General features: G+C 40.0%; 5 protein-coding genes, 2 long non-coding RNA genes and 3 pseudogenes across 19 annotated transcripts; 6 read left to right on the top strand and 4 right to left on the bottom strand.

Annotated features, from left to right (window-relative positions):
* Positions 15,190-16,146, bottom strand: LOC110259760 (annotated as a pseudogene).
* On the bottom strand, positions 28,749-29,702 carry LOC110259761 (olfactory receptor 18-like). The gene has a single exon (XM_021085508.1). The coding sequence runs from the start codon at positions 29,577-29,579 to the stop codon at positions 28,749-28,751; it is 831 nt and encodes a 276-aa protein (XP_020941167.1). The 5' UTR covers positions 29,580-29,702.
* Positions 46,386-47,324, top strand: LOC110259644 (olfactory receptor 7C1-like). The gene has a single exon (XM_021085129.1). The coding sequence runs from the start codon at positions 46,386-46,388 to the stop codon at positions 47,322-47,324; it is 939 nt and encodes a 312-aa protein (XP_020940788.1).
* LOC110259645 lies at positions 52,671-53,158 on the top strand (annotated as a pseudogene).
* LOC110259762 (olfactory receptor 7D4-like) lies at positions 57,620-58,540 on the top strand. The gene has a single exon (XM_021085509.1). It carries the CDS (start codon positions 57,620-57,622, stop codon positions 58,538-58,540), a length of 921 nt encoding a protein of 306 aa, XP_020941168.1.
* On the bottom strand, positions 63,684-92,587 carry LOC110259338 (zinc finger protein 177-like). 12 transcript variants are annotated; one of them, XM_021083759.1, is made up of 9 exons: positions 92,138-92,531; positions 89,031-89,148; positions 85,708-85,840; positions 79,599-79,817; positions 70,807-70,892; positions 69,798-69,924; positions 69,268-69,360; positions 68,674-68,756; positions 63,684-68,157 (listed from the first exon to the last, which is right to left on the bottom strand). In XM_021083759.1, exons 3-9 carry the CDS (start codon positions 85,721-85,723, stop codon positions 67,063-67,065), a joined length of 1,719 nt encoding a protein of 572 aa, XP_020939418.1. In that variant the 5' UTR covers positions 85,724-85,840; positions 89,031-89,148; positions 92,138-92,531; the 3' UTR covers positions 63,684-67,062. The 12 variants fall into 12 exon arrangements, with proteins under 12 accessions (XP_020939418.1, XP_020939416.1, XP_020939420.1 ...); XM_021083757.1 differs by having other exon boundaries at positions 69,268-69,363; XM_021083763.1 differs by having other exon boundaries at positions 66,671-68,157; positions 69,280-69,360; positions 92,138-92,533.
* Positions 97,046-97,850, bottom strand: LOC110259340. Of its 2 annotated transcripts, none has more exons than XR_002341633.1 (2): positions 97,729-97,850; positions 97,046-97,190 (listed from the first exon to the last, which is right to left on the bottom strand). It is a non-coding gene; the product is annotated as an uncharacterized LOC110259340 (long non-coding RNA). The 2 variants fall into 2 exon arrangements; XR_002341632.1 differs by having other exon boundaries at positions 97,046-97,222; positions 97,729-97,817.
* LOC110259339 lies at positions 97,878-107,629 on the top strand. The gene is made up of 4 exons (XR_002341631.1): positions 97,878-97,982; positions 98,308-98,395; positions 101,198-101,283; positions 107,530-107,629. It is a non-coding gene; the product is annotated as an uncharacterized LOC110259339 (long non-coding RNA).
* On the top strand, positions 130,060-130,974 carry LOC110259646 (olfactory receptor 18-like). The gene has a single exon (XM_021085131.1). It carries the CDS (start codon positions 130,144-130,146, stop codon positions 130,972-130,974), a length of 831 nt encoding a protein of 276 aa, XP_020940790.1. The 5' UTR covers positions 130,060-130,143.
* On the top strand, positions 142,984-144,114 carry LOC110259763 (annotated as a pseudogene).

Consider the following 144,179-nt stretch of genomic DNA (forward strand, 5'->3'; position numbering starts at 1 on the left):
AGTAGACGATGTTATTATAGTTAACATCACCCTCATCATTGCTTTCATGATCCCTTGTAATGCTTAGGGAGAAGTTTAGGGAGACCCCTTTGCTGCTATGTTTGGGGAAATACTAGCCAGAGCCAGTGGGATGGAAGCAGACCTCAGAATGGGAGCACTCACACCTGCCAGAAATAATAATATAATTGTCCTAGGTCTTGGAACTGAAATTTTGTATATCGCTGTCCTGGTTTCTGTCTATCTCAGCTTGCTGAGGAGGACATCATGCTCCTAACCATCCCTCCATCAATCACTCTCTCCCCTCAGCACTTACTGGGCTGGGCTGCATCTCAGCTGGACCATGACCAAGGAGTACAGATTCACTGCCCTCTCCTGTGTGGTGTGGGCTGAAGTCTCACGGTCCCTCCTCAGGACTGGCAGGAAGACAGACTCTGGCTGGGACCTTCTGGTGCAGGTGCCCATGAAGGGAGGAGACAACAGGTGTGGAGCCACACTGTTAAAACTGGGAAACTAATGGGTGTGAAGATCTGGCCAGATATTTACAATGGTGTGACCTTAAGGCTTAAGGCACGAAGCTCATAATTAGCCAATTGGTCCATGTTGCATCATTCTCTGGACTTTCTAATATTAATGGAAGAGAAAAAAGAAAAAAAGTGAATGTCCTTGGGAGGTTCGGAGTCCTTCCTCTCCTCAGGAGGAAATTCAACTGTATGCCTTAGCTTTTACTTCCAAGTTATGATCTTAACATAAAATTCAAATCTTTTTTGCCAGTGTAACCCCTCAGTGGTGATTTGATAACTGTAACTCTATTGTGTCAAGCTTGAGATCTATGCAGCTTTAGGTTTTCTATACCAGAATGTGATACTATTTTTATTGTCTCAGTTAATTATGTGTCTCTAAAGATAACTTCTTTTCTTTTTTTGGCCATGCCCACAGCGTGAAGAAGTTCCAGGGCCAGGGATTGAACGCATGCTGCAGTTGCAACCTGAGCCACAACAGTGGCAACACAGACTCCTTAACCAAGTATACCACCAGGGAACTAAGGGTGACTTCTTATTTTCATTTCCTTAGCCCTTACTTGAGTTGGCATTTGATATGATGGAGATTTACAGGGATTTTGCTGTTTTGAATGCATCTTCAGTTCTAACGGTTTTCCGTAATTGAATTATGCTGGCATATGAGAAAATGATTGACTTTTACATATTCATTTGGTAAATGACATTTTATTTCACTATCTCAGAGGGCCTTCCAGAAAGTTGTGATCAAGGTGTCTGCTCAAGCCTTGACTGGTAGGGACCCACTTCTGAAACTGTCTCCGTGCCCCTAGTCCTTCTGCTTTCAAATAAAAGCCTTTTCCCTTTAGCTTCCCAGGCATCCCCTCAGTCTCAAAAGGCTGACTCAAGAGTTACTGTTTAGGACTTAATGTAATGGCTAAAAACTAGATAAAACAGTCTCTTTGATGTTATGTCCTGCCTTCAGCCATGAACTTACTCCAAGTGGGTTTTCACAAATGATTTCTCCCTTGCTTAATGCTTTCTTTTACTAAGGGTTACTTTATAGTGAGGATTATGTTGGAAGGCAGCTATGCTCACCACTATACCACCAACATTACTTAGTGAGAGTTATATTGAACCTGGTGTTTTCCTTACCTTTGAAACACTCCCTGTAACACCCCCTTCCTTTGGGAACAATCTTCACTGAAGAGAGAAGGTCGGGGTACAATAATCCCAAAGACCATCAGAAATTGTCACCAGACCACCTGACTCTGGCCTTGATGACTTTGAAATGATCTCTGAGATGAGAAGAATGCAGGCATCCCAATCCTTATCAACAGCCCTGTTTTTTTTTTTTTTTTTTTTTTTTTTTTTGAGCTACACCATAAAATCGCTTTCTCTCTCCTCTCAAGGGAGGACACAGTTTTGAGGGCCTTAGCCTTCTGTGGCCTCCATTGCCTGGAAAAGCAATAAAGCTTTTCACCCAAAACTCTATCTCTGAGACTTAACTGGTGACCATGTACAAAAACTGGTTGCTACTCCACTTCCAAGGTCTCTCACAAGGCTGCTAGGAGGATTCACATGTTCACAGGCTATTGTCCAGAGAATTCGCACATCTCATTGACACAAGAGCCTCCTGGTAAGGCAGTTGGGGGTCCATGATGGTGAGCAACTGAGAGAGTGAGAGAGAGGCAGCAAGAATAAAGCCAGATTTCTTTTCACTCTGTTCCCTGAAGTGACTTCCCAATATTTCTTCCAGATCCTCATTGTTGGAAGGGAGTCACTATATCCAGCTCACACTTAATGACAGGAAAATATACAAGGCATGAAAACCAGGAGTTGGGATCTGAAAGAGCATCTCACATACTGCCCACCACACAGGTCACATCTGCTATAAGAACTTTGTGCTCCAAGCACTTGGAGTCTCAAGTCAAGTGCATCTGCTTTTCAGCATAGGCACAAATTCACCTAACCACTATCCATGTTCTCCACACAAATTCCCTGGAGACACAACAGCAAATAGGCAGACCTTCCTCTCCATTTGAAACTGACAACACATATGACTTTAACACAGCCATTGCACAGGGTGGGACTTGAACGCATGTGCCAGGATTTGAACCCATCCTAAACCCAGATAGGGGCATGATCTCAAGGGTTTTAAATGAGATTTACTTACCTGGTATCTGGACTTACTGAGGTTCAAGTTCTTTGTGCCCCAGCCCAGAAGGAATTCAGTGAGAGACAAAGTGACAGGCAAGAAATAGATTTATTAAGATAAGATGCTTGTGAGAGATGCAAGCAGGTAGGCAAGAAAGCTCTGCCCCAAGGATTAGGTGGGCTGCATTTTTATAATTCAAGGGGAGTGGGGAGTGGGAAAAGACCACCTCTTCCTCTTTCTTCAAGTACTAGCTTCTCCTTCATAGCCAGTAAGAGAATATTTGATCATATAAGGTCAAACTAGTACTGTCAAGGTGCTTATTCAAATCAGCAGAAGGGTGGTCCTTCAACTCCTGACCTTGGTCCTAAGGGTAATGACCTGAGCATATCTCCTGCTTTTACTTGTGGTAAGCATGCTTCATTCTGCTGACTTTCTTGAGTGATTAGTAATTTACAGTGATCTCTCAAAGTTCCCTAGTTTTCCCTCTCCATCAGTCGTCCCCTTTTGGGACATCTGCAACTACTGTGTAATTAACCTACACAGTCATTTCACTAGTTCCTAGTGAATAAATTATCCCTATCACAATGAGTACTTCTTCAGACTTCACTCTACTGCTCTGGTTATACACTGTCAAGTAGACCCCTGGTTTCTGATGAACTTGAGAGCCCCATCCATCAACATCAGGCCAATCTGCAGCCATTCCATGGACAAATTGAACAAATATCCCCAGTGTTTCTGATTTTTGCTAACTAGAGAAGAATCAACTCACTTCATAGTAGATTTCCTTTAGATGTCTCTGTATCCTCAGCTCCCGAAGACTTTTTTATTTTGTCTTTTTAGGGCCACATCCATGGCATATGGAAGTTCCCAGGCTACAGTTCCAATCAGAGATGTAGCTTCCAGCCTAGGCCACAGCCACAGCAGTGCTGGATCTGAGCTGCATCTGAGACCTACACCACAGCACATGGCAATGCCAGATCCTTAACCCACTGAGTGAGGCCAGGGATCAAACCCGCATCCTTTTTTGTTAACCACTGAGCCACAATGGGAACTCTAGCTCTTCAAGACTTTTAAATGTGGTTTTGGCTTATTTGTTTCTTTCTAGTGAATAAAGTGAGATATATTTAGATAGGGTGTGGTGTAACCATCCTAATTTTAACTACACAGCCTTTGACTTGGAGGTCTCTGTGCTGACAAACCCAGCTTTTGATTTGTCATTCAATGATATGAAGAAAACTTGAGCATAAACCAAATCAAATTGGTTATGTAGGAAAAGATGTTATTTACCCGTATGTGGAAAAGTGGCAGAGGATGTTTTTAGGGGAGAGAACATGGCAGTTACAGATAGGAGAGGGAGAGACTGGGTGTTGAGGCATTTAAAGTAATTAGCCTGGAGCAAAATATATTATGAAACTGATGTTATCGAAGCGAATAGAAGGAGGAGAAGCTCTGGTAAATTATAAAAATGAATTTAGGATGTTCGCATTGTGTGTCATGGGTAATGAATCCAACTAGTTTTGTAACAAGCAGGACTCTGTGAGGACTTTCCAGAGTGGACACCCCCACCCATGTCCTCCACAAGCCTTTTTATCTATAGAAAAACTTTAGTCAAAGAAACAATTTAATCAGAAAGTGAAAAGAAATAAAGAGAAGAAAGAAAACCAGGATATTAATTCAGGCATTCACAAAATCAAAGACCTTCAGTTCTCAAAGACTATAAATAATAGTCTAAGCCATGTCCTTGCCACTGTTTCACAGGTGCTAAAGCCCTCACCAGGTAGAAGAAGTCACCTGTATGCTGCCCACAAGCATGTAGTCCCCAGACTAGCTGGAACCAGAAGGTTGATGACACTGACTCTCAGTTACCTCAACACCCGCCAATCAGGAAACTGACCTTAGGCTGACCATGCCCTGCTCCTCAAACAGTATCAGACTCCTCACTACCCCCTCCAAAGGGGGGTGTGGGTACAGTCTTTGAGGCACTAGCCTTCTGTGTTTTCCTCTTTGCCTGGCAATTAAAGCTATTTTTTCTGTTTCTTCCAACTCTGTCTCTGCATTTCTATTTGGCATCACTGTACAGAGGCAGCCAATATTTCAGCAACAGAATCCATGAACCTGTGGGTTCAATCCCAGGCCATGCTCAGTGGCTTAAGGATCTGGCATTGCTGTGAGCTGTTGTGTAGGCCAAAAGCTGCAGCTTGGATTCGACCCCTAGCCTGAGAACTTCCATGGGCCATGGCTGTGACCCCAAAAAGGAAAAAAAGAAAAAGAAGATGAATTTATATGATATGATATATGAAAACCAAAGATATGTCTGTGCCATGAATTGTAACATATGCTGCTTTTTTTCCCCCCAATTCCCCCTCCCATGGTGAATATCCTTGTCTTAATGGTTTAGAGATAATGGAAGTAGGTATTGGGATGGTTTAAGGTATTTGAAGAGTAGCAAATTTATATTAAACTGAAGTCATAGTGAAACCAAACTCCTCCTCTGGTGGGACGCAAATCTAGGAAAGATCAGTTGGGGACTCAAACCCACAGGCTGTGACTTGAACACAATGGCTTGTTTGTTAGTTTGTTTGTTTGTTTTTTTGCTTTTTTATGGCTGCCCCAGTAGCAAATGGAAGTTTCCAGGCAATTGTTGCCAAAATATCAGCTGTCTCTGTACACCAATGCTAAATAGAAATGCAGAGACAGAGTTGGAAGAAACAGAAAAAGTAGCTTTAATTGCCAGGCAAAGAGGAAAACACAGAAGGCTAGTGCCTCAAAGACTGTACCCACACCCCCCTTTGGAGGGGGTAGTGAGGAGTCTGATACTGTTTGAGGAGCAGGGCATGGTCAGCCTAAGGTCAGTTTCCTGATTGGCGGGTGTTGAGGTAACTGAGAGTCAGTGTCATCAACCTTCTGGTTCCAGCTAGTCTGGGGACTACATGCTTGTGGGCAGCATACAGGTGACTTCTTCTACTTGGTGGGGGCTTTAGCACCTGTGAAAGAGTGGCAAGGACGTGGCTTAGACTATTATTTATAGTCTTTGAGAACTGAAGGTCTTTGATTTTGTGAATGCCTGAATTAATATCCTGGTTTTCTTTCTTCTCTTTATTTCTTTTCACTTTCTGATTAAATTGTTTCTTTGACTAAAGTTTTTCTATAGATAAAAAGGCCAAGTGGGGGGCATGAGTGGGGGTCTACTTTGGAAAGTTCTCACGGATCCTGTTTTGTTACACTAGGTGTTGAATCAGAACTGCAGCCCCAGGCCTTACCGCAGTAACAGCAACACAAGATCCAAGCACCATCTGCCACCTTCACTACAGCTCATGGCACTCCTGGCTTCTTAACACACAGAGTGAAGCCAGGGAACCCAGATTGTCATGGATACTAGTCAGGTTCATATCACTGAGCCACAACAGGAAATCCCACACTACCTTATTATTTTCATGTTTTATTTTATTTTATTTTTGCCTTTACAAGGCTGCATCCATGGAATACGGAAGTTCCCTGGTTAGGAGTAAAATCGGAGCTGCAGCTGCCGGCCTATGCCACAGCCACAGTAACTGCCAGATCCAAGCTGCATCTGTGACCTACACTGCAGCTTGCAGCAAACCCAGATCCCTAACCCACTGAGCAGGGCCAGAAATCAAACCAGCATCCTCACGGATATTAGTTGGGTTTGTTATCAACTACCCTGAAGGGCATTCCCTGTCTTTAATTGAAACCACTCACCTCATGTCAGGCCTTAGTGAAGCCAAGTCCTTCTGTCTTGGCACAGAAAGGATCCAGCCAGAGGCAAAGTGGCAGGCAAAGAATGCGTTCATCAGCACAGAATGCTTGTGAAAGAGGCAAACAGGGCAGGTGAGAAGGTTCTGCCCCAGGATCCATAGGACTTTATTTTTAGATACAAAAGAAAAGTGGGGAGGGGAGAAGACCACCTCTTCTTCTTTCTTGTGCAGATGTCAAGGCTTACATCATTGGTTCCCTTTTGACCCTATGTGATTAACTAGGATTGTCATGGCTCTGTGGATATAAGTAATAGGGTGTGTTACATACTAAAATATGGTAATTCATCTCAGGTTTCATTCTAACACCCCCCTTTCCCTAGCTTTTCCCCTTCACCTATATTTCTGTCTTGCTACATGCAAAAATATTACTCTTGGAGGACAATTAACTCCTTGACTTCATATAGAAGAATGAGACCCTGTTTCTAGTGTCTTGTGTTTTAACTGTCAGTCTTTGTGGCTTGAGTGTGCCTGGTGCTTAGACACACCAGGTATTCCATCAGTATAGAGTAGATTGTTGCTAGGTTATTGGATTCTTTTCTTGGATGGCCACTTGATTATAGCAGTTTCCCAAACTCCCTTAAAATTCCCTTCCTGTCTTTAAAGCCCTAGTGGGAATTTTAAACTGATTATTGAATAATCCTCCTCTATCCCTATCAATAGCATAGTGCATAGAGGGGATCAGATATTAGGGCCACCACCAAAAAGTAGTGTAGGAGACATGGAGTATCTGAAATATAGATGTTGGTGTTTATGTAGTAATTTAGTGATTTGCTTTATGCTTTTCTCAATTCTCCTCATATGTGAGTATTCTTGAAAGAACTAGGAATCTTTTCACGCTCAGGGTTTGATGTGCGATTGAGAAATTTCTATCCTCATTTTTTTAATCCCTTTATTATTTATAGAAATTTTCAAACTTCAGATTTTATTATATGAGTCTTAACCCTGTCATGACTGTTAGAGAAAGATCCCCCATAGGGGTTCTGAGGATAAACAAAAAGAAACCATACACTTTTTTCTCTCTCTAGGAATTCATAGAGATGACTAGAGAAGCAAGAGTTCCTGGGGAAAATAAAAATATTGAATGTATAAATGTTAAATTGCAAAACCAGACAAAGATACCACCAAAAAAAGAAAACTATTGGCCAATATCTTTGATGAATATGGTTGCAAAAATTCTCAGCAAAATTTTAGCCGTCCAAATCCAACAACATATCAAAAAGATCCTACATCCCAGATTCACAAGGATGGTTCAATAAATGCAAATCAATCAAATGCCATACACCACATTAACAAAAGAAAAGTCAAAAACCATATGATCATTTCAATAGATGCAGAAAAAGCATTTGACAAAGTCCAACATCCATTTGTGATAAAAACTCTCACCAAAGTGGGTATAGAGGGAACAAACCTTAACATAATCAAAGCCATTATGAAAAACCCACAGTAACTGTAATACTCAGTGGAGAAAAGCTGAAAGCCTTCTCACTAAAATCTGGAGCAAGACAGGGATGCCCACTCTCACCACTGTTATTCAACATAGTATTGGAAGTCCTAGCCACAGAAATTGCACAAACAAAAGAAATAAAGGGAATACAAATAGGAGGAGAAGAGATAAAACTGTCACTGTATGCAGATGACATGATACTTTACATAGAAAACCATAAGGACTCAACCCAAAAACTACTTGAACTGATCAACAAATTCAGCAAGTAGCAGGATACAAGATTAATTTTCAGAAATCAGTCATGTTTCTGTATACTAACAATGAAATATTAGAAAAGGAATACAGAAATAAAGTACCCTTTAAAATTGCACCCCAAAAAATCAAATACCTGGGAATATACCTGACCAAGGAGGTAAAAGACTGATATGCCAAGAAATAGAAAACATTAATCCAGGAAATTAAAGAAGATGTAAAGAGATGGACAGATATCCCATGCTCCTGGGTTGGAAAAATTAATATTGTAAAAATGGCCATACTACCCAAAGCAATCTACAGATTCAATGCAATCCCTATCAAATGACCCATGACATTTTTCACAGAACTGGAACAAACAATCCAAAACTTTTTATGGAACCACAAAAAAAAAAAGAATCACCAAAGCAATCCTGAGGAACAAAAACAAAGCAGGACATATAACTCTCCCAGACTTCAGGCAACATTACAAAGCCACAGTCATCAAGACAGTGTGGTACTGGTATCAAAACAGATATACAGACCAATGGAACAGAACCCAGAAATAAACACAGACAACAATGGTCAATCTTTGACAAAGGAGACAAGAACATAAAATGGGAAAAATACTGTCTATTCAGCAAGCATTGCTGGGAAACCTGGACAGCTGCATGCAAATCGATGAAACTTGAATGCACCCTCACACTATGCATGAAAATAAACTCAAAATGGCTGAAAGACCTAAATATAAGACAAGACACCATCAAACTCCTGGAGGAAAACATAGGCAAAACATTCTCTGACATCAACATCATGAATGTTTTCTCAGGTCAGTCTCCCAAAGCAAAATAAAATAAGAGCAAAAACAAACCAATGGGACCTCATCAAACTGAAAAGCTTTTGCATGGCAAAGGAAACCAAAAAGAAAACAAAAAGACAACTTACAGAATGGGAGAAAATAGTTTCAAATGATGCAACTGACAAGGGCTTAACCTCTAGAAAATACGAACAAGTTATACAACTCAAGAGCAAAAAAGCCAACAACCCAATGGAAAAATGGGCAAAAGACCCGAACAGACATTTCTCCAAGGAAGATGTACAGATGGCCAACAAGCACATGAAAAAATGCTCCACATCCCTGATTATTAGAGAAATGCAAATCAAAACTACCGTGAGATACCACCTCACACCAGTCAGAATGGCCTATCATTAATAAGTCCACAAATAACAAATGCTGGAGGGGCTGTGGAGAAAAGGGAACCCTCATGCACTCTTGGTGGGAATGTAAGCTGGTACAGCCACTATGGAGAACTGTATGGAGGTACCTTAGAAATCTATACATAGGAGTTCCCTTTGTGGCGCAGTGGTTAACGAATCCGACTAGGAGCCATGAGGTTGTGGGTTCAATCCCTGCCCTTGCTCAGTGGGTTAACGATCCTGTGTTGCCGTGAGCTGTGGTGTAGGTCGCAGTCGCCGCTCGGATCTGGCATTGCTGTGGCTCTGGTATAGGCTGGCGACTAGAGCTCTGATTGGACCTCTAGCCTGGGAACCTCCATATGCCTCGGGAGCAGCCCAAGAAAAGGCAAAAAAAAAAAAAAAAAAAAAAAAAAAAAATCTATACATAGAACTACCATATGACCCAGAAATCCCACTCTTGGGTATATATCTGGACAAAAGTTTCCTTAAAAAGCAACATGTACCTGCATGTTGATTGCAGCACTATTCACAATAGCCAAGAGCTGGAAACAACCCAAATGTCCATCAACAGAAGACTGGATTAGGAAGGTGTGGTATATGTACACAATGGAATACTACTCAGCCATAAAAAAGAACAAAATAATACCCCTTTTTATTTTTTAGACACTTCTTATTTATTATACTTAGGTACATAATTTAATGTTAAAAAGCAGAGATGCACCTAATATCTGCCTTCACTGTGTTACATTTGACTCTGCAGATAATTGTGTTCAGTCCTTGCCATCAATCTGGTCAAGGTCACACTGTATAAACATAAAAAAGTGTAGTCAGGAGAGTTCACATTGTGGCTCTGTGGTAATGAACCCGACTAGTAACTATGAGGATGCAGGCTCGATCCTTGCCCTTGCTCAGTGGGTGAAGGATCCAGCATTGTGGTGAGTTGCAGTGTAGGTAGCAGAAGATGGCTTGGTTCTGGCATTGCTATGGCTGTGGCATAGCTGGCAGATGCAGCTCTGAATCAACCCCTAGCCTGAGAATTTCTATATGCTGTTGGTGTAGTCCTAAAAAAAAAAAAGACAAAAAAAGGAGTAGTGTCAGGACCTTCCACAAAATGGCAAAGAGAAGGACATAGACCTCACTTCCCCCACTCCCCACAACCAAGCACATCCAAAATATATCTCCATGTGGAACAGTTCTAACAGAAACCCAAATGAAAACTGGTAGATCTATTATACCAGCAGAGCTACAAGAAAGATCCACATGACTGGGTCGGAGGAAGAAAACAGAGGTGTCTGGATGGGACCAGCATCTCTGGGAGGGTGCTGTGAAAAAGAAAATGTTCCCTCACCTTAAGAAACCCCTAAGAACCCCCTCTGCTGCCTGGGACCATCTGCAAGGACAGATAGTAGAGTAGGAAGGACTTGGACTCTGCTCTTGAGGAGTGTGTGAGTGTTGGATTGCCAGCAATCAGGGCAGAGATAGACAAACATTGACAGCTGCCATATTACAGCAGTTCCCAATCCAAAATCCTAGCCAGCTGGTGTACCCTAGCAGGGCCCTGTGGGGGTCCTGGGCACACAAGCCTTTCTGTGTCCTCCATTTCTTCTTTTTAGGGAATAATCTTCAGCCTCCATAATCTTCCTTGAGTTCCAAAGGGCAGTTGCCAATCAGCTCTGATCCCACATTGCTGTGGCTGTGGCATACTCCAGCAGGTACAGTTCTGATTTAACCTTTAGGCTGGGATCTACAATAAACCATGGGTGTGGCCCTAAAAAGCCAACAAAAGAGAGAAGGTAACAAAGATGTTAAAGTAATTAAGAAAGATTCACTAGAGATGTAGGTCACTGTAACAAGGAACTAGAAACAAAAAAGGAACCAATAAAAATTAGACAGTTCAAGGGCTGTGACAAAACAAGGCTAAAAGCAATGAATACCATATTAAATAATGCAGAAGAATGGATAAGTTATCTAGAAGATATAATAATGGAAATAACCCAATCAGAATAGCAGGCAGAAAGATAAATTAAAAAAAAAAGAAAGAAAGCAATATAAGAGATCTATGGGATAATATAAAGCATGCCAACCTATGCATAACAGGAGTTCCAGAAAGGGAACAGAGAGAAAAGAGGCTCAAAAATGCATTTGACAAATCTACAAATAACAAGTGCTGATGAGGATGCGGAGAAAAAGAACACTCCTACACACTTGGTGGTCATGTAAATTGGTACAACCCCTATGGAAAACAGGTATAGAGGTTCCTCAGGAAGCTAAAGAGAGAACTACCATATGATCCAACAATCCAACTCCTGGGCATATATCCAGACAAAACTAAAACTCAAAAAGATATATGTACCCCTATATTCATAGAATCATTTTTCGTAATAGCCAAGACATGGAAGCAACCTAAATGTCATCACTGACAGACAAATAGATTAAGAAGTTGTCAGACTTCCTATCGTGGCTCAGTGGAAAGAAATCTGACTAGGAACCATGAGGTGGCAGGTTCGACCCCTAGCCTTGCTCAGTGGGTTAAGGATCCAACATTTCCTTGAGCTAAGTTGGAGATGTATTCGGATATGGCATTGCTGTGACTCTGGCATAGGTTGGCGGCTACAGCTAAAATTGGACCCCTAGCTTGGGAATCTCCATATGCCACAGGTGCAGTCTTTAAGAAGAAAAAAAAAAAAAGAGATGTGGTATATATATATACAAGGGAATACTACTCAGCCATGAAAAAGAACAAATTAATGCCATTTGCAGCAACATGTTTGCAACTAGAGATTCTCAGTAAAGTAAGTCTGGAAAAGAAAGACAAAGACAACATGATACTACTTATATGTGGAATCTAGAATATGACACAAATGAACCTATCTACAAAACAGAATGAGACTCACAGGTATAGAGAACAGACTTGTGGTTGCTAAGGTGGGGTGGAGTGGGATGCACTGGCTGTTTTGGGTTAGTAGATGCCAACTATTATATTTAGAATATAAAATGAGGCCCTATTGTATAGTACAGAGAACTACATTCAGTCACTTGGGATAGCCCATGATGGAGGATAATATAAGAAAGAGAATGTATATATATAGGTATGACTGGTAACTTTGCTGTACAACAGAAATTGGCACATTGTAAATCAATTATACTTTAATAATTATACTTTAATAATTTAATACTTCAATACTTTAATACTTTAATAATTATACTTTAGTAATTTAATAAACATACTTAATGTATTTGAAGAAATTATAGCTGAAAACTCCCAAAACTAAAGAAAGAAACAGATATCCAGGTATAGGAAGCATAGAGCATCCTAAACAAAATGAACCTAAAGACACCCACAGTAAGACACATCATGATAAAAATGGCAAAAGTTAAAGGTAAAAAGATGAATCTAAAGGCAGAAAGAGAAAAACAAAGTTACAAGGAACTTCTATAAGGCTATCAGCTGATTTCTCTACGGAAACATCACAGACCAGAACAGAGAGGAATGATGTATTCAAAGACCTGAAAGGAAATTACCTGAAACCTAGGATACTCTACCTAACAAGATTATCAATTCAAATATAAGGAAAGAAAGAATTTCTCAGAAAGAGAAAACTGAAAGAATACAGCAAAACTAAACATCACCTATGAGAAATATTGAAAATTCTTCTCTAAATAGAAAAGAAGCAAGAATTATAGAAAATGGAAAAACATTAGGAAAGGCAAATATATAAAAACATTGAGGGAGTTCCCGTCGTGGCGCAGTGGTTAACGAATCCGACTAGGAACTATGAGGTTGCGTGTTTGGTCCCTGCCCTTGCTCAGTGGGTTAACCATCCGGCATTGCCGTGAGCTGTGGTGTAGGTTTCAGACACGGCTCGGATCCTGCGTTACTGTGGCTCTGGCGTAGGCCGGTGGCTACAGCTCCGATTCAGCCCTAGCCTGGGAACCTCCATATGCCGTGGGGAGCGGCCCAAGAAATAGCAACAACAACAACAACGACAATAACAACAACAACAAAAAAAAAAAAAAAAAAAAAAAAAACATTGAGGATCACTTTAAAAATCAATACATAGATTAAGAACAATCAAAAACTTTTGTAAACATGATTATAACTGCAAAAAGATAAACATGAAAATGTAAAATAGACATCAAAATCACAAAATGTTGGGGAGGGGTATAAAAAATGTAGATCATTTAGAATATGTTTAAACTTATATGACTATCAGTCTAAAGCAATTACATAAAGTTATGGGTTAACATACTGGAAAATCAGGATAACCACAAATCAAAAACCTACAATAGAGTCTCAAAAAGCCAAAAAGAAAGGGAAAATCATGAAACCACAAAAGGAAATACAAAAAGAAGAAAGAAATAAAGAATAATTACCAAATCAACTTGAAAACAAGGTTTAGAATGGTAATAAACCCTTATTTATCAATGATTACTTTAAATGTCAACAGACAAATTGCTCATATCCAAAGACAGAGAGTGGAAGATTGGATTAAAGAACAAGAACCTTTGGTGTTCCCATTGTGGCTCAGCAGAAATGAATCTGTCTTGTATCCATGAGGACACAGGTTCAATCTCAAGCCTTATTCAGAGGGTTAAGATTCTGGCATTGCTGTGAGCTGCAGTGTAGGTTGCAGAGGCAGCTCAGATGCCAAGTTGCTATGACTGTGGTATAGGCAGGTGGCTACAGCTCTGATTTGACCACTACCCTGGGAAACTCCATATGCCACAGACCACAGGTGCAGCTATTAAAAAGAAAAAAAAAAAGAACCAAGAACCTACAAAGAACCCACAATATGCTGCCTCAGAGACTCACTTTAGAGTGAAAGACACACATGGATTTGAACATGAGGGGATGGAAAAATATATTTCACGCCAACGGAAAAGACATGAAAGCATGGGTAGCAATACTCATATCAGACAAAATAGACTTGAAAACAACATCTGTAAAGAAAAAAAGAAAGTCTTTATATAACGATAAGGGAATCAGTTCAAAAAGACTATATTACACTTGTTAATATGTATGCAAACAAAAAGGAAATAACTAAATATATAAAACAAATACTAGAAAATATAAAGGGAGAAATTGACAGGTTTACAATAACAATAGAAGACTTTAATACCACAATGACATCAATGGACAGGTCATCCAGAAAGAAAATTGATAAGGCAGCAGAGATTTTAGATGACACAATAGAACAGTTGGATTTAATTGATATCTGCAACACATTACATTTGGAAAAACAGAAGAAACATTCTTTTGAAGCATACATGGAACATTCTCTACAATAGATCACATACTAGGACACAAAGAAGTAATGTCAGGCATCCAGGATGAAGCACACTTAATGTTCAATTCAATTATTGGAAATATATCAACCTCAGAGTAAGTGAAAAGAAGGATATCTACATTTACTGCTTTCTTATTATGTACAAACATTACCTGTTTATTCCTAGGATGTTTAGGTCCTATATCATTAAAAATAAAGAATTGGAATGAGTGAGAGTTAAAAGAAAATACTAAACTTGTCCACAAAACTAAAAACACAAAATATCTGCCAAAAAAAAAAGATGTCAATTTTAAGTATATGAAAAGAGAGTTGTTCCTCTTTCCAGGATCTTTTGCCCATCAATGATAAACTACAATATAACCATAGATATAGTAGGAGTAAGTCACACAGTAATGAAGATATACAAATGATCCCAGTTCTCCCCAAGTTTCATTAAGAAGTACAAAAAGAAGCAATACTCATGTGCAAAGCAAGAAGAGGTGTGAAGGCCATAGGAGCTACAAAGATGATGTGATAAAAGAGGAAAGGTTTGCAGGTCTACATGTTTAGTTTTTCTGCATTTTCCAACATACACTCCAAATGGGTGGCACAGGTACTGAGATTAGATTGCTTGGCTGAGCAACCTCCTCATGGCCCTTTTGATGTCTCTGTTCTTCAGACTGTAGATAAAGGGGTTCAGCATGGGGGTGACCACAGTGTACATCACCGAGGCCACTGCATCCTTCCTGAGAGAATGTGAGATGGTTGAGCTGAGATACACCCCAAAACCTGTTCCATAAAATAAGCAAACAACTGCCAGGTGAGAGCCACAGGTGGAGAAGGCCTTCTACTTCTGACCTAATGAAGGCACTCTCAGAATGGAGGAAAGAATTTTACAGTAAGAGAAAAAGATTCCTGATATAGGGAGAAAACCAAAAATGGCACCAACAAAATACACAATAATGTTATTGGTGAAGATATCAGAACAGGCAAGGTTGAGGAGTTGAGAAGGGTCACAGAAGAAATTAGGAATTTTCACATCCTTGAAGCAGGTAAGTCGTAACACAATCCAACTGTGCACCTGGGAGTCCAAAAGGCTGACCAAAAAAGACATCAAAACTAAGAAGCAGCAGAGGCGTGGATGCATGATGACCAGGTAGTGCAGTGGATGACAGATGGCCACAAACCTGTCATAGGCCATCAGAGACAGAAGCATATCATCCATACTTCCGAAAAGGACGAAAGTAGACATCTGTGTCAGGCAGCCAGCAAAAGAGATGACTCTGCTGTGAGTTTGGATGTTCCCAATCATCTTGGGGATGGTGGCAGAGACAAAACCCATGTCAGCCAAGGACAAGCTGGAGAGGAAGAAGTACATGGGGGTGTGAAGGTGGGAGTCAGAGGCGACAGTCAGGATGATGAGTAGGTTCCCCAACATGGTGACCAGGTACATGGACAGAAATAGCCCAAGGAAGAAGGGCTGCAGTTCTGGATCATCTGAGAGTCCCAGGAGGAAGAATTCCGAGACACTTGTTAGATTTTGCTGTTCCATGAGGCTTGGATGCTGTGGGGAAAAGAAGATTGGAAAAAATAAGATAAGTAAATGTCATCAAGTACTGTGTATGTTTTGGGGATATAAGCAATTCTTTTGTATTGTCACTTTACAATACACTTTAGTACCTTCAATAATATTTTCTCAGTGTGACAAATTCTATCTGCTTGAACTGTTCCCTCATTGGTTTCTGTTTAGTCACCTCATTCTATATACACTTATCTTATAGAAACTGGAATGAAGGGTAATGAGAAGCAAGACTGTTGGAGATAACAGAGTCAAGATCAGAGTTTTCCTATGGTGCAGCATGTTAGGGATCCAGGGTTTTACTGTAGTGGATTGGGTTGCTGCTATGGTGTGGGTTCAATCCCTGGCCCAGGAACTTCCACATGCCATGGGTGCAGCTAGAGAGAGAGAGAGAGAGAGAGAGAGAGAGAGAGAGAGAGAGAGAGAGAGAGAAATAGAGCCATGATCTCAGTAAAATATAGCCTACTCTTTAGTAAAAATATAGAATGAGGTGTTCTCGTTGTGGCTCAGTGGTAACAAATCTGACTAGTACCCATGAGGACATGGGCTCTATTCCTGGCCTAGGTCAGTGGGTTAAGGATCTGGCATTGTGGTGAGCTCTGGTATACGTCACAGACACAGCTCAGATCTTGTGTTGCTGTGGCTGTGGTCTAGTATGGCAGCTGCAGCTCCAATTAAACCTCTAGCCTGGGACCTTCCATATGCTACTAGTGTGGCCCTAAGAAGTCAAAAATAGAGAAAAAATATATAGAATGATAAATTCCCTTCCTTCTTTAATAAAAATATATAATTCAAAATTAATGATATTAGGACATGGTTATATATAAACCTCATATTATTCTAATACAATTCCATATATGTCCTTTAGCTAGAATATTTATAAATACTCTATAAAGCACAATACTGTGGAGCTCCCTTGTGGCACAAACAGATTAAAGGTCAGGCTTTGTCACTGTTGCGGCTTGGGTTGCTTTTGTGATGTGGGTTCAGTCCCTGACCCAGGAGTTTCCACATACTGCAGGTGCAGCCAATTAAAAAAAAAAAACACAACACTGTGTAAACTGTAATCTAAGTTAAAGTTGAATGTTAAGAATCAGAAAATATTTTTGGCCAGGCCCACAGCACATGAAAATTCTCAGGTCAGGGACTGAACCTGTGCCACCGCAGTGACAACACTAGATCCTTAATTCACTGAGCCATCAGGGAACTCTAGAAAACAAATTTTATGTGCTAATTATCTTCACGAGTTTTATCATTCTTGAGTTTTCTTTATTCCCTCCATAAAAATAAGTTTCTCAAATATGAGGGGTGTCTTTTATGAGACTGAGGCTCTACCTACTGAAAGGGCTTTTAAAAGTCATTTGGTATATACTTCATATCTTTGGCTTTTCTGGACTTCAAATTTTGATAAGTAATCACCTAATCATAAAGCATTGATGACTACCAAAATTGTGTTAATATACAGAATTTTGTTTTCTTTTTAGAGCCATAACTGCAGAATATGGAATTTCCCAGGCTAGGGGTCAAATCAGAGCCACAGCTGCCACAGCAGGACTGGATCCAAGCTGCATCTGTGACCTATGCCTCAGCCTTCAGCAACACTGGACCCTTAACCCACTGAGCGAGGCTGGGGTCGAACCTGCATCCTCATGGCTGCTAGTTGTGTTCTTAACCCATTGAGCTACAATGGGAACTACAGAATTTCTGTCAATAATTAAACAATAATAAATTTTAAGTAATACCCTTGAAACATTTTGTTTTATATGAGTTTTTTCAACCAAGTAAAATCTCAGTAAAACATCCAGTGTGTGAGACCACTTCTCATTTTTTAGACTCTATTCTGTAGTGGCAAAATAAGAAGTGATCTCACACATTAGATGTAATTCTTCTTCATTATTTTGGGTTAAATTCCAGTTTATTGAAATATAATTGAGAAAATTACATATTTGTGTTGTAAAACATGTAGGTTTTTTGTTTTGTTTTGTTTTTGTCTTTTGTCTTTCTAGGGCTGCACCTGCAGCATATAGAGCCTCCCAGGCTAGGGATCCAATCAGAGCTATAGCCACCAGCCTACACCACAGCCACAGCAACGTAGGATGCAAGCTGTCTCTGCAAACTACACCACAGCTCACGGCAACCCCAGATCTCTAATCCACTGAGTGAGGCCAGGGATCGAACCTGAGACCTCATGGTTCCTAGCTGGATTCTTTTCCGCTGTGCCACAATGGGAACTCCCATGTAGATTTTTTAAGATGTACAAAATGATGATTTACTGCACATAGACATTGTGAAAGGTTATTATAATCAAGTTAATTAACATATCCATCAGATCACATTGTTATTATTTGTATTTCTATGTTGGGAGGAAATTCTTAACCAGATCTCTCTCAGCAGATTTCAAGAATACAATACAGAATCATTAACTATTGCCACTATGCTTTCTATTAGATCATCAGAACTTATTCATCTTATACCTGAAAGTTTGTATCCGTTGAACAACAACAACTCCCCTCTACCTCTACCCCTTTCCCTTTATAACTACAGTTTTAATCTGTGATTCTCTGATTTCGATTTACTTAGATTCCATGCATAAGTGAGATCATATGTTATTTCCATGTCTGGTCTATTTCAATAAGCATGACATCCTCCAGTTCCATCTATGTTGTCACAAATGGAAGGATCTCTTTCTTTTATGACTGAATAATAATACATTGAATATTTTATGTACACACACACACACACACACAGCACATCTTTTTTATGCACTCATCTGCCACCAGACACTTGGGATATTTCATGTTGTCACTATTATGAATAATATTGCAGTGAACATGGGAGTGCAGTGATCTCTGAGGTACTGTTTTTTTTTTCCCTCTGGACATGCAATCTGAGGTGGGGTCGTTTGAAGATACAGGAGATCTATTTTAATTAGTAGCCATTTCTAATTTTTTAGGAAACTCCATCTGTTTTTGGTAAAGGATGTGCCAATAATCGTTCCCATCAACCAAGTGCAAGGGTTTCCTTTCCTCCACATCCTCCAGAACACGTATTGTCATTGGTTTTCTTGACAGTAACCATCCTAACAGATGAGAGGTGGTATTTGACTGGAGTTTTGACTTCCATTTCCTAAGATTAGTGATGGTGAGTGCTGTTTCATATACCTGGTGGTCTTGTTTTCATGGTCATAAACCCTTTATTTACAGTTGGGAAGCTCAGCATGAGGGATGGTCCCAGAGCCAGGTCAGGACCCATCCACTTGCATCTAGCTAACAGATTTTCATGTCCAACCTTCCTGATAGAGATGGCAATTCCTTTGCTTCTACTACCTGAAGGCAATTCTGGATCATTATTTTGGCATGTCACACTAGGATTTAATTGGGAAAACTTCAAAGTAGAGGAATGTAAACACACCTGGACAGTTCCATTATCTGTTTGATTGTGATAATAACAGAACTACCTAGAACAACCATTGTAGAAAGTTTTAAAAAAATCATTTTTATTGCTCAGACTAGTGATTTTCAGTTCCAGTTGGTCAATATATTTTCGAGAGGTTGTTTTAAAATACACAGCTACCCCAGCCTCAGCCTAGAAACAATTTTAGGAAATCTACATTTGAGATTCTTGGCCATCCTAATGTGCAGCTGGGGTTGAGACACGCTGCTTTGAATATTGACTAACACTTGAAAAATGTTCCAATAATATTACTTATTATTACTATCATCAGTACCCACTACCTATTCAACTTTTTTTGGTATCTCAGCTCCATCCCATTCCTCTGCACACCTGTACCCCAAAGGCAACCAATGTCATAATGTGGATGGGTATATTGTCTTGTCAATGATGCCATGATATCATTAATGATTTATGAATCCATAAATAGCTTTCTTAGGGTTTAAGGACCTGATATCTTTGTGAGGATGCAGTTTCCATCCTGGGCCTCGCTCAGTGGGTTAAGGATACACCCCACCTGCAGTTCTGATTGGACCCCTGGTCCAGGAACTTCAATATGCCACAGGTGCAGCCATAAAAAGAAAAAATTTACCTTAACAATATACTATACATGGTGCCTCTAGAAATGTGTTCAGTTACCACAACCTGGTGGTGAAGTCTTTTTGTAACGTACATAAAACTACTAAATCTTGTTGCTGATGCACATTATTATATAAATGAAGTCATTATTTTATTAGTATATAACCTATTTATATATTTTAATATAAATTTAACAAATATAAACATATATTTCACGTATGTTCTAAATGTAATAATATATAATTTAATGTATTTTATTTATGTATTAAGTAAATACTTATTTTAAATGACATTTTATATGTTATAGTATTATTTACAATAGTTTCTTCTTACAACATTCCTATGAAAATTCTTTCACCTCTCTCCATACCATACATACGAGAATTTGTATATAATATGTGAGTGGAGATTATTCATTAAAATTTCTAACAATTGGTGCATGTTCAATTTTACTTATATTAATTGCCTATATTTGTTTCAATACAAAAATCACTTGATAGAAACTGCATCCTCTTTTATTAAGGTATCATTCGAAAACATCCATGAAGTCTGTCTTGTGATATTTTCATGATAGTTGCACATGACATCTTCATTTTGTATAGGAACTCTTTTCAACTGCAGATTCCAAAGCTGGACAGAAAAACATGAGTGTTCGTAGAAAACCCCGCAATCCACAATGTAGTCCCATCATGGACCCTGTAAAATATTGCTGCATTCTTAGAATTCACAGTTGCCCTCACTGAACCAAAAGATGATGAATCAACTCTTCTACCTTTATTTCACATCTGGGACCAAAGTTGGTTTGAAAAGAAACACTTTTGGAAGTTTCCTTGTGGCACAGCAGGTTAAGGTGTTGTTACTGAAGCAGCTCAGGTCACTGCTGGGGCCCAGGTTCAATCCCTAGCCCAGGAATTTCTGCACGCTGCAGGTGCAACCAAAAGAAAGAAAGCAAGGAAGAAAGGAAGAAAGAAAGAAAGGGAAGGAAGGAGGAAAAAGAAAAAGAAAGTGAAATGCATTTTATCTGCAGTGGAAGTGACAGAGAACTGTACAGGAAAAAGCACTTCAACTTTAGAGTCCTGGGTCTTTCACCCCCAATCCAAAAAAAAGGTGGAAATGTGGAAGACTTTCCTGTCTTGGAGCACTGGAGCATGGACTGACATGAAACACTAAAATGTGTCTCAGCCCATACAGCAAGAGGTACGGTCCCCTTCTTTTCTGACTCTTTCCCCCCATTTTATGATAATCTCTTGAGAGGTTTCTCAATCACTTAATGCTGCAGATTCTATTACATGGAAAATAATAGGTACCATAGAAAGTCCATGCTGTAGTTACAAATAAGCACTATTTTATCTTGTCCCTAGTCCTATGGGACATTCCTGAAAAGGATGAAAACACTGACATGCATGATCCAGTGGATGGAAGGAAGCCCTATTGCCCACACTTTGTTTCTATGAAAATGGAAGGGTCTATTCAACACTATAACTAGGTTTTTAAAATTCTTGGTGCCTCCTCTCTGCCAACAAGGTGTAAGCTCTGGGGAATCAGAAATAGGTGAGCCCTGAGTTTGGAAGATAATATGAGAAAAATTATATATTATAATTTACATATTTATATATTAATGTATTCATATAAAACATAAATTAAACAGAAAGAAAGAAAGAGGGAGTGTTAGGACGATTACTCCCTCCTCAAGAGAATAAACATAATTGTGGCAGAAAGTCGAGAGGGTACCAATATACAACATTTCATAATAAATCCCTATGAAATTTATATTCTTGGTTCTGGTTGGGGTGTGAGAAATATATATATATATGTATATATATGTACACGCACACACACACACACACACACACACCCCTGGGTCACTTTGCTGTACAGCAGAAATTGGAAGAACATTGTAAATCAACTATACTAATTTTTAAAAATTAATAATAAAAAAGAATCTTTTAAAACTTTCAATTTATAAAAAAAGAGAAAGAAATAGGTGACCCTTGGTCATTTCTCTTCAATATGAAGATGTACTTATGTAAATAAATTAAAAAAAGTCCTCTCATGGATGTAGGAAAGCCATAATACCAGATCACCAGACATTCAAATCTAATAATATAAGAATTAGCCTTGTCATTGTTACCAACAAAATATATGAAATTTATTTTGCACTTACTTTATGCATCCATCACATAGTTATTGCATAGAGGACAAACATTATTTGCTTAGTCCTAATTAAGGGGAGTTTTATCAATGAGGCATCAACTTAGTTGACAATCCTAACTCCCAGAGAGACCAAGAAATTGCCCAAAGAATAAGGAAAGCACACAGGATTCAAAATGAAGTTGTCAGTCTCTGAGTCTCACACATTAAATTTCACTATTTCCAGGTTTTCCGAATGTTTTAGGCAGAGGTACAGAGGGCTAATCACAAATACATTTGAGATATATTGTTTTCAATGTTTTCATTTTCTTGAGCAGGAGTGAACACAATGATTCTGACTTATGTCTTCTTTTTGATTGAGTGGGCTGATTATGAGTATGGACGAGGAAGTGAACACTCAAAGTAAAATCCAGGAGCAAGATCAGCAGAGAGATCTACCCTTAAATTTCCAGTGCCAATTCTTTCTGTGACTTTGCCTGTATCTCATGCAACTTTCCTGTAGCTGATGCGGAAAATGTTCCCTATTGCCCTCCACTATATGCTCCAGAAAACTCCAAAGGGAAGGGCATCCTGAGCAATGAGTCTCTTCCAGGACTGACCTGGGGGTGACATGACTCTGGGTGGGCAGGGGGAAGTCTGCCCAGATACCCTGTGTCTGCAGTTAGTCTGCCCAGAAAGACTGGCTTCAAACATGGATTCAACCTTTTCTAACTCATGACCTGGCACAAGTTACATCAAATGCTGAGCTCCTTTCCTCTTATTAAAAAGAATAACAATGATGTGTGCCCTTGTAGTTTGGGAGAGGTTATACACATGAAATGAAACAAGTTACATAAAACACATATTCTAGAGCATAACATTTAGGAATCACTCAGAAACAGAATATGATGCTATAGTTGATGCCATCTTCCCCATTTTCATCATTCCTTCATGATCACTTGACATTCTCAGGGGGAGTTTTAGAAAGACCCAGGGGCTGCTCTGGTGGGAGATGCCAGCCAGAGGCAGAGCCAGTGAGGGTGCATGCCAAACTCAGAATGAGATTTCTCACACCCCAACCAGAACGAAGAACATAAATTTCATAGGGATTTATTATGAAATGTTGTAATATTGGTACCCTCTCGGCTTTCTGCCACAATTATCATGTTTATTCTCTTGAGGAGGGAGTAATCATCCTAACGCTCCCTCTTTTTTTCTTTCTTTCTTATTTATCTTTTCTTTTTAAAAATCTTATTATAGTTGATTTACAATGTTCTGTCAATTCTGCTGTACAGCAAAGTGACCCATTTATACATATTTATACATGCCTTTTCCTCATATTATCCTCCATCATGTTCCATCACAAGCTGTTGGATATAGTTCCCTGTGCTATACACCAGGATCTCATTGCTTGTCCATTCCAAATGCAATAATGTGCATCTACTAGCCACAAACTCCCAGTCCATTCCACTCCCCCAACCTTGGCAGCCACCTAACAGTCCCTCTTTCAATCACGGGCTTACTCAGTACTTACTGGGCTGGACTGATTCTATGCTGGACCATGAACAAGGAGTATGCCTGGTATGTGATGAAGTCTCAGGATTTGCAGGAAGACATCAGGCTGGGAACTTCAAATGCAGGTGCCCACAAATGGAAGAGACACAGATAAAGAACCACACTATTAGAACTGGCAAACTAATGGGCAGGCAGCAGCAATTATGCACAGTGGTGTGACCTGAGGGCTCAGTGCACAAAACTCAGAATTAGCCAATGAGCCCATGTGGTCCCAGTCTCTGGAGACTTGCTAATATTAATGGGTGTGGAAAAATATAAGAAAGGTGAAGGTCCTTGGAAGGGTCTCTGTTCTTCCTCTTTTCAGGAGGCAATTCCACTGTATTCCTTAGTTCTTACTTCCAATTTGCAGGATCTTAATATAAAATTATGATGTGTATACCCGACTCACTTTACTGTACACCTGAAACTAACACAACATTGTAAATCAAGTATACTCCAATGTAAAATTGATATTAAATTAAACTGAAAAAACTTCATGCTTTAAAAAATCAAAGCACTCAGGGTGTGAGTTTGATATCTATAAATCTATTGTATTAAGCATGAAATCTTTACAGCTTTAGGTCTTCTATATGAAGGATATGATACTCTTTCCATTTTCTCATTTGACTCTAAGGATAACTTCTTATTTTCATTTCCTTAGCCCTTGCTCAGTTTGGCCTTTTATATGGTGGATATTTTCAAGGTTTTTGTTTGTTTGTTTACATATTTGAAAGACTTCTCTAAGTTTTTGCTCTAAACGAATTATAGTGGTGCACTAGAATACTATTGAATTTTACATATTAACTTTCTAACAGATACTTCACTAAATATTTCAGAGAACACCTCAGAAGGTTGCAATCGAGGTGTCAGCCAGTGCTGTAGGAATCGAAATTCCAATTAGGACCACGTCCGAGATGACTCTTGGTAGGATTCACATGTAAACAGGCTATTGTCCAGAATTACCATGGTTCATTGACACATGGGCCTCTTGATGGTCACAACATGGCAGTTGGGTTTTATCAACCTAAGCAACGCAAGAGCAAGAGAGAGGCAAGATGAAGAAAGCCAGCTTTATTGTCTGCTCAATTCTAATTCCCAGAAATGACACCCCAATATTTCTTCCACATTCTTATTGTTGGAAACAAGTCGCTATGTCCATCTCACACTCAGTGAGAGGGAATACACAAGAGCATGAAAACCAGGAGTTGGAATTATTGAGAGCATCTCAGATGCTGTCACTCACACAGGCATCATCATTTATCAGAACTTTGACTCCCAGCACTTTGAGACTCAGGTCCTGTTCATTTGCTAATTCATAATCTCAAATTCATTGCACCACCTGATCTCAATAAAAATTCCCTGGTGACAATCTAGAAATGTATGGAACAGTATCTCCATTTGATGAAGACCGCAGTCCATTGCTCCTTTTCACCCAGTCCTAAAAAAAAACCCTGGTTTCTGAAACAGTAGGAGAGTGCCTCCTCCCACCTCAGGCCACATGACACAGCAATTCCACTTCTGGGTATTTGTCCAAAGGAGATAGATGTCATAACTATCAGGAAAAGATAGCTCAATTGGCATATTCATTACAGCAACTTTCACAATAGCCAAGAAAAAAGAAGAAGAAGGAAACAACCTAGTGTCCATTGATGATGAATGATGATGATGAAAGACAAAGAAATGTGATATACTTAAAATTAAAAAATATAGCAGAAATTAGCATAACACTGTAAATCTACTATACTCTAATAAAAATAAAATTTTAAAGATCAACTTAAAAATTAAAAAAAGAAATTAAGAGCAAAATCAGTAAGATAAAAAGCAATCAATGCAAGAATTAAAAAAATAACGCAACTTTGTAAGTCAACTATATATTCAAATAAAATTTTTTGAAAAAAGAAATGTGACATACTAGTAGTACACAAAATGGAATATTATACAGCAATAGGAAAGAAGGAATTCCTGCACTTGGTAGAATGTGGATGAAATTGAGAACATTACGTTAAGTGAAATTAAGTCAGACAGAGAAAGACAACAAATGTAGGACCTGGTTTATGCAGATTCTGAGAATACTGAACTCATAGAAACAGAGTAGAATGGTGGTTGCCTGGGGCTGAGAGGTGGTAAGAATGAGAATAGAGGTTTGAGTGACAGATGAGGAAATTGCAGGGATTTAATGTACATCATGGTGACAATGGCTAACACTACAGTGTTGCATACTTGAAACTGCTGTGAGAGTAGTTATTTTTCTTACCCTAACAAAAACACACAAAAAATATGGTAATTAGCTGAGGTAAAGGAGGTGTTAATTAATCCTGAGGTAAAGGATGTGTTAATTAACTTTGGTAAACATTTCGCAAAACATGATAGTGTACACATTAAAGTTATGTAGAAAGTTATGATGTCAATTATGTCTCAATAATGCCAGAATAAAAAACCAACAAAAAACAAAAAACAATGTATATATTTTTGCTTACAAACAATGTGCATCTACCTCGAGAATAATGTCTGCTGTTCTGTTCATCACAGTTCCAGAACTGGTAATAGAATGGGGTACTATCCAGAAGAGGGGACTTTAAATGATTTGGTCAGAAAAAGCTGCCCTGTATAACAAGTTGAAGTGTAGGTGAAAGTTACCCCATTTGCTAGTCATCTGGGAAAAATTTTTTTTTATTTTAACATTATTGAGATATTCACACTCCATAAAATTCACCCATCTAATGTATACAATTCAATAGTTTTTAGTATATTCACAGAGTTGTACAAGTATCACCATGATCCAATTCTAGAACATTTTCATCACTCCAAAAAGAATCCATGAAATTTTTAGAATTACACTAGCATCTAAAAGAGAACAGCTTGAAGGTCCCACTGTGGTGCAGTGAGTTAAGGACCTGGCACTGCCACCATGGTGGTGTAGGTGCCAGCTGTGGCTCACATTCCATCCCTGGCCTGCGAACTTCCATATGCTACAGGTGTGGCCAAAGAGAGAAAGAGAAAGAAAGAAAAGTTCTTCCCACAAAACATTCATATAATTATAATTATCAAACCCAAAATTAACCCTGCAAGAAATTGAGAAGATGTATTGAAATTCTCTGTGAAAATTTAAGCTGAGATCAAGAGCTGTCAAGAATGCACAGAGTGAATTATTTTTTACACTGTTCTAGCACAGAATGAAAATCCACCAGTTTAGTTGAATAAATTAGAAGGGCATACGGAACATGCTTTAGGTGGGTGTGATGACCATGGTTAAAAAGTAATTCAAAATAAGCATAATCATGCAAAAACCAAAGGCAATTTCAGTTTATTAAGAATCTTAGGAACACTATCCTTACTATCTATTTATTTATTTATTATTTATTTATTTTGCTTTTTAGGGCCACACCCCCAACATGTGGAAGTTCCCAGGCTAGGGTTTGAATCAGAGTTACATCTGCTGGCCTAAGCCACAGCCACAGCAATGCTGGATCTGATGTGCATCTGCAACCTATACTATAGCTCACAGCAATGCCAGATGCCCAACCCACTGAGCAAGTCCAGGGATCAAACTCACGAGCTCAGATTCATTTCTGCTACACCACAACAGGAACTCCTCTTTAATTATTATATATTTTGTTGCCTTTTTTTTCTTTTCTATGGCTGCACCCACAGTATTTGGAGGTTCCTAGGCTGGGGTTCCAATCAGAGCTGCAGCTGCCAGCCTAAGCCACAGCCACAGCAATGCATATCTGAGCTGTGTCTGCAACCTACACCACAGCTCATGGCTGTTGGAGGCATGAATATGTGACGTAACGAAGAATGGAAAGAAAAGACTGGTGCCATAGAGTGGCTGTAGAATGTCAGTCTATACAAAGTCTTGTGACTCTCTCATGACTCTTGAGGCAAAACGAATGAGAACAACATCAAAGAATGGTATCTCGAAAACAAGATTGCTGAAGCATTAATGTCGCTGATGGAAAACCATCAGCTCTGACATTCTCAGGACTGGAGCCTTGGGGGATTTGTGGGAGAGGCCATAGATGGCTTGAAGCAAACAACAAATTATGGCCTGGGAGGGCTAAAACATTTATGATTAGTTTATTTATGTGCTTAGGAATAACTATGCTAGCATATCTTGCTATCTTCTATTTGAAGTAAAATACTGATGTATCCCCTGCACGTACAAGGAAGTAGAACATAGAAATAAAAACCATGAGTTGGGTCAGAGGGTTGCTATTGCCTCTTGAAGGCTGTAGCCCCCTGATCCCCTCTCTATTGCTGTGTCTCTTTCTTCTTATTTCTGTGGCATCACTGACTTCAGGACCTGGGTAGACAAGCAGACCTCGTCACATGGCAACACTGGATCCTTAACCCAATGAGCAAGGCCAGGGATCGAACCCACAACCTCATGGTTCCTAGTTGGGTTTGTTAACCACTGAGCCATGACAGGAACTCTTCCTTTCATTTTATTATTTTACTTTGTGTGTATGCTTTTATTTTATTTGCCACACCTGCAGCATGAATAAATTCCTGGGCCAGCAATCAAGCCACACCACAGCAGTGACAATGCCAGATCCTTAACCCACTGAGCCACCAGGGAACTCAGGAGCTCCTTAATTTTTATTTTATATTGGAGTATAGTTGATTTATAATGTTGTCTTACCTTCAGGTGTGCAGCAAGTATTCTGTCATGTGATGGTTATGATCTGCAAAGATCCTAGAACTCTTTCTCAGACCCATTAAAGAAAGGACAGAAGAAGCAAGAGTCAGGTGCTAAGCAAGGAGAACAGCAAAGGCCATAGGAGCTACAAAAAGGATGACATAAGAGAGGGAGAATTTCAAGTCTACATGTTTAATGTTTCTACATTTCCCAAAGTACACTCCAAATGGGTGACACCCACATACTGAAATTAGATCATTTGGCCAAAGAACCTCCTCATGGCCCTTTTGATGTCCCTGTTCCTCAGACTGTAGATGAAGGGGTTCAGCATGGGGGTGACCACAGTGTATACCACTGAGGCCACTGCATTCTTCCTGGGGGAAAGTGAGAGAGCTGAACTGAGGTACACCCCAAGGCCTGTTCCATAAAATAAACAAACAACTGCCAGGTGAGAGCCACAGGTGGAGAAGGCTTTGTACCTCCCACCTGATGAGGAGACTCTCAGAATGGAGGAAACAATTTTAGAGTAAGAGAAAAGGATCCCTGAGATAGGGAGAAAACCAGAGATGCCACCCACACAATACATGACTATGGTATTGGTGGAAGGGTCAGAACAGGATAGGTTGAGGAGTTGAGAAGGATCACAGAAGAAATGAGAAATTTCCACATCTCTGAAGTAGGCAACATTTACCACCACCGAACCGTGCATCTGAGAGACCAAAAGGCTGGTGAGGAGTGATACCAACACTAACAAGCTGCAGACACGTGGGTTCATGATGACCAAGTAATGCAGGGGGTGACAGATGGCCACAAACCTGTCATAGGCCATCACAGTCAGGAGGAGACTATCCAAACATCCAAAAAGCATAAAAAATGACATCTGTGTCAGGCAGCCAGCATAGGAGATGACTCTGCTGTGAGTCTGGATGTTCACAATCATCCTGGGGACAGTGGTGGAGGTGAAGCCCATGTCAGCCAAGGACAGGTTGGAGAGGAAGAAGTACATGGGGGTGTGGAGGTGGGAGTCAGAGGTAACAGCCAGGACGATGAGCAGGTTCCCCAACATGGTGACCAGGTACATGGACAGGAACAGCCCAAGAAGGAAGGGCTGCAGTTCTGGATCCTCTGAGAGTCCCAGGAGCAAGAATTCTGAGACACTTGTTAGATTTTGTGGTCCCGTGTATCTCTGACACCTTTTGAAAAAGAAGAGAGAGAGGTTTGAAAGAAAGGAAACAGGTAAGTGAGCATGCGGTCCTACTATGTGCATATTTTGGATTTAGGATATTTACAAGCCAATATTCACACTTGGGGTCATACACCCTGGTACCTTCAGCACTATTTCACAAAGTTCCAAATCCAGTTTTCGTACAGCTCCTTTCTCACTGGATTCTACGTTATTCACCTCTTTCTATACATTGGCTTAAAGAATGTTAGAGGAGCAAGGAAATGGAGAGATAACAAATCCCTGATCATGGCAAAGGACAGTCTATTCTTTTAATGAAATATATTGAGTAAGAAAAAGCACAACATTGTAAATCAACTAAAGTTTAATAAAAACATAAAAGTTATATAAAAAAGAAATATCCCTCTCCCTTTTTGAAGAAAACCATTCTAATTAATACAGTTAGAATCAGCCTTAATTTATTCAGATATAACACAAGAATTTCTCTTGACTCAGAATGTTGATAATCTAGATATTCCTCGAACTATGTTATCTGGACTCTAAATAAAAGTCAAATGTTCATAATTAGAAAGGGGTTTTGGGGGGTTTTGTTGGGGAGGTCTTTGTTGCTTTTTTAGGGCCACACCCTTGGCATATGGAGGTTCCCCAGCTAGGGGTCTAATGGGAGCTGTAGCCGCAGGCCTATGGCACAGCCACAGCTATGCAAGATCTGAAACACATCTGCAACCTACACCATAGCTCATAGAAGTGCAGGATCCTCCACCCACTGAGTGAGGCCAGGGATCGAACCCACAACCTCATGGTTCCTAGTTGGATTTGTTTCTGCTGTGCCACAATGGGAACTCCTAGAAAGGTTTTTTTATGTGTCTTTTATCTTCATGGGTTTTTATTATTCTTTGACTTTCTGATTTCCCCTATTTCTAGAAATGTATGCTCAATATGTGGGTTGTCTTTTAAAAGTCTTTTCAAGGGAAACCTGTGCACCACTGGTGGGAATTAACTTTGTTTGGCCACTGTGGAAATTCCTCACCTTTATGGTTAAAGGGGAAACATGCTTTTGGGACAAATAGGGTATTGGGGCTGACATATAGACACCACTCTATATAAAATAGACAGGTAACGTGTATAGCACAAGAAAGTCTACTCAATATTAGAATAGGGGAAAAGAATCTGAAAAGGAATGGATATATATATGATGGGTTTATTTTGCTGAACACCTGAACTAACACAACTTTGTAAGTCCACTATACACCAATAAAATTAAAAAAATAAATAAAACTGCCCTGTGATTCGCTTTTCCATTTTTGGGTATTCATCTTAAGGAAATGAAAACACTAATAGGAAAAGTTACATGCACCGCTCTGTTCATTGTAGCATTATTTACAATAGCCAAGATATGGAAACAACCTAAGTGTCCATCAGTGGGTGAGTAGAGGAAGAAAACATGATATATACACACAATGGCACACGATTCAGCCATAAGAAGGAAGGAAATCCTGCCATTTCTGACATGTATGGACCTTGAAGGCATTAGGCTAAGCAAAATAAGTCAGATAAAGACAAGTCATGTAATTCACTTATATGTGGAATCTAAAATCAAACAAACAAACCCTAAACTCAGAGAAAAAGAGGTAAGATGTGTAGTTTCCAAAAGCTGGGGGTGGGGTGGGGAGTGGGAATTGGATGAAACGAGTCAAAATGTACACCCTTCCATTTATAAGATAAGAAGTACTAGGGGTGTATGATACAACACAATGACTATAGTTGACACTGTTCTGTGGTATATTTGAAAGGTAGGAGAGCAAATCCTAAGAAATATCGAGAAAAAAATGCTTTTTACTTTTTCTCTCTATATACAATGATGGATATTAATTTATTGTGGTAATCATTTCATAAAATGTTTGTCAGGTCATTATACAGAACACCTTAAATTTATACGGTGCTATATATCAATTGCATGTCAAAAAACCTAGAAAAATAACTTTTCGACTGTAACATCTAAACTCGGTCTAGCTGGGAGTTCCCTGATGGTGCAGTGGGTTAAGAATACAGCATTGCCATGGTTGGAGCTCAGGACTCTGCGGTGGCATGGGTTCAGTCCCTGGCCTGGGATCTTCATGCAGCAGGTCCTGCCAAAAAGAGAAAAAAAATCCTTACTCTTGTAGACTTCACATTTTGGTAACTATAGGTTAGCAAATGCAAAGTCACAACCTCATTACCCCATAGATGGCATTAGTATACAGTGCACTTCTCAATCATTGAACAGGAGTCCCCGTTGTGACCAGTAGGTTAAGAACCTGACTAGTATCCATAACGATGCAGGTTCGATCCCTGGCCTTAACAAGGACATGATATTTCCATATCTCAGGTTTTCAAACCGGACTCTAAAGTGCATTGTTATCATAGGAAATCTATAATCCATCATATTAGTGCCACCAGTGCCCCTAAAACCACTGGTTCAGTATCCTAAGTCACAGATGTGTGTATAAATGCCTCAGCCTCTACGTGCTGGTGTTCTTTATCTGGAAATTGAGATGATAACAGCCAGCTCCACAGATGTGGGGCATCTTAGAGTGGTGGAACTTAAACATTTGGTCCTTGCTTTGTACCAGAATTATAATTATTTTTGGAATAGTGGGTTTATGGACAAAATGCAACCCTAAGAGAGTTTCAATAATCTTTTATTTGATTATAGTTTTACTTAAAGGATAGTTGATTTACAGCATTGTGCCAATTTCTGCTGTACAGTATAGTGATCCAGTCATACATATGTATACATTCTTTTTCTCATGCTATCTTTTGTCATGTTCTATCCCAAGAGATGGGATATAGTTCCCTGTGCCGAACAGTAAGACCTCGTTGATTATCCATTCTGAATATAATAGTTTGCATCTACCAACCCCAAACTTGGTGTCCTTCTCACTCCTTCCCTGCTCCCCCTTGGCGACCCCAAGTCTGTTCTCCATGTCTGTGAGTCTGTTTCTGTTTTGTAGATAGGTTCATTTGTGCCATATTTTAGATCCACATATAAGTGATATCATATGGTGTTTGTCTTTCTTTTTCTGACTTACTTCTCTTAGTATGAGAATTCCTAGTTGCATACATGTTGCTGCAAATGCCATTCTTTTGTTCTTTTTAGGGCTGAGGAGCATTCCATTGTGTATATGTAATTGGTTATATGGCAGAAAATCTGAAGGGTCTCTTTTCCCAGGGCATGCACATAGAATGACTTGGAATCCTTTTTCTTTTTCTTTTTTGGTCTTTTTGTCTCTTTTTAGGGCCACACCCACAGCATTTGGAGGGTCTCAGGCTAGGGGTCTAATCGGAACTGTAGCAGCTGACCTACCCCAGAGCCATAGCAATGCGGGATCTGAGGCGCACCTGCAACCTACACCACAGCTCACATCAATGCCAGATCCGTAACCCACTGAGCGAGGCTAGGGATCAAACCTGCAACCTCATGGTTCCTACTCAGATTTGATTCCACTACACCATTATGGGAACTCTGACTTAGAATCCTAAAATGTGTCTGAGCCCACATGATAAAACGTACCTTCCCCTGCTCCTTCTGCCGTTTCTTTTTAATATTTATGAAAATCACTGTGTTGTTCTTTGAGTAATTCAATGTCATGGAGCTATTAAGTGGAAAATAATAGATCCCATTGAGAGTCCATGACATACACACAGGCAAGTACCATTTTATCTTGTCTCTTGTCCTATGGGGCATCCCATAAGCACAGGCAAGAAAGCATCAGTGTGTGCAAGCCATATTGATTATTCTGTGTTTATGCGACCCAAAGAAGGGTCTACTCAATAGTTATCATACCTGGGGAGTTAAGGATCAAGCATTGCTGCAAGCTGGGCATGGGTCGCAGACTCAGCTCAGATTGATGTTGCTGTGGCTGTGGTATAGGCCCAGCTGCAGCTCCAATTCGACCCCCAGCCTGGGAACGTTCATATGCCATAGGTGTGGCCATTCAGAAAGAAAGAAAGAGAAAGAAAGAGAGAGAGAAATCAGTGTGACTCAGCCATTTCCATCTAAGTGCTCAGTATCTACTTGTGTAGGGACAAAAATAAAATGTTTTGTCAGGTATTCATTCGAAATTACATGTCAGATCACAAGATACTTTGGCCAAATGATATGAACCTTAGGGTTATCAAAATTAATAATATTTTTATCAAAAAGTTTGCCCTTAGTTTATGCATCCATCCCATATTTACCCACATAGACAGTATCCATTCCCTGTTTCTTACTCAGTGAGGTGGTATCAAACCGAAATCAACTCAGATGACAATGTCGATGCTCTGAGATACTAAGAACTTGCTCCAGCTCGCTAGATAATAAATGCAGCAGATAGGATTTAAAATTATACGGTGGATCTCTGAGTCACAGGTAGTTAACTTCTTCACACTAATACAACTCAGGAAGTTTAAACCAGAGATCCACAGGTCTTAGCCAATGACACATCTTCTGTACATCCTCTCTGTTTCTGGTCTCCTGAGTATGGATGATGTTATGTCTCCAATTTAAATGGAGAAGGCTGAATTACAGGAATGGAGGAGGAAGTGGACAGGTGAGGCAATATCCAGGAGCAGAGATCTGCCCTCAGCTGTTATGAGCCAATGATTTCTGTGATCCTGCCTATGATCTCAGCCATCCTTTCTACGGTTGGTGCCACCCACAGCTCCCCACTGCGGTTTACCGGTAACCTCCAAAGTGAAGATCACAGTAACCGGAGATGCTTGATGGAATGGCCAGAGAAGTGAAATGACTGGGTTGGCAAAGGGACAATGCTGGCCAGGTGTCTGTGTCTGCAGTCAGGCTGTTTGATTCAAAGCTGACTTCATCCTATTCTATCCCATGATCTTGTGCAATTTACAATAAATAAAAAACCTATCATCCTTCTCTCAGCTGTAAAAGAACAATAACCTGTACACATATATCTGAGGGGTGACTATGCAGATGAAAAAAATAAGCTACGTGGAGCACTTAATTCAGAGCCTGGCCCTTGGGAATCTTTAATGAATATTCATGATACCACATAAATAATCATCTGGCATCATCCTCATAAACACCTTCATGATCATCTTGGAATGTTTAGGGGACAGTTTAGAGGGACTCATTTCCTGCTCTGGTGAGAGAGATGCCAACAGAACTAGAGCCAGTATGGGAGGAAAGCAGAAATAAGACTTCTCACTGAGACCAACAGCATCAACTTCATATGCCTCTGAGCTGACTGCGTATTGGTGCCCTACTCGCTCATCCTCCAACTGTCCTGCTTATCCTGATGATGAAGAAACCATCCTGCCCCAGTCCCTCCTGTACTCAGTATCTCCAGTGGTACTCACTGCAGGGCACGCTGGGGCATGACAAAGGAATAATGATCAATTGCCCTTCCCAGGCTGGGTGAGTGATGAAGGTTCAGTTTCTGTTCACAGGACAGACAGGAAGACAGAGTCAGATGGACCCCTTGATGAAGACAATGACTATGACAGAAGAAGACACACGTACTGATCCAGCTGGACTGGGACCAACAAACTGAAATGTTGCAGGGCACAGGCTGCTTATTTACAGGAGTCTGGGCTTGAGAGCTCAATGCCCAGAGCTCATAATTAGCCAAATTGGCCCATATTATCTCAGTCTCTGAGGGTTTGTTAATATTAATGGTACAGGACTACAAGAGATCTCCTTCATAGGATTTGGGTCCTGCCCCTTCTCAGGAAGAATCTCACCCTTACTCCTCCTCCCGAGTTGACAGTTTCATACATCTTAATAAGAAAATTCAGACTTACTCTGTGTGCATGTATTAGTTTCATGTGTACAGCAAAGTGATTAAGTTATGCATGTATGCATATATGCATATATATATTCTTTTCATATCCCTTTGCATTATAGTTTATTATAAAACACTGAAGATAGTTCCCTGTGCTATAGAGCAGATCCTTGTTGGTTATCTATTATATATAGTGTGTATATGTTAATCTCAAACTCCTAATTTATCTCTCCCACATCCCTTTGGTAACTATGTTTTCTATGTCTTTGCATCTGTTTTGTAAACACAGTTCATTTGTATCACATTTGTCTATGTGGCATCATTTTTTAGATTCTACATATAAGCGACATCATATGATATTTGTCTTTATGTGACTTCCTTCACTTAATATGATAATTTCTAGGTCCATCCATGTTGCTGCAAATGGCATTATCATTCTTTTTATGGCCCAGTCATATTCTACTGTATATATGTACCACTTTTTCCTTGTCCATTCATCTGTTGATGGACATTTAGTTTGCTTCCATGTCTTGGCACGGTGCTGCAGTGAACATGGGGGTGCATGCATCATTTCAAATGATAGTTTTCTCCAGATATATGCCCAGGAGTGGGACTACAGGATCATACAGTAACTCTATGTTAGTTTTTTTTTTAGAGAACCTCCATACTGCTCTCCACAGTGGCTGCACAATTTACATTCCCACAGACTTGTTAAATTAACCTCTATTGACATGTGAGTTTATAATCATCAAATGCATTCAAATGACCGAGTGATTTTAGGGAGAATTGGGTCTCTATAGCAAGAATCTGATGGTATTCTTATTTTCTCAGTTAATTTTTTTGATTGTGGAAGCAACACTTAACATGAGATCTACCTTTTTAACAGATTTTGAAATATTCATATATTATAATTGACTGTAGGTACACTGTTGTACAGCACATCTGTAGGGCTTGTTCATCTTCATTCACTGAAATTTTACGCCGTTTTATGAGTAATTCTCATATTATTTCCCTCTCCTGCCAGCCCCTGGCAACCACTTTTCCACTACATGATTTTATGAATTTGACTATTTTAGATGAATCATATAAGTAGAATCATGCAGAATTTGTCTTTCTGTGATTGTCTACTTCACTTAGCATAAGGTCTGCCCATGTTGTTGCAAATGGCAGCACTTTTTTCTTTTTTTTTTTTGCTTTTATGGCCGCACCCAGGGCATACAGAAGTTCCCAGGCTAGGGGTCCAATCGGAGCTACAGCTGCCAGCCTATGCCACAGCAGCACATCATCACAGAAGCACCAGATCCTTAACCCACTGAGCAAACCTGCAACCTCATGGTTCCTAGTCAGATTTGTTTCCACTGCGCCATGACAGGAACTCTGTAAATGCTTTCTTGAATGTGGTTTGTAGAAACTAAGAGAAAGCAGTTTCCATAGAAAAGGGAACGCTAACAGAAAACACAAGCATACATAACAGAATGAGAGTTAGAAGGCAAGAAGAAATCTTAAAGGGCTGCTCCCCAACCTGGAAGCCTCACAACCAAGGTCATTAATTCCATGTGTTTCCATTTCTCTCTCCTTCCCATATTATTTTATGCCAAGTACTCTATGATATCCCATTCCTCTAAGGACTTACCTCACTGCCTTCAGATCTTCAGATGCCATTTCCCAACTTCTAAAATATATTCAGCCATGATTTCTCTAGGTTTCCATAGTGTTCCAGGCACTGTTCTTTAAAACATAAACTCAGAGTTGCTGTTGCGGTGTAGTGGGAAAGAATCTGACTGGTAACCATGAAGTCGTGGGTTCAATCCCAGGATTTGCTCAGTGGGTCAAGGATCCTGCATGGCTGTGGATGTGGCTGTGGCTGTGGCTGTGGCTGGCAGCTATAGCTCCGATTAGACCCCTAGCTTGGGGACCTCCATATGCCATGGGTGCATCACTAAAAAGCAAAAAATAAAATTAAGTAAATAAACTCATTTATCACTCTCAACCATTCTGTGCAGTAAGTACCATTAATAATCCCATTTCATCAAGTAGGAAACTGAGGTACTGAGAAATCAGAGAGCTTGGCAGTGGTTAGCAAAGAGTAGAACCAGGATTTGTGGCAGAGGAGTCAGGCTCTAGGATTTATAATTTGACATGATCCTTACTACCACACATAGCTTAGCAGTTCAGTACACTGGTTCTGAAGCATAGGCTACCTTCTGTGCAAGCATAGTGATGGCTAGCCTCAACCCCGGAAGCTTAGTTGATTTGTCCCATCAAGTCCACCCCCTCAGATTATTAATTAAAATATGAGATTTATATGAGTGTTTCTCCAGTGAAGCTCATTGTCCAGATTGAGCCAGACACCACAATCTTACCAAATTAGTTCTTGTCAGGGGGCAATGAGGCCAAGGCACCACCAACACACATGGCTGTGCTAGAATACTAAGTGAAAGTGGGAAAAGGCAGAATCCTCCAAGAGGCAAATTTTGGCACCTCCAAAGGATGAATGGTCAAATCATCTGAAAGGGGCTGATGCTGAGCTAGACACCACAGAGGCTGATGGACTCTTTTTTGAAGTGATAGATTTTGAAGGCAAAGATTAAATTGTGCTAACAATTAGAAGGAAGGAAGAGATTATCCATGAAAATGTTACTTGTATAAAATAACGACATTTGTAATTGCTTCTACTGAATGAAAACTAAATTGTTAGCCAAAGTTTACATTTTTTCTGTTTTTTGAGGGGGAGGGGTGTCACTAATATGATAAAAATATTTTTCATTTGTGGACTCCATTCCATTCATTGCTTTGTCAGTTACACGGCAGAATTATCAGCTCCATGGATGTAAGAAACTAAACAGGTGTCTTGGAATTCTTCCTCTGGGCCTCTCAGAGGACCCAGAACTCCAGCCACTCCTCTTTGGGCTGTTTTTCTCCTTGTACCTGGTCTTGGTGTGCGTGAACCTACTCATCATTCTGGCTGTTAGCTTCAACTTCCACCTCCACACCCCATAGGCTTCTTCCTCTCACACCTGTCTTTTTCTGATATTTGTCTTGACACCACCATGGTTTCCAAGTGATGATGAACATCCAGACAGTAAGCAAAGCCATAACCTAACCTATGCTGACTGCATTACCCAGATCTATTTTTTCTCAGTTTTTGTGTGTTTGGACAACCTCCTCCTGGTCATGATGGCCTATGACAAATTTATGGCTATCTGTCACCCCTGCACTAAACAATCATGATGAACCCAACACTTCTGTAACATGCTGGCTCTAGTCTCTTGGATTGCCAGTGTCATTGTTCCCCTCCTCCAGAGTCTGATGGTGCTGCATCTCTCATTCTACACACACACGGAAAGACCCCACTTCTTGGTGAACTGGCTGAGGTGCCTGAGTCCACCTGTTCTGATGCTCTCAGCAATTACATTGTGCTGTATTCTGTGATGGGCCTGATGGTTATTATTCCAGTAACTGGGATTCTTTACTCTTACTAAGATTATTTCCTCCGTATTGAAAATGTCCTCAGTGGAGGGGAGGTACAAAGCATTTTCCATCTGTGGGTCTCACCTAGCAGTCATTTCCTTATTCTACGGGACAGGGTTAGGCATGTACCTCAGTTCTGCCTTCTCCTCCTCCTCTACCTCAAAGGGGGCAGTGACCTCAGTGATGTACACCGCAGTCATCCCCATACTGAACCCCTTCATCTACAGCCTGAGGAACAAGGACATGAAGGGGGCTCTGAGGAAATGTGTCAGCAGGTCTTTCTTCCCCCTGTGAAGAACCATGGATGCTGAGACTGGGATGTTTTTATGATAACCAAGGGTTAATACCCTGGTAGACAGAAATACCAAATATTTGACTCCTTTGAGCATGTGACTTGTCCCTTTTGTTCTAAAAGACCACCACTTGGGTTTCTTTTGAGTTTACATGCCCACAAGAAACCACTTCCCATGAAATACCTTTAGTGACATTTATGCCCTCTTGCCTCTGCAGATGGGTTTATACTTGGTCTCTGAGAATTGTCATTAGCTATATCAAGATAATCATCAATTCATCCACCATAATGGCAAACACTCAAATGTTTGAAAATACCAAGAACTAGCAGGGACTTGGAGCAATGGGAACTTTCAGAAACTATTAGTATACTAGTATAGTTATACAAGAAGTATAACTCCATGCAATTACTTTGGCACTTCTACTAAGTGCAAATATACTCCTACGGCAGAGGTCTCCAACTCTCAGGTATATACCTAGCAGAAATGGGTGCTTATGTGCACAAAGCAGATCTAAAAATGTTGATAGCAGTGATTTTCATGATAGCACCAAACTAGAAATAATTCAAATGCCCTTAGTGGCTGAATGGATAAATAAATTATGGCATATGGCATAAATTACACAGAATGCAGAAAATGCAGAGAACTCCACACCAATACAAAAAGATGAAATTAGAGCTATGTACAACAATATGGACAAGCTTCAAAGACATAATTTTGAATGGCATGAAAGTGTGTTTGTTTTATGATCTCACCTTTATGAAATCTAGTAGCAGGCAAAGCCACCCAATGGAGAATGGAGTCAGGATAGTGGGCCCCTTGGGGTGGGGAGGTATTGACTGGATCAGGGCACAAAGACACATTTGGGGTGATGAAAGTGCTTTATATCTCAATCTAGGTAAGTAGCTACATGAGTATATGCATCATTAAAGTTCTTGCATTGAAGATTTATGTATGTTATTTTTTTATACAAAAAAATTAAAAAATTAATATATGTCTTCAAAAATTAATATATGTCATTCAACCTGTAGGTTTTCTTTCCTAGATGAAGTCTTGACTTAAATAAAGCCAAAGTGGGGTTACCACTGTGGCACAGTGGTTTAAAAATCTGACAGCAGAGGCTAGTATTGGTGTGGAAGTGTCGACTGAATCCCAGTCTGGGCATAGTGGGTTAAAGTATCTGGCATTGCAGCAGCTGTGGTGTAGGTCACAACTGTGGCTTGAATTCAGTCCTTCACCCAGGAATTTCCATAGGTCACAGGTATAGTCATAAATTTCTCTCTCTCTCTCTCTCTCTCTCTCTATATATATATATATATATATATATATATATATATATGTATATATATATAGTGTACAGAGATCTCAGGGAGGAAAACATGTTAACTCATTTGTGCAAATACCTTTGATTATATTAATAAGAAACTATCAGAAACTCCCTGTTTAGATTTCTTGTAGTCCTGTTCCTCACTGACTCACTCTCTTCCCTTCTCTTTGCTAAATTCTTGATTGTTTGCTCCCTAGGAGCCAAGACCTGTATTTGCCAACTTTGGGTTGACTGTGTATAGTAAATGTATACCACAGCGTGCCCTCTTGAGGTTTTGTTAAATAACAAAACCAAATATATGCTATCTTTGTTGTAATATGGCTTCATCCTAGTACAATAGAGTGTATGTACATTATCTATCTATCTATCTATCTATCTATCTATCTATCATCTATCTATCTATCTATTTATCTATATATCTACTAGATTTCAGCCTGAGGCACAAGCAAGCCTGTGAGCACTTTTTCCTTCATGATTTAGGAAGATTTAAGTTGATGAAGATAAAGGAGAGTGTTCTTAGGGTGTGGGCAAGCCAGTGGGCAGAGTGGAACATTTTCAGGGACCAAAGATGGTTTGGTGCAGGATACATGTGGGTGAGAGGTATGGAAACAATAAAAGAGTAGCAAGTCTTATGTGGGCATGTACGTTTAATTCACTGAATGGTTTCCAGAGAATTATTCCCCTAAGTCTTCCAGAAAAAAAGAGAAAAGGAGGTTCATGTGATGGTGGGCTGCTTGTCTCCCTAATCCTGTGCTCATGTCAAGGCCCTGATTTATCTGTTTTAATTTTTATTAAAATATAGTTGATTTACAAAGTCCCTTCAATTTTTGCTGTATGGCAAATTGACCTAGTCATATATCTATAAACATTCTTTTTTTCATACTATCTTCATCCATCTTCTAGCCCAAGAGATTGGACAGAGTTCCTTGTGTTGTACCGTAGGACCTCATTACTTATCCATTCTAAATGTAAAATTTTGCATCTACCAACCACAAACTCCCAGTCCATCCCAATCCCTTCCCCCTCCTCCAGCAAACACAAGTCTGCTCTCCGTGTCCCTAATCTGTTTCTTCCATAGGTAAGTTCATTTGTGCCATATTTAGAATACACATATAAGTGACATCATATGGTGTTTGTCTTTCTCTTTCAGACTTGCTTTACTTACTATAAGAATCGATAGCTAGGAGTTCCCGTCGTGGCGCAGTGGTTAACGAATCCGACTAGGAACCATGAGGTTGTGGGTTTGGTCCTTGCCCTTGCTCAGTGGGTTAGGGATCTGGTGTTGCCGTGAGCTGTGGTGTAGGTTGCAGACATGGCTCTGACCCATGTTGCTGTGGCTCTGGTGTAGGCCGGTGGCTACAGCTCTGATTCAACGCCTAGCCTGGGAACCTCCATATGCCACAGGAGCGGCCCAAGAAATAGCAAAAAGACAAAAAAAAAAAAAAGAAAAAAAAAGAATCTATAGCTATATCCATGTTGCTGTAAATGGTGTTATTTTGTCCTTTTATAGCTGAATAATATTCCATTGCATATATGCACCACATCTTCATAATCCATCTGTCGGTGGACATATAGGTTGTTTCTATGCCTTGGCTATTGTGAACAGTGCTGCAAGGAACATAGGGGTGCAAGTATCTTTTTGAATTAAAGTTTTGTCTGGATATATGTCCAGAACAAATATCCTCATCTTATTCAGCTGCCCGTCATCTCTGGAGCTGTCTCATAGTCTATCACTGTGCAGTCCAAGATGGTAACCATCAGCTACCCATGACTATTCACCACATTTCAAGTACTCACTAACCCATGTGCCTAGGACCATATTTGGGCAGTGAAGATATAATACATTTTCATTATCAAAAAACAAAAGTTCAATGGGACAGCTTTCTCCTACTCCTTTCTGGGAAAATGAAATTTTCCTGGATTTCTCACTACTCTTGCATTGAGAGCCCTAGCCTCCCAAGACACCACAAAGTATATGAAGTAAAGACAGAGAATGTTAGATTTCACTTCCCTTGGAAATGTTTTGCTCTTGTTACATGAATGAGCCCATGATGGCCTCTGTCTATTGGCCCAAAGGATGTTTATAGCTTCCTTGTGGGTTATCACTCTTCAGTGCAAAAGCCTGTCAGCACCAAACTCAACTTTTCAGGCATCCAGTTTTTAAAAATAGCTCAAACAATCACATTTGAAGTCATTTAGAGCTGTCTGCTTTGCACACCCTGAAAAACTCACTGGAGAGCTGTTACCAATGGATGATAGAAGGACCTCATAGATTTAAGACCCCAAGCAGCTCTAGCCCTTCCCTTCCATGGCTCTCTGACCCAGGGATACAGTGTTCCTGTGCGTGAAAGTGAGCTCAGGGTTTCCCACTTTGCCGTCTTGGACACTTTTCAACTATGTTTTATTTTGTTCAGTGAGATGTAGAGATCTCCTTTTACCATGTGAAAACCAACTTGTTCTAATTCTATGCTTGTGTTCCTCCCCGCATTGTCTTATAGATGCATTATTTTATTTTATTTATTTTATTATTTTATTTCAGTGGCTAGACCTGTGGCATTGGAAGTTCCCATGCTAGAGGTTGAATCCAAGCCTCAGCTGCGACCTATACCAGGGCTGTGGTATTGCCAGAGACTTTAACCCGCTGCACCCAGCCAGGGATTGAACCAGGGATCAAGCCAAAGTCACTGCAGTGACCCAAACCTCTACAGTCAGTTCCTGAACCTACTGCACCACAACAGCAACTCCTGAAAGCCTGATTTTATTTCCAATATGCATATCACAGTTTTCCATCTATTCTAAAGTCAGGCATCTGATCCAATCCCAACTCTGCCATTTACAGCATATGACTGAAGCAAATTGATCATCTTCTCTACTGTGTTATTCACCCTAAAATAGAGGTAATAACCCTCAGGTAAGGTTATTATTAAATAAATGAATATTAATAAAGAGTGTGGTCTTCATTGCTGGTACTTCCGTTAATAAGTTTTCTTAACAGTGAATACCACACTCTTTATTACTATTCATTCATTTAATAATAATCCTGACCTAAGAGTTATTGTCTCTATTTTAGGGATGAGTAACACATAGAGGAGCAATGGAGTTGTGTATTATTTATACAACTTCATATATATTCATATGACTGTGAAGAATATATTCATAAACTCTAATATTTTCATATATTCTGAAAAATATATTCAGATATTCAGGTCTGAAAGAGCAAGTCTTTGATTTAGGGTGCTGACAGGTACTTAGATGGCCCTATGGAATTGCTCTTTAAGGATGTTGATTGGCAAAGAATGAGTAGTTTAGATTCTAATGGGATATTTTTCAGAGAGACTCCTGAGCCCTGCATGACATCATGCCTAAGGAGAGGGGATCTCGTAATGTGAAAAAAATGTAACTGTCCACAAATATCCCATGTGGAAATAGAATTGTCAGGCACAGTTTCCAATTTTATCATGGTTCCTTCTTTCTTTCCCAAGGGCAAAGCTGTTTAGAAGGAGTCACACTAGGAACATTTATTTAATTAGGTGCTTTGGGAATTCAACCTCGGATGCCCTGAAAGGATAAATGTTCCTTGTGTGTCCCTGTGCTCCCAGCTCACTTACCCCAGACCAGGAAGAATATTATCACCTTGCCTATTCCAGGTGGTATCTGGACTTCATACCAACTTTCTTTCTGGGGATCTCTCACCATCCATCTTTCCATCCATCAGTGCAACCAGATTTTCTTCCCTGCTATCACCTGGATGATCAATGTGGGCTTAGTAAGTGCTTTCAGAAAGAGAACCGTGTATATGTGCATGTGGAGAAGGCTTTTGTGAGCAGTTAAGTGATTCTAGGGACAGGGACATGAGTAGTGGCTGTGAGCTTCTACTAAAAATTTCTGAAAAAATGTAGGCATGTGGCTTCTAAGTGGACCAGACTCTAGTTGAATTAAATGATAGTGATTTATCTTCTACTGATAACTTCAATGGTAATGGGACTAGTAAACTGATAAATTTACTGATAACTTCCCTGTAATCTGACTGCCCTTTCAGGGCTTGGTATGATACTGCCTGAGCATTTGAGCTAGATTTTCCCTATCATTTGGAGAAATAGCATCTCTTTCTTTGTGTGCTATAAGTGACCCTCCAACAACACAGCTTGTGTTATAATCCCCCTGACCGCTGGAAGCACTTTTATTTTATTTACTAAATTATTTTTGGCACTTTAAAAATTACGAATGACTTTAAATTTTGGTAAGGGTAATTTTGTGCAATATCTTTCTTAATATATATTTCTTAAGGGTAATTTTGGTACAATATATTTCTTAATTTTTTAGCAGACTTCAATTGTGAGGATAAATGCTTCATGGTCACACTGAATTCATTTTAATATTTTTGTACTATTTTTGGCAGCTGTTTGTATTCTGCCATATAACATCATAAAAGGAATGCTTAGAAAAGTTTTAATATGGCTGGAGGAATTTTTGAAGCTCATAGCAACACAAATCATTTTGTCACTCCACAAATTTTTCCTCTTCATTGGTATATTTTATTCCTATCAGAATGAATTTTGATTCTTCCCTATTGTTTAGGATTTAATCTAGTGAATGCGCTCCTGATTGAAATTATAGAAACCCCGTGAAACCAGCTTCCACAGAAAAGGGAAGATTCACAGAAAACACGTATATGTATTTAAAAAGAATGAAGAAGGTGACCAGAAGTCTTGAAGGTGCTGCTCCCCAAACTGGAAAGCCTCACAGCCAAGGTCATCATTTCTGTTGATTTCCATTTCTCTCTCCTTCCCATATTCTTTTAAGCCAATGATCTACGATATCCCATTCTCTCTAAGTATTTGACTCACTGCCTTCAGCTCCACAGACTATATTTCCCAAATTCTAAAATGTGTTGAGCCATGATTTCCGATGTTTCCATCATGTTCTAGGCACTGTTGTTTAAAACATCAACCCATTTATTCCTCTCGACAATCCTACAGAGTAGGTATCATTAAAATCCCATGAGCATCATTAAAATCCCATGTCCCAAGTAGGAAACTGAGGTACTGAGAAATCCAAGAACTTGGCCAAGAGCAATGAAGAGTAGAGCCAGGATTCATGGCATAGCAGTCTGACTCTAGGATTCCTAATTTAACATGATCCTGACCACCACACCTAGCTTCACAGTTCAGTACACTGGTTCTGACTCATAGGCTGCCTTATTTTCAAGCATAACTATGGTCACCCCTAACCCCAGACCTTCAGGTGATGTGTCCCATCAGGTCTACCCCCTCTGGTTATTAACTAAAATATGAGTTTTATTTCTAAATATCTTCATGGAAGCTGATGGCCAGATTCGGCCACATGCCACTCTCTCATCAAATTAGTTCTTGTCAGGGGGCAGTGGGCCCAGAGCACCACCAACACACATAGTTTGGCTAGAGGACTAAAGAAATGTGGGACAAGGCAGAATCCTCCAAGAGGCAAATTTCAGCACCTCCAAAGGAAGAATGTTCAAACCATTGATGTGCTCCATTGGAAAGGGGCTGATGCCAAGCTGGGCACCACAGAGGTTGATGCTTTCTTGAGACAGATTTTGTATGCAAAGTCTAATTTGTGATAAATCTCAGAAGAGGGAATAGATTATCCCTGAAAATGATACCTGTAAAAGATAATGACATTTGTAATCACTCCCAGGGAATGAAAACTAAATTGTTAGCCAAAGTACATATTTTTCCTGTTTGTTTTTTTTTCTTTTGAGGGGGGTTACCAGTAGGATAAAAGTATTTTTATATGGGGGACTCATGTTTGTTTGTTTTAATTAGCATAGGTTTGTCAGTTACCTGGCAGAATTAACAGATACATGGATACAGAAAACCAAACAGGTGTCTCAGAATTCCTCCTCTCGGGCTTCTCAGAGGATCCAGAACTTCAGCCCCTACTGTTTGTGCTATTCTTATCCATGTACCTGGTCTCTGTGCTTGGGAACCTGCTTATCATCCTCACTATCACCTCTGATTCCCACCTCCACACCCCCATGTACTATTTCCTCTCCCACCTGTCTTTTTCCGATATTTGTGTCAACTCCTCCGTAGTTCCCAAAGTGCTGGTGAACATCCAGACAGAGAGCAAAGCCATCACTTATGCAGGCTGCATCACCCAGATGTTTTTTTCCTCAGCATTTGTGTGTTTGGACAACCTCCTCCTGAGTGTGATGGCTTATGACCGCTTTGTGGCCATCTGTCACCCCCTGCACTACACAATTATGATGAACAAACACCTCTGTGGACTGCTGGCTCTAGTCTCTTGGCTTGCCAGTGTCCTGGTCTGCCTCCTCCACAGTCTGATGGTGCTGCGTCTCTCGTTCTGCGCACACACAGAAATTGCCCACTTCTTCTGTGAAATGACAGAGGTGCTCAAGTCTGCCTGCTCTGATGCTCTCACTAATTATGTTACACTGTATTCTACAGTTGGTCTTCTGGCTGTTGTTCCACTGTTTGGGATCATTTTCTCTTACTCTAAGATTATTTCCTCCATATTGAAAATGTCTTCAGTGGAGGGGAGGTACAAAGCATTTTCCACCTGTGGGTCTCACCTAACAGTCATTTGCTTATTCTACGGGACAGGGTTAGGCGTGTACCTCAGTTCTGCCTTCCCCTCCTCCTCCTCAATGGGAACAGTAGCCTCAGTGATATACTCCATGGTCATCCCCATGCTGAACCCCTTCATCTACAGCCTGAGGAACAGGGACATGAAGAGGGCCCTGAGGAAGCTTTTCAGCAGGTCTTTCTTCTCCATGTGAAGAGCCATGGATGTTGTGACTGGGGAGTTATGATAACCAAGGGTCAATACCCTGGTAGACAGAAATACAGAATCTTCAAATCCTTTAAGTGCGTGCCTGTCCCTCTTTTTCTGAAATACCATCACTTGAGTTTCTTCTGAATTCACACACCCATGAGCAACTGCTACCCATGAACTTCCTTTAGTGACATTTATGCCCTCTTTCTTGCGCAGACATATTTATCCAAGTCTCTGCTGCATCATCAATAGACATACCAAGATAGCAAATAATTCATCCCCCAGAGGAGCTAAAATCCAAAAGATTGACAATACCAAGAGCTAGCAAGGACTTGGAGCAATGGGAACTTTCACACACTACTAGTTGGCTAGTATCCTTATACTAGAGTATAAATCGATGTAAGTCTCTGGCACCTCTACCAAGTTTAAACATACTCCTACTCTACAGCATAGCTCCCCCATTCAGGTATATACCTGACAGAAATTGGTGCTTATGTCTACAAAGCATGTTTAAAAATGTTTGTGGCAGTGGAATTTTGGATAGCACCAAACTGAGAATAATTCAAATACCCATCAGTGGAAGAATGAATAAAGAAGCTATAGCATACGTAAATGCAGAAAACTCCACACCAATATGAAATTGGAGGAGACAAGATGGTGGAAGGGTAGGGGGACACGCTCGCCCTATCCCACAATCACAAAAAAAAAAAAAAAAATCTACAGGATAAATGACTCGCACAGAACAGCAACCAATCGTTGGCAGAAGAACCTAAACTCCAATAATGGCAAGAAGTTCGTGACATTACTAGGTAAAATAAGAGAAAAGAGGAGTGAGAGAAGGTGAATCCCAGCTGGACAGGCACTACCAAAAGGGAACTGCAGAGGAGAAAGGGATCCTGAACCCTGGAAATTCACCTACTAGGGGTAAAGATCAAATGAACCGGAGGAATCTCCAGATGCAGAGAAGAGTGTAGCAGTAAGTTGGAGTACTGAAATGCCGATCAAGAACTGAACAGACCATCTGAACTACGGGCACAGTCACCAAAAATTAAGACGCCTCGGTGGGGGCTGGGCACCGAGTCCTTGGTTCCGGAGGTTAGTTGTCTTTTTGTTTTCTTTTGGGTTTCCTTTGCTGTGCAAAAGCTTTTCAGTTTGATAAGGTCCCATGGGTTTATTTTTGCTCTAATTTCTATCGCTTTGGGAGACTGACCTGAGAAAACATTCATGATGTTGATGTCAGAGAGTGTTTTGCCTATGTTCTCTTCTAGGAGTTTGATGGTGTCCTGTCGTATGTTTAAGTCTTTCAGCCATTTGGAATTTATTTTTGTGCATGGTGTGAGGGTGTGTTCTAGTTTCTTTGCTTTGCACGCAGCTGTCCAGGTTTCCCAGCAATTCTTGCTGAATAGACTTTCTTTTTCCCATTTTATGTTCTTGCCTCCCTTGTCAAAGATTAACTGACCATAGGTGTCAGGGAAGACACTCTTTTCTTACTGATAACTTCCATGGTAATCTGACTGTCCTTTTAGGGCTCGGTATGATACTGCATGTTCATTTGAGCTAGATTTTCTTTATCATTTGGGGAAATAGTTTCTCGTTCTTTATGTGCTATAAGTGATGCTTCAATGACACATATTGTATTATCACACCCTGGCCATTAGAAGCACTTTTATTTCATTTACTGATTTATTTTTGGCCCTTAAAAATTTGCAAATGTCTTTAAATTTTTGAAAATTATGTGTCATCATTTTCAGAATATATCTATTTGTGTGAGGTATCAGTATACGAATCTACAATATATTTCTTAATTTTAAGCAGTCTTAACCTGAGAGGACATATACTTCCTGGTCACACTGAATTCATTTTAATATTTTCATATTACTTTGCAGCTGTTTTTATTACTGTCATATAACACCATAATAGGAACACCTAGAAAATTTTACTATGCTTGGAAGCATTTTTGAAGGGCATAGCAACCCAAATAAATAATTTTATTACTCTGGTCATTTTCCCTCCTCACTGGTATATTTTATTTATATGAGAAAGTATTTTTAAGGTTTCCTATTTTTCAATTATTTAATCTAGTTCATGCTCTCTTCAATTGAAGTTATTTAAACCAGATTCCATAGAAAAAGGAATATTAACAGAAAACACAAACATATTTATACAGAATGCAGGGTTAGAAGATGATCAGAGTCTTGAAGGGCTTCTCCCCAACCTGGAAAGCATCAGAACCAAGGTCCACCTCTTTCCATTTCTCTCTCCATTTCATATTCTTTTATGCCAAATTATCTACAATATCCCATTTTAAGTACTTGCCTCACTGCCTTCAGCCCCGCAGACTGTATTTCCCAACTTCTAAAATGTATTGGGCCAGGATTTCTCTAGGTTTCCATAGTGTTCCAGGCCTTGTTCTTTCAAACATCAATGTATTTATCCCTCCCAACCATCCTGTTGAGTACTTACCAGTACTAATCCCATTTCACCAAGTAGCTAACCAAGATACTGAGAGATCAGAGAACTTGGCCAAGATCAGTGAGATGTAGAGCCAGGATTCATAATGGAGCAGTCAGATTCTAGGATCCTCATTTGACTTGATACTTACTGCCACACTAGCTTAGTGCTTCACTACATTGGTTCTGGAATATATGCTGCCTTTTTGCAAACCTAGTGAGAGCCAACTGGAAATCCCAGACCCTTGGAGATGTGTGCCATCAGGTCCACCCTTTCCAATTATTAACTAAAATATGAGTTTCATTTGTAAGTTACCCTAGGGAAACTTTTCTCAGATTGGCTAGACACCACTCTCTTATCAAATTAGTTGTTTTGCGGGGGAGCAATGGGGCTAGGGCATCACCAACACACGTAGCTCTGCTGGAGTATTAAAGAAACATGGAAAAAGACAGAATCATCCAAGAGGCAAATTCTGTGACCTTAAAAGAAAAATGTTCAACCATTGATGTGGTACATCTGAAAGGGGCTGGTGCTGTGCTGCAAACTACAGATGTTGATGTTTTCTTGAGACAGATTTTGAAGGCAATTTTGACTGATTTGTGATAAAGACCAGAAGGAGGGAAGAGATTATCCTTGAAAATGTTACCTGTATAAGATAGTGACATTCATAATTGCTCCCAGTGAATGAAAACTAAATTATTAGCCAAAGTATATGTTTATTTCTTGGGGGAGGGGAGTTTGTGTGGTCAATAATATGATAAAAATATTTTTTATATTGGGGGCTCTTATTAGTCTGTTTTAATTAGCATTGCTTTGTCACTTGTCTGGCAGAATCATCAGCTCCATGGATGCAGAAAACCAAACAGGTGTCTCATAATTCCTCCTCTTGGGCCTCTCAGAGGATACAGAACTGTAGCCCCTCCTCTTTGAGCTGTTATTGTCCAGGTACCTGGTATCCGTGTTCAGTAATCTACTCTTCATCCTTCTGTGAGCTCTCACTCCCACCTCCACACCCCCATGTACTTCTTCCTCTCACATCTGTCTTTTTCTGATATTTGTTTCAACTCCACCATAGTTCCCAAAACTCTGGTGGACATCTGGACAGTGAGGAAAGCCATCACCTATGCAGGCTGCATTACCCAGATGTTTTTTTCCTCAGTATTAGTGTGTTTGGACAATCTCCTCCTGACTGTGATGGCTTATGACCACGTTATAGTCATATGTCACTGCCTCTACTATACTCTCATGAAGAACCCACACCTCTGTTACCTGCTGGCTCTAGTCTCTTGGTTTGTCAGTGTCCTAGTCACCCTCCTCCTGCAGTCTGATTGTGCTGCATCTCTTGTTGTACACATGCACGTAAATTACCCATTTCTTTTGTGAATTGCCTGAGGTGCATGTGACCACCTGTTCTGATGCTCTCAGCAATTACATTGTGCTGTATTCAGTGACTGGCCTGCTGTGTGCTCCTCTGCTGACTGGGGTCCTTTCTCTTTCTCTAACATTATTTCCTCCATGTTGAAAATATCCTCAGTGGAGAAGTACAAAGCTTTTTACACCTGTGGGTCTCACCTAACAGTCATTTCCTTACTCTATGGGCCAGGGTAAGGAATGTACCTCGGTTCTGCCTTCTCCCCCTCCTCCTCAAAGGGGGAAGTGGCCTCAGAATGTACACCATGGTCACCCCCATGCTGAACCCCTTCATCTACAGCCTAAGGAACAGGGACATGAAGGGGGCTCTGAGGAAATTCATTAGCAGGTCTTTCTTCCCCCTCTGAAGAGCCATGGATGCTTCAACAGGGAAGTTACTATGATAACCAAGGGTCAACACCCTGGTAGACAGAAATAGGAAATCTTTTACTTAATTGTGGGTATGCATTGTCATTTCTTTTCTGAAATACCATCGCTTGAGTTTCTTGTGACTTTACACACCCATGAGCAACCTCTTTCACAAACATCCTTTAGTAACATTTATACCCTCTTTCTTATGCAGGAATGTTTATCCTTGGTCTCCTCTGCAGTATCATTAGACATATCACTATAGTCAACAATTCATGCCGAGAGTGGCTAAAACAAAAGACTGAAAATCCCAAGAGCTAGCAAGGACTTGGAGCAGTGGAAACTTTCACACACTACTAGTTGACTAGTTTATTTATACTAGAGTATCAATCAATGCAATCACATTGACACTTTTACTAAGTCCAAACATATTCTACTCTAAAATAATTTAAAAAAATAGAATCCAACTGCAACAGCTCAGGTTGCTATGGAGGTTTGGGTCCCATCCCAGCCTGGTGCACATGGTTGAATGATCTGGTGTTGTTGCAGCTGAGGCATAGGCCATAGTTGTAGCTTAGATACAGTTCTAGGCCCAGGAATGTCCATGTGCCACAGATAAGGCCATAAAAAAGTTGTCTTATGAATATGTTCATGGTTCATATTCAAAAGTTTTGAAAGAATAGAACATTTAAAATATTTATCTTATCCCTCTGAAGGAAGGAAGGAATAAAAAAGGAAGAAAGGTAAAAACATTGAATTTGTTCTTGAAAATTTCATTTGAAGTGCCTGTGAATCACCTCATTATTAATTTACACTTGCTGAAGTTCCCAGGTGGTGCAGCGGATTAAGGATCCAGTGTTGTCACTGATATTGCTTGCTGCTGCATTGCAGGTTCAAAACCTGTGCCAAGAACTTCCACATGCCCTGGGTGTGGCCAATAATAATTACTACTACTAATAATATCCATTTGGCAATGTAATATGTTGGTCAGACGTTATGTGTGAGCAATAGTTGTGGGAAATAAATTAACCTCCTCCACTGCTGCTTGCAGAGATTATAAAAGTGGTTGAAAATTTTCCATTCTCACCTTTCAGAGAACACCACCATCTTCCAGTAATTCATTGAAATAACCAACACAAAGGGAAAGAGGAGGGGCACCAGCTACATGTTCTCTAGGCCTTTTAGAAAATATAGAGTTGTTCCTTTGTACCCATACATGAGGATCTACAAGCAAGGTGATAATGTAGACATCAAGGGAATGGGAAGTATCCATAAAGGAATGCCCCATAAATGTTACCATAGCCATCTTGGAAGAGTCTTACAATGTAACCCAGCATGCTGTTGGCATTGCTGTAAACAAATAACTTAAAGACAAGATTCTTGCCAAGAGAATGAATGAGTGAATGAAGCATAAGTGCTCTAATAGCCCAGATATCTTCCTGAAATATGTAAAGGTAAACAACAAGAAAAATAAGGAAGTCAAAGAGAAAGGTCCTCTGGTTCAGCTGAAGCTTCAGTCAGACTCCACCTAGAGAAGCATACTTCATGAGAATCAATGGAAAGGAGGCTGAACTATTGGAACCCATTCCCTATGAAGTCATGGCATGATAAGTGTAAAGAAAATAAAAGACCTGGTTTGGTTTAAAAAAAAAGGAAAAGAAAGAAAAGAAAGACAGAAAAGAAAATATACCATTCTCTTATCTCTGTGCTCCAAAAGAGCATCACAGAAAGTTAGTTCTTGGGTCTGGTTCTTAAAGAATTAAACTTTCTCTGGGGGACACCATGTCATTTAAGAGCCAAAACAAAGAAAGAGGAATTTCTCCTGGAAGGAGTAAACTCATCTCCCTCCAAGGCTGCATGCATAGATGACATCTTGGCTGAAAATTTTCCATACTCTTATCTCTATGCCTCAAGAGAGTGGAATTGTTTGGAGAGTGGAAAGACAATGGAACAGTTTATTTAATGAGCACCTCTGGGAATCCAAATCAAGAGATGCTGGAAACTTGAAATATGTCCCTGATGCCCCTTTCCTATAATTCTCTGAGCCCAGCCAAGTGCAAACAGAACTGGGCTTCTCAAGGACAGACCCTGGAGAACAGAGGGCTGCAGTGATAACCTTTAGAGAGAAAGTACCAGGAAAGGCTTGGGGAGTGAGACAGAAAAGAGGGGAGAGAGTGGGAACTGGGCTTTTCCTCTAGAACAATGATATGTAACAGTCCCATATTTATTTATCCTGTGACTGTGAAGTCCCGGTACTTTTAAAGTTCTTTAGTTTCTATGGAAACAAGTCTTTTCCAGCTCTTGCTGTTTCCTTCTCTTTCTTTGTGGAATTTGGAGCATCTCTCAAATAATTTTTCTAGTGTGTCTCCACTTCAGCCCTACTATTCCACAATTGCAGGCTTCTGTTGGATTTCTTGTGTCCAATCATTTATTCATCAAGTATTCAATGGAGATTGAATATGCACAAGGTATGGTAGAATTTATTACTAATGTGATTGGATTTTTCTATTATTTCAGTGTTTATTTGTTTAGAATAGGTGTTACTTGTTCATGATATATATTTTCTTAAAATAGATATGAATGCATTTTATCTAATATAAATACTGAATCTGGTTACTATATTCAAGCATATGATGAATTGGAAGTTTTCTTTTTTGTGTTATAACTTATTCCTTTAGTTCCATTTTTTTTTTCTGCACATGCAGCATGTGGGCCAGAGATAAAACGCACACCACAGTTGCAACCCAAGCCACTGTAATAACAATGCTGGATCTTTAACCCACTGAGCCACATGGGAACTCCTGGTCTCAAACTTTATTACATGCCTATCATTTGCATGAGTCGAGCACTTACTATATGCCAGGCAGCATATAAGTCACTGGAAAGATGATAATGAGCAAAAACTGTCATGACTTCTGACCCACAAATAAACACAGAATTACCAACATCAGAGTCACATCAAGAATAGTAGAAAATTAGAGAAAAAATAAACCCAAGGGACCTAATCAAACTGACGAGCTTTTGCACAGCAAAGGAAACCCAAAAGACAACTTACAGAATGGGAGAAAATAGTTTCAAATGATGCAACTGACAAGGGCTTAATCTCTAGAATACATAAACAACTTATACAACCCAACAGCAAAAAAGCCAACAATGCAATGGAAAAATGGGCAAAAGACCTGAATAGACATTTCTCCAAGGAAGAGATACAGATGGCCAGCAAACACATGAAAAAATGCTCAACATCGCTGATTATAAGAGAAATGCAAATCAAAACCACCATGAGATACCACCTCACACCAGTCAGAATGGCCATCATTCATAAATCCACAAATAGCAAGTGCTGGAGGGGCTGTGGAGAAAAGGGAACCCTCCTGCACTGTTGGTGGGAATGTAAACTGGTACAGCCACTATGGAGAACAGTTTGGAGATACCTTAGAAATCTATGCATAGAACTTCCATATGACCCCACAATCCCACTCTTGGGCATCTAGCCGGACAAAACTCTACTTAAAAGAGACACATGCACCCGCATGTTCATTGCAGCACTATTCACAATAGCCAGGACATGGAAACAACCCAAATGTCCATCGACAGAGGATTGGATTCGGAAGAAGTGGTATATATACACAATGAAATACTACTCAGCCATAGAAAAGAATGACATAATGCCATTTGCAGCAACATGGATGGAACTCGAGAATCTCATACTGAGTGAAATGAGCCAGAAAGACAAAGACAAATACCATATGATATGACTTATAACTGGAGTCTAATATCCAGCAGAAATGAACATCTCCTCAGAAAAGAAAATCATGGACTTGGAGAAAAGACTTGTGGCTGCCTGATGGGAGAGGGAGAGAGTGGGAGGGATTGGGAGCTTGGGCTTACCAGACACAACTTAGAATAGATTTACAAGGAGATCCTGCTGAGTAGCATTGAGATCTTTGTCTAGATACTCATGTTGCAACAGAACAAAGGGTGGGGGAAAAATGTAATTGTAATGTATACATGTAAGGATAACCTGACCCCCTTGCTGTACAGTGGGAAAATAAAAAAATTTAAAAAAAAATATAGTACAGAAAGGAGTTCCCTTGTGGCATATCAGGTTCAGGATCTGGCATTGTCAGTGCAGTGGCTTGCTGTGGCATGGGATCAGTCCCTGGGCCTGGAAATTCCACATGCTGTGAGTGCAGCCAGAAAGAGAGAGAGTTTTTTAAAAAATACATTCCACCGACACCACACCCAGATTCCAAGAATAAGAATAAAATGTTAAAAAAACAATAGTCTAGGAACATCCACTTGTGGACCTCACACCCTGTCCTTTCAACCTTCACTCTCTGTTCTCCATCTCTCTGGCCTCTCAACTACCTTCATCTATCTTTCTTTAACAAGCTGACCAACCCACTGGGCAAATATCAATTCTGTTCTCTCTCAGCCCAAAATGATTGTCCTTTCCCAATCTCCTCTGTCAAATTCAACAATCCTTCCTCTCACAGCTCACTATTCATATTTGAGAGGTTTCTTCTACCCACCTCCCCAGAGCAAGTTACTCCTCAATGATTTTTCTCTCTTTAATGAATTGCATTCTCTAGGCATTACTAATGCCAAACTTTTTATCTATTATGGAGAATGTAAACATTTATTTTCATCTTAAATTTTCCTTTCAATTTTTAGAGTGGTCTGATACATAGGACTTTTGAATATTTTTTATCAAATCTTCTATTTTTTGTAATTAATGCCACTGATTATACTACTACACATTTCCACTTTTGAGCATGAACAAATGAGCTCCCATTCTCATAAACTTTGTATTTTATTTTAATAGTTTTGGGATTTGTTTCCTCTTCTTACCTATGAGTTCATATGATTTTCCCTCCTCTTGGAAGAATCCACCTGGCAGGAAGTATCTGAAAGCGGAAGCCATAAGGATCATTACTAACTACAAGAGCTACACAGCAGTCAAAAGAGGTAACAGGCCTGTTGTGTTTATAATTGGAACTCCTTCTTTGATGGCTGTCTTGTTTAAAGGGAAAGATGATCACTGATAGACAATTTGTAAGAAAAAAATTATTTATTTGAACAAGCTCACATTGATGAAGTGTCTGCTGTATATGTCAAAAGAACCACACTAGAAAAATATCATCTCGTTTAACTCATTCACTAGTCTTATGATCTATGGAATATTACCCCCATTGTAGAGGTGAAGCATCTGCACCTGAGAAAGATTGAACACCTTTGCTTTGAAGTCACACAGATGTAAGTTGGTGGACCAAAATTCTATTCAAGGAAGCCTGACATGAGATCCCATTTTCCTTGTTTTTGTTTTTCTGAACTCAAGCCACAGCAGTGACAATGAGAAATCCTTAACTGCTAGGCTACCAGGCTACTATCCCATTTTCTAGATCACAAATCCATACTATATGGTGGGAGATTTATGTACCAAAAATAAATATCATAAAAACATATTAATACTGATAATAATAGTAGCTATCAATTATTGAGATCTCACTGTGTACAAAGAAAGGCATTTTCAGACCTCACAAAGAATGTAACAAGAGTACCTGCAATTTTCGAATTAAAAAAAATAAAAAGGTATGGGAGAGTTAGCTGTGACATCAATTCAGGTCATAAAATTAAGGATCTAAAACTGTTGGAATTGAAAATCCATGATTTAGTCTCCACTAAATGAGTTATTACAACAAGTGAAGTTTGGAAATTATTGAAGAAAAGGACTTAAATGTCTTCAATTATTTTGGAAGGATGCTATCAAAGAAGAAATAGGTTTATGTTCATCAATTTGTAGAACAGAATTGGAACCAGTGAGGAGGAGATAAAAGGAAAGAGAGAGAGCAATTTCTGCTTACTTAATGTCTGAATAACTATGCACATTTAAAATGGAAATGGGCTACCACCTGAATGAGAGAATCACTGGCAATAAAATGATTAATAGCAGGTGCAGGATGTCCATGAAAATGTGGAATAAAAAGGTGGTGACTAGCTCAGGTGCCAGTTGGCTGTTCACTGAAATTTGCTTTTGCCTCCTTCCCCAGCAGACACGCCAGCTACATGGAAGCAGGAAACCACACAGGAGTATCACTGTTTCTCCTCCTGGGCCTCTCAGAAGATCCAGAACTGCAGCCACTCCTTTTTGGGCTGTTCCTGTCCATGTACCTGGTCACCGTGCTTGGGAACCTGCTCATCATCATGGCTGTCAGCTCTGACTCCCACCTCCACACCCCCATGTACTTCTTCATAGCCAACCTGTCTTTTGTTGACATCTGTTTTGTCTCTACCACTGTCCTGAAGATGCTAGTGAACATCCGGGCTCAGAGCAAAGACATCTCCTACATAGGATGCCTCACTCAGGTGTATTTTTTTGTGGTCTTTTCTGGAATGGATGATTTCCTCCTGACTGTGATGGCCTATGACCGGTTTGTGGCCATCTGCAACCCCCTGCACTATGTGGTCATCATGAACGCCCGCTTCTGTGCCCTCCTGGTTCTGATGTGTTGGTTCGTCATTTTACCCATATCTCTGTTTCATATTCTACTGTTGACGCAGCTGACATTCTGTGTAGGCACTGAAATACCACATTTCTTCTGTGAACTGGATCAGATTCTCAAGGCTGCCTGCTCAGATACCCTCATAAATGACATCTGTTTGTATGTGATCACTGCCCTGCTGGGTGTGTTTCCTCTCACTGGGATCCTCTTTTCTTACTCTCAGATTGTCTCCTCCTTAATGAAAATGGTGTCCACTGAGGGCAAGTACAAAGCCTTTTCCACCTGTGGGTCTCACCTCTCTGTGGTCTCCTTGTTCTATGGGACAAGTCTAGGGGTCTACCTCACTTCTGCTGTGATCCATTCTCCCCGTAGAAGCTCCATTGCCTCAGTGATGTACACTGTGGTCACCCCCATGCTGAACCCCTTCATCTACAGCCTGAGGAACAAGGATGTGAAGGGGGCCTTGGGAAGGCTCCTCAGCTGAGTCCGTTGTTAGTGATGGGCCACTGGCCTCAGAACTAAGTGAACATGGTGGACCCCAAAGACAACTGTTGGCAATTTAAATGTCTTTGTTCTTTTTCTCCCCTCAAAGCATGCTTGATTTTTTTCTTTTCCCTAAGCATATGTGACTTGACATGTATTTTTTTGTATTGGTGTTTCAACAGCCTCCTCAGCAATTCACTTTTGACATTTCTCCCTTATATGTTGTCCATAAAATTCCATGTTTAGTCAGCATTTGCAGTTATTTATTTATTTACTGATTTATTTAGTCTTTTTAGGTCTGCACCCATGACATACAGAAGTTTCCAGGCTAGGGGTTGAATCAGAGCTGCAGCTGCAGGTCTACACCACAGCCACAGCAAAGTGGGATATAAGCTGTGTCTGTGACTAATACCACAGCTCATGGCAACACCAGATCTTTAATCCACTGAGCGAGGCCAGGGAATGAGTCCACATCCCCATGGATATCAGTCGGGTTCATAACTGAGCCATGATGGGAACTCCTGCAATCTCTCTTAAGATTTACAGTTGTAAATTTAAAGCAGTAATTATATCAAGCATTGATGTGGTCACCCCCAAGTTTTTCCTCTCAAACATTGGTGGTCTTCATCTTCATTTGGTTTTGTGCTTGTTGCCACCAGAATACATAGGATAAAAATCGTATAACAGCCATAACCAAGTACTTCTCATATCAGTACTGTGCTTGTTTCTTCACATGTATGACTTTATGTCATCTTGAAAATATCACTTTTAGATATTTTCTGTCATTCACCCCACTTTTCAAAACAAGAGACTGAGGTTGATTTGAACTATAATCTGGCTGGTTGACAATGACCCTGCCATCCCACTTTTCATAAGAACAGAGATGTGATGATTCAACTTCAAAGTAGGAATCTATATTTCCAAGCTAGTTTGTTCAGATGATTCATAGTAATATACTGCCTAGAAAAACTCTGAGCTGTTGCTTCATTCTTTGTGATCCTCCTTCCTTCTTTCCTTCCCTTCTTTTATTTGACATTTATTTCCCATCAAGGTATTTTTAATATATACCTTCTAAGATCCTAAAAAATGTGACAATGAATACCTTTAAGAGTTTTTTTGTAAATGTCCATCAACAGAGGAAAGGAGAATGTACAAGTGGTACATATATACAATGGAATATTACTCAGCCATAAAAATAATGAAATTATACCATTTTCAGCACCATGGATGGACCTAGAAATTATCATACTAAGGGAAGTCAGACAGAGAAAGACAAATACCATACAATATCACTTATATGTGGAATCTACAATGTGACTCAAATTGCAGAAAAGAAACACAGACTTAGAAAACAAACTTATGGTTGCCAAAGGGGACAGGTTAAGGGGAGGGATGGATTGCAGTTTGGGATTGGCATATACACACTCTGGTAAATGGAATGACTGGCCAACAGAGATCTGCTGTATAGCTCAGGGAACTCTATCCAATATTCTGTGATAATCTTTATGGGAAAAGAATCTGAGAAGAACGGATGTATGTACATGTATAACTGAATCACTTGATAGTACAGAAGAAATTATCACAACATTGTTAATCAACTATACTTCAATAAAACTTTTTTTTTTAAGTGTTGTTTTCTCACATTGTTTAACTTACTTCCTGGTACTCCAGAAATGCCATCAGGAAGAGTAGTTACGCATAGATGGAACATGTTCAGAACTTAGCTGGCTTTTTGAGAAAGTTGGTTGAGTTGACTCTGCAGTGAAGGATGGAGCAGTAGCTGTCATCTATCAACATTCCTCCCTAGATCCTCTCAGCTTCTCCATGGCATGACGGCCAATGGCCAGCACTACCTGATACTTACTTTGCCTAAATGTGGTGGCAGAGGTGAAAGGGAGTTATGCCCCATCAGAGACAGTCCTTGATGGACAGGTGTGAGCTACACCCTGTGTTTCACCTTTTAGCTATAGAGGGATCCTGAGGCTTGGATTTTGTACCATTTCCCAGAATTTCCCCCATAAGAGGAAAACTCTGCTTATTCACAGTGGTAGCTGGCTTAATGCAAGTTTTTTGGTGTGTGTTTTCTTCTCTGTATTCACTTCTCCTCTAAACCACCCATGTTCCTTGCACCTTCCAATAAAATGCTTGCATATGTATCCTTGGTTCAGCATCAGCTTTTGAGGAAACAAAAACTAAAACTAAAACAGGTGAGGAGTTCCCATCCTGGCTCAGTAAGTTAAGAACCTGAATAGTATCCTTGAGGATGCAGATTTCATCCCTGGTCTCACTTAGTGGGTTAAGGATCCTGCATTGCTGTGGCTGTAGTGTAGGCTGGCAGCTGCAGCTCTGATTCAACCCTTATCCCGAGAATTACCGTATGCTGTAGTGTGGCACAAAAAAAAAAAAAAAAAAAAAAGACTGGGAATCTAGTTTTGGGAGCCAGTTTGTTCAGGTGATTCATAGAAATTTATTGTGTCAGATAATTCTGAGACACTGCTTCATACTTTTTTTTAATTTTTTTTTTTTTGTCTTTTTAGTGCTGCATTCTCAGCAAATGGAAGTTCCCAGGCTAGGGGTCGAATTGGAGTGGCAGCTGCCAGGCTGTGCCACAGCCACAGCAACACAGGGATCCCATTCATGTCTACAACTTATACCTCACCTCACCACAACACCAGATCCTTAACCCACTGAGTGAGGCTAGGGATCAAACCCACATCCACATGAATACTAGTTACTGCTGAGCCATGACGGGAACTTCGCACTGCTTCATTCTTATCCTTCCTTTTTCCCTTCCTTTTTCCTTTTCTTGTTTCATTGGACATTTATTTCCCATCCAATACAGTTTTAAGATGCACTCCAAGATCCTAAATCATCTAATAATTAAAACAATAGAACAAGCATTTCATCACATTGTTTATTTGGGGGGAGGTGAATTTTTGAAGGTGCCATCAGGAGCGGTAGTTACACACTTGTAGAATGTACTTAGAACTTAGTTCACTTTATGAGAAGAATATTGATAATTGATTCTGCGGTGAAGGATAGAGTGGCAGAATCTGTCAGCATTTCTCCCACATTCTCTGGAATCCCTTCCCCATGTCCATTGCATTCCAGTCTGACTGCCCCTGTCAGCACCAGGTGGAACCTACCTTCTGCAGTGCTTGATGGCAGACCTGATTGCAAATTATGCCCCACCAGGGACAGACCTTGATGGAGAGTCATGGAGTATACCATCTTTTTCACCCTTTCGTCGTGTGTTAATTCTGAAGTTTGGATGTTGTGTCATTTCCCAGAATTTCCCTACAGGATGAAAACTCTGCTCACTCGTGTCAGGGGATGACTTAAGGTAAGCTTGTTTGGATGTACTCTCTTCCCTGTATCACTTCTCCTCACTCTAACCCATGTTCCATGGTCCTTATTCCTTCCAATAAAGTGCTTGCACATGAATACTTGGCTGGGCATCTGCTTCTGGTGAACCAAAGCTAAGACAGGTGATAAAGACAGTGAAGGGAAAACAATACCATAAACAGTACCAAGGACTTCGGGGCAAAAACTAAAAAGTAAAGAAATAAACAAGTATTAGATATATACAAAGATCTCCAAATTCCTGCCATATCAAAGCTTGTTAGTTTAGGAAAAACATATTCAGTGTGGCTTTAACTCAATTTGATTCCACTAAGTTTAATCCATAATGTATTTATCATCTCCTTTATAAAACACAACTGAGGACCAAAGAGATAAATGTAATTGCTATAAAGAGTGGCAACCATAAAAACAATGGTGTGTAATAAAGCATGTTGATAACAAAGATACAAACTTTCAACACACCTTGAGTAATTAAAAAAAAAACTTTTTAAAATTTGTTAATAGATTTCTTGAGGGATAATTTATATACCATGAAATTCAGTCATTGAGATTATAAGTTTAAATTCAACAGTTTTGGTAAGTCTAAAGTTATTCAATGATCATTATGATCCAGTTTTAGAACATTTCTATTACCCTAGAGAGTTCCACTGTGCCAATTTGCAGTTAACATTCATATCATATCATATGATATCACTTATTGTGGAATCTAAAAAAAATGATAGAGGTGTTTTCTTGTGGTTCAACAGATTAAGGATCTCACATTGTCACTGCAACAGCTTAGGTCACTCCTGTGGTACTGGTTTGTTTCCTGGCCCAGGAACTTCCACATGCCATGGGTGCAGCCTCTTACCTGCTCCAAAATAAAGTTACATGTGAACATATTTACAAAACAGATTCAAACTCATAGGCTTTGAAAACAAACTTACGGTTACCAAAGGGGAAAGGTGGAGGGGGGGGAACCGGGAATTTGGGATTGGCATATGCACGCTATTGTACATGGAATGGAAAGTCAATGGGGACCTGCTGTACAGCACTGGGAATGCTACTCAGTATTCTGTCATAACCTATAGGGGAAAAGAATCTATAAAATAACCTATAGGGGAAAAGAATCTATAAAATAATGCACATGTATGCACATATAACTGAATCACACTACTATATCACAGAAATTTATACAACATTGTAAATCAACTTCAATAAAAATGTAAAAGTCTCCATCACTGATTACATGTTGAAATGTTATGGGATATGTTGGATTAAATAAAATTTATTACAATTGATCTCATTTAAGAGCTCCCACTGTAGCACTGTGGGTTAATGATCCAGCTTGTCTCTGGCATTGCTGGTTCAATTCTGGCATGGCACAGTGGTTGTTCAAGCACCCATCGTTGCCACAGTTGTGGTGTAGGTCACAGATGAGGCTTGGATTTGATCCCTGGCCCAGGATCTCTAGATGTAGCAAACAAAACAAAACAAAACAAACAAAGCAGGAGTTCCCCATTGAGGCGCAGGAAGCAAATCCACTAGGAACCATGAGGTTGCATTTTGGATCCCTGGCCTCACTCAGTGGGTTAAAGATCTGGCATTGCTGTGGCTGTGGTGTAGGCTGGTGAATACAGCTCTGATTAGACCCCTAGCCTGGGAAGTTTCATATGCCACAGGTGCAGCCCTCAAAAAAGAAAAAAAGGCAAAAAAAAAAAAAAAAAAAAAAAAAAAGGAAAAGTGGCAAAAAAACAAACAAAACAAACCAAAAAAAACAAAACAAGGAAAGAGAAAAATCCAGACTTTCAGTGCTCCAAAGTTCATTTTTTTGTTTCCTTTTTATTTTTTCCCCATAAGTTGGAACAGATTTATTCCAATAAAAGAAATGGTGTGATTTCTATTTATTTATTCTAATAATAGAAATGGTGTGTTGAACTGACTCCTGCCCTTAAATACTTATTAACTGTTATCTTCTAGGCACTGGTATAAAGGTTAGAATGAAATAAAGGCCCAAATCTCATAGAGGGTACATTCTGTGGGAGAAAGAAATGAGAATAATATATAAATACATGGTAAAAATAGACTTCATGGTAAGTACCGTAAAAATGGTAAACATTAATTAGGAAAAAATTTTAATATAGTGTTATAATTACTTAACCATTCAGGACAGTTCCACATGTGGATCTCTTCATGTTCTCTATGGTGTTATCCTCTCTGATATAACATGTTTGGAGAAGAAGGAAGGAAAGAAGAAAAAATATTAGCTTGACTTTGAAAGGTTCAGTCTGAGGTGCCTGTGAAACATTCCAATAATAATTTCCACCTGACAGTGTTATGTATTGGTCAAGTGTCCCATCTTTTGTTTTGTTTAGTTTTCTTTCTTTTTTTCTTTTCTTTTTTTTTTTTTAGGGGCACACCTATGTATATAGAAGTTACCAGGCTTGAATCAGAGCTGCAGCTGCCAGCCTATGCCACAGCCACAGCAATGCAGGATCTGAGCCCCATCTCTGATCTATGATGCAGCTTGTGGCAATACTAGATCCTTAACTCACCGAGAGAAGCCACAGATCGAACCCACATCTTCATGTATACTAGTTGGGTTCTTAACCTGCTGAGCCTTAATGGAAACTCCCAGTGTTCCCTTTTAATACCAGTGGTAGTAGAGAGAGTTGAGTCTTTATAGAGAAGCAGGTCAGAAAAACAAGATTATGCTTGGCTGAGACTTACTTACGATGCTTCAGTTCTTGGTTTGGCCCTCACTTCCTAAGGAAAGCTTTTCCCAACTTGTGACCCCCATACATCCCAAATAAGTTCTCTCGGGACACACTCCATGTTGTTGCAGATCACAATCCAAACAGCCTTTGGAGTGGATTGTATTGAATACTGTGCTGTGTTGCCCCCTTCTCCTTTCAGAATTAAAGTCTTGTTTTTCCAGGTTTATAGAGTTCATCCATCTAACAGCACTAAGCCTTCACTTTGAAAATTGCCCTCAGGTAAAGGAAGCTGCTTTAACCAAGGTCACAGCTCTCAGATCTCTAGCTGTGGGAGCATAGCTGACCCAGAGCCATCTGGTTCCACCACTGTGTTTGCCCTGACGTTACTCCTGCGCCCAGCCACAGACTGAGCACAGCAGGTACCAGTGCCTGCCCACTGCCATGGTCACACAGTGACAGTGATCACCAGGGTCAAATTACCCTGCCTGGAGGGTGACTCCTGTTCTTGACATGAAGAAGTTGAAATGTCAGGCAGTAGCATAGGCTGAAGTCCAATGGGACTATGTCTCTGGAAGTGCTCTCTTTTTAGGTGTCAAGACCTTCCAACCTGCAGTGGCCAGAAGTTTGGAGACCTGGACCACAAACTCCCCACATGGCTTATTGGGAGTGACAGCTATTGGGATCCTCCTGATCTCTGTATCCCATGAGGGGTATGGTGGAGGAGGAGATCTCTCTTGGTTGCTGCAGGGAACATAATAACATGGTACTGACAAGAAGTAAATTGTTTCTGCTTGTCCTGAAAAATCAGGACAAAAAAAAATCACATTTATATCAAGTGAATTAATGAACATTCATTATTAAGGGACAAGGATGGATGCTATTTAAGACTGAAAGGACAATTTACCAGAAAATTTTAAAAAAATGACATTTATATGCATCCAGTTATATTGCCTCAGAACAAAAGAGAATTTAAAAGCCAATCAGACCACCCACAGTCATACTGGAGCATTTTAACATACTCTCTCAATAAAGGGCAGACCAGGAGATAAGGTTTATAATGACACAGATTTTAAAAACACAGGAAGATTTATACATCAGATATAGGGAAAATCTATTATACCCATCAATTATAAAATATACATTCTTTTCAGCTATATTTGAAGGATTTTTAAACATTTGACCATATATGAGATGTATCAGTCGAGATTGAAATCCACTGTAACAGACTCTTCTTACAAGAGTTGTTTAAACCAGTTGGGAATTTATTTTTCATGTTACATGAAGTCCAGGAGTAAGCAACCCATAGTTGCTTGTATATAGCCAAGTAATAGCATATGTCCCTATTATATGATCAGTAGTCTACGACTGTCATCTTACTGGTCTATTCTTTAGAAAAAAAAGAAGAGATAAAGGGCAAGTGGTAAAGAGAAAATGCCAGATGTGATGTTTCCATTTCCATGGAATTCTTTAGAGTGTATAAGCAGTGACCTCTGCCTCTTTCTCATTGGCTGGGACTGTGGGCTCATGGGCACTCACAGCTTCAAGGAAAGCTAGGAGGTGAGTTCTTAAAAACTGTTCCCACTGCCAACTTGAACACAATTTCGGTTTTGTTATTTGAAGGAAGGAAGGGAGGAATGGATACGGGGATAGCAACTTCCTGTATCTCACGTATTAGGCCACATAGCAAGTCTCTGTTTGACTGTATATCATATAGAATCTGTATCATGAAGATCATGCATTCTGTGCATAAGGCAATTAAATTAGAAATCTATAAAAGATAGCTAAAATATGCAGAGTCTGCACATTAAAAAATATATTTCTAAATCGCCTGTAGTTCAGTCCAAGACATCTCGATAAGAAATGGACGGATTTAGTACTTACATACAATACAAATATTATATATCAAAACTTTTTTTTTTGTCTTTTTGCCATTTCTTGGGCCGCTCCCACAGCACATGGAGGTTCCCAGGCTAGGGGTCGAATCAGAGCTATAGCCACCGGCCTACACCAGAGCCAAAGCAACACAGGATCTGAGCCACATCTGTAACCTACACCACAGCTCACGGCAATGCCAGATCCTTAACCCACTGAGCAAGGCCAGGGATCAAACCTGCAACCTCATGGTTCCTAGTCGGATTCGTTAACCACTGAGCCATGACGGGAACTCTGATATCAAAACTTTTGTGATGTAAATCAAGGGGAATTTGGAGTGCTAGATAACCTTTAATACTCATCAGTTAACAAGTTGTCACACTTTAAAAATTAAACACTCACTGATAAATACAGTCACAGAACCATAACATTTTTAAGGTTGGTCCCAGTATAACATAGCTCAAGATTTGTACCTGAAGGTTTTCTACATTGGTCACAATAGGGTTTCTCTCCAGAGCGAGCTCTAAAAGGAGGAGTGAGGTATGAAGCACCCCTTAAAGCTATCTTATAGTCATTTCATTCATAAGAGTTTCTACCCAGTATGTATTCGTTTGTGCATTATAAGGTTAGTGCTGGTGCTGAAAGCTTTTCCACATTGAATACATTTATAGGGCTTCTCTCCTGTGTGAGTTCTTATGTGTACCCTTAGGCAAGAGGAATTCCTAAAGGCCTTCCCACATTCTTTACACTCATAGGTTTTCTCTCCAGTGTGAGTTCTCTTGTGTACAATAAGATAAGAGCCTGTGCTGAAGGACTTTCCACATTGATTACACTCATAAGGTTTCTCTCCAGTGTGAGATCGTCTGTGTTTCTTAAGGGATGACTGGTCAATAAAGGCTTTCCCACAGTCACTGCATTCATAGGGTTTCTCTCCAGTGTGGGTTCTCATATGTTTCTGAAGGGATGAAGGAACAGTGAAAGCCTTGCCACACTCCTTACAATCATAGGGTTTCTCTCCAGTATGAGTTCTTTTGTGAACATTGAGATGAGAGCTCTGGCTGAAGGATTTTCCGCAATGATTACACTTGTAAGGTTTCTCTCCAGTGTGTGATCTCACATGTTTCTTAAGGGAAGACTGAAAAACAAAAGCTTTCCCACAATCACCACATTCATAAGGTTTCTCTCCAGTGTGAGGTCTCACACATATCTGAAGGGACAAAGGGCCAGTGAAAACTTCCCCATGTTCATTACATTTTGAGCATTCCTCCACAGCATACATTTTTTTTTGGACACCAAGGGAAGATCTTTTTCCATAGTCACTGTATTCACAGAGTTTCTCTCCAGTAGGTATTTGTCCGTGTGCTAAAAAGGAAGAGTGTAAGCTGAAGGACATAAGGTGTTGATTATACTCAGAAGATTTCTCTCCTGTGAGAGTTAAGTGTTTCCTGAAGGACGACTCTTGATTGAAAGTAATTCCACAGTCACTAAATTCAAGATTGTTTTCTCCAGTGTGAGTGCTCACATGACTCCTAAGAGTTGAGAAATGGCCAAAGTCTTGCCCATATTCCTTATATTTGTAGCATTTCTCTCCCTTGCAAAATCTTGTACAAATAAGGTGACAGTTCTTTCTGAAGAATTTTCCACAGTGATTAAATCCCAAGGGTTTCTCATGAGGTTGAGCTGGTACCTACAGAATAAACAGTAAGTGCTGACTAAAGGCTTTCTTACTTTTATTACAGTTATGAGAATTCAATCCCATGTGTAGTCTGCCACATATAAGAAGGACACTATCACGACTAACATTTTTACCATTTCAGGGTGTCTATATTTTTTGCCCTCTTCTTTCAAGTAGAAATAGCTGAACACTCTTCCCAAGGCCCCATGGTATTCATCTAAAGTATAGTTTTTCTAATGATGAGTGAATCATGAGTGAATTATAGTAAATACTTAATAGTAGAATCATATTTAAGTGAATTTTTACTTTTTGGTATTCTCTGCCAGGCAGCAAGTGTTGAGGTAGGTTTGGAGATTTCTGCAATTTTATGAGATTCATAAAGGCTTTCCTGAGGCATCTTTCTGGTGAGTGAATTTCACTTGCCTCAAGTATCTCCCCTTGTTTGGGAGCTGTTGCTATTTTAATTCATTGAAATTCACAGAGTTATCCCTCTCTAAAAATCCACAAATCCTATCCAGTGACTCTTACCATTTTCATGCTCTTGGAAGTTTTTTCCCCAGGAACACTCTGCATAAGAATTGCATCTTTTGATTTAAGTTGAGTTTCCCAGTCTGAAAGTGAATAGGGGAAATTTTTATAATTACTGGGAGAAAAATAGAGTTGAAAGAAAAAAAATGAGGCAGGCACCCTTTGGATCTGTTTTCAAATAATACTAAATATAGAAGGAAAATGTGAAAAAGAAGATGCAACCAGTGATCACAGAAATTAATTTTCAAACTTGGCTCTGGGAGATGTCAGTGATAGAAACAAACAGTGGAAATGTATGGTATTTTACTTAGGATTCAGAGGCTTGAGACAGTAAGAGAAGATATTATCTGGAAAGCAAGTAGAGAGAACTGAACAAAAAGTGTTCAAGGACATGTGAAATTGAAAGAGGAATTTAAATAGTTCTTTCTCTGAGACCAGATGCAAGTATGAAATGAATGGAGAAAGGGCAAAAGAAGGAAAGCTCATGTAATGGCCTCAGTCTTCTTTTCCCACCCTGACTGATATCCCCAGTGGTACCACCCTTTGCAGGCTAGGGCTATTCCACACAGTGACCCCTTTCTGCCTGGGGCTAACCTGTGCCAGCACCTTGGAGAATTCCTCTCCCCTCTGGCTTCTGCTCTTCCTGCTCCATCTCAGTGATCAGGCTGTGCTTGCAGAGTTGATACCCTGCTTGTGGGGAAAGACACATGATGTGGGGAGACTGTTAAGAAGACAAGAACTCTCCAGGAAACTGATCCTAGTACTTTGGTCTTCAAGGATTCTGAAGATAGGCAAGTGCAACTTTAGGAGCAGCAAAACAATCAGATTAATATAGCTCTTTTGCAGGACTCCAAAAAAAAACACCCAGACTCCTTGTCCCACATGATTGGACCCTTGAATTCCAAGCCCAAGATCTGCAAATTACCTACATTTTTTAAGGAAAGAGAAAAATACAATCCATGTATTTTCATGGGAATCCTCAAGATTGCCTCACAAGAGCAGGTACCATCCATTCTGTGTTTACCATGTATTGCCATTCTTTTCATGGTTCCTAGAAAAGATATGTGATGAAGAACCATTTTGTGCATGAACAAATGGATAAGAAGGAATGAGGCCAAACTTACCCAGAGAGGCCAGGTTCCTAAAGTTCTCCAGCATCACATCTCTGTACAGGATTTTCTGAGCAGGGTCCAGCAAGGCCCACTCCTCCTGGGAGAAGTCTACTGTCACTTCCTCGAAGGTCACTGAATCCTAAAACACCACATATACATTCTGGTTCAAACAAGAACCATCTTTAACTGAATCAGAAAGAAGGTGGGCGAGGCTGATAGAACTTGGGAAGGAGACCCAATGTGTAAGAAGCTCAGACATGCTTCAAGAGGCCTCTCATTATCTAACCAAAGCTCAGTTCTTGTAACTTTTCACTTTTGTTCCCACTCCCTGAACCATCTCATTCATGTTCATGGTTTTAGCAGCTTTTCTAACACAGCTAAACTATTATTTCCACAACTAGGTTGCAAGACCTCCAGTCTTATTCAAGATCCAGTACAGACTGAGCATACTGCAGAATGAGAAGAATACTTGGAAAAATGAATGAATGATTTTCCTAGTGAAAAATCTTTATTTTCCCTCATGGTACTCAGCAGAATATGGAACTAATATTCACCCTGGTAAATTATCTGAAAAGGAAATTAACAAATGTTAAAGCCTTGCCTAAGGCATTCTCTCTCTTCCATTCAAAGAAGCCTAGAGAGGGGAGTTCCTGTCATGGCTCAGTGGTTAACAAATCCAACTAGGAACCATGGGTTCGATCCCTGGTCTCGCTCAGTGGGTTACGGATCCGGCATTGCAGCAGGCTGTGGTGTAGGTTGCAAATGTGGCTCAGATCCCAAGTTGCTGTGGCGGTGGCGTAGGCCAGCTGCTGCAGCTATAGCTCCAGTTAGGCCCCTAGCCTGGAAACCTCCATATGCCATGAGTGCAGCCCTAAAAAGACAGAAAAAAAAAAAAAAAAGAAGCCCAGAGAATGGTGAAGCCTGAGGCTAGCCTGATTAGCCTGTGAAGCTGTGGGTCATGGGCAAGAAACGAATACTTTAGGAACAATGGTTTTTTTGAAAACAGTAATTTCCCACATACCTGTGACCAGGTTGTCAGCAATCCTGCAGCCATTCTTCTGATGTGTCTCCTTCCTGGCCAGGCAGGGTTCTGAGCAAACAGACCTACTGAAAAAGGAAGAAGCTGTGAGGGTCTAGAACTGACAGATATTTAACACTTAACAGGCCTGGAAGCTTCCTCATAGTAGCTTTAGATTAATCACACAGACACACACAAATGTACACATACATACATGCAATACAGTACAGATTTTATCTCCCTAAGAACAATTAGGAATTGAGAATATGGTATGTACTTACTTTGCTGTTTTTGTTTTGTTTTGGTTTGGTTTTTTGTTTGTTTTTTGTCTTTGCTAGGGCTGCTCCTGCGGCATATGGAAGTTCCCAGGCTTGGGGTCTAATCAGAGCTATAGCCGTCGGCCTACACCACAGCCACAGCAATGCAGGATCCGAGCCTCGTCTGCAACCTGGCAGACAACTCACAGCTCACGGCAACACCGAATCCTTAACCCACTGAGCAAGGCCAGGGATTGAACCCACAACCTCATGGTTCCTAGTCGGATTCGTTAACCACTGAGCCATGACAAGAACTCCCTTACTTTGTTTTTTTAAACTTTTTCCTAGACTGACACCACCAACAATGCCTAGATTCATTAACAACTCAGGAGCAATGAGCCCTCTAGGGTTAAAACTCCTCTAAATGCCATTTGTATAAGAAACCAAGATTCATTTGGGAAATAGCTATAGTCCAGCATAGAAAAAGAAATGTTTCAAGATGAATCAGGAACAGCTTATATCAGAAAGTAAAGAACCTACCAAAGACTAATGGAGTTGTGTTGAGAAGACACAGGAGACAACTTAAAAATGCTCCCACTGGCTTAAGATGGAACAATAAAGAATAATGACTGCAGTCAACTGAAACATATCAAATGTAAAACAAAACCATGAGTCCATAATGTTCCCCTCCAAAAAAAAAAACCCTTCAATAGTCACTATCAGAAGTAGCCAGGATATCATTTTGTTATTCTGATGATTCATAAGAAGAATAAAACACTATCACCCCCCCTTTATGGATAATATTTTATGATTACCAAATACTTGTGATAAGGGAAAGTTCTTTATAGGAGAGTTACAGAAATTTTTTAGAGGCTTCATTTATTTATTTATTTTTTCCCATTGTACAGCATGGGGATCAAGTTACCCTTACATGTATATATTTCTCCCCACCCTTTGTTCTGTTGCAACATGAGTATCTAGACAAAGTTCTCAATGCTACTCAGCAGGATCTCCTTGTAAATCTATTCGAAGTTGTGTCTGATAAGCCCAAGCTCCCGATCCCTCCCACTCCCTCCCTCTCCCATCAGGCAGCCACAAGTCTTTTCTCCAAGTCCATGATTTTCTTTTCTGAGGAGATGTTCATTTCTGCTGGATATTAGACTCCAGTTATAAGTCATATCATATGGTATTTGTCTTTGTCTTTCTGGCTCATTTCACTCAGGATGAGATTCTCCTAGTTCCATCCATGTTGCTGCAAATGGCATTATGTCATTCTTTTCTATGGCTGAGTAGTATTGCATTGTGTATATATACCACTTCTTCCGAATCCAATCCTCTGTCGATGGATATTTGGGTTGTTTCCGTGTCCTGGCTATTGTGAATAGTGCTGCAATGAACATGCGGGTGCATGTGTCTCTTTTAAGTAGAGTTTTGTCCAGCTAGATGCCCAAGAGTGGGATTGTGGGGTCATATGGAAGTTCTATGCATAGATTTCTAAGGTATCTCCAAACTGTTCTCCATAGTGGCTGTACCAGTTTACATTCTCACCAGCAGTGCAGGAGGGTTCCCTTTTCTCCACAGCCCCTCCAGCACTTGTTATTTGTGGATTTATGAATGATGGCCATTCTGACTGGTGTGAAATGGTATCTCGTGGTGGTTTTGATTTGCATTTCTCTTATAATCAGCGATGTTGAACATTTTTTCATGTGTTTGCTGGCCATCTGTATCTCTTCCTTGGAGAAATGTCTATTCAGGTCTTTTGCCCATTTTTCCATTGATTGATTGGCTTTTTTGCTGTTGCTTATGTATTCTGGAGATTATGCCCTTGTTGGTTGCATCATTTGAAACAATTTTCTCCCATTCTGTAAGTTGTCTTTTTGTTTTCTTTTGGGTTTCCTTTGCTGTGCAAAACCTTGTCAGTTTGATTAGGTCCCATGGGTTTATGTTTGCTCTAATTTCTATTGCTTTGGGAGACTGACCTGAGAAAACATTCATGATGTTGATGTCAGAGAGTGTTTTGCCTATGTTCTCTTCTAGGAGTTTGATGGTGTCTTGTCGTATGTTTAAGTCTTTCAGCCATTTTGAGTTGATTTTTGTGCATGGTGTGAGGGTGTGTTCTAGTTTCTTTGCTTTGCATGCAGCTGTCCAGGTTTCCCAGCAATGCTTGCTGAATAGACTTTCTTTTTCCCATTTTCTGTTCTTGCCTCCCTTGTCAAAGATTAATTGACCATAGGTGTCAGAGATTATTTCCGGGTTCTCTATTCTGTTCCATTGTTCTGTCTGTCTGTTTTGATCCCAGTACCACACTGTTTTGATGACTGTGGCTTTGTAATATTTCTTGAAGTCTGGGAAAGTTATGCCCCCTGCTTGGTTTTTGTTTCTCAGGATTGCTTTGGCAATTCTGGGTCTTTTGTTGTTCAGAAGCTTCATTTATTACAAAGAAAATGCTAAAATCAAAAAGTCACCATTCTGCAACCACTAGTGAATTAATGGATTTAGTCAGTGACAATCAATGGCTCCAAAAATAATAGGTGAAAAGTTAATTGGGATGTTTATTTTCAACTTTTAATTTTGAAAACACTTCAAACTCAAAAGTTGTAAAAATAGTATAAATGAAATGAACTTCCTTACACTCTTACCAATTGTTAAAGTTCTGTCACATTTGCTTTCTCTCTTCTCTGTCTGTAGGGGTGGGTGTGTGTTTCATCAAAAATAATACTGAGAGGAATCCACTTGAAACTGCAGACATCATTACCCTTTTCTCCTACACACGTCGGTGTCATAGGAACATGGGACATTTTTTAACACAAACAAAATGATCAAAACTAAAATTTAATCAAAACCAGATTTAATCTTCTTTAATCTGGACAACTCCCTCAGCTTTTCTTCATTTTCCCAGGTTTGGAGATTCCAGGCCAAAAGTTTTGGTTCATTCATTGTTTTCTTATGATTAGATTCACAAAGTTCATTTTTGGATAAAATATTACATAACTGATGCTTGTCCTCCGTGCATCACTTTAGGAGGCATAGAATGCCAGTGTGTCTCATTATTATTATTACTATAGTTGATATATAATGTTGTGCCAATTTCTGCTGTACAGCAAAGTGATCCAGAATATATACACACATTCTTTTTTTTTTTAATAGTGTCTTCCATCATGATCTACCCCTATCCCAGGAGATTGGATATAGCTCTGATTCGACCCCTAGCCTTGGAACCTCCATATGCTGTGGGAGCGGCCCCAGAAATGGCAAAAAAAGACAAAAAAAAAAAAAAAAGACACCTGAGGTAAACTGAAAATAGACAGGGTATAAGGTTATCGTGGAAAAGAGAAAAGCATTCCTGGTTTCAATATTAAAAAAGAGAGAGAAAGACAAGCAACCCCTGACAGGAGCTGGCGTGGTACTTTCAGCTAGGCCTGGATATTGTGAGGAGCTGGCCTGGAACTCACAGGTATGTTTGGGTTTTTTCCCACCAAACACCCAAAATATCAACAGTACACAAGGTCACTCTGTGACCGTGATATATTAAGACAAAAGCAAGGCTGCTCTGTGATTACCTGAACATGGACAAAATATTAAATCTAGGCTTCAAAAATGACCAAACGTCCCCCTTTTCTGGCTAATATGAGTAACTGCTGCTTGTTTATCAATTATAACTTTAGCCTTGGTCTAGCTTTCCTCCTTTGTCGCTAAGATTTACTATGATAACCAACACAGAACTGCCTAACAACATCTAAGCCAGGATTCACTCCCCAAATCATCTAATACATGCCCCAGTTCTTTCCTTATTTTTTTAAAATATAAGACATCGTAGTTAAATTTACAAAGATCTGTCATCTTAAAATATATTCCTTTAAGTTACACAGTTTTAGGTTCTCAAGTGACAGAGGTCAACTAGACATCAATAAAGTTTAAAAAATGCCCAACGATGACAAAGAAATTATTTAGAAAACTAGAGAATTTGCCTTCAAAAGTAGCTCTTTCTACCAAAGTGGAAAAAAAGATGCTGTTGGATTAAACTACAATTTTATTTTAAATATCACTGCCCCTCAGAATAGCAGTATGGTTTGAAAAATCACATTCATTTATAAGCAATTCTTGATCCTTGAAATGACATAATTCCAAAATGCATTGTGCTTCTGAGTCAGTAGTTTTCATCCTGGATGCCCTTTAAAACAACTTTCCTGAATGTTAAAATGATATGTGACTTTTTGTTAGACACATCATCCAATTTGCTAATATGTCTATTAAGAACAATGTTCCCCTTTTTTAAAAAATAATTTTAAAATTTATTTTTATTGAAGTAGCAGTGATTTATAAAATTATATGTTTAATGTATACAAAATAAAATTATTTCATAAGTCTTTCCTAACACCCTCTCACTGCACACCCTCACCATAGCGTGCATTCTGCCTTTTTGCAATGAGTAAGAAACTCAACTTGATTAATGTGTATCCCTGGTGTTCTCTGGCTAAAGACCACTGACTTGATTTTGAGAAATATTAATTTGGGGGTATGTGATAATGCTAAAAATTTCTGTTAGAAGTTGGAGGAAGTCACAGTTAATAAAAAATGTAAGTCACAGATATACAGTGTACCATGAGTGAAAGCAGCCGAAACACAAACAGCCAGGGGGGCGGGGGGAAGCACCAATACTTTAGATATTAAACTTTTTGGATATGGAATATAAAAGACTATATTTAATATAGGCTTAAAGAATTTAAGAGAAACTTGGATGAATATGGAATAAGACATGTTAGACATATTAGAAATGGTCAGTTTTAAGAAACAAAATTTATGGAAATGAAAAATGGACTCACTGAAATTAGAAATTCAATGCAAGGATTAACTACCAGACTAGAAATTTGTCATACCATTTAATGAGAAACTAGCTATGGATTTCCTAGAATTAGTAAAAGACACCAACCTTTGGGTCCAGGAAGCATAATACATCTCAGGCTGAATGAATAAAATGAAATCCACACCTAGATTTATTTTCTTCTTTGGTGTTTAGTTTTTTTTCCCCCACAATCTTAAAAGTAAACAGGAGAAAAGAAAAAAAAAAAAAAAAAAAGCAGGTCACCTTAAAAGGAAAGACAAATTGATATCTCAGCTCTCAAGAGCAAAAGTAGATGCCAGAAGAAACTAGGATGACACCCTCAGTGTGCTGAAAAAAAAAGCAACTTATCAACCCCAAATTCTAAATGTAGTTAAAATATCTTCTTTAGGTTCAAGGGTGAATTTACGAAATCAAACCCTGAATAGAATCAAGCTTCTAGACTTTTAATAGGAAATACAGAGACAAACGAGTTGAATAACATAAAGCAGCAGCAATCACCTAAATCGATAATGTAGGACAAATGCCTTGACATCTCCAATAAGTCAATGGAGATATAATAAAATACAGTAAGCCGAAAAACAACAACAACAACAACAACAAAAAAAAAAACAACAGAAAAAGGAGGAGGAGGGGATAAAACAGAAACTTAAGAGGTATATATTCAAAAAAAAACAATGTGAGGACCCTATTACAAACAAACTTCAAAACCACATCCTGGAGACAGCTAGGGAACTTTGGAGTTTGCCAGGTACAAAAATGCTGTGAAGGTTATGTACCAGCCAGAGAGGCATAATTAAGTACCAATGAAAGGGCATGATATTTGAAGTTTGCTGTAAAAACAAACAAACAAACAAACAAAAAAACACTGCAGAAAAAAAGAAAAAGCAGGTGACTAGGCTACTAGCACTGTTCAACACTATTACTACACTAATTCAGTAGCCACCAGTTACATATGGCTATTGAGCACATGAAATAGGCTAGTGTTATTTAATTTAAATTTTAACTTATAAATAGCCACATGCAGCTAATGTTAAGACAGCTCAGGCCTATGTGATCCAAGATTGGTTTACCAATCTTTGATAGCTGTCAAAGCTAAGTGTTGAAGAAATGAGAATTCACTACAATTATGTTCACTACTTTTGCGTGTGCTTGAAAATCTCCATATGAAAAGCTTAAATTTTTAAAAGAAGGGGAGTAAGATAAAGACTTTTTAAAGGAAAGACCCCAGAGAGTCTGCCCATCTAGACATCATCACTAAAGTAAATTCTCAGTATTCCAAGAAATAGACATTTGCATGACTGAAAAGTTAGGGAAAATGAACAAAAATAAAATGGGTAAAGCTAAGTAAACTATGATGATATAAAATGATAATAGCAATGTATGATTTGTGAGGTGGAAAAGCAAGCTAGAATGCTAATACTGAATAACAAAAATATATAAATTGGGAGTGATGTGATTGAAGTCTTATGCTCCTGGTATTCTTCTATTAGAGAATAAAGATACCGATTAGCTTTAGACTTTAAGTATGCATGATAAAATAGCTGGGGCAACTACTCAAGGACACAGAGGGTTTAACACACAGGTTAGAAGAAAAAAAAAATGTAATGAGTAAAAACCTTATTACCAAGGTAAGAAAATTAAGTAGGGAAAAGAGACAATAAAAGCAGGTAAAATAGGAGTTCCTGTTGTGGCTCAGGGGAAACAAATCTGACTAGTATCCGTGAGGACACAGGTTCAATCCCTGGCCTCATTCAGTGGGTTAATGATCTGGCGGTGCCATGAGCTGTGGTGTAGGTCACAGATGAGGCTCAGATCCAGCATTGCTGTTGCTGTGGCATAGGCCAGCGGCGATCCAACCCCTAGCCTGGGAACCTCTATATGCTGAGGGTTCAGCCCTAAAAAGGCCAAAAAAAAAAAAAAAAAAAAAAAAGGCAGGTAAAAGAAAAGGCACAATGTAAGAAGGTGAAACTATCTCTATCAATAACCACAATAAATGTACAAATAAATGGACTGAACTCTATAGTTTAAAAACAATGACTGCCATGTTAGATTAAGATAAATTCTAGCTCCATGCTGCTTCATAAAATGCATTAAAAAACAAAATACAGAAAGACCGCATCTCAAAAATGGAAACAATGTACCAGGCAAATATTAACCAAAATAGTTTGTTGGCTAACTTAATTTCACACATTTTAAGACAAGGCACTATAACAGGTGACTACATTAAGATACATAAGTTTCAATTAACAAGGAAGATATAGATTCTTAAGTTGTGTACTCTAGTAACCTAGTCTCATACAAAAAGCTAACAGAATTAAAGAAGAAACAGGCAAATTGCCAATAGTGTAAGAGACTTTAACATACTACTCTGAGTAATGGATAGATCAGAGGAAAAAGAACAGCATTTAAATACTAAATGAACGATTTTCAACTAAAACACTTAAAGATGCTACACTCAATAAACAGAGAATACATTTTTTTTTTCAAGCATAAATGGACTGTTTACAAAAACTGGTCCACTGCTATACTATAAAGCTAGTCTTAAATCTTTCAAAGAATTTCTATAAAGATATGTTCTCTGACCAAAATGAAATTAAGGTTACAAATTTGAAGGCTGGATCTGGCATTGCTGTGCCTGTGGTGTAGGCCAGCAGCTGCACCTTGGATTCAACCCCTAGCCTGGGAAATTCCACCTGCTATGGGTGTGGCCCTAAAATCATCATCATCATCATCATCATCATCATCATCATCATCATCTTAGTAAACAAGGAAAAGAAATAGAAGGAAATGTCTTTAAACCTAAAAATGCATCAAAAACATAGAGCAAATATTTTACTATTAGAGACAAGCTGAAGGCCTTTGAGACACAGGAAAAAGACAAAAAGTCTCCTAGAAATCATGTGACAGACAGTACAGTATAGTGAGGAGACAGACAGTATATTGACAGACAAGGATGTGGAGACATAATAGATTGGAAGACTGTAAAGGAAGAATAAACAAATCCATATTCACGGATATGGCCATATTTAAAAATGTAAAAATGCAAAAGCATCTACAAGTAGATTATTTGAAAACTAAGAGAAGTGTGCAGCTTGCTGGGTACAAAATATACGCTCCGAAGGCTCAAAATAGAACCGGGGGCAGTTAGAAATATCTAGGTGTATTACATGTGACCCGACAGCTTAAGGGGTAAAAATCGACTTTAAAATCCCAAGTCCAGAAATATGAAGAAACATGCAGAAGCCTGTTCAGATGGAAAAGATTCAATCATTCATCAACAGGGGGATAGGGAGCATTCACACATCATGAACTGTAAGCCAGGTTTAAGGGGAAAATAAAAAAGGGGGGGAGTGGGGAGATCTCCGTCAACCTATGAGTACAAGAAATGTCATTAACGAAAGAAAATGAGGGACAAGAAAGAGCATTTTTTATGGAAAATTAAAGTCTGACTTGAGGAAGGGCAAGTGATGGAGAAAAGAGCCTGCGGATGCATCCTCCCCGTACCCGTCTCTTTCCGGGACAGACCTGAGCACAAGCAGTCTCTCGGTAGACAGTAGACGGGAGAAGCCGCGGCCCCAGTAGCGGCGGATGGAACATGTCTGGGCTTGTAGTTAAAAACGATGACATCCAGAGGCCCAGGGCAACAGAGCTCTGGCAGTAGTCGCGGTCCTAGAGCAGCCGAGCGGAAACCTTACCCTTGACCTTCCTCATTCTGGAACGGTGCTCCCAGACCCACGGTCGCAACCTGGGCTTGAGCCTGGCTGGACTGGACACCAAAGGATAAGCTGCAGCTCCAGAAGAGATCACACAACCCGCGGATGAGAGCCTCTGCTTCCGGTCTAGAGCCTTGGGGGACGGGTTCTGAGGCTCCAGCTTCTGGATCATTCGAGGAGAACTCTCACGCCAGGGTAAGGCTGGAAGGCGGGCCAAGAGAGAGTGGCTGAGGATTGCCCAGGCAGCTCGGGCACCGAGTTGAGCGAAGCACAGGCAAGTTTATTTATTTTAAGCAAAAGAGGCTTGCCATGTAAAGTAATTTACTTTTGATCACACATTTAAGTAAAATGGTCCGCTGGTACTTGAGCCTAGGTCTTTGACTCCATATGGTCTTCCCAGAGGAAAAAGTAGAGGTACCCAAACTTTGGAAAGGGAACGAGCAGTCAAAAGGGAAAAGGAGGGGAGTCCCTGTCATGGCTCAGTAGTAACTAACCAGACTAGTAGCCATGAGGATGCCAGTTGGATCCCTGGCCCCGCTCAGTGGCTTAAGGATCTGGCTTTGCTGTGGCTGTGGCACAGGCCCGCTCTGATTACACTTCTTATTTGTGAACTTCCATGTGCCCGTAAATGTGGTCCTAAAAAGCAACAACAACAAAAAGGGAAAAGGAGCACAAACATCACTTCTCACCCATTATGGATTCTTTTGTGGGGTCACTGTCCCTCCCTTCTTCTTAACCAGAATAAGCTCCCCATAAGTCAGTCTTTTTTTTTTTTTTTTTTTTTGGTTCAGATTCTATTTAAACAAGGACATCCTGCTATCAGAAACAAACAAGCAAACAAAGAGGGCATTCCCACTGTGGCACAATGGGTTAATGATCTGGTTTAACCCGCTGAGCCACAATGGGAACTACACATAGGTCTATTTACTTTTTCTTTTTTAGGGTCTCATCCACAGTATATGGAAGTTCCCAGGCTAGGGATGGAATCAGAGCTACAGCCATAGGCACAGCAATAAAGGATCCCAGCCAAGTCTGTGACCTATACTACAGCTCTGGCAACGTGGGATCCTTACCTCATTGAGCAGGCCAGGGACTGAACCGGTGTCCCCATGGATACTAGTTGGGTTCATTACCATTAGGCCATAAGGGGAACTCCAGTAGCTGGGATTTTGATTGGGTTGAATCTATTAGCCAAGTTGAAGAACTGACATCTTGACCATACTGATATTTCGTCTACCTGTGAATGTGAAGTATCTATTATTTAGTTCTTTGATCTTGCTCTTGTAGTTTTCCTCATACAGAACTCGTACATATTTTGTTGTGCTAATGCACATGGCATGTTTTTAATTTCAAATTCTATTTTTCCATTGCTGGTATATAGGAAAACAATTGATTATTGATTCATAGATGTGTGTGTTATCAAAACTTAAATTGTAAGCTTAGAGAGCATTTTTGCTGCCCCCACCACAGCTGAGCTTAAGCCTGGTGATGAGAAAGAGGAGGAAGAGGAGATAGTGGCTGGGAGCCAGTGGTGGAAAACTGTGGACATGCAGCCAGTCTAGAATACTGATGGTGAAGAGGATGTGTTTGGTGATTACAATAGATAGCTTTGTTGAAAACTCTTTTTTAAGCTCAAGTTGATGACCTGGAACAAAAGTATATGCAACTTGGAGTTTCTGCAGTGGCACTGTAGGTTAAGAATCCAACTGCAGCAGCTCCAGTGGCTTCATAGGTGGGTGCAGGTTCAGTCCCTGGCCAGGTACAGTGGGTTAAGGGACCTGGTGTTGCTACAGCTGAGGGGTAGGTAGGTTGCAGCTGTAGCTGAGATTCAGTCCTTGGCCCAGGAAATTCCATAGGCCATGGGTGCAGCCACTATATATATATTTCCTGAACATAGAAACATGCTACAGACCATGCCACTGATGATCTACGTTCAGAAAGCATTAAACACAACACACTCAATAGTACTACTAGAGGTGACTTTACTGAATTAAAAACAGATGAGCCTCATAAGGAATGATAGATGGAAATCAATATAATTGTTTTTACCAATTTAAAATGAATATTTCATTGATAATATTTGTTTCTATTTTACCTTAACAAATGCAAAAAAAAAAAAATAACAAAAGCTTCATTAGAAGTTCTTTTGTGGTGCAGTGATTTAAGGACCCAGTATTGTCACTGCAGTGGCTTGGGTCACTGCTGTGGCATGGGTTCAGTCCTGGGCCTGGGAGCTTCCACATGCCATGGGTGTGGCAAAAAAAAAAGAAGAAAAGAAAAGCTTTCTTAAAAGAGAATTAAAAATACCCCAAAAAAATGGATGAACAGGAAAAGAACCTGAATGGGCATGAAGATGTCTCTGCTGAACCTGAAGCTGATCTTTATATGATGTACCTTCTTGACAAGTTTTATTCTTTGAAAATTTGCACAACTCTTCAGATGATTTGGGTGATGCATCCACTGAGAGGGACTGGAACTCATCCCCTCATGAGACTGTGAATGAGGAACTGCCCATTAACTGCATAGAGCAACCCCAGCAAATTGACAAATCCTCTTCTAAAAGTAGCACCAGTTCAGATGTGAATAAGAGAAAAAAAATCTTAAAGATCATCTAAAAAGGGCCATGACTGGAAATGCCAAGGCCCAAACACCAATACTTTCTAGGACTAAACAGCTTAAAAAGACTCTCCTATTTGAAGAAATTAATGTTGCTAAGAAAACAACTAAGTCATCATCAGATGACGTGGTCCTTTTTTGGCTGCCCCCATGGCATGTGAAATTTCCTGGGCCAGGGATCAAACCCACACCATAGCAGCAACCCAAGCCACAGCAGTGGCAATGCTGGAGCTACCAGGGAACTCCAACCAAATCCTTCTTGAAATATCTGTTTCTTGACTTTTTATTTCTGTTTTGTTTTGTTCTTTGTTTTTTGTTTTTTCCCCCTCTGATTGTCTGGTTGCTCCTCAGTTTTCTTAGCTAATACTTCCTTGGCTGTATTACTTTTACTTTGCTACCAAAACTTAGTTGTTGAAATTCCTTTGACTACTCATGTCTTGAGGGAAAGAAGTCAGTATTACTTCTGAAACTCCCAAGTTAGTATCTTATGGACCACATGAAAACATGGGTTTTCATCTCAGAGAGGAGACAGGTTGGAAAAGTAGAAGTCTAACAAATTCTGAATTGTGAGCTTTGCAGTTTAAGAGCTAAAGGTGTGTATTACCCCTCAAGTGGATGTTAATTTTCTTCCCTCTGCTTTTCTTCAAGCACCTTATTGTTTGTTTAATCTGCATCTTCTGCCAGAATGAGTACGCTGAGGAGAGGGCTCTATCTCATTCATCTTTTTCTTGTGTAACTAGCACTGTGCCTTGTATGCTGGTAGGTTCTCAACTGCTGGGGTTTTGTCAGTTTAGGTAGAAATTCTGGCTGGGTCACTTAAACACAAGATTTGCACTCTGAGCCCAAGTTCCTGATCTGTTTAAAAGGGATAATAATAACATTTGTTTTACCAGTTATGTTCTGTGTCAAGGACATGCCAAATTAGACTTTAATAATAGCTGTCAGCAATTATGTAGATTGCTTCTAAGCACTTCAGTAAATAACAACTTTTAAAATCTGTTTTTATTTGTAAATCTGGCTTAATGACAAATTTAAAGCATAAATATGTGTGGTACTTTTCACTGAGCTAAGTAGTGTTTCTCAAAGTGCACTTCCTATACTGCAGCATTAGCATCACCTGGAAATCTATTGAAATGCACATTCTCAGGCTGCAACCCTAGACCTAGTATGAATCAAAACCTCTCAGGATGGGACCTGGCAATGTGCTTTAATAAGCCCTCCAAGTGATGCTGATGTGTGGAAAATTGTAGAGCCACTGGGCTAGAGAACTTCAACTTTATACTGTTGGTTTTGCCTTTTAATTATACAATTACATGCTTAACATGTTTATAGAAAGTTGGAGGCTAAGTTAATGTAATTTTTCAAGTGCATGAAGATAAAAGTTATTCTTAAATATTCATTATTTTTGTCATTTTATATTAAAACTCTGAGTTGGATAAAATGTGGCTATGGTCAAGTTGCATTTTCAAATAAATACCTATAGTCTGTCTGATAACTAATGAGTGATACTAATTTGAACTTTTGGTGGGGTTTTGTTTTGTTTTGTTGTCACAAAACAGCATGTGGAAGTCCCCAGGCAGGGATCAAACCTGTGATGCACTTGCAGCATGTGCCGTAGCTTTGGCAATGTGGGATACTTAGCCTGCTGCACCACAAGGGAACTTCCTAAAGTTTTTTTTTAATATTTAAATATTTAATTTATTTAAATATTTAAAAAAATTTTTGTTGAAGCATAGTCAATTTACAATATTATATTAGTTTTGGCTGTAGAGCACAGTGATTGAGGATTTTATTTTTTTGGCCGCCCCTTTAGCATGTGGAAGTTCCTGGGCTAGGGATCAAACCTGAGCCACAGCAGTGACCTGAGCCACTGCAGTGACAACACCAGATCTTTAACCCCCTGCACCAGAAGGAAATTCTGTGACTTGCTATTTTTATAGATTATACTCCATTTAAGTTATTACAAAATAATGGCTATGTTTCCCTGTCCTGTAAAATACTGAAATACTTTTAAAGTAAAAAATAAATAGTCATTTGCAAGTATTTCAGGCTACAAAGAATTACATCATTTTAAAAAAAAAAAAAAAAAAAAAAAAAAACACTTAGGAGTTCCCACTATGGTGCAGCAAGTTAAGGATCTGGCATTGTCTCTGCAGCAGCTAGGGTCACTGCTGAGTCGTGGATTTTGATCCCAACTGGGGAACTTCCATATTCTGCCAGAGCAGCCAAAACCAAACCAAAACAAAAAAAAAAAAAAAATGAAAAACCCCTTAAATTGTACACTTAAAATATCTGCAGTTGATTGTATGGCAATTATACCTCAATAGACCCATTCATTAAAAGAAAAAAAAAAAAAAGCCCAAAACCTCAACAATACTCAATAATAACTCAAACAAAAGATTCTAACAAGAAAAAAGACATTTGAACATACTATCATCAAAGATAAATAGATGACAAGCCTATGAAAAGATGGTCAACATTATTAGTCTTTAAAAAAAGTATGAATCCACCTTGGAAAAAACACACACACACACATAGAAAGGCAACTCATTTAAATAAAAATCCACTTGGTTTTCTTTGCCAGATTCAGTTTTCTTGTAGGCAGTTAAGTGAAAACTTGTATTCCAAAACTTTCCCAAATTCTTTACACTTTAGGTTTTATCTAAAAATCTTTTGTGATGTTTCCTGGTGGCACAGCAGGTTAAGGATCCAGTGTTGTCACTGCAGTGGCTCAAGTCACAGCTATGGCACAGGTTCAGCCCTTGGCTTGGGTGCTTCCACATGCCTTGGGCATGGCTCAAACAAAACAAAACAAAACAAACTTTTTGTAACATAGGTTTTTCATTTTAGGATTTTTATTTATTTATAAAAATATATAAAAGATATTTATTGAAGGCATTCTACTTGTTTTTGTTCTAATTGTTTATGTTCAAATAGAATCTCTCCAGTGTGACTTTCTACATGTACAATAATTTAACATAGCTTTTAACACATTCCGTACATTTATAATTTATAGCTCTTCTCCAATGTGAATCATATTTCCTAATGTCAAAGAACAGTTAAAGGCTTTCTTATATCCCTCACTGGTGGGATTTCTCATTATGTGTGCTTTCATACTTTCTCAGAGAATAAAAACAAAACAGAAAAATCCTACATTTTTATATTTCTAAGATTTTCACACCTGTAAAATCACAGCTGAATATTAAGGTCTAAGGCAAAGCAAAAGTCTTCCACATCCCCTACAATAAGCTTACTTCCACTACTTTGTACAAGTTTAGTAAGTGTGAGAAATTTATTGCCTTTCCCACCTTCATTATAAGCATAAGCTTCTCTCAAATGTGAATTCATACACATTCAGAAAGGCATGAAGTATTATTAAAGGTTTTCCCATCTTCCTCATTGTGAGTTCTTAAATGTTGAATAAGATATTCAGGTAAAGATTTCCCACATTCCTTACATTTAGAAGGCTGCTTACCAGTGTGAGTTCTCATGTTTGCTGCAAGGTCTGATGAAATAGGGAAGGCTCTCCCATATTTTCTATATTAATATGGCTTCTCTCCAGTATGTGTTTCATTCTTTTTTCTTTTTCCTTCCTTTTAGGACTGCACCTGTGGCATATGGAAGTTTCTGAAGCTGAAGTAAGCCAGCCCACAGCCGCACCAATGCCAAATCCCACCCGCATCTTCAACCTATGCCACAGCTTACAGCAATGCTGGATCCTTAACCCAGTGAGCAAGGCCAGGGATCAAACCGCATCCTATGGATACCAGTCAGGTTCTTAACACACTGAGCCACAACAGGAACTCCAGTATGTTTCTTTTAAGTTGACAAAAGTATAAGGATTATCTAAAGGCTTTCCCACATTACACTCAAAATGTCTTTCTACACTATGAACTCTTAAATGTTGAGAAAGAAATGAGGGCCAAATAAAAGCTTCCCCCTTGCTTACAAAGTTTTACTCCAGGATGAGTTTGCATATGACTTTTAAAGCAAGATGAACTACTAATGCTTTCCACACTCCTTATAATAAGGCTTTTCAACAGTGTGGTAATTAGCAAAGGCTTTTCCACATTACTTACATTCATAAGGATTTTCTCCAGTGTGAGTTCTATGTTTTATAAGACCTGAACAATCAGTGAAGGCTTCGTCACACTCATTACTCATATGGTTTTTCTGCACTCATATTACTCCTATGGTGAATTTGCATGTGAATATTTATAAGTTTTGAGAAACTCTTTGTTACACTCCTTACAAACAAACCGTGTTTCTCTCTATAATAAAATCTTCTATGTTTATCAAGGCCTGGGGAATAAGAAAAGGTTTTCTTCAAATTTCTTACATTACACAGGCATAAACCCACTGTGAGTTCTTAAATGTTGAATAACATGTGAAGACTGAGTGAAAAATCTTCCCATATCCTTTACATTCATAGGGTATTTCTCTCATGAGTTCACATAATACATAAGGCTTCTAGAATGAGAAAAAGTTTTTCCATGTTCTTTAAAAGTATATGTCTACTCTCCACCATGAATTCTTATACATCCCCTAAGGAGCAAGGATGAAGGTTAAGCTTTTCCCACAGAGCATTTATAAGGTTTTTCTTGGGTGTTAAGTTTTTTTTTGTGAACCAGATGTAAATTTTTGCTGAAGGCTTTTTCACACTGATTACACTCAGGTTTCTCTCAAGTATGGGTTTTCTTGTGCAGATTAAGAGTAGAGTTCTGGAGTTCCCGTCGTGGCGCAGTGGTTAACGAATCCGACTAGGAACCATGAGGTTGCGGGTTCGGTCCCTGCCCTTGCTCAGTGGGTTAACGATATGGCGTTGCCGTGCTGTGGCTCTGGCATAGGCCGGTGGCTGGTGGCTACAGCTCCGATTCGACCCCTAGCCTGGGAACCTCCATATGCCGCAGGAGCGGCCCAAGAAATAACAACAAAAAAAAAGACAAAAGACAAAAAAAAAAAAAAAAAAAGAGTAGAGTTCTTTGTGAAGGCTTTTTCACACGGTTTACACTCACCATCTTTCTATCTAATGTAAGTTTTCTTATGAGTGTTAAGACAGGAATGTTCACTCAAGACTTCTTCACGGTGATTAAAATTGAACAATTTTTCTCTAACATAGTTTCTCATCTGTTGATGAAGAGATTAACGATAACTTGTCAAAGTTTTCAGCTTTCTTACTACATTCATAGATTTCCCCCTCTGTCTTAAATTGTTTTTCTCTATGAGAAACAAATCAATATGATTGAAGTTTTTCATTTTTTTCTCTTCTATTTTCATTGCAATGCATGGACTCCAGACCTGAGTGGTTTCAGGACTAATGAAGTTATCATTCTGGTAGAAAGTTTGTTGTTTTCTTTACTTTCACAGAGATTCTTATATAGAGTTCAGCTGATAATTCATCAAGATGAAATTATTTATTAAAAACTTCACTTGGGGAGTTCCCGTCGTGGCGCAGTGGTTAACGAATCCGACTAGGAACCATGAGGTTGCGGGTTCGGTCCCTGCCCTTGCTCAGTGGGTTAACGATCCGGCGTTGCCGTGAGCTGTGGTGTAGGTTGCAGACGCGGCTCGGATCCTGCGTTGCTGTGGCTCTGGCATAGGCCGGTGGCTACAGCTCCGATTCAACCCCTAGCCTGGGAACCTCCATATGCCGCAGGAGCGGCCCAAGAAATAGTAACAACAACAACAAAAAGACCAAAAGACAAAAAAAAAAAAAAACTTCACTTGGGAGTTCCTGTCATGGTTCAGTGGAAACAAATCTGACTAGCATCCATGAGGACTCAGGTTCAATCCCTGGCCTTGCTCAGTGGGTTAAGGATCAGGCATTGCCGTGAGCTGTGGGGTAGGCCACAGACATGGCTTGCATCCCACGTTGCCATGGCTGTGGTATAGGTTGGCAGCTACAGCTCCAATTCGACCCCTAGCCTGGGAACCTCCATATGCCGCTGAGGCAACCCTAAAAAGAAAAAAAGAAAAAAAAAAAAAAAAACTTCATCTGAATTACATATATAGGAATACTAGCTGAGTGAACTCTGTGTGAAAAAATACATTGTGAGGAGTGTTTAAAGTGATTGCCAAATTCATGATGTTCAGAGACTATGAAAAACAGGTGAGTGACACTTGCCTCAAATTCTGTCAAGGTCATTGTGCTGCTTTTCTATTTTATGGAATTGCTAATCTTCCACTAGTGTGGAAGGCAAGGAATTATAAATTGTGAATCTTTCCATTTCCACCACATTGGGTTTTTTCCCATCTAAAATATTCTGTTCAGGTGCTAACATTTTGGTATTAAGATAAATCTCCCGATCTGAAATAAGATTTTTAAAAAATTATTTTCTTAGAGAAATAAATGATGAAAAGTTGTTAAGAATGAAGGCCAATGTGTATTTACATTCAAATGTTGACTTAAAATATATTTTAAAACAAAAAGGAAATGAAAATATAGGTATTAGGGAGTTTGGCTGGACTAAGAAAGTTAGGTGTGATAAAGTGCTGTGGTGAAATTGGTAGGTGATTTACCAAGATAAGAGTGTATTAAATGTTGAGACTGACAGTGAACAGAAAGCAGCTAACCAGGAACTCAATGTTGAAAGGAAACGGATAAATAGCTTAATGCAAATGCAAAATTTAAAGAAAAAGTGGGACAGATCTTACTGCCATGCCTCCGAAGGGAAGTTTCAGAAGGTGAATGAAAAGTTAAAGAGAAAGGGAGGTTTGAAGTACCCAAGGAACCTCAGAAACTAAGTGGCTTTGGCATTTTGAGGGGGAAAAAAAAATCTTCAAAAGTTTCTTATTTACCATTTCCAAATGGACTATAGCTCTCATGGACTACCGATATTTCTCATAAAGAACCACATCTGTCTTTTTCCTCACTTGGAAAACTCTTCACTTTCTTCATGTATCCTCTCTGTTCCACCTGCAAGAACAGACCAGATCTGTAGAGCTGATGGCCTGCTATCAGAAAAAGCTGCCCGATGTAAAAAGAACATGCAAGGGATGATAAATACCCCTAAGTAAGGGTCAAGACTGACTTCAGGGATACCAAACTGTCAGGTAAAACTTGGGAACAAAATGCTCATGACAACTTTATCACACCAGTAAACTTTTTTTTTTTTTGGTGGGGGGTTGCTTTTTAGGCCGGCACCCATGGCTTATGGAGGCTCCAGGCTAAGGGTTGAATCGGAGCTGTAGCCGCTGGCCTACACCACAGCCATAGCAACACCAAAGCCAAGCCATGTCTTTGACCTACACCAAAGCTCACAGCAACACTATCCTTAACCCACTGAGTAAGGCCAGGAATCAAACCTGCATCCTCATGGATACTAGTCAGATTTGTTTCCATTGAGCCATGACGGGAACTCCCAAACCAATCAACTTTCAAATGAAACTAAAATGCAAACACACACTCTCTCTGTCTCTCTGTGTATCTCTCTCAATCTTTCCCCTAAGACCAGGGTCAAGCTTATGTAAACATTTTTAAAGTTATAAGCCTTTTATCCAAGAAAAAATAAAGCCAGTGCAATGAACAGATCTTCATTTTCAAGGGAAGTTGTTTGACTGTAAATTCTGTGACCACAAAGGTCACTGGATCCTAAAACATCACAAATATCCTGGGTACCCATTGTGTTCTAGAAACAGTAGAAGATCGTATGATTATCAACATAGTTATTATTACTGTCATTCAATATTAGAGGTGACTTATGTTCAAACAAGCAAAGTAACTGGCACAAGACCACCAGTTTGGAAGTAGTGGACCTGAGTATGAATGCAGGTTACTCTATCTCAAAGCCCAAACTCCTGAGCTTATTGTTATTCTCCAAAATGACTGGACAATGATCATGAAATGGTGTGTAGGAAATGATTAAATTAGCAATCTGGGTTTCTCAAATCCTCACTTTCCTGAAAGAGGCCTGAATTTGGAACTCACACTCGACTAGGTTTGTGAGAAATGACTTCTGATCCTATGGAATATCCCATCTGGTGAGTGTTCTTGTATGCTGGATGCCTTGAGCCACACAGTACCAGTCTGACCAGACAGTTATGCCAATATTGTGATTTGTGGTGAACATGTTTTTCCATGCCCTGAGAGTCTGAATGCAGGCTGAAGGCTGAATGGCTGAATGGCTGAAAGTCAGTCATGCAGGTGCTGCAAGTCTATATGACTGGCCCCCAGTTAAAACTTCAACACCAAAGCTCAGGTGCTACAATGGAATGTTTGTGGCCCCCACCTCCATTCATATATTGAAACCTAATCCCTGGGAGTTCTCTCTGTGGCATCAGGTTAAAGATCTGGTGTTGCAGCTGTGGGTCAGATTCCATCCTTAGCCTGGGAACTTCCAAATGCTGCAAGTGAGGAAGGAAGCAAGGAGGGAAGTAAGAAAGCCAATCCTTTATGTGATGGTAAGGTATTCAGAGGTGGGGCCTTTGAAAGTTGATCAGTCATGTCAACAAAGAAAACACATGGATAACAAAATGACCAAATTTTTTTTAGAGCTGCAAATGTTTTAAATTTCTATTTTATTTTATTCTATTTTGCTTTTCTTAGGGCCACACCTGTGGTATATGGAGGTTCCCAGTCTAGGGGTGAAATCGGAGGTACAGCTGCTGGCCTACACCACAGCCACACCAGATCCGAGCCTCGTCTTCGACCTACACCACAGCTCACTGAAACTTGGGATCCTCTAACCCACTGAGTGGGGCCAGGGACCAAATCTGCTTCCTCATGGATAACAGTCCAGGTTGTTTCTGCTGAGCCACAGTGGGAACTCCTTAATTTTATTTACTTTTAATTACCTTAAGTTTAGAAATAAAATTGTTCAGTTACTAAAAAAACTTTTCAGTATGGAGCAATCTGGGTTTGCAAATCTACGGTTTCAACAGTAAATTTTATGAAAGCTAAATACAGATCAAGAATTTCCAACAAAAATTTAGCATCCACATTGAGATGTGCCTAAGTGTAAAATACACAGCAGATTCCATCAATTTAGTACAAAAGAAATGTAAAATTTATCATTAATAATTTTATATTAACTACATTAGTCATTAATTTTATTAACAGTTTTATATTGATAACAGCTAAATTGGGTTAAATAAGATCTATTATAAAAATATCTTTGACTACTAAAATTATTTAAAATTACATCTGTACTTCACATTATATTTTTATTAGACAGTACTGCTCTAGACTCAACATCCACTTTATGAGATAGGGAAGTTAATTAAAAGCATGGGAAAACCATATCATATCAGAATGCCAACATTTAACAGTATAACTTAACTGGAATTTGCAGTAACCAAAATGAAATTTTTAATACAGGCAAATAAATGTATTTTAGGTAAAAGAGATCTAAAACCAAAATGCATCTTACACATCTTCTTTGGGTCCTAGCTCGAGAATCATAGACACTTTTGGCAAACCGGAGAAATTTTGACTTTCTCGATGGACAACTGAGGTGTTTTTAGTAGGAGATTGTCCTCATTCTTAGGAGATGCATGCTTAAGAGTAAAGGGTGAGGTGAATATCTGCAATTTCCCATTAAATGGTTCGTCATAATATGAATGACAAGAGACAAATGAGACGAAAAAAATCTCATTTATCAAAATGTTCCTTTTATTGACTCCACAGATTTTCTTTAGATAGGAACTTCAAGATGATTACTTGGAAGGGAAAATCCACCCGTCAAAACCCATTTTACTCATGGTAAATTCAATTTCAACTTCTGTACGAACACAACTCAGTCTGCATGGTCTTCCTTACCAGAGACTCCTGTCCTTTGAAGCTTTGGAGGCTTTATAGGGCTCTGATGAGGTACACTTAGTGTTTTACGAATGCATTTATTGATATCAGTCACACGTGCTCCCTATTAACCCGGGAAGCTTTCTCTTTCCAACAGAATACAACTTACCAAACTTGAATAACGGACAATCAGCCGGGACAATTCCACCGAATGCTCCCCGGGACTTGGGGACAAGGGGCCGTTATGGTCGGAGTCATTGACGAGAACGACGGAAATGCTTTTTCTTTTCCTTCCGGGGCAAGGACCCAGCGGTTGCTCCGGAGGCTTTTAAAAGGGGAGCACAAAGGATGGAGAAAAGTACTGACAGACCCGTCTCCTCCCAGAGCTGCCGCCACGGACCCAAGCCGGCCAAGCGAGCCAGAGCTCTCGGCTGACGGGCAGCCGCCCAGGAGCGTCAGGCGAGAGGCCCGTGTGGCCAGTTCAGCTCATCCCTTGACTTGAGCCTCCCCTTTGGTCTCGTCCTCTCTCGCTTGACCGCACAGAGGACTGACCGCCAAATGCCGAATATTTCAGCCTCAGACCCGGGTAAGAGCGCCCTTGCGACAGCTACTGCCTGCGCACGCGCATACTCCAACGCACCCACGCAGTTCCAGTCTCCGCCTACTGCGTAAGGGGCGGGGCCTGGGGGGATGCTGAAGGCTGCAGTTTTTTCCAGGAGGGGCTGAAGAACTGCTCTTTTCCTACCACGAAGAAGGGATGGGGGGCTGGTCTGGACTCCAGTGGGGGCTATGGCACAGAACCGGTACAGTAGTTTGTTTTCCTCCATAGCCTGTGCGTCTTACATGCACTATATTCTGTGGGGAGATGGGGGAGACTATAGCCTGAGAGGCAGCTTTTAGATAGCTTTGAGAAACCACTCCAAAGAGCTAGGGGATGGGCAGGGAAGGCCTTATATCTGTGATTTTGGTGAAGGCAGGACGTACATGCCTTCAAGCACATATTTTGCAGAAGGTTGCTGCTAGTCACATGAAGCAGACATCACTATGAAGGATTTTAGTGCTTTTCTAGATATGAGGAGATACAAGAATTGGGCTCATAAATCTCTTGAAAATATCTATCTGAAGACCTGTATTGCCAGTTTTTCCCAGAGCACAGATTGCCTCATTCCTGATCTCCACCCTGAACTCCTTACAGCAGTTGTAGTGACTCATGATTCTATCCTTCTAGAGGCAGATGGCAAGTGCTAATCTCCAGTTGGCACCTATGTGAATAACAGTTGCTTTCAAATAGAGAGGTAGTTGAATGCATCATACCCACTGTTGCACAACTTTGCAGACCTTTCCCCACAGGGATAATGAATACAGTCAGGGCATAACTGTACTTGATGTTTTCACATGTGCCATAAATTCACTGTGCACCATTTACTTTTTTTCAATATAGTTTAGCTTCCTCTCTGTGGTTCCCCTTACCTGGGAAGGGAGCAACAAACTGCCGTTAAGGCGAGGGGCAGCAAATGCTTCAGTATCTCAGTCTGGGGCCTCTGACACTGGAGGTAAAGAGATGACCCTAAGTTTAAGTCTGAGATGGCTGCTGCCAACTGTGTGGCTGAGGTTGCTGTCCTGGAGCAAGGGGATTCTTTAGCTACTGAGTTGCAAGAGCGACTGTAATGCCCAGCTGATCTCGAATTTCCATTATGTTCAAAGTCTGTAAGAGCTTGACAATCTACTTCAAATAACAAGAGAAAAAGAAAACAACTCGTTATAATTTGAGAGACCAAAAGAGGGATGGTTCTTGATATCATCCTAGAATTGGTCAAAGGCTAACTCTGCCTGACCTCCTAGGGCAGACATTCATAGGTTTTAATAGTAAGAAGGAGGCAGAGATAATTAAAGTCGCAATGCATGGTCTACCAAAGGTCTTAGGAAACCTCTAAGTTGTCTTTTGATAAAAGGAAAGGGAATTTTGTTTTTTTTCTCTTTTTTTGGCTGCCTGCAGCATTTGGAGTTCCTGGGTCAGGGATCAGATCCAAGCCATGGTTGCACTGGGTCCTTAACCCGCTGTGCCAGGCCAGGGATCAAACCTGTGTCCCAGAACTCCAGAAATGCCACCAATCCCATTGAACCACAGTGGGAACTCTTGGAAAGTGATTTTTTTTTTGGGTCTTTTTAGGGCTGCACCCATGGCACATGGAAGTTCCCAGGCCAGGAGTTGAATAGTAGGCTGTGTGTTGGCCTACAGCTCACAGCAACGCCATATCCTCAACCCACTAAGCAAGGCCAGGGATCGAACCTGCATCTTCATGGATACCAGTTGGGTTCGTTATCAGTGAGCCAGGACAGGAACTTCTGGAAAGTGAATTTTTACTCTCTGTTATTCTCTTTGATGTAACAGGTGAATCTGTTAGGTCTGATTGGGTTGTATTTTGTCCTCAGAAACATTATATAGCAAAGTTTTCCAGAGATGACGGGATTCCTCTTGAGAAGAGGTTAGATGAGGTGAGAATAAAAGCACATTATCCATTGCTTGAATCAAGGTAGAAGAATAAGGGAGTTCCCTGTCATGGCTCAGCAGAAACAAATCTGACTAGAAGACATGAAGGTTCAGGTTCAATCCTCGCTCAGTAGGTTAAGTATCCGGTGCTGCCATGAGCTGTGGTGTAGGTCATAGACATGGCTTGGATCTGGCAATGCTGTGGCAGTGGTGTAAGCCAGCAGCTCTAGGTCCTATTAGACCCCTAGCCTGGGAACCTCTATATGCCATGGGTGTGACCGTAAAAAGACAAAAAACAAACAAACAAACAAAAAGCTAGAAGAATAAGTTTGAAAGTCTTGGATTTTATGGTTGAGAAACTGGAACAAGTATGAGGGGATTTTAGTAAGTCCTTGTGGCATCACAGTCCAGCTGTATTGTTTTGCCACATGAAAGTGAAAAGGTATTGGGAGTCAGGATATAAAGGAAAAATAGAGAAGGTTGAACAGAGACCTACTACTGAGAATTATGATGATGTTAGAGGTAAAGAAGCCAGAATGGCATTTGGGTTGGGGACCACAGGAAATGTGGGTATGTAATACAATTTATAGCCCTTAAGTTTTTTACCAAACAATATCCACTCATTATTAGTTTTTTAAAGAGCATAGAAGTGTTGCAGAGACTAGCACAAGGAATGAGTAAGTCTTGGACTGCAACAATCTAAAACAATGGGTCATATGCTTCTAGTGCTTTGAGATTTGAGACAGCCCACTTTGCAGAGGCATTGTGAGGTTTATATTGATTTATATGGGTTCTATAGTCTTCTTTTCCCCCACATCTGTAAATGAGACATCAGGTACTGAGGAAAATAAATCAGGAAACTGAAGGAATTATAAGGGGGAAGTGAGTTGGAAACCCAATAGTGGAGGGCCCTCAAGGGAAGCCACCATAAATTAGGACATCAGAGTCTCAGAGATTTAATAAAATCTATCAGTGTGCACCATTGAGCCAAAAGTTCCCATCTAAATAGGTTAGTGCAGGTGATGCACTGAGAACAACATGTTGAAAATTAAGGGTCATGAAGAGATAGACAAGGTTTGGAGAAAGAGAGTGAAAAGGAAAGAATGTGAGTATGTTTGGTTAGTAAGTCCCACCACTGAGTTCTTTTTATTGCTCCAAGGGAATTCCCAGAAGACTGAGAGAAATTAATGGTGGAGAGTATGTTTCTAGTGTCTTCAAACACTGACATTTGATGGACACTTCCAAATAGAGCTATTTCACCTTGCTGACATAGGAGTAGTTTGTTATGTCATAACACTTTCATATGGTCCTGGTGTGTTTGTATAGTCATAATCAGTCTAGACAGTCAAACAATATTTGGGGTAAGGGGTTGATTCTGCATCTGCAGAGTAACCAAGAGAATAGGATAACTGGTTCTGTGACTATTAGTCAGCCTCCTTCTCCAGCTGCTCTTGTCTCCTCAGTGGGCTCCTGAACAAAGTAGCCATGGTAACTGGCTAGGGGATCAACAATATGAACTATGACTCACCAAAGCTGATCTGCTAAAGCCCATGCTGGGTGCTTAATATGCCAACAGCAAAATCAATACCAAGCCACTGATACAGCACCATTTCTTGTAAGGATCAGCCACTTACCAGGTGTCAGGTTAACTGGACCACATCTGTCATGTAAAGAGAAGTGCTTGTTTCTTAGTGGAGTAGACATTTAACTCTGGATATGAATTTGCCTTCTGTGTCTTTAGTGCTTCTGCCAAAACCACTTTCTGGAGACTTAAAGAATACCTACACACCATCTTGTTATTCCACACAGCATCAGCTTTTTTTTTTTTTTTTTTTAAATGGCCGTACCCACAGCATATGGAAGTTCCCAGGGCAGGCACTGAATCCAAGCCACAGCTGAGAACTACGGCTAAATCCTTTAACCCACTGCTTGTGCACTGCTACAGAGACAAGCCAGATCATTAACCCACTGTGCCACAGCAGGAACTCCACACAGTATCACTTCTAACCAAGAAACTCACTTCATAGCAAGTGAAGTGTGGCAATGGGCCTGTGATTCTGAAATGTTAATTCACTTTTGATTCACTTAACTGTTCTAGAACAGCCTTTTGAAGATTCACTTGGGGCACCAGCTGAACAGCAAAGCCTTGCAGGGTTGGGGCAATGACTTTCAAGATGTGGAAATTGTGCTCTTTCTTCCAGAGCTAGGATTCCTGGGTCTAGGAATTCAGGGCTGGAAATGGGAATGGTTCTACTTACTGTTACCCCTAATGATCCACTAGCAAAATTTTGCTTCCATTCCCATGGCGGGTTGTGCTCATCTAGAGATCTTATTAAGGTCCAAAGAGAATTCTTCCACCAGGAGACATAATGATTCTATTGTACTGGAAGTCAGGACTGCCACTTGGCCACAGAGAATAAGCCCCTCCTTTTTTTTTCATTTTTGCCTTCAACCTTTGTACTTTTTGTCTTTTATTGCTTTTTGGATGGTCACCAGCAAAGCAGAGGGTAAAATATCTCAATTTCTAAATTCCTATCGTGGGACATCGTGCTGCCTTTTTTTCTTCCAGTAGAGGGGCACCAGTCCTTTTTTTTTTTTTTTTTCCAGAATCCTTCACTCCATCACTTTTCATCTCCCCAGGAGTTTGGGTTTCTTCCTCCTCGCTAGTGTCGTCCTGGTGAGTAGCAGCCTGAAGCAGGGCCCAAAGGCCATTTCGTGGTTTGGAACATTCCTTTAGAAGGATAAATCACTTCATAAGGGCTCCTGGGTAGACGGGGGTATAAACTTCCTTAACTTTAGTTACTTTAATGTTTTAGTTGGCTCAGCGCGCGGGGGTGGGGGGAGGGGGGGCGGAGCTTAATGTTCTTCTAGGGAGCGGCTAGAATGATGCTGAATGAAAGCAGACCTGAGTGGGTCACTGCAGAGGCATGCCAGCTGTGGACCAAGAGATCTCCTCTACCTGAGCTTAAGAGACCTTCCTTGGCCTGCCGTTTTTGCCTTATTGTCTTGTTAACCCGGTACAGTAGTGCCGGGGGATGAGGACATCTTCTTGTCTCAAAGCACCCCAAATCACCAGCCTGACTGTGGGAACTCTTCTTGCTAGAGTCCCACCTCTGGATCTGGTCCCACCCTAAGCTCCACTCAGGGATATTCAATTAAGCCACGCCCCTACGCCTGGTTTTGCCTCAGCTCCGCCCTACAAGCCTAGTCAATCAAGCCCTGCCACTGGCCTGGTCCCTCTCCAGCCCCGTCCAACCCCCAAGTCTTACGGTGGCCCAGTCCACGGATCCAGTCGCTTAGCTCTGCTGGAGGAAGATACCATTTCTCTTCCACTTGCTGCTAGAACCGGTCACCGCACCTCCCAACCCCGCCTCTCAGCCCTACGTAATCCACATTTCCCAGCTCCCGAGGCCCCGCCCTTTACGCTCTGCGTGAGGCAGAAACCGGAAATATACAGCAGTGCCCTTCCCCGCGTGCGCGAGCCGGCGACTGCCTCTCGTGTCCTCTGTCCTCCAGCCGTGCCGTACGTAAATTTTCGCCTCGGTCCACGTCCTACCTTGTTTGGCCTAACTTGCACAAGGTCCGGTGCGCGGGAGCCGGAGAGCTCGGCTTTGGGGTCAGTGGTCAAAAAGCGGCCGCTTGGGCTGTGCCCTCTGCTCCCTGCCAGTACCCTGCGCGCTGGGCCTCTAGCCGCCGCACCGCTTCCTCACAGTCGCGGCTGGTCCTCAACTCACTGAATCAGAAACCCTGTGAGGGTCCTGCAGTTGGGGTGAATCTGCTGCAGGAGAGAGTTAGAACCATCTTCGTATTTAATGGGCCTCCGAAAGCATCCTCTATTCTCTTTGCAGAAAGGAAACCCATCCCTGCCATTCTAGTCACTGGGTCCAGTGGCTCAAACCTTATCTCTACGCTGGCCTGTGGATTTCGGCATGTTCGGTGAGCATGGGGTGACGTTTGCTTAACTCCGTCCCCATCCCTCCCTTCCTGGTGCAAGAGATATTATTTAACCTGTGAATTTCCTCTGGGCGTGAGTTTGCTACATTATATTCAGTACATAAAAGTGAACTCATTACTTAGTATCTTTTAAAACCCTCCTCCTTGCCTAATGCAGGTCTAAATGTTAATCATTTATCTGGAGATTTTTTTGGAATTTCGCAACGAAAGTGTGATCATGTTTCATTCCATCGTTTTATTTTTCATTCCTTGTACCTTATATACTTTTTATTTCTTTAGTGCACTTGCCATGACTTTCAGTTCAGTGTAAAATAACATGATTTGCATCTTTGCTTTTTTCCTGATCCCAAAGGGAATTAATTTTCCATTTCACCATTAAATAGGATGTTTGCTATAGGTGTTTGTAGATAATACATTTTTTTTTCTAATTAAAACCCATTCCCCTCTAGTCTTGGTGGGTTAAATTATTATCACTAATCTGGACTGTACCTTTTCCTTTTTTTTTTTTTGCTTTTTAGGGCTGCAAATGCAGCACATGGAATTTCCTAGGCTTGTACTAATATTTTAATAATATTTTGTCCTTGTACATATGAATGAGATCATATGTATACATGTATATACATAAATATATGTATATTTAGTTGTGAGTATTTTCCAGTCTTGGAAATACTCAGGAAAGTAGCATCCTCCCCGTTAAAAAAAAAAAAAAAAAGAATTATGAGTCCCTTATTTATTTGGTGAGTCTGCTTGTAAAATAACATGTAACATATGTTCTTCTGCCCTTAGAAGTCAATAGTTAGTGTATTGATACTGATTTTTTTTTCTTCTATAGGAATTGATATTTATGAATACTGTTAACTCTTGAACAACATGGGTTCAAAATGCAAGGTCCATTTATACACGGACTTTTTTCAATAGTAAATACTGCAGTACTGCAGAATCATTGGCTGGTGGAATCCTTTGGTAGAAGGGTTGACTATGAGTTATACTAGAATTTTTGACTACCGGAGGGTTGGTGCCCCTAACCTCTGCATTTTTCAAATGTCAGCTATGTATAAATATATGTACCATGTCAGCTGTGGATTTCCAGTGTTACCTGAAACAACTATTTTAATTTTTTGCTTCTACTCTGCCACATGGGTTGTCCTGACGAGCTAAAAAAAAAAAAAAAAAAAAGTGTACATGTATCTCCTTATCCCTGTAATGTGATGCATTTTGGTAGCACATATACCACCACTTGATAATATTTGTTAGTTTATTGTCCTCCCTCAAAAGATTGTAACACTCATGTGCCTCAGGATTTTCCAGTTTTGTTCAGTGCTGTATTTCCTGTGACTACATGTAGTAGGACAGGGTAAATATTACCCAAGTAAATGTGAGATGAAGGAGCAGGGAGTGGGGGGCGGAAGGGAAGCCTCCTTTCTTGAAGACCTGGGGCTTAGTCAAGAGAAGGAGATCCCAGATAAAACACTTCAACTCAATACTTCATTTACCTACCCTCTATAGTGTGCCCCGACAGGGTTCTAGGCCAGACTGTGGTAATGTTAGGGAACAAGAACCTCACTAACAACTGGGTATGATATCTGATTTGCAGTTTCTATAAAACAAATAGTCTCTTTGCGAAGATATGGGCATCTCTTTGCGAAGATATGGGCATCTCTCTGCAAACACATGCTCACATCATGGTTGTTCAGATGGAATGTGTTGTTAGTATAGTAAAGAATGTTATGGCCTTTGTGGGTGTTAAAATACATGTTTGGTCCACTGCAGTGGAAGAAACTGTTGCATTTTCATGATTTGAAATTTGGGCAGCAGTGCTCAGATAGCATTATCAGAGATGACACCCTTTGCTAACTTTAAGTATTATTGTTCTGCTGCTTCTGTACTTGCTGTACAGGCAATATTTAGCATAAGAAGTACAGCATGGTAGTCTCTGCCACCTGCCTTGGAATTCAGTCAGCTGATGCTCTTTTCTCGAACATCAGGCTTCAGGCTCCCTGCAATCCTTGGAAGGGAGTGTCTAGTAGTCAGAAGCTGAGCAGAAATACCTGTTAGCCTGCCATGTGGTGCAGAAATAAATATTGGAAGTACAGCCTCCAGAAGTCTGGTATATAAATCATTGCTTTCTTGGATTTGAGACTGAATGTATATTCTTAAACTTTTTCTTACATTATGTGATTTTTTTAAAATGTTCTTCATTATCATAGGCAAATTAACTGCTAAATTTTTTTAGACTTCACTGGACTTGCTTGCAAAGTGGGCCTCACTCAGTGGATTAAGGACACATCATTGCTGCAAACTGGGATGTAGTTCAAAGATGCGGCTTGGATCGGGCTTTGCTGTGGCTGTGGTGTAGGCCGGCAGCTGCAACTGCAGCTCCAATTCCACCCCCAGCCTGGGAACTTCCATTTGCTAAAGGTGTGGCCCTCAAAAAAAAAGAAGTGGACTATTTTCTAGCTCTTGAGGAAATACTATGGCTCCACCTTCTTACAAGATCAGTGTGTGTTTGCTTGAATATTTTGGGAGTATGCATGTGTGTGTTTGTATGTGTGTTTTGAGAGGAACGGTCACTCATAAAAGATGTGCTGCAACATCCACAGTCTTTTTTAAGCCGTGCCTGTGACATGTGGAAGTTCCCAGACTAGGGATCAAATCTTCACCAGAGCAGTGACAATGTCAGATCCTTTAACCACAAGGCCACCAGGGAACTCCCAGCATCTACAGTCTTGAGTGTGCAAATTGTGAGAAGACCTGGATTCTCATGGATTCTTTCTCCTGCCTCAGCTCTGACTTCCCAATACTCTGCCTTTCTTCATGAAGAGAACATGGAAGAAGAAAGAACTGCTGAGTTACAGAAAAACATGACACAGGTGAGTAATAGCTAATAATTCTCCAAAGGAATATTTAAATTCCACCATATCATCAATCTCTTAATTTTTTTTTTTTTTTTTGAAGGGCCGCACCCATGGCACATAGAAGTTCCCAGGCTAGGGTTTGAATTGGAGCTACAGCTGCCAGCCTATGCCACAGCCACAGCAATGTGGGATCCAAGCCCCGTCTGTGACCTACACCACAGCTCACAGCAAAGCCAGATCCTTAATCCACTGAGGGAGGCCAGGGATTGAACCCACATCCTCATGGATACTAGTTGGGTTCTTTAACCGCTGAGCCTGATGGGAACTCCAATCTCCTAATTGTTTAGAGCAGGGGTCAGCAACTGGTTCCTGCACTGAGCCACATAGTAAGCATTTTAGGCTTTGAAGGCCATAGAATTTCTGTTTTAACTCAATTCTGTCATTTTAGTGTGAAAGTGGTCATAGGCACTATATAAACAAATTTTTTGTGTATTCTGATGAAGCTTTACTTACAAAACAGATAGGAGGCCAAATTTGCAGACCACTGGCCTAGAGTCTAAGAAAACATGGCTAGCTCTGGGCCTGGGTTGAATGTTGTGCTTCTGCAGACTCCTGGGCCCCAGGTTTGTGTGGGGCAGGAGAAGAAACACTCCCCGTTCTTTCAGTGTGTTTTTATTTATCAAAGAAGTTCCCATTGTGGCTCAGCAGAAATGAATCTGACTAGCATCGAAGGTTCGATCTCTGGCCTCACTCAGTGGGTTAAAGATCCAGCATTGCCATGAGCTGTGGTATAGGTAGAAAACAGCTTGAATCTGGCACTGTGGATGTGGTGAGGGCCAGTGGCTACAGCTCTGATTTGACCCCCAGCCTGGGAACCTCCATATGCTGTGGGTGTGGCTCTAAAAAGACAAAAGACAAAAAAAAAAAAAAAGAAAAGAAAAAGAAAGAAAGAAACCTTATCGAGATTTGACCCAGTGTTTTGTGTTGTGGTGATTGCTATAGTAGGTAATGAGGGAGCGGATGAAATTGTTTCTGAAACAAGGAATTTCGGGTGTCAATGTGTATTTCATTTCTAGAGTATTTCTGTCATTTCTGCTTTATGCCCTGGATGTTCTAGATCATCGAAAGACTGGAATTAATCACTGTCAAACTGTGGAGAGATAAATTTATTATCTCAGAAGTCGTGGTAAATTTGTGAGATAGGGTGTTCCTATTGTGGCTCAGGTTAAGACCCTGACATAGTATCAGTGAGGATACGGGTTCAATCTCTGGCCTTACTCAATGGGTTAAGGATCCAGCATTGCCATAAACTGCAGCATAGATTGCAGATGCAGCTTGGTTCTGGTGTTGTGATGGCTGTGGCATAGTCTTGCAGCTGCAGCTCCAGTTCAAGCCCTAGCCCAGCAACTTCCATATGCCCCAGGTGCAGCCCTAAAAAGAAAAAACAAAAAAAAAACCCACTATGAGACAGGTTTTGATTAGTCAGGATGCTTAGGTAGGAAGAGAAAGATCTGATGACAAAATCCTAGCGTAGATGTTGGTAGAATAGAATCTTCTGAACTTTATACCTTTTGTTTTTTTTTGTTTTTTTTTTTCCCTTTCTAGGGCTGCACCTGTGGCATATGGAAGTTCCTGGGCTAGGGATCGAATCAGAGCTGCAGCTGCTGGCCTACACCACAGCCACAGCAATGCCGGATCCAAGCCACATCTGTGACCTACATTACAGCTTGTGGCAAGGCCAGATCCTTAACCCACTGAGCAAGGCCAGGGGTCAAACCCACATCCTCATGGATACTCTTTAGGTTCTTAACCCACCGAGCCAAAAGGGAACTCAACTTTATACTATTTATTTCTCAGTTTCCCGGTATTGTCAGCATCCTTCATCCTCCCCCACACTCTGGAGGAGTTGATCCCTTTCTGAACAGAATGTGTGGGATGTTTTAGGACCCAGTGATCTTTGAGGATGTGGCTGTAGATTTTACCCAGGAAGAGTGGGCCTTACTGGATCTTGCTCAGAGAAACCTCTACAGAGATGTGATGCTGGAAAACTTCCAGAACCTGGCCTCACTAGGTAAGAATGGCAACATTCCTTCATTTAGTTGTTTTGAAAACTTTTTTTTTTTCTTACTAGTAGACCTTGTTCTAGGATTAGGACTAAGAATTGGAAAAAAATGGTAAATGAGACAGACATCATCAGTGACCTCAAGGGTCTTATAGACTAGTTACCATGAAAGTAAGTGTGTGTGTTGTTAAAATATCACACTAATATTAAAAAAAAAAAAAAAAGTGAAAATTCTGACACTGGCACTGAATGCAGAGTTTTCATTTTACCCAGTTTATAAAGATGTTTATTTTCTTCATTGAATCATTCTTTCATTCATTAAACATTTTTTTGAGGCTGAGCTCTGTATCCGAACTTTTGGAATATACATAAAAAACAAGATGTCACTGTATTCAAAATGCTTAAATGTAATGGGACAAGAAAATAAAAGCAAAATTAACATGCAAGAGAAAATACATGTATTAAAGTGGCTTTCGCTTTTTCTTGTGCTTTGAAGCCTCAAGGCTTATTAAGTATTGAAAGTGTGAGCACAGACCTCAGGGATCACTTTAGGGGACAGGGAGAAGATTGGTGGTTTGAGACCTTTTGAAATTTTTTAAAAAATTAAAAGAAATTATTTTTATTTTTATGGCTGCAGCAGTGGCATATGGAAATTCCCAGGTCAGGGACCAAATGTTTTAACCTACTATGCTTGGCCAGGGATTAGACCCAGACCTCTGCAGTGACCCGAGCTGTGGCAGTTGGATTTTTAACCCACTGTGTCACAGTGGGAACTCTCCCTTTGAAAATCTAACTGCTGTTAAAGTCTTCTACTCAAAGACCACCAGTTAAACAAGTTGGGTTTATTACTTGAAACAGGAAGAACACATGCCATGGGGAACCATGGAGTGTCTCATAAAGAGCATGTTAGAAAGTAAATATTAGAGGATTTGTACTTTGGCTGAGTGATTTAGGGGTGTGTCTGTGGAAGCAGGCTGTATTGGTTTCCTAGCCCTTCCATAACAAAGAACCATATATTGGATGGCTAAGAACAACAGGAACTTATTCTTTTAAATTTCTGGAGGTTGAAAGTCTGAAATCAAGGTGTCAGGATCCTTCTGAAGTCTCCAGAAAAAATCCCTCCTTGTCTCTTCCTAGTTTTCAGTGGTTGCCAGCAATCCTTAGCTTGCAGCTGCATCACCCTGATCTCTGCCTTCATCTTCATGTGTCCTTTATCTCTCTGTCACTAAGTCTATCTGATCTTGTAACACCAGTCATTGCATTTAAGGTCCATCCTAATCCAGTATAGCTTTATCTTAAGTTATTATATCGTCAAAGACCCTGTTTCCAAACAAAGTAACTTTTGAAGTTCTGGATGGTCGTGGATTTTTTTTTCCCCCAGTAAACTTTATTTTTTTCTTAGCGCAGTTTATAGGTTCATAGCAAAATTGAGTGTCAGGTACCAAGATTTCCTATATATCCCCTGCCTCATACACACACAGTCTTCCTACCATACTGGTGTATTTGTTACAGTTGATGAACCTTCATTGACATGTAATTATCATCCAGAGTTTATATTAGTTCACTTTTGGTCTTACATTTTGTGGTTTAGACAAATATATAATGACATATTGACCATTATAATGTCATAGAGTGGTTTCACCACCCTAAAAATCCTTTATCCCCTCCATCCTAACCAGTTTATCTCTTCTTCCTCCCAACTCCTGCCAACCACTGATGTTTCAACTGTCATAATTTTGCCTTTTCCAGAATGTCAACACAGTATGTAGCTTTGTCATATTGGCATTTTTCATTTAGTAATATGCATTTACATTTCTTCCATCTGTTTTCATGACTTGATAGTTAATTTCTTTTTAGTGCTGAGTGATATTTCATTGTCTGGATGTACCACAGTCTATTATCCATTCACCCACTGAAGAACATCTTGATTGTTTCCAAGTTTTGGCAATTTTGAGTAAAGCTGATATAAATATCCATGTGCAGGTTTTTAATATTTTTGAGGGGTTTTTTGGGGTTTTTTGTTTTTGTTTTTGTTTGACCACCCTGTGGCATGTGGTGTTCCTGGGCCAGGAATCCTTACTTAACCCACTGTCTTAGGCCAGGGGTCAAACCTGTGTTCCAGCACTCCAGAGATGCCAGTGATCCTGTTGCATCATAGTGGGAACTACCATGTGCAGGTTTTTGTGTGGACATGTTTTTAAGTTCTTTGGGTGAATTCCAAGGAGTACAGTTGCCTCCTTAAATGGTTGGGAGTATGTTTAGTCTGGCAAGAAACTGACAAACTGTATTCCAAACTGCCTGTAGCATTTTGCATTCCTACCAGCAGTGAATGCTACCATTTTGCATTCCTACCTGCTCCACATCCTCACCAGAATTTGATGCTGTCAGTGTTCTAGATTTTGGCCATTCTTATAGATGTATAGTGGTATCTCATTGGTTTGATTTATATTTTCCTGATGACATATGATGTGGAGCATCTTTTCATATGTTTATTTGCCATAGTTTTCTTACTGGTGAATTTTAAGAATTCTATGAATATTTTGGGTAACAGTTCTTTAACAGACATATCTTTTGCAAATATTTTCTCCCAGTCTGTGGCTTGCCTTTTCATTCTCTTGGAGCAAAAAATTTTAATTTTAATGAAGACCGGCTTATCGATTCTTTCTTTCATGAATCATGCCTTTTAGGTTGTTATTTGTTGACCTTAAAAATAAAAAGTTATTTTACTGACAAAAATGACATATTTGGGAATAGCAGAGGGATTGCATCTTGCAACAAGAAAGCTATAGCAAAAGCCACAGGGGAGTCCAAGAAACAGTGGAGAGGAAATTGAGAAGGATTGTTTGAATGAAAGTCCTTTGGAGAAAGAGAGGATTTAGGGTGATGGTGGTTTCATATTGACTGAGTTGCTGCAATAGTTGATTTCTTATGGGAGACATAATGTACATATTTTCCTATTAGGGCCTATAATTTGTTATTCTTGTTGATGATTCTTTTGTTGGGGTGTGTAATTGACAAATTTCTGTAATTAATGTTATGAGGAACTGTGTGAAAACTACCTCTTTTGGCCTCTCAACTCCATTTTAGTGAAGTTTCCCTTTATTAACTTTTACCTATCCAACAAGTCATCACCAAATCCTAGGTCATCTACATTTTCTCCTATGTTATCTTCTAGGAGGTCTATAGTTTTACATTTTACACTTAGATCTGTGATCCATTTTGAGCTATTTTTTTACTCCCTATTGATGGGCCCCAAGTCACCCCCAAAGCCCAGAGTGCCTCCCCCTGTATTTTGAGTTAATTTTTGCAAGAGTATAAGGTCTGTATCAAGTTTTAGTTTGTTTTGTTTTGTTTTGTTTGTTATGTTGAGGTCTAGTACCATTTGTTGAAAAGCCTTTTTTTTTTTTTTTTTTTTTTTTTTCCCCTAGGCCACACTGTGGCATATGGAAGTTTCCAGGCTAGGGATCGAATTGGAGCTGAAGCTGCAGTCCTACACCATAGCCACGGCAACATCAGATCTGTCCCTCAACTGTGAATGAACCTGAATTCTCATGGGACTACTTTGGGCCCTTGACCTGCTAAGCCACAGTGGGAAGTCTAGGAAATGAATTTTGAAGGACACTATTCAATCCAGCCCACATGGTATAGACTGGATACTGACAGAAAGCAAGGGAAAACCTTTTTTTCTTTTTTTCTTTTTTCTTTTGGCTGAAGAATTTCCTAGGCCAGGGATCAAACCCATGCCACAGTAGTGAAAATGCCAGCTCCTTAACCTCCTAAGCCACCAGGGAACTCAAAGGGGAAATTCCATTATAGAGTGTTTGTGGGTGGCACAGTGGCTTTTTTTAGTCTGTTCTTAGACTAAATTATGAAGTAGCCTTATTTTTGTTTCATTTTTTCATGGTCTCAGTCTAACCTTGTTTACTATTGGCATTCTGAAATTATTCATCTTCAACATCAAAAATGTACTGCCTGTGAATACTAGACCAGCTTCTAATAATATTGAGGTTTAGGTATGAATGTCTGATCAGTTCCAGAAATCAGATCCCCTCCCCCTTAAAAAATAAATTTGACATTTTTATGGCAATAAATTCATACTTGCTTCAGAGTATCATGAGACCAAAGTTTTGCCCTGTTTTGTGGAAATGTATATGGTTCCTTATTGCTTTCCCTCATGATACACTTTCTGCCATAAACAGGGTATCCACTTCACACACCCTATTTGATCTCCCAGTGGAAAGAAGAGGAAGACCTAGAGACGGTGGAGAGAGGACCTACCCAGGGAGATCATCAGGAAGGCAAGAATCCTTGGAGAAACTGATGTGGGTGGGGGATATGACATTTGAAAAACCAAATAAAAGCAAAATAAAAACTTTGTTTTGTCTGAGGAGGCTGATTCCTTAGACCACTATTTTCACGTTTTATCGTCCTCTCTCACTTCTTCCTTTTTGGGAAAGACCCTATTTCCTCTTCGTAACTTAGTGTTTGGTCAGGTGCATTTATCTAGTTCATTTTTGTTTACACTCCCAGTAACACTCTCTTTTTGTTGCCATCAGTCTCAGTCTTCATGGAATTATTTCTTAGTTGCTTGGCCATTTTGACCCTGTGCTGATTACCAAAGTCTATACCAGCCATGCTGCAGAAGTCCTTGCTCATGGGTGCCTTTACTTTTTTGTTTTAGGTTTGAGACTCAGTTAAAACTGATGAATCAGTTGCTCCACAAGATATTCATGGAGAAAAGCTATCTGATGAACAGAACATAGTAAAATTCAAAAGGAGTGATTCCTGCTCATCTACTTTACACAAAAACTGGGAAAACCATGAGAGACGTTTGAGGTGAGTGCCATTCATATAAGAAAGTAGTGTCTCAGAAGAGAATCTTAAAATTTCAAAAACTTAAAAAGCATATATATAAAACGTGGTCGAAAATTACAATTTCATAAGGATTTTCGTAAGTTATTTTTCCATAAATGAGGCTGAGATCTTCAGTGTTTGACATGTAATTCACTTGTAAGGAACCATCAGAAAAATCCCATAAGTGATAACATTGGCTGTTGTAGACTCTCTGTGAAACTTTTAGCCCATAGATGGACAGGACAGAAACAGATAGTAATAAAAAAATGGTAAAAATTTACTTGCTACTAATAATGTGCCTTTTATTTTAAAAGAAGTCGTGTGGTGGAGAACATCTATGAGTATAAAGAAGAAACCCAGTGTGGACAAACCTTGGCCAAATTACAAATCTAATATGCTCAAGAGAACGACTGAAGTAAAATTCTATGAATGCATGAGTGTAAAGACTTTCACAGATCATTTATCCCTTAAGAATCACATTAGGTCTCACACTGGAAACAAACCCTATCAATGCAAGGAATGTGGGAAAGCTTTCCACTTTTTTGCTTGTTTTAAGAAACATATGAAACTCCCATTGAAGAGAAACCCTATGAATGTAAGGAATGTACCAAAGCCTTCAGTTGTTCTTCATTCTTTAGGGCTCATATGAAGATTCATGCAGGAAAGACAAACTTCGAATGTAAGGAATGTGGGAAAACTTTAGCTGTTCTTCATCCTCACTGAACAAGAAGAATTCACAGGAGATAAGCCTTATGAATGTAGGAATGTGGAAGGCCTTTAGTTGTTCCTCCTCACTCTCCAAACACAAAAGAATTCACAGTGAGATAAGCATATGAATGTAAGGAGTGTGGGAAGCCTTTAGTTCTTCATCTCACCTTATAATACATATAAGAATTCACACTGGAGAGAAGCCTTATGAGTGTAAAGAGTGTGGGAAGGCCTTCAGTGAGTCCTCAAACTCACTGTACATGTCAGAACCCACACAGGAGAGAAACCCTATAAATGTAAGGAGTGTGGGAAAGCCTACAACTGTCCCTCCTCCTTAAGTATCCATATGAGAAAACATACTGGAGAGAAACCGTATGAATGTCTGGAATGTGGAAAAGCCTTCTATCTTCCCACATCCCTTAACACACATGTGAAAATCAAAGTAGAGAGAAACGCATGAATGTAAGGAATGTGGAAAAGCCTTTAGTGTCCCTCATCCTTTAGAGCACATGTGAGAGATCACATGGAAAGGTGCAATGAATGTAAGGATTGGGAAGCTTCAGCCGTTCTCTCCTCACGGAACACTTAAGAATCACAGCGGAGAGAAGCCTTATGAATGTAAGGAATGTGGGAAAGCCTTCATTAGTTCCTCCCACCTTACAGTACATGTAAGAACTCACACTGGTGAGAAACCTTATGAATGTAAGAAATGTGGGAAAGCCTTTATTTACCCTCAGCACTTAGGATCCACATGAGACGCACACTGGGGAAACCTATGAATGTAAGGAATGTGGAAAGCCTTTCGCCATTCTTCATACCTTACTGTCCATGCAAGGATGCACACTGGGAGAAACCTTTGAGTGTCTGGAATGTGGAAACCTTCAGTTGTCCTTCATCCTTCCGAAGACATGTAAGAGCCACACTGGTGAAAACCCTATGATGTAAGGAATGTGGGAAAGCCTTTGTTTGTCCTGCTTACTTTCGAAGGCATGTGAAAACCCACACCAGAGAAAACATATAAAGTAAGAATGAGAATGTCTGTAAGGCTTTTTCAAATCTCCAGCAACATGTGTGATGTCACTGTGGAGACACCTTATGAATGTAGAAATTGTCACTCATCTTTTCTGAAGACTTTTGAGAACTAAACCTGAGAGAAACCTGCATATGAAAATCATGTGTGATGCCTTCATACGTATCACTTATTGTCAATAAAAAAATTCATACTGGAAGCAAGATCGATGCTGTGGACTGCTGCCAGTTTTAATTTTCTGTAAGAATATATAAGGCGATGAATTTCCTCTTCACAGCTTTTCAGCTTTAGCCACATATGTTCTATGATGAGGTGCTTTTATTTGGTTCAGGTGTAAATGTTATTTCCATTACAGAGTTGTTGGACCCATTGGGTTTGAAGTGTATTTTTCATATGTGAGTAGGAATGGTGTTTGTTTTTTATTAGTTTCTGATCAACTCTCCATTGTCTCTAAGCATGCAGTCGTCGTAGTATCGACACTTTGATATTTGTAATTTCTTTTGTAATGGTAATTTCATTTTGATCTAATATGGCAGAAACTGGAAATTGCCTACCCAGTATTTTCTCCCTTCTATTTACTAAGAGATTATCAGTTGTTACTTAAAAACATTTCCTATCTAGTAAGTAATCCAGTGGAAATGAATAAGTGCAAAGGAAGAGTCTCAGCTGATATGCTGTTTTTGTATTTGTTCTTTGTCTTTTCTCACAACTAGGAATTGGATCCAGTGTTTTGAATTTAAAAAGAGACCTTATTGGAGTCTGGTAACCTGCTGGTTAAAGGATCCAGTGTTGTCCTTCTGTGGCCCGGGTTGCTGCTGTGACCTGGTTGATCCCTGGCCTGGCAACTTTCATGTGTTGCCAAGGATACAGCTAAAAAAAAAAAAAAAAAAAAAAGAGAGAGAGAGAGGGAGTGACTGTTGACAGGAAAGCTAGAAGTAAAGTTGGTTGGGTTGCTTGTGTTGTGTTACTTTGGCATGGCTGGGACTACATTTACTAGAATTGCTTCCTTATCCAGGTCCTGCATAGAGTTTTCTGAAATAGTTTTGAATGAGAATTGGAAGGCAGAGGGAAGAAGCCATTATGCTGAGTTTAGTGGGCCATGTGACAGGGAGATGGATGTGTAGGGTCTTGGTAAGTGCCAGTTTCTAGGTCATTTTCCTAATTTTTGAACCCACTGATCAAATACAGCTCAGAAGGAAAAGTTAGATGCTTCAGTTATCTCAGAAGCAGCTCTGTAGACATCTCCATAGATTCCTCAATTGTGGCCATCACAGCTTTTGGATTTTCTGGCAAGTTCTTGCAATATAATTTTGCTGATACTACATTTCCTCTGGCACATTGGCTGGCTGTGTAGAGTTGGCATATGGAAATTACTGGGCCTGTGGTTGAATCTGAGCCAGAGCTATGACCTACACTACAGCTGTAGCAATGCTGGATCCTTAACCCACTGAGGCAGGCCACAGATCAAGCCAGCATTCTGCAGAGACAAGCTGGATCATTAACCTACTATGCCATAGGAGGAACTCCCTTTTTACCTGAGATGTAAGCTGTTTGGTTTTTGCTTTTTCAGGGACATTTTTACTTTTTCCTTCCATATTATTTCCCTTTACCTCAAAAAGTACAGCTGTACCACCTCCCTTTCATCACCTTTTACTGTTTTATTAAGGCATACATACACTAATAAGTATGGAATGTGCTGATCTTAAGTGAACAGCTTGTTGAAATGTCATGTGTATATACACTTCGATGAACATTTACAGGACTCCAGAGAATTCATTCACCTGCCTTCCCAATAATTACTCCATTGAGAAGTTCCCACTGTGGTGCAGTGGGTTAAGAATCTGACTGCAGCAGTTCAGGTCTCTGTGGAGGTACAGGTTTGATCCCCAGCCTGGCACAGAGGGTTAAAAGATCCAGTGTTGCTGTAGATGCAGTGTTGGTCACAGCTGTGGCTTAGAATCAGTCTCTGGCCTGGGAACTTCCCTGTGTTGTGGGTGCAGTCATTTAAAAAAAAAAAAAAAAAAAAAAAAGTTGCTCTGTAGAGGTACTGCAATTTTGGCTTTATTATTATTTATTAGAATTGCTCATTCTTTATTTTCATACAGATTTTAAATATAGTATGTACAATTATGTCTTTGGCTTCTTTTCTTAATGTAATTTTTAATTGCTCTTTTGGTGGACTTATGCACTTATTTCTCTTAGTATATGTTTTGTATATAGGAATTAAATTATTGAATCATAGGATAAACTTTGTTTAGTGTGGTAGGTATTCTAGTTTTTTTTAAAAAGATTGATTTGATGTTTCCATTGTTGCTTAGCAGGTTAAGAACCAGACATAGTGTCCATGAGGATGCAAATTTGATCCCTGGCCCCATCAGTTAAGGATCCACTCTTGCCATAAGGTGTAGCATAGGTTGAAGATGGCATCATGGATCTGGGGTTGCTATGGCTGTGGCATAGGCTTCAGCTACAGTTCTAATTTGACCCCAATGCAGGAATTTCCATATGCTGTAGATGCTACTGTAAAAAAAAAAAAAAAAGAAAGAAAAAGAAAAAGAAAAAAAAATGTTGATTCCATCTATAATCCTAAAAGCAATGTATAAAAGTCCCAGTTGCTCCAATACCTGGTCAGCACTTTCTAATTTTAGCCATCCAACACAAGATGTTTTGTGTTTTAATTTGCATTTATGGTTTTAATTTTCATTTACTTGATATGTGATAATGGTAAGTGTTTTTATGTGCTTGTTGGCTATTTGGATATCTTTTATGAGGATACCTGTTGAATGATTTCACCCATTTTTGGTTCCTTTTTTATTTGAAAGGTTTCCTTCTGGTTGCTTGTTTTTCTAAAAAATGTATGTATATCTCTGTCTATATCTAATTACATACATATACATAAAATGTGTTATATATTACATATATATACTTAAATTATATATGTATATTATATATACGTATTATTTCAGATAACTTTTCCCAGTCTCTGGCATGTCTTCATGCACTTCATTTTTTATAAACTGTAAAGGGAATTGATTGGTTTGATTACCAAAAGTCCTTGGGTATATCTAGCTTCAGGGATGGCTGGATCCTGGGACTAAAAAGGTGTTATCTGGAGGGATTCTGCCTCCACATCTTGGTTGTGCATCTTTCTGTGTTACCTATTCTTCCTGGGGGGCTCTTTCTCAGTGGCACTCAGAAGATCCAGGCTGCTTTCTTTCCAGTTTGAAGTCTCAGGGAGAAGAAAGTGATTGTCTTTTGAACAATTCCAATATTATTATTTAAAAAAATAATTTTAGAGCTGCACCTGTGGTATATGAAAGTTCACAAGTTAGGGATCAAATGAGAGCTACAGCTGCAGACCTATGCCACAGCCACAGCAGTGGGGGCCTGAGCCACATCTGCAACCTACACCATAGCTTGCAGCAATGCTGGATCCTTAACCCACTGACCTGGACCAGGGATAGAACCTGCATTCTCATGGGTACTAGTTGGGTTCTTAACCTGCCAAACCACAATGGGAACTTCTCCAATATGATTATTTCAGTTGAATGTGATTGTCTCACTTGTTGCCTACTACTGAGTCCTTGTGGCCAGAAAAAATGTAGTAGTCTGGTTTGTTTGGAACTGGTTCCCATACTTATCCAGAAAGAGAGTAGAGTCAGTGTGAACTGAATCATGAGGTCCTAGCAGTTCTAATGTATATGGTGAAGGGAGGAGGCAGCAGGGGCAGGTTAGGGTGTAGATATGGGGGTAATAATAATAGCATGATGTGCTTCCTCTGGTTTAGCAGTGGGTGGAAACTGTGAAGTCTGGGAACTCTCAGCCAGGGCTAAGTAGTTCTGGAAATCCTTTCAAAAAGGTTAGATGCCATCTGTTACCATGTCTTTTGATTGCTAAAGATGGCTTCTCAGAGTTCCCTTGTGGTACAGCAGGTTAAGGATTGAGTGCTGTCACTGCAGTGGCTCAGGTCACTGCTGTAGTATAGGTTTGATCCCTGGTCCAGGATCTTCCACGTGCCTTGGATGTGCCCCCCAGCAGCCCCAAAAGAAGATAGTTTCTCAATCTTTATGTTATCTTGTAGTATTTTTGGATATCTGGTAGCAAGAACCTTCCAACTTTTTTATTCTTCAAGATTGTCTCCCTCTCTATGCTACGTTTGTTTCTATATTAATTTTAGAATCTTCTTATCAGTTTCCACAAATAAATCTTCTAGACTTTGCCTGGAGTTGCATCAACTTTATAGAATAACCTGAATAAAATTGACATCTTCACAGTATTGGGTCTGCCAATTGATGAATGTAATTTTCCACTTACCTAGGTCGTCTTTAATTCCTTTTAACAGTGTTTTGTAGTTTAGCTGTAGAGGTCTTGAATAACTTTGTTTAATATATTTCTAGGTATGTGGTATGTTTATCATTGTAATTTTTTTTCAATTTAGGGGATGCTAGTGCACAAAATTGCATTTTCTTTTTGTACACCGATTGATCTTTTATCCACATTTATAAATTCAGTTATTTATTCAGGTAGTTTATGAATTACTTTGGATTTTCTGTGTATATGATCCTATCAATACCAATAAAAGAAAGTCTTACTTGATTTCTAAACTTTTATTTTTCTTGCCTCATTGCTTTATAGTGGTGAATAGAAATGATGAAACTGAGCACATTGCCCTGTTCCTGATCTTAGGAGAAGGTGTTCCATATTTCACCATTAAGCATAGTAATAGCTGTAAATTTTTCATAGATAATGTTTTTAAATGAAGGGAATTCAGTTCTATTCCTTGATTCCCAAGATTGTTTTCTATCATTATATATATATACACACACACATTCTTTTCTCACATTATTCTCCATCATATTGATCACAAGTGATTGGATATAGTTCCCTGTGCTATGCAGCAGCATTATTCTGCTTTCTAATTCTTTAAATTTTTTGATCTTATTTCTTTCTACTATGTTTAATTTTTTCTTATTTTCCTACCTATTTGAGATAGATGCTTCTACCAGTACCTCTCTTGGTTATATAACCATCCAATTAGAATATTCTATTGGGAGTTCCCACTGTGGTATGGTGGGTTAAGAACCTGAGTACAGTGGCTCAGGTTGCTGTGGAGGTACGGTTCAATTGCTGGCCTAGTACAGTCAGCTAAAAGATGCAGTATTGCTGTAATTGTGGCAGAGGTTGCAGCTGTGGCTCAGGTTCAGTCCCTGGCCCAGGAACTTCCATGTGCTGCAGGTGTGGCTATTGAAAAAAATCTATCAACATGATCAGTAGCAATGCATTTGAGATGTATGTAGAAGAACACCTTTTATATGCCTTTCATTGTGGGAAGTCACAGGACTTCCTTAGTAGAATGGAAAGAAAACTGGACTGGGAATCAAGACACCTGATTTGTAATCATCACTTTTTAACTCATTATTACCTCAGCGATAATGACCTTTGACCTTAGAAAAATGTGAGACCTGAAACAATAAAACTCCTGGAAGAAACATAGTATGTTCTTTGACATCAATCTCAGCAACATTTCTTGGATCTGTCACCCTAAGCAAGGGCAACAAAATCAAAAAACAAACACCAAAAACAAACTAATGGAAAGAGTTCCCTGGTGGCTCAGGGGTTAAGGATCCAGACTTGTCACAACTGCGGCTTGAGTCACTGTAGTGCAAGGATTGGATCCCTGCCCTGAGAAATTCACATGCTGTGAACGTGACTAGAAAAATAAACAAATGGAATTACATCAGACTAGAAATCTTTTGCACAGTGAAGAAAACCATCAACAACAAAAAAAAGGCAACCTACTGAGTGGGAGAAAATACTTGCACATTATATGTATAAAAGGGAATTATAATTATATATGATAATTATATATATGATATATATATATGATATATATATATATATATTTCAAATTACATTTCAACAAAATACATTGGAGTTCCTGTTGTGGATCAGTGGGTTAAGAATCTGACAGTGTCTGTGAGGATGTAGGTTCAATCCCTGGCCTTGTTCAGTGGGCTAAGGATCTGGTGGTGTTGCAAGCTGCAACCATACAAAGATATTACATGGTTATTGACTATATTTCCCCACACTGTATTTCATATCTGTGATTGATTTATTTTGTAAACTGAAGGTTTGAACCTCTTCATCTCCCTTACCTATTTCTTCCTCCCACCCTCTTCCACTCGGGCAACCACCTGTTTGTTTTCTGTATCTATGCCTGCTTCTCTTTAGTTACATTTATTTGTATTGTTTTTAAGATACATAAGTAGGAGTTCCAGTCGTGGCGCAGTGGTTAACAAATCTGACTAGGAACCATGAGGTTGCGGGTTTGGTCCCTGCCCTTGCTCAGTGGGTTAACGATCCGGCGTTGCCCTGAGCTGTGGTATAGGCTGCAGACGTGGCTCGGATCCCGCGTTGCTGTGGCTCTGGCATAGGCCGGTGGCTACAGCTCCGATTCAACCCCTAGCCTGGGAACCTCCATATGCTGCGGGAACGGCCCAAGAAATAGCAACAACAACAAAAACAACAACAACAACAACAAAAAGACAAAAAAAAAAAAGATACATAAGTCGATTATAAGTAAACTCTTACAGCATTTGTCTTTCTATGTCTTACTTATTTTACTTAGCATAATAACCTCTAGGTCCATCCATGCTGTTACAAATGTTACATTCTTTTTATGACTGAGTAATATGATAATCACTTAGGTTGCTTCCATATCTTGGCTCTTGTAAATAATGCTGCAGTGGACTTAGGAGTGTATATATCTTTTTGAATTAGTGTTTTCATTTTCTTTGGATATATACCCAGAAATGGAATAGCTAGTAGTTCTAGTTTTAATTTTTTGAGGAATCTCCATACTGTTTTCCATGGTGGCTGCACCAATTTGCATTCCCACCAACAGTGCAGAAAGGTTCCCTTTTCTTCACATCCTCACCAGCATTTATCTCTCTTTTTTTTAGTAATAGCCATTCTGACAGATGTAAGGTGATATCTCCTTGTGGTTTTGATTCCCATTTCCCTGACGATTAGTGATGTTGAACATCTTTTCATGTGCTGTTGGTCATCTGGACGTCTTCTTTGGCAAAATGTTTCTTCAGGTTTTCTGCCCATTTTTGTTTGTCTTTGTTTTGTTTTGTTTGGCTGTGCCAGTAACATGTGGAAGTTCCTGGGCTAGGGATTGAACCTGCAGCACCACAGCAACAGTGTCGAATCCTTAGTCACTAGGTCAACAGGGAACTCCCTGCCCATTTTGAAATTGCGGGTTTTGGAGTTCCATCTGGCTCAGCAGGTTAAGGATCTGACTAGTATCCATGAAGATGTGGGTTCGATCCCTGGCCTCATTCAGTGGGTTAAGGATCCAGCATTGCTGCAAGCTGTGGTGTAGCTCACAGGCCCAGCTCAGATCTGGTGTGGCTGTGGCATAGGCTGGCAGCTGCAGCTCTCATTCAGCCCTAGCCTGGGAACTTCCAAATGTTGTGGGAGCAGCTCCCCCCCCCAAAAAAAAATGTGTGTTTTTTTTTTTATATATTACCGTTCTATCATTATTATATTGTGTTACAAGGAGAGGTAGCCTATGTAAAAGGGAAAAACTACAACAGTGAATAAATTTAGATAATATATTTCTCAAGAAAAACAACTAGAAACACTCTAAAGAATGCTAGACAATGGGAATATGTGATTAATAGTTTTCTAATATGCCAATATAAACCAGTTAGCAAAAATGGAGCCAAAGATATAATTTAAATTACCAACAAAACATTACAGATGAAACTTCACAAAGATTGAGAAGGACTTATTAAGAAAAATGTGAAGCTCTCCTTGCACATATAAAACTCTTCAAACATGGCGGAAGTTCCCGTATGGTGCAGTGGGCTAAGGGTCCAGCACTGTCACAACTGTGGCACAGGTCACAACCATGACATGGATTCAATCCCTGGCCTGGGAATCCCTTCACATTGCCATGGATGCAGCCCCCCAACCCCCCCAAAAAGTTTAAACATGGAAATATTTTCAGATTCTAGCATGGTAAGTGTCAAAGACGCCAGTATACCTGATACTATTTCATCATTAGTGCATTTTCAGTAATGCATATTGCAATTGAATTTTCAACTGTGGAAAAAATTAATCTCATCTCCACAGACGAGCCTTCCTTTCACATAAATGACCAGAGGAGGCCAAGTGAACTTCCCACCAGGAAGGGGTAGGGCTCAGATGTCATTGATCTGGACCAGGGACACTGGCTTTTCTCTTCTTGTGGTGCTCCCAAGATTGTGAAATCTTCAGGGAATGGAGTACATGGGCCAGTTTAGCTAATTAGGGGCTCTGTGCATTGAGACCTCAAGGCCACAGAACTGTTCATAATCAGTCTGTGTCTCCAGCTCTCAGTCCATGTCTAGCAGGCTTCACACCTGGGTCTCCCTGTTCCAGAGTAGAAATCTCCATCAGGAGGCTCTGGCCAGAGTCTTGTCTTTCTGCTGATCCTGAGGATAGAGCTTGATTGAGCCATCATTGGTCACCAGGCAGGAGAGGGGCACCAGATTGGCCCTTCTTAGCCATGTACCAGCAGAGTCGCAGCCCAGCCCAGTGAGTGCCATGGGAGACAGTGGATGGAGAAGGGGATGCAGGAATGTTGTTTTTGCATTGTCAGAAATGACAGTTGAAATAGACAGATGGGAGGGCACTATGAAGTAAATGTCTTTGGTTCTAGGTGGGGTGGATCCAAGAATTCTTACCCAGAGTTCTGCTTTCCTCCCACACTGGTTCTAGTTCCCATAAGCCTTACTCCCACCCCATAGCAGGAATCAAGTTTCTCTAAACTGTCCCCTAAGTGCTCCCAGATCATGATGTGAGGATGAGGATGAGGTCAGGAAGCATGGTATCATGAATCTTCACTGAGGATTTCCTAAGTGCCAGGCTCTGAGCTAAATATTCTGTGTTTCATTCCATCTGTAGAATCACACGAAGAAAGAGGAATGAAGCTTATTGTCATTTTATGGATGGGAAAGGGAGCAGATTTAAATAAAACATGCATGATGTCATGGGGTCTAATAGGAAGGAATTCAGATTTGAACCCAGGCACCCAGACTACATATGCAGGACACTTAGAATTCCCTCCTGCCGACCCAGCCTGTCATTTTACTTGCCTGGTCACTGCAGGCAGAAACCCTAGGTTCACTGTCCTGTCTCCTTTGGTGTTCCTGGTAGAACTCAGTAGAGTGTAATGACTGTCCTTGCTGCATTGACACGAGGCAGATTAATTAGCTGAGGCCGAGACAGGGGTGGTGAAAGGATCAGCAGATTATAATTTATCACTGATCTCTCTTTTGTTCCTCCTCCTAGATTTTGCTTCATCTGTCCACTTCCTCCTCCATTTTTATACTTTGGTGCTTCTCAGTCTCTAAAGGAGACACAAAAGCAGAGTGCTGGGTTCCATTCTTTTTTTTTTTTTAATTTTTTTTTTAATTAGAGCGTAGTAGATTTACAATGTTTCTTCAATTTCTTTGGGGTTCTGTTCTTCAGAAATTGAAATCAGTTTAAGTATGTATCTTAGCCATGCTTTTGGTTAAGCCCTCTGGACTCCTGCATTACTCTGTATGAAGTATAGGGAAACAAAGTGAAGAAGTTTAGTGAATGAGCATCAGAGACCAACAATTTAATTTTGTCTGGTCTTTATTATCTTGTGCAACCTGGGACAAATTCTTAGTATCTCTGAACCTCGGAGATTATTATTATTGTTACCTGAGTTGATCCCTAGTTGACACAACTGCATTATTGTAAGAATTAAACAGTATAGTGTAAGCTACGTATGTAGTTACATATATAGTAAATGTATACAGAGAGGGCAAGGTAAATTTCAGATACTATTAACAGGCTAGATTCATACTCTTTGATTAAAATATCCTGCCACTTCAAAGACGATACTTGTCAGTTTTCCAGGTCCCTGCCTCCCTGTAACAAAGCATTGGAACGGCAGATGTTTTACAAATATATTAAAGTGAAAGTACATTTTTAGAGAGGGAGTGAGGACTCGTGTGTACACAGGTTAAAAAGAGATCCCGACTCACTGTGCAATAGTCTTCATACCACACAGTGTGACCTGAGTGGGGACGCAATTTGATCTCCTGATTGGTCTTGGGCAGGATACCTTGTTTGCATGGGGAGCAGGTTATCATATGCTGGCCTGGGGAGGAATGGGGTGACTTCCCTTCTCTAGCGGGGAGTGAGCAGCCCAGGCTGGTCAAGGTGGGGGAAGGGGCATTACAATGAGACATGGCCAGAGGCTTTTGGGTTTAACCTCCTTGAAGGGGACCTGAAGCCCATAGCAATCCCCCCTCTTTTTTTAAGGGCCAAATCTTTGGCCCCTTTGAATACTCTGCTCATGTCTATCTACCTGCGTATTTTACTCTATGGCATCTGTGAACCCAGTTATAAGGGAAAAGGGCTGATGACCATTCTTGCTGAATGGGGCATTACAGGGCTCTGGGTTCCCTCTGCCTAATTTCTGTCAGGTCGTTCTTGAAGAGGGAGGGATGGCTCCATGGAAGGCGTGTTCCAAAGTTGTTCAGATGTTGACTGGTTGATATCCCCATCAAGTTATCATTTGGAGACGTGTTTGTTGTATTCCAGAAAAAACAAACTTAACAAGCAAATTAAAAGTTGAGGCCAAAGATCAGCAAGGGAATTATTGTAAAGTAATGAAGCCACTTGATGTAGTTATGGATTTAATGTAGGTGTAACAGACCCAGCCAGAAATAATTGGGGAAGTGACAGTTTGAATGTTAATAGACAAAAGAAATCTAATTATTTGAATAGGCCTGAAACCCAGTTTAGACCTGGCATTTTGGGAAGATTTGTAGCCAGGTAGTTAGTTGTCTAGTCTTATCTCAGTAGATTTTTTCTGTTAATGTGGTGTTGACTTGTAAATAACAAGACCATTAGACATTATGTTTTCATCTTTCCATTGTTATAAGGGGACCTTGAAAATGTAAGGTTGCAGCTCCCAGCTGATGTTGCTTTGAAAATGGTTGGTAGCATCAAGTGTGTGTAAACCTTAAGTTCTTAGCAATACCAGCGTTTGTCTGGTATGGCCTTAGATGTCTGAACCACAGCTATTCTATTTTGTCTTTTATTTTTTTTTTCTAAATGGCTAAATCAGATGTTATTGTTAATGATCTTAGTGTTTTCCTAGATAGGAGAAAATGCAAGAATTTGGGCTCAAGAAGTCTTTACCTGAAAATATCTACCTGTCTGAAGGCCCCTTCTGTCAGTTTTTCCAGAGCAGAGAGCCTCATTCCTGATCTCCACCTTGAACTCCTTTCAGAGGAGGTTGAGGGTCAGCAGCTGCAGCACTTCATGATTTAATCCATGTAGAGGCAGAAGGCAAGTGCCCATCTCCAGCTCGCAGGTCTCCCCATGGTTGTAAATTTGGCCATAGTCTTGGGAGGCATTTCATGACCATTTTGTCCCGTGGTGCTAGGAATGCGTATTCCCAGGTCTGGCAAAGATTTTTTGTTGACAGGCCAGTCAATGTGCTATTATTGGACTAGGCCTTACTAACCGGAGGCAAAAGTCTCTGGACCACCTCTCTTACTAGTCTGTTATGGTCCAGGAAAATATTCCCTCTTGTTGCATTTTCTCATATCTAGAGTTACACCAAACTCATATGGAGCTGTGTACTATTTTAGAGACTCAGTTATACATTTGGCAATGTAAGAAATAGCAACTTTATAAAAAAAATAGTTAATAGAAAATAGTAGAGTTGGTAGTATTAGTAAACATTATAGAAAGGAATTTAAATCAAGAGCTTTTTACCAAATGCAGCACTGTATATCCCAGTTCACCTGGCTTTGTCTGTTCCTTATCTTTAAGGGAAAATATATACTGGCTTTGTCCATAGTAATGTCAAGAGTGGCCTTCACAGAATTACATTTTCCTAGAATAAAATTACCAAAGGCCTGGCTAGTGGAGGGAAGAAGCCCATCAAAGTAAAGCAGAAGTACTAGTTAGTAAGTTATTGACTATAAACCCAACAATTGGGTTGATTTTTAATATTCACATAGGAGCATGCCCATGATAGAAAATATTTGCTTTGTGTGTAAAGCAAAAAGAAATCAGGGAGTTCCCGTCGTGGTGCAGTGGTTAATGAATCCGACTAGGAACCATGAGGTTGTGGGTTCAATCCCTGGCCTTGTTCAGTGGGTTAAGGATCCGGTGTTGCCGTGAGCTGTGGTGTAGGTCGCAGACGTGGCTTGGATCCCGAGTTGCTGTGGATCTGGCATAGGCCGGCGGCTGCAGCTCCGATTTGACCCTAGCCCGGGAACCTCCATATGCCACGGGAGCGGCCCATGAAACGGCAAAAAGACAAAAAGAACAAAAAAAGAAATCAAGAAAAGTAACCATAAAATCAGGTCTGGCAATCTTGGAATAGCTGTCTACTTCTGAGGTAGTCTTTGTCCTGGCATTGGCATTTTTCTTTTTTCTTATTTGAACTTTATTTTAAGGTGAGTATGGAGTTAGCAGTTCTCTTTATAGACCGGTCTAATGCAAGGCTCTTCTTAAGAGAGAAATATAAATTTAAGAGTTAATTTTTAAATTTCTTTGTGTATGAGTCACTTAAGACTACCTGAAAAGAAACCTTTTATCTAGGTTGGAGATAGTCTTCAAATGATACCTTTCCCAGTATGTATAGCCCCTGGTCATCATAGGGCATCTGATATTTACCCAAACATAGACTATTGCAATCAGCTTCAAAAACGTGCTTAGAATATTTTCTTAATAATTCAATTAAACTTTACGGTAATGTAGCATAGCAGCAAAGAACTATTTGGGGGTGAGTTTTTAGACAGTAAACACTAAACTCAGTAACCATAGAAGAAAATTCAGGGTCAGAGCAGGTATAATTTACATTTCTGGATACAGTTTTTATTTACCTAATAAGACTGCAGAACCCAGCAGTCTCCAGTTTTTGGAGGGACCAGGCAGAGAAAAAAGAAAAAGGTTTTTAACTTTACCCACAGATGTAAATCACCAAATTATCATAGTTCATTAAGTAACTTGAAGGGAAAGGTTTTTGTATCTAAAAAATAAAGATCAAAAGCCAGTAATATGTCAAATAAAAGTTACAAAATTATAATTATGCTTAGCAGCTTTTATCCTGTGTCATTAATTTTGTTTTGCACAAGTCCAGTTTTTTATTAGTTTTGTTGATCTTGCCTGATGATCGAGGATGATAGTAACAGTGATGATTTTAAGAAGCCTGTGTGGAAAAAAAAAAATTAAGGCTTATATGTCCAGTGAAACAGGTGTCTTGACTCCTGGAGAGTATAGAAAGGGTACCCCAAATAGAAAACACATTTTTAAGCATTTTTGTGAGGGTGGCAGTCCTATAGCCAGTGAAAGTTTTAATCCATCAAATAAGAATTATGTTTGCCAGGGCACCGGGAAAGCCAAGCAGCTGTCTTGGATTTCCTATAGCCCTGACTGTTTAATTTAGCTATTGTTTACCCATTTTCAATTCCTTGATTTAACAGTAGACTCTTTCCATGTTATAAGCACTTCAGGATGGCAAAAGCCTGGCAATGAGAGGTTAATTGTCCACAGAGGTAAGATAAACTTTATCCACATATACCATATCTTTTATTTGACAACGCTCCCTGATTTACCTGTAAAGTAATCCCAGTTAGTTTAAAAAGTAAAGAGGAGTCATTTAAAGGCAAGGAAATTCACAATTTATTACCAAAGGCAGCATTCTAAGACAGCTTTCTTTTAACAGAGGGACCAAGTCCAAATTGTGTACCAGCTTACTTTTTATTCTTAAGTGCCTCAGTTTTTCTGTAAAATAAAACTAATGTTCAGTAATTAATGTCTCAGTATCTTAGTTTACCTGGAGATGACCCAGCTATTCAACAGGTTTCCACCATTTAACTTAGTTCAGCTAAATTTTTACAACTCTAAATTTTTACATTACCAAATATCTGGAGAGGTCATGCTTAGATATTCCTAGAACCATTACTCCTAAAAGTTTACCCAAAAGCTCTTATTTATATGAAATTATTTTTGTTGGCAATTTTGTAACAGATATAACAAGATGTTAAACTTAATTTCTATTAAACCTTAGGTACAATAAAGGTGTTATACTTAACCATGACTCCAAAGACATGTTTATATTATATCAATACGCTAACTTTAACTTTAAAACCAGATGTTAATATTGAATATTTCCAGTTCATGTGAACCTGGCATGAATTCTGGCCAGTTAACTTATGTATTTCAAGAATTTGTGTAAGCACGTAATTTCCTTTAAGCCAATGAAGTAGAGCCCTTTTATGAATTAATTCCGGCAATGCCATACGTGTACAGTGCACATATAGATGTGTACAAACACACAAAACAGAGGCCGCATAGTTTGTATATTGAAAGTCAAGGTGCAGAGAAAGTAAAGTTTATTGAGATAAGCCAGGAAGAGGAGAAATCCCAGTTATTTTAGAGGCATCCTCAGCAGAGCTGACGGGTTGTTTCCCATCTAAAATGATAGTCCTGGCAGGAGAGGGTGATGGATTAAGGAAGCTGGCAGATAGTCCCTAAGAGCTGGCATCCCTACATCAGAGAAAGGCCTGGTTCTGGAGCAATCATGTGCATCTCTGGCAATGCCTGTGAGGACAGGCGACCCTGGCCTCACAGATGAGACTTTTGCAGGGTGACAAAGGGATTTGGGGACACTTCTGGTAGGCTCAAGAGCCGAGTGTCCTCAGGTCATAGCCCGCATGTCCTGTGACCTCTCCCAGCTGCTTCACAGAACCCAAGACATCCCCTAACCAGCTAGCATGTTGGGCCCCCCTACTGGAAGTTTTCCCCCTGGTCTGAGTTCTCTGTGCCACACTTAAGATACTTTATCTTAGGCCAGGTTGTTCAGTCCAGGTGGTGTCATCCGACTGGGATGGGGCCTTAATCAATGGTGATGGACCTAGCCCTGGCCCAATGTTCCTTCCCTCAAGAGAGGGAGCGTGGCTTATGCCATGGGAGGAGGAAGAGAAATTGTCCTGGGATTTCCCAAGGTTTGGGTAAGAGGGCTGAGGTTTTGTTCAGAGATAGTTTCTATAGACAGAGAAGAAAAGCAGTGAGCTTCCTTTAAAACAGCCCAGGATACATACAACTCAACAACAAAAACAAAAAACCCAGTCAGGAAACAGGCAGAAGACCCAAATAGCCAATCCTCCTACGAAGACGTATGGATGGCCAACAGGCACATGAGGAAAATGTTTAACATCACTAATTACTAGAGAAATGTAAATCAAAACTACAATGAGGTACCACCTCACACCAGTCATAATGGCCCTCCTCAACCAATAACAAATGCTAGAGAGGCTGTGGAGAAAAGGGAACCCTCCTTCACCGTTGGTGAGAATGTAAATTGGCACAACCACTATGGAAAACAGTGTGGATGTACTTCAGAAAACTAAATATAGAGCCACCATATGATCCAGCCACCCCACTCCTGTGCACATATCCAGACAAAACTTCTGTTTAAAAGATATGTGCACCCCTATATCCATCACAATAGCCAACACATGGAAACAACCCAAATGTCCACCATTAGATGAATGGATCAAGAAGATGTGGTACATACATGCAATGGAATATCCCCCAGCCATGAAAAGATAAACTAATGTCATTTGTGGCAACACGGATGGAACCAGAAATTCTCATACTAAGTGAAGTAAGCCATAAAGAAAAAGACAAACACCGTATATCACTTATCTGTGAAATCCAAAACATGGCATAGACAATCCCATCTACAAAACAGAAACAGATCACGGCCAAAGAAAGCAGACTTGTGGTTCCCAGGAGTGGGATGGATGGGCAGGCTGGAGTTTGCAGATGCAAACCCTTAATCTTGGAATGAATGGGCAACTGGGCCCCATTGTACAGCACAGGGAACTGTATGTGATTGGGTTACTTTGCTGTGCAACAGAAACTGAAGAAACACTGCAAATCAACCACACTTTAACAAAAAGCACCTTGAACAATAAAAATAAAATTGACAGAACACTGTAAACCAGCTATAATGGAAAAAATAAAAGTCATTATTTAAAAAAAAGAACAGTAAGTAAATAAAATAAAGATATACAACTTGGCAGGCAAAATTAATATAAAATGGCCCAGGAGTGGCAAGTTTAAGGCAAAGTGACAGTAACAGAAAGAGAAGGCTGGAGGAAGAGGCAACAGCTACTAAAACAGTGAGCTATTGGGGCCTTCAGAATATACCAGAGTATAGCCCTGACCAGAATTTGTCAGTTGTTTCCATAGCCAGTCACCCATTCACAGAGGGTTTTGGACAGAGGAGTAGAGGAGGTGAAAGAGGAAGAAGAAAGAAAAAAAGAGAGGAAAAATATGGTGCAAACTACAGTTGCAGACCAGCTAAGTTGGTTTTAAGTTGGAGGTGGAGGTCCTGTTGCTCCCAAGGGGGGGAAGGGGGTGAGGGTGAGAGGTGTGTGTGGGAGTGATGTGGAGGGGTGGGGGGCAAGATATATAAGAGCTTTTGCAACAAAGACCAGGTAGTTGGAACATCAAAAGATTTCTGTTAATAAAAGAAAACCAGATATCTCAAGTTAAGGAATTTAGCACAAGAGGCAAGCGTCTAGGCTTATTGAAACAATTCCTTTGAGACACACCTCAGCTCTCTGGGGCCAGCATCCTGTGTTTTCTCATTCTGAGCTCCCTCAGGGCTCACTGTCAAGTGGCTTATGTGGCTGATGGCTGCAACACCCTTGGTTTCCTGATATGGCAGGCAGTGTTTTTTGTTAGCACATGTCATTCAATTATCAAAAACTTGTGGAGATTTCTTAAATAATTAAAAATGTAAAGGACAGAAAAAGGGAAAAAAGGGGATACATGGATTTACTTCATAGACTGAGTGAGACACTTTTAGAATTTCATGCTTTGGATGTCAAGTCATTCCTTGCTGTCATTTCCTGGGGTAAGAAAGGCTTTGACCTCTCTGTCATTCAATTAAATAAAAGTCATCAAATACATCTTGAGATTTAATTTCATCAACAAACTTGTTACTGCAAGAGGAATTCTACTTTGAAGATTTCACACTTAGGATGTCAAGTCATTCCTTGCTCTCATTTCCTTGGTAAGAAAGGCTTCAACCTCTCTGCCATGCAATTAAATAAAAGCTATCAGGAGTTCCCGTCATGGTGCAGTGGTTAACGAATCCAACTAGGAACCATGAGGTTGCGGGTTCGATCCCTGGCCTTGCTCAGTGGGTTAAGGATCCGGTGTTGCCATGAGCTGTTGTGTTGGTTGCAGACGTGGCTCGGATCCCGAGTTGCTGTGGCTCTGGCGTAGGCCACTGGCTATGTCTCCAATTGGACTCCTGGCCTGGGAACCTCCATATGCTGAGGGAGCGGCCCAAGAAACGGCAAAAAGACAAAAAAAAAAAAAAAAGCCATCAAATACATCTTGAGATTAAATTTTATCAACAAACTTGTTACTGCAAGGGGGATTTAATTTTTTTTAAATACCATAATAGAGGGAGTTCCTGTTGTGGCTCAGTGGTTAAGGAATCTGACTAGGAACCATGAGGTTCCAAGTTCGATCCCTGGCCTTGCTCAGTGAGTTAATGATCCTGCATTGCTGTGAGCTATGGTGAAGTTGTAGATGTGGATCAGATGCCAGCAGCTATGGCTTTGATTAGACTGCTAGCCTGGGAACCTCCCATGCCTCGGGTGCAGACCTAGAAAAGACAACAATAAATAAATAAATAAATAAATAAATAAATAAATAAATAAATAAAATACCATAGTAGAATATTAAGAGCCAAATGCCTAGGGATGTTATTCTCCCCATTTCTAGGTAAGAAATTCTGCAGGAAAGAAATTGATATTTATATACACTCCACACTCAATGTTTGACGGATGTGGAGCTCAGACTTTCATCTCCTGACTCCTGTCCCAGGGTTCCTGTCACTTTCTTTTTTTTAATTTTTTAATTATAGCTGATTTACTGTGTTTTATCAATTTCTGCTCTACAGCACAGTGACCCAGACATACATATATGTACATTATTTTTCTCATGCTACCTTCCATCATGTTCTATCCCAAGAGACTGGATATAGTTCCCTCTGCTGTTCAATAGGACCTCATTGCTTATCCATGCACTAGAGCCAGATGAGTGTATATTTTTCCAAGACTGCTCTGTGCCAGATGAGCAAATGTAGGCAGAAGCATTGCTTTCTTCTCTTGGGCCTCAGGTCATCTGAGAATTAGGAGAATGGGCCAGTGACTTCATATGGGTCTTTCTGGCATGAATATTTTGTTCATAGGATATTCTATGAATAGCAATTTTTTCATCCCGGCATGATATTCCCACTTTGGAATTTTGAGATATGCAAATATTATTTCCTCTGCATGTTGAGGATTTCCCGTGAGCCATCATGGAGTGGCTATTACTAGACAGAATTCAGGGATGTTCCTGACATCAGAAGTAAGAGCAGGTTAGTTGATTGTATCTCATTGTTTTATTGGGGGAAAAAAGTGTAGGCGGCCTAGAGTAAAATTAAATGTGCACTGATTTTTACAAGGCAAACCACCACACCAATGTATATATGTTTTAATATAACAATGCCTCATTTGGCCACACACATGGCATTCGAAAGTTCCTGGGCTAGGAATGGAACCTGCACCACTGCAGCAACCTGAGGCACAGCAGTGAAAGCACTGGGTCCTTAACCCACTGAGCTACTAAGGAACTCCTCCTTCACATGTTTTAGAACTAGAAGCATATTCAAATGCTTTCACCAAGTCACTACATAATGGAAACCAGCAAAAAGCAATCTCTAACACTAAGACCCCCTGAAATTGTGTAGAGTTTTTTTTTTTTTTAAACAAATAACCTTGCATGAAAAGCTTAGTGTTAGGATTAATATTGGAAAAAGACTTTTAAAAGATGACTCACATATCTGAGTGAGCACTTATTTCCATTGAAGATGGGTCTCGGAAATCCAAATAATGATGAAAACCCGAAAAGTTGACAATCCTATCAATATTCTAACTTTTTAAACACATTTGACCTTAATTTAGAATATAGCTAAGGTTATAGGGTTTTTATACATATTCTAAATTAAGGGAATTTCTCTCACTGCTTTTGGAAAAGGTATATTCGACTGCTTTTTAGTGTCTTTTATTTGGAGTGATTTTTCTTTTTCTTTGCTTTTTTTTTTTTTTCAGTCTTTTTGCTTTTCTAGGGCCGCTCCAGCTGCATATGGAGGTTCCCAGGCTAGGGATCGCATCGGAGCTGTAGTTGCCAGCCACAGCCACAGCCACAGCAACACAGGATCTGAGCCGCATCTGTGACCTACACCACAGCTCACGCCAATGCCAGATCCTTAACTCACCGAGCGAGGCCAGGGATTGAACCCCCAACCTCATGGTTCCTAGTCAGAGTCATTAACCACTGAGCCATGATGGGAACTCCTGGAGTGATTTTTCTTAAGGAAGGAATATATTTCTTTTTCCATATATTTCCTTCAAAGGAAGGGGCTGATACCTTATTGTGTTTATGACTTTATTAACTCTGAATTGGTTTGCTCCTTATCAAGCTTTGGAACAGTGTCTCTAACATGTAGGTAGTGTCTCTAACATATAAGTAGGAGTTCATTCCTGCTGTGACTCAGAGGGTTAAGTATCCACTCCAGTGGCTCAAGATGCTTCAGAGGTGCAGATTTAATCCCTGACCCAGTGCATCAGGTTAAAGGATCCAGTGGTGCAGCAGCTTCAGCATATGTTGCAGCTGCAGCTTGGATCTGATCCTGGCCTGGGAATTCTGAAGGCACAGGCTTGGGTGAGGGTGGGAGTGGTGGTGGGGGTGAGGAAAGCAAAAAAATAAAATAAAAATGAGAAAAAAAGTAAATAGTCAGGAGATCAATGAGGAAAATGTTCTAAGAGGAAATGAGTTTGCCACCACTAAGAAATATCACTGAAGGTATTGGAGTGAATGATCCTCAAGTGGGAATACTTTTACTTGGTTGAATCCAAAATATAAACACAGTGCTGGCTCCCTGTTTGCTTGTTTTATTTAGTTAAAGCCTCTTTGCCTTTCTAGGAGTTGTCTTGGCCATGCTGGAGCAAAGAATATAACTCGTGTCTCAGAATTCCTCCTCCTGGGCCTCTCAGATGACCCTGAACTGCAGCCCCTCCTCTTTGGGCTGTTCCTGTCCATGTACCTGGTCACTGTGCTTGGGAACCTACTCATCATCCTGGCTGTCAGCTCTGATGCCCACCTCCACACCCCCATGTACTTCTTCCTCTCCCACCTGTCCTTGGCTGACATTGGTTACATCTCCACCACCGTTCCCAAGATGATTGTGGACATCCAAACTCACAGTAGAGTCATCTCCTACATGGGATGCATGACACAGATGTCTATTTTCATTCTTTTTGGATGCTTGGACAGTCTACTCCTGAGTGTAATGGCCTATGACCGGTTTGTGGCCATCTGTCACCCCCTACACTACCTGGTCATCCTGAATTCCCGCTTCTGTGGCTGGTTGGTTTGGGTGTCATTTTTCGTCAGCGTTTTGGTCTCCCAGCTGCAAAGTTTGGTAGTGTTAGAACTTACTTTCTTCCTGGATGTGGAAATTCCTCATTTCTTCTGTGACCCTTCTCAGCTATTCAGTCTTGCCTGTTTTAAAATCCCCAGCAATAATATAGTCATCTATTTTATTGGTGCCATTTTTGGTGGTATTCCAGTCTCGGGGATCCTTATCTCTTATACTCAAATTGTTTCCTCCATTCTGAGAGTCCCCTCATCAGGTGGGAGGTACAAAGCCTTCTCCACCTGTGGCTCTCACCTGTCAGTTGTTTGTTTATTTTATGGAACAGGCCTTGGAGTGTACCTCAGTTCCACTGTTTCACATTCCCGCAGGAAGGCTGTAGTGGTCTCAGTGATGTACACTGTTGTCGTCCCCATGCTGAATCCCTTCATCTACAGCCTCAGGAACAGAGACATCAAGAGGGCCATGTGGAGGCTCCTCAAACGAACAGCCTAATCTCAATACTTGCACCATCTTTTCCATGGAGCTTGGAAAAACCGGTAAAACCAAACAGCTAGAATTCAAATTTCTGATTACGCGGTTCCATAATTTTTGAAGCTCTTGTGCTTTTCAGTACTTTCAGTATTTCATATCTGTATAGTGCTTCATTGGGTACATTTTCAACAGGATGGAGTGGTTATTGTGGGATCCAGTCCCCATTTTAATCACTGCATGATTGAATCATGACTATAGAGCCTTCTTTATTTCTTACCTGTTACCCAGGCATCCTGGAGAAATGCACAGTGCTTATTCCTAACAATTCCAATCTTCAACCCTTTCCAAAACTCATGTCTGTTGTCCACACAACTTTTGTATCTTTCAGGTCTGTTTATGCAAGTTTTGAGTAAGAATGTTCTCAACTTTGGCTTCATGTGGAGTCACCTGGGAATCTTTAAAAAAATGCTGATGTCTCTCAACACAGGTTATAGTTTAATTGGACTGAGGAAGAGCCTTATCATGAGGACTGAAAAATTATCTCAGTTGGGTTTCATGTAGTTTAGGAATGAATGATAGGATCACGTTTTGCTCAAAGATGACTAGTATTTTTGGATCCTGTATTGTTCATGAGCAGATGGTGGAGTTTTTAAAGTCATATTTGCTGACAAGAGGGATGACATGAAAAAGTCCACCCTAGCAGCAAGGTAATGTTATTTTCCCCAACATTCCCAATATTGCTTTACTTATATTCTCTTCCATACCATAAAACTATTCATCTATGCTGGTGAATAGATGCTCCAGACTCAGCCTTCTAGACTTTACTTCAGCAAAGGGTAGCTCTTTCCTTTCATTAGTAATAGTATCTTTAGGACTGCACTTTGAAGCTGTTCTTCCTCTCTCTTCTCTTAACAAGTCTGTCTTTGAACTCTGATCTGTGCTGTACACCATATGAGTACTCAACTTTTTTTTTATTCTTTCCTTTTTTTGGGGGGAGGGCACAGCTGCAGCATATGGATGTTTCCAGGTCAGGGGTTGAATTGGAGCTGCAGATGCCGGCCTGCACTACAGCCACAGCAATGCCAGGTCCTAGATGCATCTATGACCTATACCACAGCTCATGGCACCACCAGATTCTTAACCCACTGAGCAAGGCCAGGGACCGAACCCACGTCCTCATGGATACTATTTGGTTTTGTTACCACTGAGCCACGATGGGAACTCTGAGTATCCACATTTTCTCAGGGGTGTTGCTACATGGTTTCTGAGGCAGTGATCTGAGGCTCTCTGAAAACCTGCCTTAATAGCTAAATTAACTTACTTGGCCTTTTACTACTAAGCTAAATCATCTACCCACTTTATGGATCAGGAACTTTAATAGTGGAAAAAAGGAATGCCCTTTACAGAAGAAGAAGCTATACCAATCAGTGAGAAGAGATAACTCCCTTTAAAAATGGCTAAATTAGGACTTTGATTGCTTGGTTTTCATGAGCTGAAATTAGACAATTGGAGTGTGATCTGGTCTGAAACAATGAATAGCTCTGTGTCTCCATTTCTGAAAACTTAAGGATTGGGCAAAATTATTCATGGAACTTTGGAATTTCTCATTGGGAAAGTAATGGGAATTTGCCAAGGTAATTGTGATAGTTAATTTTAGTCAACTTGGCTGGGTCATGTTGCCCAGATACTTTGTCAAATATTATTCTAGATGTTTCTGTGAAAGTGTTTTGTTTTGATTTGGCTGAGATTAACATTTAGATCCCTGGACTTTGAGTAAAGTGGATCATTCAGTGTGTGGGCCTAATCCGATCGGTTGATGGCTTTGATAGAACAAAGACTGACCTCAAGGAGGAAGAAGGAATCTGGCCATCACACTGTCTTTGAACTTGAATTACAACTCACCCCTGCATCTCCAGCCGGTTGATCTACACTGCAACCCTTGGACTTATAACAAGCTTCCACAATCATATGAGTCATTTTCTTAAACCTCTCTCTCTATAAATATATGTATAACCTACTGGTCCTGCTTCTCTGGAGAACCCTGACTAATACAGTGATGTTGCCCTTTGACATCTCATTTCACCTGCTCCAGAAGTAATCCTTTCTTCTTTTTCCTGTTGAACTTCAAAATTTAGAATGAATGTTATTTATTAACTAACACTATGCATGTGGGGAAAGCCTGAATATAAATCTGCTGCAAAGGTCCACAACAGCTATCCAGGAGTAACGCTACTCTCCTTGGTATGAGAGACACATCACAGATAACAGAAAGAGTAAGGGATTTAAAGACACAATTCCACCTAGGTCTCGCCAAAAATTTGAGACCTGTGGCCACTCAGTGTACTTCAGATTCCTTATCAGTGAAAAGGCAACCTGGAGTTCCCTGGTGATTCAGCAAGTTAAGGATCTGGCATTGTTATTGTGGCTCTGGTTACTACTGTGGCACAGGTTTGATGAGAACTTCTACATGCTGTGGGCATGGCAAAAAAACAAAAAAAACAAAAAACCGCAACCTATGGAATGAGAGAAAACATTTGCAAACCACGTGGTCGATAATTAATTACTCTCCAGAATATGTAAGGAACTCCTCCAAATTAAGAGTAAAAAAAAATCAAAACTAATAACCTGGTTAAAAAATGGGCTAAGGGTATGGGAAAAAATAGTGGATATGTCTATCTTTCTAGCCAATTCATTTTGCTATTCATCTGAAACCAACACAACATTGTAAGTCAACTATACCCTAATAAAATAAAGTGGCTTAAGGACTTAAATAGACAGTGTTCCAAAGAATATATAAATGGCTAACAAGTATATGAAAAGGTGCTCAAAATCAATATTCATCAGGAAAATGCAAATCAAAACCACACTGTGACATCATGACATACTTCTCAGGATGGCTATTATTAAAGAAAAAAAAAAAACAAACGCAAACCCCCAAAGACAACAATGTTAGTAAGGATGTGGAGGAATTGGAACCCTTGCACAATGTTGATATAAATAAAAAATGTGGTAGTGACTGTGGAAAACATTGTAGCGTTTCCTTAAAAGTAGAACTGCTATGTGATCCAGCAATCCCACCTCTTGGTATTTATCTAAAAGAAATGAAATCAAGATCTCAAAGAGATAGTAGTGCTATTAAGTTCATTGCAGCACTATTCACAATAGCCAAGATCTGGGCACAACTTAAATATCAGTTGACAGATTAATGGAAACTGATAAATATTATCACATGTGCAGTCTGTGAACGCTATTCAGCCTGAAAAAAGAAGGAAATCCAGCCATTTGCAACAACATGGGCAGACATTAGGACATTATGCTAAGTGAAGCAGACAATCACAGAAAGACAAATTCTGCATGATTCTACTTATATGATTCATCTAAAATAGTCAAATTCATAAAATCATATAGTGGAAAGCTGGTTGCCAGGGGCTGGCAGGAGGGGGAAATGGAGAATTACTCATAAAACAGCATAAAATTTCAGTGAATCAAGATGAACAAGCCCTACAGATGTGCTGTACAACAGTGTACCTACAGTCAATTATAATATATGAATATTTCAAAATCTGTTAAAAAGGTAGATCTCATGTTAAGTGTTGCTTCCACAATCAAAAAATTAACTGAGAAAATAAGAATACCATCAGATTCTTGCTGTAGAAGACCCAATTCTCCCTAAGATCACTCGGTCATTTGAATGCATTTGATGATTATAAACTCACATGTCAATAGAGGTTAATTTAACACGTCTGTGGGAATGTAAATTGTGCAGCCACTGTGGAGAGCAGTATGGAGGTTCTCTAAAAAAAACTAACATAGGGTTACTGTATGATCCTGTAGTCCCACTCCTGGGCATATATCTGGAGAAAACTATCATTTGAAATGACACATGCACCCCGATGTTCACTGCAGCACCGTTTACTATAGCCAAGACATGGAAGCAACCTAAATGTCCATCAACAGATGAATGGACAAGGAAGAAGTGGTACATATATACAGTAGAATATGACTCGGCCATAAAAAGAATGATAATGCCATTTGCAGCAACATGGATGGACCTAGAAATTATCATATTAAGTGAAGGAAGTCACATAAAGACAAATATCATATGACGTCGCTTATATGTAGAATCTAAAAAATGATGCCACATAGACAAATGTGATACAAATGAACTGTGCTTACAAAACAGATACAGACTCAAAGACATAGAAAACAAACATGGTTACCAAAGGGATGTGGGAGAGATAAATTAGGAGTTTGAGATTAACATATACACACTATATTTAATAGATAACCAAAAGGATCTACTGTATAGCACAGGGAACTATCTTCAGTGTCTTATAATAAACTATACTGCAAAAGAATATGAAAAGAGTATATGTATATACGCATAGCGGAATCACTTTGCTGTACACATGAAACTAACACATAAACAGTAAGTCTGAGTTTTTTTATTAAGATGTATGAAACAGGAAGTTCAGGAGGAGGAGTAAGGATGAGATTCCTCCTGAGAATGGGCAGGACCCAGACTGTACAAAGGACATCTCTCTCTCTTTTTTTTCTTTTTTTTCTTTTTAAGGCCACACCTGCGGCATATGGAGGCTCCCAGGCTAGGGGTCTAATCGGAGCGGTAGCTGCTGGCCTATGCCAGAGCCACAGCAATATGGGACCGAGCGGTGTCTGCAACCTACACCACAGCTCACAGCAACGTCAGATCCTTAACCCCTGAAGGAGGCCAGGGATCAAATCCGCAACCTCATGGTTCCTAGTCGAATTTGTTAACCACTGAGCCACGACAGGAACGCCTTTTTTTTTTTTTTCTTTTTTTTCCCAAGGACATCTCTTGTAATCCTATACCATCAATATTAACAGACCTTCAGAGACTGAGATAACATGGGCCAATTTGGCTAATTTTGAGCTCTGGGCATTGAACTCTCAAGCCCAGACTCCTGTAAATAAGCAGCCTGTGCCCTGCAACATTTCAGTTTGTTGGTCCCAGTCCAGCTGGATCAGTACGTGTGTCTTCTCCTGTCATAGTCATTGTCTTCATCAAGGGGTCCATCTGACTCTGTCTTCCTGTCTGTCCTGTGAACAGAACTGAACCTTCATCACTCACCCAGCCTGGGAAGGGCAATTGATCATCATTCCTTTGTCATGCCCCCAGCGTGCCCTGCAGTGAGTACCACTGGAGATACTGAGTACAGGAGGGACTGGGGCAGGATGGTTTCTTCATCATAAGGATAAGCAGGACAGTTGGAGGATGAGCGAGTAGGGCACCAATACGCAGTCAGCTCAGAGGCGTATGAAGTTGATGCTGTTGGTCTCAGTGAGAAGTCTTATTTCTGCTTTCCTCCCATACTGGCTCTAGGTTCTGTTGGCATCTCTCTCACCAGAGCAGGAAATGAGTCCCTCTAAACTGTCCCCTAAACATTCCAAGATGATCATGAAGGTGCTAATGAGGATGATGCCAGATGATCATATATGTGGTATCGTGAATATTTATTAAAGATTCCCAAGGGCCAGGCTCTGAATTAAGTGCTCCACGTAGCTTATTTTTTTTCATCTGCATAGTCACCCCTCAGATATATGTGTACAGGTTATTGTTCTTTTACAGATGAGAGAAGGATGATAGGTTTTTTATTTATTGTAACTTGCACCAGATCATGGGATAGAATAGGATGAAGTCAGCTTTGAATCAAACAGCCTGACTGCAGACACAGACACCTGGCCAGCATTGTCCCTTTGCCAACCCAGTCATTTCACTTCTCTGGCCATTCCATCAAGCATCTCCGGTTACTGTGATCTTCATTTTGGAGGTTACCGGTAAACCGCAGTGGGGAGCTGTGGGTGGCACCAACCGTAGAAAGGATGGCTGAGATCATAGGCAGGATCACAGAAATCATTGGCTCATAACAGCTGAGGGCAGATCTCTGCTCCTGGATATTGCCTCACCTGTCCACTTCCTCCTCCATTCCTGTAATTCAGCCTTCTCCATTTAAATTGGAGACATAACATCATCCATACTCAGGAGACCAGAAACAGAGAGGATGTACAGAAGATGTGTCATTGGCTAAGACCTGTGGATCTCTGGTTTAAACTTCCTGAGTTGTATTAGTGTGAAGAAGTTAACTACCTGTGACTCAGAGATCCACCGTATAATTTTAAATCCTATCTGCTGCATTTATTATCTAGCGAGCTGGAGCAAGTTCTTAGTATCTCAGAGCATCGACATTGTCATCTGAGTTGATTTCGGTTTGATACCACCTCACTGAGTAAGAAACAGGGAATGGATACTGTCTATGTGGGTAAATATGGGATGGATGCATAAACTAAGGGCAAACTTTTTGATAAAAATATTATTGATTTTGATTACCCTAAGGTTCATATCATTTGGCCAAAATATCCTGTGATTTGACAGTTTAACTTTTAATGAATATCTGACAAAACATTTTATTTTGTCCCTATACAGCTAGACACTGAGCACTTGGACGGAAATGGCTGAGTCACATTGATTTCTCTTTCTTTCTTCCTTTCTTTTTTAATGGCCTCACCCACGGCATATGGACCTTCCCAGCTACGGGTTGAATTGGAGCTGCAGCTGTGCCTATGCCACAGCCACAGCCACAGCAACATCAATCCGAGCTGAGTCTGCGACCCATGCCCAGCTTGCAGCAATGCTTGATCCTTAACTCCCCAGGTATGATAACTATTGAGTAGACCCTTCTTTGGGTCGCAGAAACACAGAATAATCAATATGGCTTGCACACACTGATGCTTTCCTGCCTGTGCTTATGGGATGCCCCCTAGGACAAGAGACAAGATAAAATAGTACTTGCCTGTGTGTATGACATGGACTCTAAATGGGATCTATTATTTTCCATTTAATAGCTCTACAACATTCAATTACTCAATTACTCTTGTTGTACTCAAGGAACAACACAGTGATTTTCATAAATACTGAAAAGAAAAGGCAGAAGGAGCAGGGGAAGTTACAATTTATCATCCAAGTCATTCTATGTGCACGCCCTGGGAAAAGATACTCTTCAGATTCCCTGTCATATAGCCAATTACATACACACAATGGAATGCTCCTCAGCCCTAAAAAGAACAAAAGAATGGCATTTGCAGCAACATGTATGCAACTAGGGATTCTCATATTAAGAGAAGTAAGTCAGAAAAAGAAAGACAAACACCATATGATATCACTTATATGTGGATCTAAAATATGGCACAAATGAACTTACCTACAAAACAAACAGACTCACAGACATGGAGAACAGACTTGGGGTTGCCAAGGGGGAGCAGGGAGGGTGTGGGATGGACACTGAGTTGGGGGTTGGTAGATGCAAAGTATTACATTTAGAATAGATAAACAACGAGGTCTTACTGCATAGCACAGGGAACTGTATCCCATCTCTTGGGATAGAACATGATGGAAGATAGTATGAGGAAAAGAATGTATATGTATGTATGACTGGATCACTATGCTGTACAGCAGAAATTGGCACAACACTGTAAGTCGACTATTCTTTAAGTAAAAATATAATCAAAAGATTATTAAAACTCTCTTAGGGTTGCATTTCATGCATAAGCCCACTATTCCAAAAATAATTATAATTCTGGTTCAAAGCAAGGACCAAATATTGATTAAGTTCCACCATCCTAAGATGCCCCACATCTCTGGAGCTGGCTGTTATCTTCTCAATTTCCAGATAAGGAACACCGCATAGAAGCTGAGGCATTTCTACACACATCTGTGACTTAGGATACTGAACCAGTGGTTTTAGGGGCACTGGTGGCACTAATATGATGGATTATAGATTTCCTATGATAGCAATGCACTTTACAGTCCAGTTTGAAAATCTGAGATATGGAAATATTATTCCCTTGTTAAGATGCAAGTTTTCATATGGAGCAGTGATCATGGAATGACTATCATTAGATACTTCAGAGGTGTCTCTTAGTCTATACCTGAATAATACCTTGAATATTGATAGCAATCCATTTTTCTGTTGGGAATACAAATGTAGTCAGTAAATAGTAAAGTTGAACTTGCACATACCATAAATGAAATTCTCAGCTGTATGATATGGAGAAAGGCAAAAGAATTTTCATGGGATTATCAAAATAAGAAATTTAGTAAGTAAAATGAAGTTCCTTCTTCAGGCAATATTACATATCAGTTAAAGTATTGTATCTAGATGTATGCATTCACAGAAAGATTTAAACCTAAACCCAAAGTTGTGAGCGAGAATGTTTTAGATGCAACATGTGCAATAATGTACCATTTGTATAACATTTCAAAGCTTTATAAATACATAAATATAGACTAACATTGTGGAAACACTGACAGAAAATATACTGACCAAATTAATGACAGCGATTGCTTTGGGGACAGGTTTGCAGAACAATGGGATAATGCAGGGACTTGAAGAAAACCAGTTTTACTTAATTGTATTTAAACTATTAAATGTTTTTAAGCAAATGCTATTAAATGCTTATATTTTAAATATAGGCATTGGATATTACTTATAGTAATAATAAGCAAGATGTGTATTTTTCCTTTTAAGGCCACACCTGCAGAATATGGAAGTTCCCAGGCTAGGGTTGAATTGGAGCTGTAGCTGCCAGCCTATGCCACAGCCAGGTCAACACCAGATCTGAGCCGTGTTTGCTAACTATGCCCCAGCTTGTGGCAATGCCAGATTCTTAACCCCTTGACTGCGATCAGGAATTGAATCTGCATCCTCTCAGATGTTATATCAGGTTCTTAACCTGCTGAGTCAGAACAGGAACTCCTAGGCAATTATTAATCGAACATTTTCTAAGTACCTGGACGTACTTTAAGGCAGTGTTCTTGACCACTAAGAACGGTACACTTAGAGATTATTATTTAATTGGCTCTAGGCTATGGCCTGGGCATGGGTTTATTTTATAATTTTCCAAGTAAAGATAATAATCAACTAGGACTGGGAACCCTGGGTCTGAGCACTTTATATCTAATGTCTTTATATTTAATCTTTATATTGAATGTCTTGAAACAACCCAGTAAGTTAATTATCTCTATTTTGTGGATGTGGAAACTCCCCAGATGTTTGTTATATGAGTTTCTATTTTCTCTTGTGTTCCCCACCCGCCCCAATTAAATCATAGCGTGACCTGTCAAGGGAAATGAAGATCTGAGTCACCTTCAGAGAGTTGATCTGAGAGAACTGAATTTTAGAAGAATTAAGTTAAAGAAAATTCCCCCTGTTTCAGCAAAGATTGAAGTTAGGTAGGTGTGAGAAGTCTGGGTTTCAGACCTGGTTTGGGGGCCTGCCATGGTCCTTAATTCCTCCACTGTAAATAGGTGAGTGGGATTTGATTAAAATACAGCACCTCCAAATGTTTGGAATTAGATATACGTGTAAGTGCTTTTGCCAAGCTACCAGGAAAGGGAGACCAGAGAAACAAAGAGCAGAGCCAGACACTAGTGTGTCCCTGAGAATACGCAGGGTTGATATACAATTCTGCATAAGATCAAAAATAGGAAGAAAATATTTTTTATTTTAGTTTAGTTTATCTCTTTAGGATTAAACATTTTAATTTTAATTTAATTTATTTTATTTTTCTTTTTAGGGTCACACTTGCAGCATATGGAAATTCCCTGGCTAGGAGTCGAATCTGAGCTGCAGCTGCTGGCCTATGCCACAGCCACAGCCACAGCCACATCAGCGCTGGATATGAACCACATCTGTGGCCTACACCACAGCTTGCAGCAATGTTGGATCCTTAACCCAGTGAGCGAGGCCAGGGATTAAACCTGCATCCTCATAGATACTAGTCGGGTTCTTAACCTACTGAGCCACAATGGGAACTCCTGTTTAATGATCCAGAAGTGCACTGTACGCTAATGCCGTCTATAGGGTAATGATGTTGTGACTTTGCATTTACCAAAATGTAGTTATCAAAATTTGAAGTCTACTGGACTAAGGTTGTTTTTTTGTTTGTTTGTTTGTTTGTTTTTGTTTTGTTTTGTTATTGTTTTTGTTTTTGCCAAGACCTGCAGCATGAAGTTCCCAGGCCAGGGACTGAACTCATGCCACAGCATAGACCTGAGTCCCAACAATGGCAATGCTGGATTCTTAACCTGCTGCACCATCAGGGAACTCCCTACTAGGCTGAGTTTAGAAGTTACAGTTGAAAAGCATTTTTTTCTAGGTTTTTTGAGATGTAATTGACATTTAGCACCATATAAATTTAAGGTGTACTGTATACTGACCTGACTCAAACGTATTGTGCCACGATTACCACAATGACGTAATATCCATCATTGTATGTAGAGAGGAAAAGAAAAAAACATTTTCTTCCTTGAAATTTCTTAGGATTTGCTCTCTTAACTTTCAAATATATCACAGAACAGTGTTAACTGTAGTCATTGTGTTGTACCTTACACCCCTAGCACTTTGTATCTTATATATGGAAGGGTGTACATTTTGACTCGTTTCATCCAATTTCTCCACTCCCCACCCCCACCCCCAGCTTTTGGAAACTACACATCTTACCTCTTTTTCTCCGAGTTTAGGGTTGGTTTGTTTGATTTTAGATTCCACACATAGGTGAATTACATGACTTGTCTTTATCTGACTTATTTTGCTTAGCCTAATGCCTTCAAGGTCCATACATGTTGTCAGAAATGGCAGGATTTCCTTCTTTCTTATGGCTGAATCGTGTGCCATTGTGTGTATATATCATGTTTTCTTCCTCTACTCACCCACTGATGGACACTTAGGGTGTTTCCACATCTTGTCTGTTGTAAATAATGCTACAATGAACAGAGCGGTGCATGTAACTTTTCCTATTAGTGTTTTCATTTCCTTAAGATGAATACCCAGAATTGGAAAAACTGAATCAAATGGTAGTTGTATTTTTTTTTTTTAAATTTTATTGGTGTATAGTGGACTTACAAAGTTGTGTTAGTTCAGGTGTTCAGCAAAATAAACCCATTTTATATATATATATCTATATATCCATTCCTTTTCAGATGCTTTTCCCCTATAGGTTATTACATAATTTTGAGTAGATTTTCTTGTGCTAGACATGTTACCTGTCTATTTTATATAGAGTAGTGTGTATATGTCAATCCCAATCCCCTATTTGTCCCAATACCATGTTTCCCCTTTAACCATAAAAGCAAGGAATTTCCACAGTGGCCAAACAAATTTCCATTCTCACCAGTGGTGCACAGGTTTCCCTTGAAAAGATTTTTAAAAGACAACCCAGGAGTTCCCATCGTGGAGCAGTGGTTAACGAATCCAAGAACCATGAGGTTGTGGGTTCGATCTCTGGCCTTGCTCAGTGGGTGGAGGATCCAGGCTTGCCATGAGCTGTGGTGTAGGTGGTAGATATGGCTCGGATCTGGCGTTGCTGTGGCTGTGGCATAGGCCTGCGGCTACAGCTCCAATTAGACCCCTAGCTGGGGAACCTCCATGTGCCAAGGGTGTGGCCCTAAAAAAACAACAAAAAAGACCCTCCCCCCAAAAAACCCCTTTCTAATTATGAACATTTGACTTTTATTTAGAGTCCAGATGACATAGTTCGAGGAATATCTAGATTATCAACATTCTGAGTCAAGAGAAATTCCTGTGCTGTATCTGAATAAATTAAGGCTGATTCTAACTGTATTAATTAGAATGATTTTTTTTTCAAAAGGGGAGAGGGATATTTCTTTTTTATATAACTTTTATGTTTTTATTAAAGTTTAGTTGATTTACAATGTTGTGCTTTTTCTTACTCAATATATTTCATTAAAAGAATAGACTGTCCTTTGCCATGATCAGGGATTTGTTATCTCTCCATTTCCTTGCTCCTCTAACATTCTTTAAGCCAATGTATAGAAAGAGGTGAATAACGTAGAATCCAGTGAGAAAGGAGCTGTAAGAAAACTGGATTTGGAACTTTGTGAAATAGTGCTGAAGGTACCAGGGTGTATGACCCCAAGTGTGAATATTGGCTTGTAAATATCCTAAATCCAAAATATGCACATAGTAGGACTGCATGCTCATTTACCTGTTTCCTTTCTTCCAAACCTCTCTCTCTCTTCTTTTTCAAAAGGTGTCAGAGCTACATGGGACCACAAAATCTAACGGGTGTCTCTGACTTCTTCCTCCTGGGACTCTCAGAGGATCCAGACCTGCAGCCCCTCCTCCTTGGGCTGTTCCTGTCCATATACCTGGTCACCATGCTGGGGAACCTGCTCATCATCCTGGCTGTCACCTCTGACTCCCACCTCCACACCCCCATGTACTTCTTCCTCTCCATCCTGTCCTTGGCTGACATGGGCTTCACCTCCACCACTGTCCCCAGGATGATTGTGAACATCCAGACTCACAGCAGAGTCATCTCCTATGCTGGCTGCCTGACACAGATGTCATTTTTTATGCTTTTTGGATGTTTGGATAGTCTCCTCCTGACTGTGATGGCCTATGACAGGTTTGTGGCCATCTGTCACCCCCTGCATTACTTGGTCATCATGAACCCACGTGTCTGTGGCTTGTTAGTGTTGGTATCACTCCTCACCAGCCTTTTGGTCTCTCAGATGCACAGTTTGGTGGTGGTAAAAGTTGCCTACTTCAGAGATGTGGAAATTTCTCATTTCTTCTGTGATCCTTCTCAACTCCTCAACCTATCCTGTTCTGACCCTTCCGCCAATACCATAGCCATGCATTGTGTGGGTGGCATCTCTGGTTTTCTCCCTATCTCAGGGATCCTTTTCTCTTACTCTAAAATTGTTTCCTCCATTCTGAGAGTCTCCTCATCAGGTGGGAGGTACAAAGCCTTCTCCACCTGTGGCTCTCACCTGGCAGTTATTTGTTTATTTTATGGAACAGGCCTTGGGGTGTACCTCAGTTCAGCTCTCTCACTTTCCCCCAGGGAGGATGCAGTGGCCTCGGTGATGTGCACTGTGGTCACCCCCATGCTGAACCCCTTCATCTACGTACAGTCTGAGGAACAGGGACATCAAAATGGCCATGAGGAGGTTCTTTGGCCAAACAGTCTAATTTCAGTACGTGGGTGTCACCCATTTGGAGTGTACTTTGGGAAATGTAGAAACATTAAACATGTAGACTTGAAATTCTCCCTCTCTTATGTCATCCTTTTTATAGCTCCTATGGCCTTCGCTCTTCTCCTTGCTTACCACCGGACTCTTGCTTCTTTTGTCATTTCTTCAATGGACCGAAGTTGAGTTCTAG

Source organism: Sus scrofa, chromosome 2 (genome assembly GCF_000003025.6).
Source record: "Sus scrofa isolate TJ Tabasco breed Duroc chromosome 2, Sscrofa11.1, whole genome shotgun sequence".
Classification (NCBI taxonomy): domain Eukaryota; kingdom Metazoa; phylum Chordata; class Mammalia; order Artiodactyla; family Suidae; genus Sus; species Sus scrofa.

Coding starts and splice junctions, on each gene's coding strand:
- LOC110259338 (XM_021083758.1), bottom strand. Junction 69,364..69,797: donor TAGGAACCTGGCCTCTCTGG/GTAAGTTTGGCC, acceptor TTTCCCCACAAG/CAGGGTATCAACTCTGCAAG. Junction 68,757..69,267: donor TCTCCAAGGTGCTGGCACAG/GTTAGCCCCAGG, acceptor ATTCACTTTCAG/ACTGGGAAACTCAACTTAAA.
- LOC110259644 (XM_021085129.1), top strand. CDS start 46,386: ATGGATACAGAAAACCAAACAGGTGTCTCAGAATTCCTCCTCTCGGGC.
- LOC110259646 (XM_021085131.1), top strand. CDS start 130,144: ATGTACCTGGTCACTGTGCTTGGGAACCTACTCATCATCCTGGCTGTC.
- LOC110259762 (XM_021085509.1), top strand. CDS start 57,620: ATGGAAGCAGGAAACCACACAGGAGTATCACTGTTTCTCCTCCTGGGC.
- LOC110259761 (XM_021085508.1), bottom strand. CDS start 29,579: ATGTACCTGGTCACCATGTTGGGGAACCTGCTCATCGTCCTGGCTGTT.